Consider the following 144179-nt stretch of genomic DNA (forward strand, 5'->3'; position numbering starts at 1 on the left):
CTGTTGGACGAGAAGCACAACATGAGCCGGCAATGCACGCTCACAGCCCAGAAGGCCAACCGCATCCTGGGCTGCATCAAAAGAAGCGTGGCCAGCAGGTCGAGGGAGGTGATTTTCCCCCTCTACTCTGCCCTGGTGAGACCCCACCTGGAGTACTGTGTCCAGTTCTGGAGCCCCCAACATAAGAAGAACATGGACCTGTTGGAGCGAGTCCAGAGGAGGGCCTCAAAGATGATAAGAGGGCTGGAGCACCTCTCCTCTGAAGGCAGGCTGAGAGAGTTGGTGCTGTTCAGCCTGGAGAAGAGAAGGCTCCAGGGAGACCTTATAGTGGTCTTGCAGTACCTAAAGGGGGCTTATAAGAAAGATAAGGAGAAACTCTTTAGCAGAATCTATTGTGATAGGATGAGGGATAATGGTTTTAAAATAGAGGGAGGTAGATTCAGACTTTATATAAGGAAAAAAAAATTACGATGAGGGTTGTGGAACACTGGAACAGGTTGCCTAGAGAGGTGGTGGATGACCCATCCCTGGAAACATTGAGGGCCTGGTTGGACAGGGCTCTGAGCAACCTGATCTGGTTGGAGATGTCCCTGCTCCTTGCAGGCGGGTTGGACTAGATGACCTTTAAAGGTCCCTTCCAACCCAAACTATTCTATGATTCTATGTGTACATTTACCATGACTTTTAAGATATAATTAAACAGATGTAGAATTTCTTGGGCTTAAAACAGAAATGTAGTCTATGGATCTAAATCCATTTAGAAGAAAAACACATGTTGAATCACAAATACAGTTTATGTACTGAGTAGTATATGCACTTCATATATGACATATGTTTTATATCTTAATTTTAAATTGTATATTCACCTATCAGCAAGTCTGTTGGGATCTCTCCTTGGATATCAATTCTAGGCACTTTTTATTCCTCAGATTAATATTTGATGACTAAGTGGATTTATCCTTTTTCTATTTTTTTTTTTTTATTATGAAGGGTTAGTAGGCTATGAAGAGTTTTCAAATAGAAGATTCAAAAGTGAAGAAAAAACAATAGGATCTGGAAACTCTTGTAGGGTTTTTGTAATTCTTTCCTGGTGGTTATGTAGGTGAAAGACAACCAGATACCCTAACTGTTCAAAGGAGAACTCTACTTTGTGTCACAGGGATCCTCACTTCTATTACTAGAATTTTTCAGATATCCTTTACCTTCACTTCTGCTTCCTTAACTTGATGTTTGCTCTGATATAAAGACAGCTAGAAGTGCTAGTAAGATAAACTACAAAATGGAACTGCTGAATGAACTGAGCATAGCAAGCAGAACCTTCCTAAGTTTCTCATAGTTGTGTCTCCGCTGACAGTGCTTTTCTTTCCTTGTACGGACAAATGCTTTATACCATCGAAACAGAGCACCAGGCACTGAATAAATATCTTCACCAACTATGGAATAGAATCTCCTCTGATAAACCTCAGGCAGTGGCAGGGGTCTAAATAATTCTGTATTAAAATACTTGCAATTGTCCTGTATCAGTTCAAAAGAGATGAAGTCAAAATATAAAACTGAGCCCTAATTTCTAAACACAGTTTCTCTCTTTAGATACAGGAATAGATTATTGCAGCAAATAATCTGAAAAGGTTGAGTATAAATGCTGCCTGTTACAAGAATTGTTGTGCATATCTGAAGTACAACTAAACAAACAGGGTTTTTTTTTGTGGTGGAAATAAGCTCATACTAAGAACATGCACAAGAATTCAAAGCAACCACCTAAAAAGAGGTAAAACAATGAGGTGGAAGAGCAAACATAAATAAAACAGGCTGGATACAGAGCTGTTGAATAGCAGGCTACCCTTCTCTCACTAACCTCCAAAATACAAATTTTATACAAATCTCTTTAAAGGAAAAATGGCACGGAAGTATTGTACCCAGCTTTAGGGAGCACAAACAAACCCAAATGACTTGGTTTCAGGTGAAGCTCTGCACACTGAAAGCAAATAAAATTTAAATATACAAATGCAGTCAGGTTTTCTGTTTTGCATCACTGTTTAGAGCTCAGTAAAGAAATCTTTCCAATTCACAACTAATTTACTAAATCAAAAAAAGAGGCAGAGGTAGTATGTAAAAAAAAAATAGTATTATTTTATTAATTAACAAGATACAGGACTGAATCTTACAATCTGTTGCAACATGTTCCCAGAAATACCAGAAAACAAAATTAGAAAATATTCAGAAAGATCATAGTGCTAAAAGGCTGAAGAAAGGTTGGAATTATTTGTATTCATGACAAAAGAGAAAGTGAAGAGACAAGATATGAAGCTGGTAAAATGATTTAGCAGAACTGTAGAGATTTGCCTTAGCTGAGGCTATCAGTCATTAATGTGAGTAAGCAGTCATGTAGCAGTGCAATGGGAGGAATTTGTAGTGTCAGAAGAATAACTGTGATACATTAGACAGCTAAGATGTGGAACATTTTAGAGACAGGTTTTCCCTTATCCAGCTCCAGGAGTCCACATCCCTGAGACGAAGATTGTCAGTAGCTTGCTAGAGTCCATCCTCCTCAGTGGGGTGCCTCCCTACTCTTCCTAGGGACACAAGTCTTTGAGACCTAACCATTTATTTACTGCACAGAACTGGTAATAAGACCCCTGCTGAAGGTACTGAGTACATCTCAGTTCTGTGGCCTTAGGGTGCTATTTGCAAATTCACAGTTTGGGTTAAGTTGGCTTAAAGGAGGAGAAAATGCACACAGATAGGAATGGCAACAGCTAAAGAAGCATTCATGAGGATACACTGGAGAAGGAACAGAGCAAAAGAAGTCGTTATTGTGTCACTAAATAAATGAGCCACCATATAAAGAACAGGATGATGGGAAAAATGTAAGCGAGGAAAAATCCTGTTTTGTTTCTCATTCCCTGTACTGTTCAGGGAAATGAAATTTACTGCCTTCTTCATAAGTAAGCTGGATTTCATCAAAGAAATATCAATTTGTATTGCCAGTTTCTTCTAAAACAGCATTAAATCTGGAAGTCCTTGGATATTTAGTAACACATCAGACCAGAAGAACAAAAGTTTCCTATCATTTTAGATTGGATAATATTGTATACAACCTACCACCTTCTCCTTTGTAAAACATAAAATAAAAATGTATTTAGCAATTTATATCATGATGTGATTTTTTTAGAATTTATTTGAATATTTCCTACAGAATCCAATTTTAAATTTCCAGCATTCTCTATATAAGGTCTTGTGAACAAGATGCTCCAGTATGAAATGACTCAGTTTAACAGCTAATGAAATAAATAGTGCTTTACTTTTTATTTTGCCAGAGCATTCTCATTTGACTTCTAATAACAACTTTTACGAGCAGTCATTAAGAATTAAGTGAAGACTTTGGGGAGGTCTGTCTTCATGAAGTATAAAATTGCATCTGACACTTCTGGCTTTCTAACTGAAATGTAAATGAAATTTAAAGAGATCAGATCCCTGTAAGATTATTGTTTGAACAAGATTATTCTTCTGGTACTGCTAGGTTTAATACCAGAGTGGTTGAGAGTAGAATCTGGGAGCGTTTCACTAGCACATCACTTAAAAGATTTAAAAACCCCTTTACTTGCTCCAGCAACTTCAATAAGCAAAGCTTGTAAAAATAATATACTAATTGTCACTGATCTTTTATCATGGTCTCATCACAAATACCTTTCCTACTTCAATTTATTAATTTTCCCCACATTGCAGGATTGCAAAATGAATGCTTTAGAATAAAAGGAGAACTCGGGGAAGAAATAAGGTATCTGAGAAGTGACACAGTAGCCACAATTTGTATGATCTGTGACTATTTTGCACTACTTTGTCTGTACAAAGCGCGCTTAACACCAGTGCAGTTGATTACAGAAAGTTCCCAAACAGTATGTATGAATTTACAAATGTAAGATAATGACTCCAGGCACACAAAAAGTTATTAAAAGAAATCATCCACATTATATGCAAATTTTCAAGTGTTTGTTAAAGCAAAATTGACAGTGTATGATATAACTTTTCTCTATACAATGATTACATCCCAAAAATCCAAATTCAGGTATATTTGTCTGATTTATAAGCCCCATGGTATTTGAGGATACCATAGCATCCTAACTGAATCTGGCTTTATCAAAAAGCGAGCTTAGAGAATTCAGAACAGAATTTGTCCTTGGACTTTTGTTTCTCCCTTCTTTTGAGAATTGAGTGTTCTCCTTGGCAGCTTTAAAACAGTTTGGTAATGTAAGCAAAGACTAAACAATGAAAATGAATTTAAAACTTACATGCTTTCAGTCATATTAACTCCCTGCACAATGTCATATTGTATAAACATGGGCAAATAGTCCAAACTAACCACGGCAATTGTTCCTCAGAGTGTGTTTTCTTAAGAAGTATATAGAGAAAAGCAGGGCAAGTAAGGCCAGTAATACCATCTGTCCTGAAACTCTGGTAATTATTATTTTTGGTGTTTCAATGTTTGAATAATGTTTTGAAATCACTCAGTACGAAAATACTATCAAATACTCCCAGGACAGCTTAGCACAATAGTTGAAATAAATCAGAGTATTTGTTATCATGATGGGCTTAACTTGCCTCTCCCAGTTTCTCAAAAAATTGTAACTGACAGCTTTCTACCTCCAGTTACTGGACAGAAGTAAAAGAAGTCCCAAATGCAAAGATAATGTGGCTCATTTACAAATAAAGATAAACATTCCAGAAATTAAGACCCAGAACAGACCTTCAGCTAGGGTAAATTGTCTTTGCTCCGGAAGGTCTCCCTTTACCTCATCTTACTTGGTTCAATATTTAGTCCAAATTGTCAGGTAGCAGAGTTCCAATTAAATGGAAAAAACTGACCTGGAGATTTTCACAGTGAAAGAACAAGAGTCAAACAATAAAATACTTAATTGTGTACAACAAAATGCATAATTATGAGCCTAACTTAAAATCTTACTTACATTCCAGAAGCCCCAGAACTTGAAGGGGACGACCCATCATCTCATTGCCTGAGTACCCTTCCATGTAAAATCATGATCATGGAAAATCAGCAAAATTCTAGACATCACGCAATCTGTTGCTTTTTTTTTTTTATTAGATCAAAATCTGACTTGGGTTAAGTACTTTTGAGGTGGGAATATTGTTTCTTTGTGGATATTGCTGGTAGGGGTTTATAGGCGATAGTAGCTGTCTATGTTATACCAGCACTAACGGTAAAAAGGACTTCTAAAGGAGAAACATTTTGCAATACCTCAGAAAATTTTTAGATATAGCTCTGGATTTAGAAATAACTCTGGACAGCTATTTCATAACCAGATACTCTACTGCAAATACTTTATTTCCTGTTCTTTTTCTTGTTCTTTACCCTCACTTCACGGTCTGAGTTGTCCCAGATGACTAAAGTTCATACTCAGAATTCAGTTGTTGATAAGAGACTTAGCCGGTTAGTTACTTTGAAAAAAGTGAGGCTATGTGCCCCTCTTTAGCTACTGAACATTAGAGAGTTCATCAAAATATAAGCAAATTCTATGTTTGATTTCTTGTGCAGACTTGTGCAAATTTATGTCAAATCAGATGATTCCTATAAAAATGGAAGCTTTTAAGAGCTACTGTATTGATTAAATGAATTCTTCTTATGTAAGTGTAATTTTCAGTATTTTTCTAATACAGACAATACTTCTCTTGCTGCCCATAGCTTAGGTTCCCTTAAGTCAAGCATTATATGATTCTTGGGAACTCGTATGCCAGTGAACAAATTTCAATAGCATTACCTTAAGGGTGTTTATCATCTGTTACAGAAACTGATACTCCTCCAAAAATGTGGATGTCAGATCAGATGTCATGACGCACAAAGTAACTTCTCTCAATACATACAAAGACACATAAGCTTTGGAATCTTAAATTAAAGCCCTGGCTTCAGACATACTGGTACCAACTCACTCAATAATACATCAGCTGACTTTCTCTGTTTCCTCCCTACTAACTGCCCAGCCAGGCCCTTAATGACTTGGTGTTGTGAAACCAACGTCTCTTTATCTAATTCTGTGGAAATGTGGAAATCTGTTTGATCTTAACGTCATGGCTTCTTTTGAGGGCAGTGCTGTCTGACAAATATAGCACCAGACCAAGTCTGAGGAGACTGCCTTCCTTTTACTGACTCTTCTACTGGCCCTTTGAGTGGCCTGTGCCAAATATTTCACTTTCCTGTGCTTTTTTTCATCTTTAAATTGAAACTCATAGTGACTGCAGTTAACATAGCTAGCTTATTTCATATACTTCTGTGAGATCTACTAGCGAAAATCTCTAAATTTTCTACTAGAAAATAGTAATGACTCTTTGTTATATGCTTAACTGACTACCGTTCTTGATGGCTACAGGCAGGGGTTTATTTAGCAGTCTGCTCCAGTTTTCAGCTTAAGGGGCTGAGTAGTGTCAAGTAGTGTTTTGTTGCTGACATTATAACCCTATGGGGGCTGTTTCTGGTGGCAGCCCCTGATATTTTATCTGTTTGTTACAACCCATGTCATGATGTCATGACTGTACCTCTGAAAACAATCTCAGATGACTGGTACCTTAAAACATGTGATGGATTTTGACTTTGACTGATGCTGCTCTAGTATGCAAAAATATGCTGAAAGGAGTCCATTAATGGTACCAACACCTGATGGTGTCAAGATAATAAAAAAAAAAAAAGTTACCTCTCAGGCTGTGTGTTGATGCTGGTAAGTTGGCATGTGGTTCTAGCACCCACAACATAAGCATGTGCAGGGCTATTTCCTTTCATCTCTAGCTTGAGTCCTGAACTGTTTTTTCTGGCAAACTAATTTATTCACAGGGTGAAGAAAAAAAAAATAGGGCTTTACAATTCAGTGTATATTCTCCAAAAGAAACAAGCACCTTTTAAAAATATCTATGTTCCTCTTTCATGGGTTTCTGTTCATTTCTCATAAGCACTTATGCATCAGTTATGATAAGCCATGAAAAGGAAAATGGTTGGCTTCAGTTGTTCAGCAAGCAATGTTATAACTTCTGCCCTCAAATTTAACAATTAATTAGTGGACTAGGTAAATGGAGAGAGGAGATGCAGCTGAGCCTAGTGATAGGCCAACATTGGCTGAGAAGTACCAACATGAGTTGCAACATGCATGATAAACTGTGTGAGAGGAATGTTTAGAAAATTATTCATCCCAGACTTCACTAATGGTATCTTAATGGCTGTCACAGGGTGTTAGAAGGATTTTTATGTGATCTTATGTTACACCAGACAGACCATTTACACACATTTCCTTGAAGCAATTTTCCCTAAACTTTCTACAACACTTGCACAGCAATCTCTGTAGCAAAACAGAATTTCTGGCTATTCTTTCATCCAGAAAGCCCACAAAAACTTGAACATGATTATGAAATTGGACTTGAAGATTTACAGAGACAGTATGCTTTATTAATCCTGTTCGTCAGTGAGCCTTGAACATTGTACAAAAGTCACAGCCATCACCTGGGAGGCCTCATTTAGTCTCTTCTGAAGAAGATGGTATGACAGGGTGACTGGACACCTATGAAGGCATCAGGGCCAGCTGTAATATGTCTCACAGGTAGGTTGGGTGGATGATACTGCAAATATCCAAGCAGTTCAAATACTACGCATTGGCTCTTCAAAAGAAAGAAAAATGGTCACCCCCAAAATAATTGAAAAGATACCTTGAGATGTGTCCAGATGGAGATGTGTCCTCTATCAAGACCTGTGGAGTCTTGCAGGCATTTATTGAGTTACATGCCACAGCACTGTCATACATGACCACTGGAGATGCACTGCAGGGGCAGCAAGAGCACCTTGTTTGCCTTTGATCCCCTCCATGGCTGGTGAATGCTATTTCAGAAATCTTTGATGGTACAAGGTGCTCTGAAGTAAATTTCATCCTTATGTTACTCAGTTCAGATAAGTATGATGTAAACTGGTCTTAAATGCAGTGGCTATGAGACACTATGAGAGAGAGACTGCGTAGTCTGGTCCTGATCGGGGCTGAACTACGACAGACACTGATAGGACTCAAGCTGAGATCACCTTGAAGAAGCTTAAAATAAATGTATTCCTGAGAATTTTGTGTGTTCTACAAAAGTGTGGCCTAATTCAGATCTCCCTGTAGTTTGCATCTGTGCGAGTAACTCCACTGAATCAGTGGCCTAATGCCAGCATAACCCTGGCAAATGAGAACAGAAGTAGACCATGTATTTCCATATGTATTTCCTCTAATTCATTTATTTTATTTCATTTGCTAGAAAAAAAAGACCTGGAAACAAACCCAAAATTATTTCTTGGTTTGACATAAGATAAAGATAAGCTTTTCCAAATTCATCGTTTTACAAGTGGAGTTTCTATTTAAATTTAAGTAAAGATCTTTGTCAAATTAATGAAAAAACAGAACAGATGCTTATTCTTCAGGAAAAAGAATGAGGCAACTGTAAATAGATCTGGTTTGGCTTTGGACGAGAAAAGCGTTATACACATAGCATGAAATGACAGAGCACAGCAACTGTTCTGGCTGCAAAGCCAGTCTGTTCAGTATTTGACATTACAGGGGGAAAAAAGGATTAAGACTAAAATAAAAAAAAAATTAAATGACAGATTCTTTTGTTATCATGGATTAGCAGGCCTCCTCTTCTTTGAATATATGGAAAAAATATTTTTGTATACTTTTCTCTAAACTGTCTGCACAGGTACACTATGGTACCTAGAATATTTCTTAATCAACAAAATCAATTTATTAATAAATTAGTGTTGTTAATAAAGCAAACTCAAAGGAAGTTATTACCTAAAACTTCCAGCATCCCAAATAGTGCATGATTAAGTTCAAGTGGGACAGACATTCAGGTTTTTGTTTCTCCTAAGTAATAAAATTACATCTGTGATTAGCAAGCATTTCATAAGACAGCATCATTTCTTTTTCCTGTCTTAAATCTTGCAGGGAGACCATGAGATGATACTGATCTTCATGAAGAGTGATCTGTCATGCAATTAGCTAAATGTAGTGGAGAGAAATGATGTTAAAAAGGCAACTCAGAGCTGTCCAGATTATTGGCTGTACATTTGAGTAAATCTATGCAAAAAATGTCTAGAAAAACCAAACTCTTTGATCTTAGCATGTTTCACACAGAAATCCACTCCAAAAGGGGAATCAAGAGTTCATAGCAAATTCTTATTCATTTAGTTTGGCAATTTAACCAGCAGATGCTGAATCCAGCTCAGCCCAGGACCAGATGGTATTCATCCAGAACTTCTAAAGGAAATAGTAAAATTATTAAACATGATGTGTAATCTTTTGCTTAGAACTACGTTGTTGCCAGAGGAAAATAAATTGTGCAAATGTGATGTCAATGTTTAAAAAGGTCTCCAGGGGAACTAAACCCTTGGAATTATGAGCCAGGCTGTAAGCCTGGCACCCACAGAAGGAAAACTGGTGGGGATGGTAATAACAGATAAAAATCTCTGGACACATCATCTGCACAAATTTTGTAGAAGAAAGCTACACCTTGCAGATTTAGAGATCTGAGCATGTGAACAAGATGATCCAGTTTGTTTTAAACAGTAACTACACAGTTGTTGGGATTTACATAAGATAGCATTCCCTCACTTGTTCTGCGCCTGCTTTTGGTTTAAATTAGTACCCTCTGGAGTCAATCATGGCTTAGTACTTATTCCTCAACCCTTCATGTCTATGCTGCACACGCTGCCTCCCACCACTATGTTCTCCACTCGTTTGCTGTCTGCACAGTACGCAACTATGCCGAGAGGCTTGTCAAAGCAGGCTGCATGTGCTTAGGAAGCATGTCTTGACGCTGTAGTGGGCCCAACCCTTCCCTACTGTCCTGGGAAGCTTGTCCTTCACACCTTCCCACATAGAGTTGAGACCGATGCGAAACACTTGCATTGCCTTCGTAGTGTTTGTTGTACGGACCTGTAGCCCTGGCCAGCCTCTCACCCTCCTGAGAGAAAGAGGGTTAGTGGGATGATGCAGTGGTATGTACCACTGATAACCAACTGCATCCAGGACTTCCAGAGGTGAAGAACATTATGCCAAGTCCTCTACAGGAGCCCACTGCTCTCTGACAGTTCAGCCTTTTCCATGAGGCATGGTCATGGCAGGCTTTTTTACACACAGCTTTTTTTACACCACCATCAGTAGGCTTGCATAGGAAAGTCATGAATGGCAAAGGGATGACGCCACCTGCTCACATGTAATTCAGGACAATAAGCCTGACAAATGTAATCTGAATTTGCACATCCAGAAAAAATGAGCTGCAACGCAAACATCTGCTGTATCACTTCTTGTTTTGTTTCTTCAGTGCTTCTCTAGGTGGAGCTTCCTAAGGCCTGGGATGATTTAACACATGGCAATCAATGTTCACAGATAATCCTGGAAGACTTACCCGGGCTGAGGGATCAAAACTGGCATGGATTTGCTTGCCGGAAAGAACTAGGAGAATCATGGAAGCAGGAGTTCAGGAGCAATTTAACATCATGGCCAAATAGACCATTGGTCTACAGTGAAACAGGGAACAGCATGACTAGAAATTTGGAAATACAATGTAGGAATGAAAAGTAGGAATGAAAGGCAATTATGAACGGAGCCCGACAGGAAGTTTTGCTACAGCTGTTCATCTGCTCCAGAAAATGGGAAGAGGGGTGAGGTAAAAGAGTTTTCTGCTGATGATAGGTCATTCAAGGAAAGGAGAAGCAAAAATTGACTTTGAAGAAATGCAGAACGTTCTTTCTGATAAAATGGGAGAACAGAAATCACTGCAAAGCAGAAAACATTTTCATGTTTTTTTTCATGAAGAGTGTAGGGCTCTAAACTAGATATTACTATGCAGGAAAGAGACTACTGAATTTATGATAGGTTCTTGCATGAAAACATCTGTTCAATTCTCAGTAGTCATAAAAAAAGGCAAACAGGATTACAGGAATCATTAGGAAAGGAACAGAAGAAAAACAACACAAAAAGTCAATATGCCAATATTTAAATCCTTGGTTCATCTTTATGTGTTAGCATCTGTGAAAGACTGTAGAATAACTAGAAAATATTTTAGACCTGGGCCATAATGCTCATGGAAGGTAGGAAACTGCTTGTTTGCAAGGAATGAATAACCAACCTGATGTTCTTCAGATATGACAAAACCATAACAGGTACAGAGAAGTTAACTTCACAATGATAATTCACTGTCTGTCATGATACAGTGAGAGATCATAGCCCCAGTGTAATCTCTTTGATGGCAGTGATCTCCTAATGATCCCCCTAATCTTGACTTCCCTCCTAATCGCTAACTATGTCTCCCTCAGACCTCCATTCACTCTATTTCTTATCTTCTTTTTAACCAGGTCCTGGAGACTAAATGGAAGACTCTGTGCAATGCGGTTTAGTAAGTCTGGAAGCCCAGCAGATGATGACAAGTGCACAGTGTCAGTCTATATCTGAAAATATAAATAAAAATTAATCTTTCTGTTTAGTATAACGTTGATTCCTCAAGGTACAGGAATAACCAAGCTGTAACTTATCAGAACACCAGCAATTAACCCCTCACCCCAAAAGTACAGTGGTACAACCAGTATCAAAACTGTAGATTAAAAATTAATTGAGAGGCAATCCAACCCCAAATAGAAACACATCTTGTTGGACATAGACGTGTTGGAGCAAGTCCAGAAGAGGGCCACAAAGATTATTAGAAAGCTGGAGCACCTCTCCTATGAAGAAAGGCTGAGACAGTTGAGGCTGTTTAGTCTGGAGAAGAGAAGGCTCCAGGGAGACCTCTCTTATAGTGGCCTTCCAGTACCTAAAGGGAACCTATAAGAAACAGGTTGCCCAGAGAGGTTGTGGATGGTCATTTCTCATCCCTGGAAACGTTCAAGGCCAGGTTGGACGGGGCTCTGAGCAACCTGATGTGGTTGGAGATGTCCCTGCTCCTTGCAGGGGGGTTGGACTAGATGACCTTTAAAGGTCCCTTCCAACCCTAACCATTCTATGATTCTATGATCTATGGTAAATAATTAATATGGTAAATAAAAATACTGCTAATAGCAGCTATTCAACACAACTGCAACTGAAAACATATCCAATCATTTCTCTAATGCAGATCTAATAGAAAGTACCAGGAATCCAGACAGATCTCTTCCTCATTGAGAAGAAGCCCAGAACAACAATTTGACATCTTGCTTACAGAAAGACTTAAACTCCATTACAGGCTGTTTAATCCAGTAAAGGAATTGCTAAACACAATTATCCAGCCTGTGTTTTGCAGCAGTTCAGACCATTATAATAATTGCAAATAATTATAATAACTTCTTCTGATATACAAACATTTCTTAAAGCTCAAAATTGTTCAGATTGAATGCTACTTCATTAAAACATAAAATGCTTTAAAATCTAAAGAATTCATTGAAGTGAGTTGCATATGGATATGGAAAGCAGGATCAGCATCTCAAGTGTGGAAGACACCTTAGAAAGGCAGACATAGGCTACAAAATTTGGTCTGAGCTGGTTTGTCCTTGATTTTTCTTCTACAGAAAGTAATTTTCAAAGTAATGAGAAGTTGCTAACCAGAAATTTGGGCAGCTTAGACTAGTCTGCATCTTGCTGTTGTCTATGAAGAAGAGTGAAAAAGCAACTGAAGTTCAGTAGTCCTTTCAAAAAAGTAGCCGTTACTTTTCCTGTGAATTACCACTAGTAAATCAGCACCTGTCTTGCCTGCCATTTCAGCTGTTTGGGATATTATAATAATTTTAAATTGTCAGAGAAAATGTTCAGGAAATACTGGCATAATTCAAAATAAATTCAAAACTAAAACAACAACAAAATTATTTGTTTAATTAAATGGGCAATATTTGTCATTTAATAGAGTGATTGATTAGTAACACCCAGCAATTTAATCACAGAAAACATACAAAAAATTTACAGCTGAATTAGGCAGCTAAGATAAAAATTTTGTTTCAGAGATGTTGGTACCTGATGGTCAAGCTTAAAGCTCAGCCATTGCAGAAATTGAAACACATTTTAACTTTGTTTCTTCAGTATGATTTTCTCCCATTTTGAGATTCACGATTGGATAAATAAACTAGAACATGTCATTCTGGATTGATTTCCTACCAGTACGTTACGCCTTTGAAACTGGAATTGAGTCCTGCTGGACTGAACGGTGTTTTCAGCTGAGACAATTATACGTTGTATACACCAATTGCCAGCTTGAGTAATTTTATCTCAGATTTTTAAAAACTGCAAAAATCTGTAAAAGAATGGAAAAAATTATAATTAATCTATTAAAAAAAAGATAATTTAGAAATTAGAACTTTAGATGTAACTTTTCAGTCTCCTCTCCTACGTACCTCTTCCCATTAATGGCACTATAAAGCAAAGCTGGCGAGACTGGAAGAGCAATCCAGGCCTTCCAGCCTCTGTATATCAACTTTAAAGGGTCCAGACTTGTTATTAAGAACCTGTTATTGCTCTGCCTATTTAAGTAGAAGAGACTTTAAATATGAAATTTGTTTTCCGTTGAGTCATAGCAGGGATTCATTTAGAATATTAATTTACATTTTTGGCCATAAACAAGCTGTATAACGGAAGTTAAAAGTCCATGACTTTGTGAAAACACCAGAGAGGATGATGTTTATGTCTTCAAAAAGCAGAACCCAGAAGAAAGGGTTTCTTTGAAACAATCAAGATGGTTGTGTTTTACAGTAATGGTAACTCATGTGCCACAGTTTATCAGTTCATCAAGTCTGTGTGCAACTCATATGCAAGTCCTTGCACTGAGAAAACATGTAGGCTTCTGCTTACATTAACTGACAATTCTGATATCATTCTTTCTTAAGGTTTGATCCAAGAACATTGAAATTAGTGACTCTTTCTATTAGCGAGACTTGCTGGAGTTTGGGTCAGGCACGTATGGCACTTTTGTATGAAGTTCGTGCTTCACCAAAAAAGATAAATGCAGCAGCCCTTGTTTTCTGAGCATACTCAGTCTTCACTCTGCTCTGAAAAATATGAAGATAAGAAACATTTTCATGTAAGGCATGCAAAATCTTCACTATATTTTTCTCTTCTCTACTTTTTTTATTCAGCTGCTCTTACCATGTGAAATATTGTTGGTTGAGAGACGGATTTATCACACTCATCACTCACTGGTTGTGATTTACTGGCCGTGGCACAACAGACTCCCTCTGAAAAATATTGCAGAGATGTGAGTAGAATCAATCTTGCAAGGGGTTAATGCTGTAATCTTTTTCTAGCCTATTTATAATCCCAACAGTAGTCCAGTAACAGAAGAGGGTGGATCTAAAAAAGTACCGGAGGGGGTGTGTGTGTGTGTGTGTGTGTGGATGTGCGTGCATACGTGTGAGCGTGTATGTGCACGCATGCTGTGCTTTTCTGAGCTGTCTTGTGTGCCCCTGGAATAAATCTCATCCAGCCTGAACAGGACTCTGTGTGCCGGGTGCTCCCGATGGAGAGTTAGGAGAGCTTCCTTGCACAACTGCCCTTCTTGTATTTCTCCTGAAGATTTCATTCAGAAATGTGTTTGTTTACAGAAAGAATGGGCAGATAGTGACAAACCCACCCTCCTCTTCGTCAAAGCTGACCTGTGGATACTGAAGAATGGAAATAGTTGATGCTAGCTTCCTCGGGAATGGTACCAATATTACTGCCTTCCTGTGCGATATCGTCCTGGAAAATGATACTTTTTTCTGTGTGGATGACCCACCTTATCCTTCTAGAGGTATGTATAGAAAAATACATTTTTTTTTCAGGCAGTTTTAGTTCTAGCTGGAAGTGGAGCTACTACGGAAAGAAACAGCTACACAAGGCTTTTCCTATGAGGGAGTGCAAAATCAACTGCTTGCTGATAAGTAAGGATGAGAAACAGGCAGGAAAGAATTTAGTATGTGCTGGTTTTCCAAGTTAAAAATTCAACTAGAACAAAATTTCATATAATGGAAAACTAAAACAGTGGCATTGTTTGGCACAAAATGTAAACAGCTCTGCTAAGGACTTGGAGAAACACGGTTTTTACTCTTTAAGCAATTCAGTAACAGCAGAATTATCTGATCTGATACCGTGTGTGAAAGTGATTAAATATGAAATTATAGCACTCTGAGGCTGAAAAAAACATCCATGTACTGAAATAGTTTTGATTGCTCTATCATTTCTTACTTCTGCACAAAGGAGGAACTCCCGTGCTGAGTGAGGGGTGCACACTCAGTAGTGTGAGCAGAACGCGCTTTTAAGAATTTGTATTTGGCTCTCCAGATGTACCTTGTATTGTATTTTCATGTTATGCAATTCAGGAAGATCAGATTAAGTATAAGAATTTCAGAACATGTAATAGCAGGCTATGAGCTATATACTGCATTACTGATTTTTCCTTGTGGCAATTTTCAGATTTGCATCAGATAATTCGGATTCTGCTGTACTGCTTGATATTTCTGCTCAGTGTTTTGGGGAACGTTCTGGTAATTACAGTGCTGATAAGAAACAAGCGCATGAGAACAGTCACCAACACGTTTCTGCTGTCACTAGCAGTCAGCGACCTGATGCTCTGCCTCTTCTGCATGCCGTTCACCCTCATTCCCAACCTGCTGAAAGATTTTATTTTTGGTAGCACTGTTTGCAAAACTGCCACTTATTTCATGGGTAAGTCTTGGAAGTTTATACTTATTTTGAAGACTGACTAATGAGATAAGTGAGAATTTCATTAAAGACCTGTAAAAAGCTGGTTGTTTCCATCTGCCATTAAACAGTTACCAAAATCACGAAGAAACAAACTTTGTAGTGCAAATCTTCATGGTTCTGGTTTCCTCCGTCTGGTCTAGCAAAACACAGAGGCACCCATTTAATTTTAATGACATACAGAAGTGCTTTGCTGATCAGATTAAGTGAGAAATATGTTACATGACCAAGTTTTAATGAGGAACCCAGCACATGCACTTGCTTACCTGTCCCTGACAGAGTTATTAGCAGTGTTCAGATTGCCCATCAGAAATGATAGGGTTCTACAGTCCTCATTAAGGGCAAATTTTGCCCACAGATTTTTGGTAGCAGTGATACAAGGAAGCACTTTTTGAGGACAGACCAGGTGTGATCAGAGCTCACCAAGAGACCACAAAATGCAGATACAGGTTTCAGAGGCTGACTCAAAGAAGCATCACTTTTATATGCCTTGCCGTACCCTCTTTGGTTGTGGAGCCAGGAGTTTCAAAATGCCTGGATTATATGTGTCTGTGTAAGCAACTTTTTCTCACTTCCAATACTTCCTGTGTATTTGCTTGTTTCTTAAAAAAAAAAAAAAAAAAGAAAGGAGAACATTATGTAAAGTTTTTGCTACCTTGGGAGACTTTTGGTTAATTACTGAAACCTTAGGTCTCCTTTCAACCTGTGCCCTTGAGAGCTTTTTGATGTAATGTGAAAGTACACACCTAAAGCGTGCGAATGGGAAATCAACATCTTTTTGTAGATAAAACCAATAAAACTAAAGGCCATGTTTAAACAATTATAATGAATTGCTGCCGTAAATACCATAAAACATTACTGAAGCTTTGTCATCTTTCTCTTATTCCATACTATGTAAATTACTTTATAAAAAAAATCCAGTGAAATATTTTTTAACATGAAGTTTTTCATTATGGAAGTGTTCTATTTTAAGAGTCAGAATGTGGATATTTCCCATTAGCAGTTCAGGTTAACAGAGGCTTCAACTGGCAAACACACACTGACATCCATTGCATCACCTATGCTCAATTTTTCATTTTAAGGGGTAGGAAGACTTATTTTAAATTACAGATAAATCGTGTAAAGCAAACTGTAAAGATATCGGCATTTTATATTTTGACCCACATTAGAACTTTCACAAAGACTATTAAATGAAAGTTCATTCACTGAAAGACATTTGTGACAAAGTTAAGAAGAAATATTTATAATCTACTGGTGATATACTGGGGCACCTCAGTGAAAGAAATACAGACCACTGCGTTATATTTTATAACATATGAACAGGAGAAATTAAGGGCATTTGAAGGACAAATATTCTGCTCCATGACTTAATTTCTCCTGCTTTGTAACTCCATTAGCATCTAATTTAAAAAGTGATACCATATTTAATTCTCTTGAATGAGAAAATCAGATCCCCAGTCAAGCAGGACACTTGAAAAAATTAAAACAATATAAGAGGCACTATGAACTTCTGTGTTAAAAGAGTAATTAATGGCATAATCCCACTGATTTCAAATGCTTGTTTGAATTTCAGTGCAATTAGTGGAGCAGATGAACCGCAGTAGTAAAGAGATTAATTAGGAGGAGAAGTGTCTTCTTTCCCAGTTATCAAAATTTCATGATTTGACAGAGTGAAACTTTTCTCCTGGACCTCTGGAGTTAGAGAAGAGCAGAGCAGGAACATAAGTCTGGAGACCCCGACCCATTGCCCACACATTCTTCCTTGACTTAATCAGTATGATATTTATAAATATTTTAGCTTATAAATAGTTTGCTATATTTTAAATTTTCTATATGCATTCAGGCAGTTAGCAAGAACATGAACCCTTAAAACAAGAGAATAACCTTTTTCTTTGTTTTGTATATATAGGTGTGTCTGTAAGTGTATCGACATTCAACCTGGTCGCCATCTCTTTGGAGAGATACAGTGCCATTTGCAAACCTCTGCAGTCCAGGGTCTGGCAGACAAAATCTCATGCCTTGAAAGTGATTGCAGCTACCTGGTGTGTTTCCTTTACTATCATGTCACCATACCCAATTTACAGCAAACTGGTACCTTTTACCAAGTATAACAACACCACAGCAAATATGTGTCGGCTCCTTTGGCCAAGTGATGTCATTCAGCAGTCTTGGTAAGACATAATTGACTGTTAGCAAATGCATAATTATCTGGTGGAAAGCAGGATTTCATGGTAGCATTAAGCCTATTGAAAATCAAATATTAACCTTCAGCAAACATTTACGCTTCTATCATGCTTATTTAAGAAGTTAAAAAAATGATATTTTTAAGCTGCTTACATTTTGACACTTGTATGACTTTTCCCTTGTCGTAGGAACGATACCCAACATGGCAATGATTCTCACACTATGGTCTGCTAAATCCCTAGTGTCGCTGTAAAGAAAGCATCTGTCACTCTTAAAGTAGGAATACTGCTTTCACGCCTTTATACACAAATATTTTCAGAGAAATCTTTGATTAATTTTTGAGAAATGCAGACACATACAAATGTGCCTCTGTGTGCTGCCTTGCCTGTTAATTTGTTTGAAGGTCCTCTGAGGCAGAGAAATATAATATGAAATCTTGGAGAGGTTGCAAATGCCGTTCTTGAGAACTGAACCCCTTTGGTCACCTACAGAGAACAGGGGATGGGAGGAGAGACAGTGCTCCAAGTCCTACACGTCCAGGCAGAGTAAGGAAATAGTAGCACTATGAAGCAGCAGTATTACTGAGACACTGTGTCCTTGCATGATTAACTGTCACTGAGAAGATGTAAGTTGTTTTGTCTTTTTTTTTTTAATACTGAAGGTCAGTTGGAACTGGGAACAAGATTGAAGGTTGCACCACTTCAGCATGGTGTGTCCACAAACATAGTAAATTTGTGTTGATGCTTCTGGTAGCATCAGGTTTTTGGCAGCACAAGCACAGATGCAGAGGAAGGGTGCAGGGTGAAATTATCTTCTCCATGGTGTTGTAGATTCCCAGGTGTGTTAGTGAGTTTGCACCAAAGACCCTGGGAGCAGAAGGGATGTAGGCTCGTGAATGCATTTAAACAAAATTATTTCCCCAACTTGTAATCACATTAGAGAAGCTGCCTAGGAGAGTAACAGGTGTGCAACCAACTAAAAGCCACTTCCTTTAGCAAAGGGCTTGTTGGCCTGGAAATCCCTCTCCAGGATCACTCCCCGGCGGCTCTGCATGGCCCCGGGGTCATGGCTGCTCTGTCCCTGCCCACGTGTGCCCCACCCTTGGCAAGTGACCTCCCACTGCAGCAGTGACTGCCACTACCAGGGGCTCCTTTGAGAATCAGCAGCTGCTCAGTTGGCTTCTGCAAGGCAATTTTTATGTCATTCAAAGCTACAGGGCATCCAGCACTCATCTAGTTGCAACAGAGGGGCCTGCTCAAGGGCAGAGAGACCTTCTGCCCTCCCTAACCACTCCGGGAGTGCCCGTCTCCTCCGGGCCTGCGGAGGTTGGGCGACGGAGGTTCTGCAGCCACAACAGCCTTGTTCCTGCTGCACTTTTCTGGGGGAAGGAGGAGGAGAAAATGTGGGAAGCTTCTAATTTCCAGAGCTGTCAAAACGATGCTTCATATTAGCATCAAAAAAATGTCAGAAAAATCTTGAAAACCTGCCATTTCCCATTCTCACCTGGAAAAAGAGGGATTTTTCTGTTTTTGTGCTGTTCCCTTTTGTCTTTTGATTCTTTAGGTACACTTTCCTGCTACTCACACTTTTTCTTATACCTGGGATTATAATGATGGTTGCATATGGCCTAATTTCACTGGAACTCTACAGAGGAATAAAATTTGATGCCAGCCAGAGAAAATCCTCACGAGGTAACAGTACATTTAGGTTTCGGGGGTTTTTTTTAAGTTAGAGTTGAAGATCCAAGCAGTCATCTTGAGGCTACTAAAAGCAAAATTTCTATTTGGAAGAATGAACATTATGGTCAGTTATGGTCGTGAACCTGCCAGAGGCATTGAAGTTATTCCCTTATTCACTAGCAAATAATTCCTCACCTATGGCTTGTTTGCAAAGACTCTGGGCAGGATACATTAAATTTCTAATTTGTTTATTGTAGAAATACCAAGATTTTTTTTGCTGGCCATGGATGAGGACCATTCCTGTCAATAACCAGGACATTAAAAATTGTCAAATTAAGATAGAAGCATATAATTTTGAACATTATCTTCCATGAATACTTGAGCAACGGTATTCTTACATCTTTTGCATCAATTCATATAGAGTTAAGATGTGAGAATATTGGGACATAGTGGATGCAGAGCAGCTGATATGTGACTGACTCAGAAGTAGGCCAGTGCTTTCTTTGCAGCGGTTGTTCAGACGTGAATATTATTTATTTAGACTTAGACTCCATTATTAATCGTTTACTTCAAATCACTGTTCACAAATGTTTTGCCAACTATTTAAGCACTTGTTTGTATGTACAGAAAGAAAAATAAGTACCTGCAGTGCCAAATACGAGGATGGAGATGGATGCTACCTCAACAAAATCAAAAGAAAAAGGAAAATGCCATTACAACAACTCTCTGCTACTAGCCATAGCAAAATAGAGAGGGTGAGAAGCAGCAGCTCTTCTGCCAACTTAATGGCCAAGAAACTGGTCATCCGCATGTTGATGGTGATAGTGATTTTGTTTTTCCTTTGCTGGACTCCCATCTTCAGTGTCAATGCCTGGCGTGCGTTTGACACCGCTTCGGCAGACCAGCGCCTCTCAGGGGCTCCTATCTCCTTTATCCACTTGTTGTCCTACACGTCCGCCTGCGTGAACCCTATCATATACTGCTTTATGAACAAGCGTTTCCGCATGGGTTTTCTAGCCACTTTCACCTGCTGTGCAAAGGAAAAGCCCCCCGCAATACGGGGAGAGGTTGGTGATGAAGAAGAGGGGAAGACAACAGGGGCTTCACTCTCCAAATGTTCTTACACGCACGTGAATGCATCTGCGCCTCCCTGAGCTGCATCAGAAGAGGCAACGAGTGGCCTACAGAAATCCAAATATCTGTCATCCGGTCTCGGACAGTGACGGTGGCATCAGCTGAACGTGATTTAGTTCTGAGGTAATGAAACACTTTAGCTGAGAGTAAACGCAGTGAGAATTTTATGGGAAATGGATGCTCTATCACTGTCTGAGCTTTATATCACTTTCCCTTCAAAAGTACAAAGGAGGAAGAGGGCTCTTTGAAGATAAGGAACTTTATAAAAAGCCTTAGAAGATGCTCTATTTGTCATAAATTCTCCTGTAAAAATTGGTGTCCTTTACATCAACAGTTCTGCTCAGGTTTTGGCTGCAGTTCTGAGCATCTCTTAAAATGTCCAAGACACTAATAGATTCTCCTCAAACATGAGTACATGTATTGCAGTCTTCACTTCAATATCTATGCCTCATAACTAAAATCTTTCGGTTACATTTGTATTTTTTCACGTTATTTTAGTTGAGCTAATACATGTTGAGATAATTTTGGTGTCACAATCAATTAAAAGAATTTTGGGCTGGGAGAATGGGCTTGTCCATGTGAAAATAATGCTTTTAAGTAAAATAATTTTATCTTTTTTTTTTTAATAAAATGAAAATAAGTATTGGTGGCTTTGTGGATGGAATGCAATAACCTAAATTAACATAATTTAATGTATTTTTGGTTTAAATAAACCCCATAGAACAAGCACAAAGAAGTGGCTTTCTTCCATGCAGCTGCAAGCACCTACATGTGCCAGTGGGCAGGGTCTTAGCTGAGCCCCAAAGGCTCCCATGGAAATTATCACACAGGGAAGCATGGGATAAAGGCAAAGAGGTGATTTTAGAAAAGACATAGGACCGAAGATGTAAGATGATGCCCACAGCAGTCATACATTTCACAAAGATTTTCACAGTCACTCCTGGCGCAGAAGCCACCGGATGTAGAAAGGCAGAACAGGCAGGCACAACGAGCAAAGGCTGAAACACAGTTTTTCTGAGCTTTGGAACAACTATTTTCTCCAGCTACACAGATTTGTAAACAGACTCAATATAGAAAGAAAAACTTTGAATGATGTAATTACTGGTGTTCTACTGAGCGAGAAATCCAGTCTCTTTCCTGTGCAGTGCATGGGTGAGTGTGGGCATGCAGGTCATGCCCTTTGCTCTGTGGGTCTCAGTGAGAGAAGTTATATAATTTATTTTGTTTTGTGAAAATATCCTGTTGGAGAGGCTTCTATCTTCTAGCTGAATCAATATCATTTTAAAAACTTGCTATTAGACAGAGATTAAATTTGAGCACAGCGTGGAATGTAGTTGTGGATATTAAATATAACCCTTCTCAAGGTTTTTAATCAGGAAAATCTGATCTCTTTAGAGAATGATTTTAAATTGGAAATACAATTTGAGTTTGCAGGCACCCAGATCCATGTTCAGCACTCCGTTATTGCCTGGAACTGTTTACCTGTACAACTTAGCACACAACTTTGGCTATTATTTTTTTTTGCATCCAGCTTGTCCACAGACAGGAAATTAAAAAAAAATTCTAAACAGTATTAATGCACAATCCATAGAAACAATGTTTTGCCTGCCAATAATGAAGTAGCATTGCTCCTGGAATGGTGCTGAGACTACTGACATTGATCCAACCTTTCGCAAATACCCACCAAATTAAATTATGGGATTTATTTCATAACAATGAAATGAAAATTTTACTTCACTTAAGGATGCAGGATGAGACCCTCTACAAACCTGTCCTGCATGTTGAAACCGAAGAAACAAACTTAGCTGCTTTTGAATTTATATAGAACACTGAGAGCAGAAAAAATATTTATGAAGTATTTTATACCTTTTGAAAGTCTGGCTTCATTATAGGACATAGTTTAAAAATTGTTGTTTAAGTAAAAAATATATCATATTTCTATAATACACTGGCTGTGAATATGGCTGACTGTAGCCAGCCAGCCTACTTCACAGCTCTGTATGCACTTTAAAAGGCAAATTCCTTTTTGTAGATGTAGATTCTCTGGTACCTTTAAAGCCCACATAGCAGTACGTGCACTGTTCACCTGCTCCCACTGATATAGTCCAAGGATGATGGTTTCAGATGAAAGGCAAAAGCTCTTTTCAACAATGCCTTAATCAGGTCACAGCCCCCCATGGCCTCCAGTACCTGTGGCTGAAAGAAGCAGAGTCTCTGATTGGTTCCCCACTCGTAACTATCAGGGAGCACAATTTGGAGGTGATGAAGTGAAGGAGGCAGGAGAAGATGATCTTGATGGAGCGGTGATCAGGGGAGGGTTAGACGTGTGCCAGAACATAGAATCATAGAATGGTTAGGGTTGGAAGGGACCTTCAAAGGTCATCTAGTCCAACCCCCCTGCAAGGAGCAGGGACATCTCCAACCAGATCAGGTTGCTCAGAGCTTCATCCAGCCTGGCCTTGAACGTTTCCAGGGATGGGGCATCCATCACCTTTTTGGGCAACCTGTTCCAGTGTTCTACAACTCACACTGTAAAAAATTTTTTCCTAATATCCAATCTAAATCTACCTCCCTCTATTTTAAAACCATTACCCCTCATCCTATCACAACAGGCCCTACTGAACAGCCTCTCCCCATCTTTCTTCTAGGCCCCCTTGAGGTACTGGAAGACCACTATAAGGTCTCCCCGGAGCCTCCTCTTCTCCAGGCTGAACAGCACCAACTCTCTCAGCCTGTCCTCATAAGAGAGGTGCTCCAGCCCTTTTATCATCTTCGTGGCCCTCCTCTGGACCTTCTCCAGCTGGTCCATGTCCTTCTTGTGTTGGGGGCTCCAGAACTGGACACAGTACTCCAGGTGGGGTCTCACCAGGGCAGAGTAGAGGGGGAGAATCACTTCCCTCGACCTGCTGGCCATGCTCCTCTTGATGCAGCCCAGGATGCGGTTGGCCTTTTGGGCCACAAGAGCACATTGCCAGCTCATGTTGAGCTTCTCATCCACCAGCACTCCCAAGTCCTTCTCCTCAGGGCTGTTCTCGGTCCATTCCCCGCCCAGCCTGTATTTGTGCTTGGGAGTGCCATGACCCAGGTGCAGGACCTTGCACTTGGCCTGGTTGAACTTCATGACATTTGCATGGGCCCACCTCTCCAGCCTGTCAAGGCCCCTCTGGATGGCATCCCTCCCTTCCAGCATGGAAGGAAACAGGCACGTTTCCTTTTGTCCAAGGCTCGTCCGTGCATGTTCCCCTCCATTACCCCTACACCCCTTTTTCCTTTGTAAACCAATGCATTAACTCTTCCATCAAGCTCCCAAAGTCAGGCGCCTTAAGCCAAATTCCAGTAAGGAGTAGGAATTCAGTTTTTAAAATGCAATATTGCAATCCAGTCATTTTGTTGTCTTCTGCCCTGGTCTCCGAGCAGAGGAAATTTCAGCCTTTCTGCAACCTGCATGCATCTTAATGCCATTTTCCCTGATCTGTGCATCGCAGAAGTCATTCCCAGCTCCAAATGTTGCCCTTTCACTGCTGAAGAGCCACGGAATCCTCCCAGCACCTTTAATTCACATACTGCTGTTAATGAAAATGTATCTTCAACAATAAATGAGTGGAATAAACATCTCAAAATAAAAGAGCCCATAAAATCTCCTTATTTTAACATTAGTTTAAAGGATTTGGGGGAGAAATCCTATCATAAATGTCTACTTCTACAATGGGCAGTACCTAAAGGCAAACTTTTTCCCAGATACAGCAGACAAATGGCAAACCAACAAATTTCAGGTGTATAATGTCCATAAATCTCTGAAGTCTTTCTCTTCTTCCCCTTTCTCCCCTGACTCCCAAGTTTTTTTTCTCCCTTTGTCTTTCTCTTATCTCTTTCAGCTGCATGTCACCATCTCCTTTTCTTCTGTACCCTTCCAGTCTCTAGGTTACTTTCTCTCCAACAACAATTGCTAGATTTTTTTTTTTTCCCCTCTTTTGACACGTTTATTTTCCTTCCCAGATTTCCTTCCCCAGAACACACTCTCATCTTCATTTAGCCCCATCATCTCCAGCTGACAGACTCCTGGAACGCTTTGCTCCAAGCAATATATCCTGCCCGCAATGCAACAGTTCTGCAATCGCCTCTCACAACCCCGCGCCTGAGTTCACACATCGTCTCTCTTGGACAGTGGCTGCTGGCACGCTCAAACAAGCAGTACATACTAGCTCGTAAAACAAAACCGTAGCAGTAAATAACATCCAAATCCTCCTTTGCTACCTCTGTCATTATTACTTGCAACCTCTGTTATTAGGGCACGCTTCAAGACAGATGCCTAAAATACTGCTAGATACAGCGCTTGGTGGGGGGTCAAATTAAGGATGTATTTCACTGTTACCAAGGCAAGGTTACTTCTGAGTGAAAAGTAGCACGTGGGTTTGGAACTGCAGCCACTAATGGCTTACATCTCCCTTACGCGAGTTGTGGCCTCTTTTCTGATGCCTCCAAGCCCTTCCTGGCAACGCGGTGAGGCTGTCTGGGGTCCTGCCTGCTCATCCATCCCCTCCTGCTCCTCTTGCCTCAGAGCCCAGGGATGCTGCAACACGTGTTCATGCATCATGGCTCATCACGACACTTCTCTGGCTTGGAATAGATTATTTCAGGACCAGAAGATATGGAAATGATACAATACGTTACAGAAATATTGCAGCCAAAGCACAGCAAATAAACACACACTCACAGAGTTTCTAACAGCATTTTAACAGCTACTCATCTCCTTTATTATACCTATTTTTCCATAGCTGATGCTTTTTTAATATGAATACACAAGATACACAAGCTAAGAGTGTCTTCAGATTCAGGCACTGTACTTACTTCCTCTTCCATTTCTCAGGACTTTGGTAAATATGCCTCTTTTTTTTCCCCCTCAGTCTAAACTGAATGGATGTTGAACTAAACTTAGGGTTCCTAGTGGCAAAAGATGCTTCTTCTCAAGAGGAAAGTGAAGACAGATAAGACTTAATGGCTCTGAGTACGTATTATATGAAAGGAGAGGCTGTAATCTTTTTATTACAGCATCAGAGACAGGGTTATAGAGAGTATTAAAAAAAAGGCTGGGTTATTTTGGGTTAGTTTTGAAGGTTTTTTTTTTTTTACAAAATGTCTTGCTCCTCTATTTAAAATGTGACACAGACCAACCAAATTACACTTCCCTCGGGTGTGCATGCTGGCCAGCAGTTGCCCTCTGACCATAGTTATCCAATCTATTTTCTATATGCATTATTCATTTCTATTAAACAGCTCCAGCTTTTTCGGCACAATCCATCCCTGGCTCCTCTCATCAGTTACATCTACATCACAGTAATGTGTCCTTAAAGATGCCAGAATTTCTGAGTGATTTATAAAAAGATCCATTTCTGGCATTACTTTTTATTTTTTCCTCCTGCAATGCTTGTTAGGCTGCCTTGGGTATCTACCAAAGGAAAAAAAAAATGCAAAGGAAACATTTGCAAATTGTAAAGCTCCTACTTTGCTTGCCTAATGGCAAATCATCCCTGCTAGGAGTTATTTGTCTGCATCTCCACAGATAATTATGGCATGAAGAGTTTTCTTTGGCTTCCGCTCCCAACTGTGTCCAAAGAGCACTGATTTTGAGCTGGTCAGATGTCAGTTGTCCACTGTACTGTGAGATGAGAATAAAACACCTTAATTAGCATCAGCAGGTAGCAAACATGAAGTAGGAATAATCCCCTATGTGGTAAACACAATTTAATTGATTTCCTGCTATTTTGGCAGTTATTAAAGTTTTTTTTTTTAATATCTCCTGATAGAATGAAGAACGCAACTTCTATACCAAGTTTGATTTAAAACAGCAGACAAATCACAGCATAGCTCCCATGAACATTGTGTAACTACCAGTGTTACAAAACAAGCAGGAATAACAGTCACATGTGCAGAACCTGAATCCATAGGAAAGACAAGGGGCTGCTCATGCTCTTGGCTTGCTGTCAGAGCCTTTTTTTTTTTTTCCCCCTAATTAAATGGATAGTGGCTCAGGGCCTTGTTCTGAGAATATTTAGCAACTGATAAGAGGCCTCATTCATGACCAAGTGAAGAATGACACACAGAGATGAAACCACAGGGGCAATCGCAATAAGCAGATGACAATATCCAAGCAAGAACTGGCCCACCTGCTGGGAATGCTGCATTGACTCTTACAAACCTGCTATGGACCTTCTAACACCTGAGATCTTCAGGATTTCATAGCTAAACTGAAGGCAGATGTGGAGTGAACAGAGCTGCTTCCTTCTTCTGAAACTGGCTCAAAACTCTGTCCACGTTCCTGTGGTGGCATCTGGCAGAGTTGCTGCGACTGGCTCGCTCTTATTGCAAAGAAATATAAGGACAGTAATGTCATCCAAGACACTGTCTTTGGAGTTGCTTTTTCTGGTGGCTTCCCAAAAGGTGGTCCTGCTACAGTCCACATGCAAGTAGAAAAAGTAAAGTTACGGTTATGGCACTGAAAAGAATTCACAGTATCAGGGAGGGCGCAGTTGCTGCTTCTGCTGAAAACCCAACCTCATGTCCCTTCTAGCTTCCCAGGGGGCTACAACCAATTTAAGGCACCTCAGATCTCCTGACGGGGAAGGGCAGAAGTCACCGCAGGATGAGGAGGCTGCTGTGTCTGGAAGACAAAGAGCTTTTTATTTGCAATCCACATGCAGTCTGTTCAACCGAGTTACAAGAAAATCAGTAGGGACTAAAGCAAGTTTTCAGCTGTAAGACAGGTTCTCACAGTGGATTTTTAACAAGAAGAAAGTTCTGCTAATATCAAAGTCCTTGCTTCATTGGGATGGCAGATCTAGGAAAAGGATCCAGAAAACACATCTCAGTGCCCTGGTGTTCATTAAATATGAAACCTGTTTAAATAGTGTCAACTGACTGAAGCAAAACAATACAGTCCAGGAGAGCCTGTCAGGCGTAGCTGTGTGTTCCCTGGTTATTTTTCAAGTTTTTTTTTTTCCCCTTTATGTTTTTCCTTCCTTTTTTTTTTTCAAGCAGTGAAAAGTAAAGGCCGGTGGGAATTAAAAAAACCTTTCATTGAAAAGCAGGGTTTTCCACAGATGTTTATTAACATCCAGCATGATTCTGCTGCAGTAATTTGTCAAATATTTATTAAAACCAGGACAGACTTTCTTTGCTACATACTGAAGCCAAGACTGACAAGCCTTCAGAGGCTGCACAGAGAGGGAGAGAGAGAGAGCAAGATGCAGGTGTACAGCTCTGTCCTATATTGCTTTTGTGAAGTTTGTAAAAGATTTATGAGCCTGGTAGAAGATGAATATTTAGGAAGATGGTGACTAGAGACAAAGCTGAATCCAATGCACTTGCAGCTGGAAGCATGGTTCTGCAGAGCCCAAACATGGGGCTAGGGGAGGAATGGAAAGGAAGAATACATTTTGGCCTTGTAGAGTGGGGGGAAAAAAAAAAATATAACAAGGAGGAAAGGACAATGTGTTCTGATCTGTGGAGAGAGAAAATCATTGCAACTGCTCTTTGGTTTTGTATTAGCAAGACCCTCTTGAGAGCAAGAGGGTCTGTATGGGAAGGAGGCAGGTGAGGGGCAGACAAAAGTTTCCTTAGGTAGCAAGATGGAAGGAAAATCAAACTTCGTTTTGGGTACGATAGCACTTATTTTAGGCAAAGTTGAAAGTGAAGACTGGAAAAGAAAGCAGCTATTCTGGAATAAATTTCTTTTCTACGGGCTTTTTGTAGGGTTTTGCTGCTGAAGGGCTCTGACAGCAGGACAGACCAGGCACGTGGAGCTGGGGGTCTCTGCAGTGCATCCCAAGCAGAGAAGCCAGATGGAGGAGTGCTCTCAGGGCTGCGGAGAACCTGCTGCGTACAAAGCATGGCAGGCTGTGTCATGCCTGCACAAGTCAGGCATCTCTCACGTGAGGAGTGTAAACTACACTGCCACAATATTTTAGAATCATAGAATGGTTAGGGTTGGAAGGGACCTTCAAAGGTCATCTAGTCCAACCCCCCTGCAAGGAGCAGGGACATCTCCAACCAGATCAGGTTGCTCAGAGCCCCATCCAACCTGGCCTTGAACATTTCCAGGGATGGGGCATCCATCACCTTTCTGGGCAACCTGTTTCAGTGTTCCACCACCCTCAGTGTAAAAAATTTTTTCCTAATATCCAATCTAAATCTACCCCCCTCTATTTTAAAACCATTACCTCTCGTCCTATCGCAACAGGCCCTACTGAACAGCCTCTCCCCATCTTTCTTGTAGGCCCCCTTTAGGTACTGGAAGACCGCTATAAGGTCTCCCCGGAGCCTCCTCTTCTCCAGGCTGAACAGCCCCAACTCTCTCAGCCTGTGCTGTTCTAGTCTAGCTGACAGTCTGAGAGAATATAATGCTATGTTCCTCTGTGCCCAAAGCCTAATGCCCCAGAACACTGCGCATCCATGGGACCTACTGAGAGCTGCAGCTCCACATCTCCTCCACCAGCCAACACAGGCCTCACCTCTGCTACTGCCGGCATGAGAGGGGGCAGCCTACAGGGACCCTGTATTCTGTCAGAGCTAGAAGGGACAAAGGTTTCAGAAACTCTGCAAAATAGTTGCAGTCAGGTAAGTAGGAAAACAAATAGCCAAATAAGGAAGGGACTATTTTAAAAAGAAACCAAAAAACCTGCACAACCAACCCCCTCCTCCCCGCCCTGAACTGTAGTGCTTGCATTAATAGTTACTCAGTAATTGAAACAGTCTGGTCTTCACCGGCATCCTGTCCATGAACTCAGAAATGAGCTGTACTCTCTGCTAGGAGGAAAGAGACACTGTCTCTCCTGCCCCACCTCCAGCTCGCTTTTGCTAAAGCTCTTTTTCACCGCAGAGCTCCTGTGTTCTCATTCTGACGGCAGCAGCCTATTACGCATCTTGGTGCTACCAGTTGGCTTCAGCAGATAATAATTTCCAAATCTACTTGTCTGCTTAGACTACAATGCCTTGTACAATCAATTATTCTCCTCTCTACCAAGAACAACATCTTTCTAAATTAATATAAACTTACCAAAATGCAATTTTATAACGGATTCATGTTGTGTCTGTGCTTCCTCCAAATCCAGTTTTCTAATCTACTACTACATAAAACAAACTGGAGAACCTTGATACTATTTCCATATGCCTGTGGGCTCAAACGTAGCCATCTGTGCAACTTCAGGCTCCGCTTCTGAGCCAGGAATTGTTATTTACTTACATTTGTCCTTGGTCCTCTCTGGAGGAACATATTTGTGCAAGTGCTTTTGAGTACTTTCCTGTGTCTGTGAGACTCTCTCCACCTGCATGATCGGTTATCGTAGATAGCAGTCAGGACAGCTTTTGAAGAAGGGACACTTGGAAACACTTGCTTTTTAGTTACATGCTCAAGTAACTTCACATCCACTTTTATTTTTATACTGCAAGTATTTCCTATCTGGCTTGAATTCCCTTTATTTCATAGCTTTAATATGAACCACTTTTACGGAGTGGCCGACCAACAGCACTGAAAATAAGGGGACACAGGTGTATTTTCTAGATTTCACTCTTTGCAATATGTAATAATTTGGCAATACTTTGGTTTAAGTTCAGGTCTAAACTCATTTTTTCCACTCCCACTTGAGACCTGGACAAGTGTCCTTTGCTTTAGGATATTACTGTATTGAGAACATGAACTTCCTGCATGAGAATAATGAAAACAGTTCAATTTGTACTGAACATGCCATAGTGCTTCTGCAGAGAACACTTCCCAAGCTGACTAGCTTTTAAACATAATTTTAAAAAGAAAGGAACATTTTCATAGGCACATAAATATTGAGTTAATTGAAAAACAAGATAAACATCAACATTGCTAGTGTTCACTCTAATACGACCAGCTGCAAAGAATTTACTTGCTAAAACAGGATGAAAGCACAGGTCTGAGAAAGAGAAGTTAGATTGTAATATAACGGGAAACTGGTTAATAAACTTTTCTCAGATCCTGGCAGATGAATGAAAAAACTCTACCCATATTTTCATAACTGTATTCCTCAAGGTAGCTGGAGGAACAAGGTGCAGAGACTCACATATAATTTAAAAAAAGCTATGACTGCATGACATATTTAAATTTTCTTCTTGCTGTGAAGATAATCCCATGCAGGTGGTAAGCCTAGTTTATTGTTTCACCATCCTAACATCCAGAGAGAAGAGATAGATTTTTTTTTTTTTCTAATTTAACACAGTTATATTGGTAGCTGATAAAAATTTTCTGTAAGTTTACCTGTAAGCTGTCAGGAAAAAAAAGTTGTACAAAAGTAGAATTTTATCAAAATTTATCATTTCAAGCTCTGAATTTCAAAGAAGTCCAGGATACAGACACCCAGATCGTTGAGTTCTAGGATGAAACACACTTGGCTCATGACAGCTCAAAAGGTATCTGAAGGTAGAAATACAACACAGAAATAAAAATCACACTACTATTTTTCTTTGAATGAATAGCATAAAATTGAACATAACTTGAAAAATGAACCACTCTGTAAAAAGCTGAAACACTCACCAATTCGCATGTATCCTCCCAAAATAAGGAAACAAATTTTCCTTATCAACATGACTTGTAAATTAAATGAATAAACAATTTTTCAGACCATCGTTTGATTTGTATGTCTACTGTATCTCCAAGGTAAAACTGTTTACCAAAAATTGATTTAGCAATCCAAAACCTTCTGAATGTGTGAAACTGGGAAGATGACATAAATATCAGTCTTGCAACTGAGGTCATCATATAAAGTGGACTCTCAAACCCAGGCAGCTCCTTAAATCCCAGCATGCTGTAAAACGCAGTACGGAGCGGCAAAAGGACTGTTCAAACAGATACACATGCCCACACAAAGGTTAATCCACATTCAGAAATAATTTAATTTGCTTAAAACTCTATTCTGAAATTTGTAATAACTAATTAGTAATCTGCAGAGCACCACCACAAAACATTTTTATTTGGAAAAATAAACCAAACTCCTACTTCATCAAGAATGTTGTTGTAGTTGCCTACTTTGTCAATACACGACTTAACACTTTTTTTTTAAAATGGTTTTGTACGGCATTCTGCTTTGCATTACTGCAGACTATGCCGCCTTAGCAACTATACTTAATCACAATGCTTCAAATGACTGTTACACAAATCAGGCTGCAACATCTATAAGATCTGAGCAGGATAAAGGAACAGTGGGACCACTTACTTTCTTCCCTCAAAAGAAGAAAGTAGATGCTGTATTAGAAACTGCATTGACATCAAGAGGCAAATCTGCAGCTGCCTTCTCTGTACATTGAGGTGCTTGTTTTCTCAAGCTTGCAAACAAAGCATTCCACAGAATTAGTTAAGCAGTGTGAGAAATTTAAAATTCTTGCTTTCAAAGGCAAAGCATAGAAACACCTTTCGTTAAGACCAAGGAATGAGTACATTAAAAAAAATCAGACATACCATTTCCTATACTAATGATTTCTTTCCTGTTAAAATCCAATAATGTTGCTGAATCTCTCTCATACATTTTTTTGGGAATTCCCAATTACGTTTTTTAAGGCACTAAATTCAATCACCATGAATCCTTTATCTGCCCATTCCCAATGTCCACAAAGTAAAATTGATGGCAGTTAGAGAACTGAAATGGAATTTGAAGCACATAAAATTGAGAACTAACAGGAAAAAAAGTCGTAATTTAAGAAATTATCATAACAGATTTGTGGGAACGAAAGCAAACAATGGAAGCTAATAAGATACAAACCAATCAACAAACCAATCATGTGTGTCTGTGGGTTCTTTTTTTTTTGGTGTGTCTATCTATATGGTGCTGCACGAGATGTTTATGCAGGTGAAGAAATACTTAGAGTTCACATTGAACTAAACTCAGCAACTACACGCACATACAGAACTATCATGCAATGTTGTCTGGGATAGAGATCAAAAAATCCAAATTTGAAGTCACTGCTGTCATGTTTGCCATATGTAATGAACTCACCAATGTGGATCTCAGAATCACATACCACTTCACAGCACAGATACTTTGGTTAGACTGGCTCTAAACAGATCATGTACAATTCTATCAGAATTGCCAAAATCAAGAAGAAACACTAGAGCAAACTGGCTCACTTGTTAAAAGTCACTAGGCTCAAAATAAAATTAAACTCACTTGAAGATTTTAAGAACTAATTATACATCTGTGACCCGCTGGCTATTAAAACAGACAATTTCAAGACAGAAAAAACATAGTATGTATAGATACATGCTTCTTTTGTTAAATCGTTGAAGTTATTGTTCAAGCAGAACTATGAAGTTCTTAAAAAGATTCTGATGATATGGTCTGTAAGGCTGAGGTTTCTGTAATTAAATCCTTCCTTCTGTAAAGTATGGCCAATGGACAGCCATTTATTATAAATGTCTTAATATATCAGTATAGCAACAAACAAATTAATGCAGTTGCTATTATTTGTATGTCAAAGGCCTCAAAAGTCAAGTCACACAGGAGAAGCTAAAGCTGAAAGTAAGAGATGGAGGTAGGGCACAGAAGTAGCTCCAATGGTACAAAGTCCCATCTTGCCTGTGAAACACATCTGTGGGGATTCGCAGAGGTGGAAATGGACAAATTTCCCAGTGAACAAATCAGCAAACAGAACAAAGGGATTTTAGTTAAAAGTAGGGAAGATTTAAGGTTTTAAGGAACACAGATGAGGAGGCAACATGACAGCAAATATAATTAAAAGATGAATAATAAACAAAGTTTTTGAATTCAGATAAAGATTCGCAGGCATCTTTATATGGTTCCAAATTACATGTATCATCTTCAGATAAAGACGTGCAGATCATTAAGGCCAGGTTTGCAGCAACTTCCATTCAATGTACCTACAAGCAGCTTAAAAAACAATTAACATTTCTTTCTCCCCCACCCCACAGCACAACAGTAGAAACAGCAGAGATGACATCATGTACCCTCAAAAGTTATAGGTCACCTTACTTAACACTGACTCTTCTCCCTCCTAAATTATGCAGCAAAATTTACACATTCTGAGAAAAACTGAAAATAATTAAGAATCTGTAAAAGTACACATGAAAGTGAGAGAACTGAGACTACAATACAAAGGCAAGAACGCATGGAAAAAATTATAGCAAACTTTTAACTACCTCTTTCCATACTTGAAGGAGATGCAGAACCTCAAAGATGTCAAATCCCGGCAGGTTCATCAGATCTCTAACAGACAGCAGTTAGCTTGCAAGTTTGCTTCTATGGAGAATGATGACTTCCTCAACTTATTTCTCTTTAGCATACATAACTAATGTTGATATTCAATACAAAAGTATTTTTAAATCAATAATATGGGCTGTAACTCTTCATGCTTTTGGCCTCACGCTAAGCATATACTACTGGGTATCAGAAATAAATATCCTTTACGGACACACTAACAGAGCACATACAGGTTTTTTCTACCCTTCTCAGAAGTACACAACTTCAGTCTAAACAGGGCACTGTGAACTACCTGTTCCAGCTCGGTAATCCTGGTTCGGAAGCGATATGTATTACATGTAATCCAAATGAATCCCTTCCTCTATCCAAGTAATTTCACACCATTTCTCCTTTCAATCCTCCCATCTGGATTTTAACAGGATTTATTATTGAGACTATCTGCATAGCTAATTACCAAGATTTAGATGAAGAGATTTTTTTTTTGTATCAACAGTTCTTTATCTAAGACCAGCACCATCCCAGGCAGTTTCTTCCAACCATACCAACACTAAAGTTTAGCAAGTGACCATTCTCTTTGCCAAAACCTCAGATCTAATTTATTTTCTGTTCCAGAAGAATCAATTTGTCATTCCAGAAACATACTGCAAGTCTTTAAAATAATTTTGAAATGTAATCTGCCCATACTGTCCCTGTTTCAAACAGAAGCCCTACCAGTGCTGAGTTACTTGTCTCGATAACAATGACGTTCACTGTTGCAGATGTTCCAATAAAAAAATCTGTAATGCTTCCTTACAGTTAAATTATCTTTCTTCTTTTTCTAATGAAATATCTCTCTTGCTCTTGCCACAGCTTCTTAACAAACACTTCTGGTCCCTTCACAGTCTTAAGGATAAACTAGTAGTTCTTGTATTAGTTTAATACAAAACTAGTACTGGTTGCTTTCTGTCATTCCAAATTCTCTCTGCTTTGTCCACTTCCCATCTCAACAACTTTTTTTCAAATGACTGTGTCACTTGTGCTGGCAAACTAAAAGAGTGCATGATTTCTAGTTGTTCCTTATGGGCCCACTATTCTGTTAAAGCAAGAAATAAGCTAGCCTGCTGCATTTCTAGTTCTAATTATTAACCAACTGAAAGAAGTATCAGACAGCCTGCAACTAAAACAAGGATTAAAATAAGTCAGGCATACTAGTTGCAATAATAAAGTTGCTAAAGTTAAACAATTAAACACAGTTCATTTTTTCTTATTTAATAAATAATATAAAAAGTGAACCTTTTTTTTTTTTTTACATTATTGGAAAAAACAGTTTCTTATTTAACTCCAGCAATAATACAAGCAATAATGAAACAGATTTAGATTTTTTGGGTGGACAATCCATATCCCGTCTAAGTGGAGTTCAGTCCTCACAACTACTGATGACTTTTCCACTCCTGGGGTTGGTCGTCTTTTGTGTTGTTCTGGTTCCACAGATGACCTCACTGTTCATTTGCCAAGAAAAAAAAAAAAAAATCATCATATTCCTTGGTTAACATTGAAAAAATCCACAATAACATGGCATTTCAACACCTGATCAAATCATAACTACTTTGATATCACCATACAGATGTTCAATTATGTCTGTCACATCAACAGTAACATGGCATTTTATCTTTCGCCTTGTAGAAAAAAATGAAACTCAATAGTATATGCACATACACACACAGAGTACACTTGACAAAAACACTTTTATGTGGTTTACATTTTACTTTTATTTAATCCTCAAAACTGCCCATATTGCAGGGGTTTTACTGATGAAATATGGAACTGAGCAATTAATTCTACAAAATTATGGTAAAAACTTGCTCATTTTTCTATCTTATTGCTAAGAAACTTTACAGGTGCACAGTTTGTAAAAATAACCCTTTTAAGACTGAATGTATACACATGCTACAAGATTTAAAAAAAAAAAAAAAAAAAAGACATTAGCATAGCACCTCCAGATGGGCCAAATGCAGTGCTGAACACAGACAGAATGTTTACAAAGCTAGAACTGCTCATTTATTTTACAGCTTCTAAAGGGAAGAAATTGTTCAGTCCTAAAAGGGTTAGTAGAAACCCTAATATACTTCTTTTTCTAACAAAGCTGCCACTCAATCCCACAGTACAGTGCTTGGAAACAAAGTCAAAAGTCTGGCACAGGAAAGTATACACATTTGTTCAGTACTCATAAACACAGCTGCTTTTGAAAGAAAGTAAATAATATGGTTAATAATTGAAGAGCGTCTTAGTTTCAACATGGACACCTCTACGGAGTCATTTAATCGACAAGTGGGTAGTTTACTTCCAATAGATAATTTGTTTCACTTGGCTTTAATATTTTGTTTGTGGGGAATTCACTGATTTATGTCTTGAGTTCACATCTTTTCAGGTAACCACTCTGATCTTACAAGTCTGCGCAATGAAAAGAAGTACAGAATACTATTATTAACACAGTTGTGGGATGCCCTCAGGGCAAATAATTAGGAAAAACAGCAGCAGCAGATTATAAAGACTATGCTAGTGTTGAATTCTGAAATGCAGTTCCAAAAGAACTTTTCCAAAAGAAAACAAGAAAAGGCATAGCTAAATTTGAGCACTTAATTTGCTTTTTCTTCCCATAGTTGGAACTATAACAACATTCTGAACACAGACTCAATTTCTATGTATATAGAATTAACAGCAGACTTAACAGCTAGACTTGAACAGTTATAATAGTTTCATACTGAAACATTCTAAAAGTAGTTTTATCAAAATCTTGAGATATTGTTAATATTATGAAAATAGCTTAACAGCTCACAAGGCCAATAAATGTAACAATATCACCCCACAGGAAAAAGTTCAGGAAGATAATATAACTGAACAACTGGACATCTTAACAACAGTAAGGACCTGGAAGACCATTTCCATACTATGGAATAACTACTGTCAACAATGGAGCCGCAAGCCTGAGGGAAAAATGGGGTTTAAAATGGTCTTGTAAGCAAAACTTAATAGTCTCTTTTTTTCACCCACTTGGCTGTAGTGTGTAGAACAGCAGAAATTAGGCTAAGTCATTAGGGTCTTTACAAGTCAAGGAATATTATATCTATTGGGCAAAATCATTGCAAGTAAAGAAACTGAATATAAAAAGTATTGCATTTATATGTAAAAATTTTAAAATAATGAGTATAAAAGTCAAAGTAAGAAATGTCAGATGTCAAGTTCTGAAAAGCTATTTTAAATAGTTTTTGAAGGTTAAAAGGCTTGTTATGGTTTGCCTACTGCACGTATATCACTGTTTGGTCTTGAATACCCTCTAAATCTGATATATATCTCGCTTATTTCCTCAGTCTAATTAGCGATGAAAATCTGTGGCTCTTGAATTAAGCCGTACTGTAAGATACTTATGTGCTTCTAACAAAAACACTGTGAAATGATTCCTGTCACAACACAATTAAAATGAAATTTTATAGCACATACAAAGGTAAACAGACTTGCAAGTAAATGCCAGTAAACAGTTTAAAACAGAGATAAGGCCACAATGAATTCTGCCCTTGGTCACAGAAACAGAGATGGGGTGAGGCAGCGTTCACTAGTGCTAAGAACCAGCATTGCGACTATGTCATGGGAATAAGTTTTGTAACACAGAATAGCAAATATGAAGGCCTGTGGTAGAATACAAGCACATCTTAGAAGGACAGTGGCACTGATTTTACGATTAGCTAAATATGCTTTGTAACCGATTTCTTCCTTTAACCACATTGTTTTCACACATACAACGGAGCCCTAAAGCGAACAAGTACAATGGAGCATCAGAGTACACAAATACGGTGCAGAGAATGTTTTTAAAATGGTGGTGGGTGTCGAAACTGGAATAAGTGGTCAGAAATAAAAACCCTATGAAAATGGTCAACAGACAGGCTTGTAAGCAATGCACTCTAGGAAGCCACAGGTTCACATTTACACAGCAGTCGTGGCTCTTGCTTCAGAGTATAGAAAAGGCTGAACACACCATAAAAGTTGTATTTTGGCTTTTAAAGAGAAAGATCACACTATCAGAACTTGTCCTACGAGTCTATGCCTAGTTCTGTGACTACGAATGAACTACTGGGGTATACTTTCAAATACAAATGGAGCAGGCAGGTCTACAAGGAGGGAAAAAACATAGCAAAGTCGAAATGAAAAACAAATGCAACAACCAAAGTCAAAGTGCAAATGAGCCTTGAATTTATGATGGAGAGAAGACCTAAATGTTGCACAAGCTGTTGGCAGGGAAAGAGAAACCCACAGGAAATAAGGATGGGAGGAGCTGACATCTTCATAGTGCTTTTACGATTTTCTATTTGCCCATTTCTAAGTAATAAAATTTACTTCTAGATATTATGGTATGATCACTTCACAATGAAAGCACGTTCTCAATACAAGTGTTACACCAAAGTCTGGCCTAATTTACTGAACAGTATGAAGAAAAACATGCTTCTTGTGATTCTCAAGTGATGGAGGGCATCACCTGCCAATCCCATTTGTAGCACATACTTCTCATGGTATTTTAGTTACATGCCAACAAGACAGAAGACATGCTGCCAAATGAAGTTATTGGGAACATCCCACTTTTGAAATAAAACATTTAACTTACACTTAATACAAATTATGTACAAGATTAGAAAAACCTGAACAGATTCTGAAACATTTTCAGATGCAATATGACTGAATAAGGAGGAGAGGGAGTAACCCAGTAACAACCCTTCAAAAACACCAACGTATGTCTGTGACATGAACAATCATAAATATGACTGCTTGAGATGCCACTTTAAAAAAAACTCATGTAATGTTAGAACCTCATGAATTATCACTATAAATACGTATTTAAAAAAGGAAAACAGAAATAACTATTAACAATGACCGAAAACAGAGCACTAAAGTTAACATACATTGCATGTATTGCAGGCAAGGCAGAGGCATTTCTTAAAGCTTTTGCACAGACTTCATATAATCTTAAAAAAAATATGCTGGCCTTTACAAGGTTCTACTTGCTGAAATAAAAACAATTTCAGTTCATAAAAAGTCACAAGACTTCAGTTTAAAAAAAGGAACAGTTCCAGCCACAGACCAAAAATATATATATATTTTTTTTAAAACTGGAAGAGTATGGTAATTAGATTATACAAGCATGGTCAGGCTTGGAACCTGAATATACTTCAGAGCAAAAGCTCAGAGGAGAAAAAAAAATATAAACTATTTGGTAACAAAAGTGTACTATATGTTGTGATACAAAAAAGGTATGGTGAAAATGTACCTTTTATACTAAAGCTTATACAAGTTCCTTGGTCCATAAAAACTATGTTGTGTTCATGTTTTCTAGTTTGCTCAACATGTATCCCAACCACATTTTTTGTTTCTTGCCCATTAAAAAAACCAGCTGAAAAATAGATTTTCAATAAAGTTCTTATGTTTCGGATGTATGGGGATTTTTTCAGATGTGGTTTTTTTTTTTTTTATTGTGGCTTCTGTATTTAAGATCAGCACTTGCAGGTTCAAATAATACCACCTAAAATGGAAGGGCGTTTTCCCACGAAACCACAAAAATTGTTCAGTTCTCTTGAATGTAGCACTTAAAAGTCAGTTAAAGTCCAGACAAACAACAGTAGTTAGGAAACTACAGTTGCTGTAGATGTGACATTGGTTGGATTTGTGCTGACGTTTGTGTAACTTCCCTCGCTGTTTGTATTTGTTTCACTGGAAGCCATGAGGCTTGAGTTGGCTCTGAGGATTGCTCCAGCAGCACTGCAGTGTGGCCGTGGCCCTGGTTCCGGTGTGTATGTAAAGGTAAGGCTGGTGGAGTAAATGATGCCATCGTTACGGACCAAAGTTACTGGAACCTGGACTGGTTGACGGACCCACCTCCAGCCCTCTCGAAATGCAGAAATGTCTGGAACAACACACAGCATGCTCTCTGCACATCTGAAAAACAAGAGTGTCAACTGAGCATAATCAAACTTAAGCTTAAAGAACAGAACAGAACATAACAGTTCAGTTGGAAGGGAACTACAGTGATTGCCTAGTCCAATTGCCTGACCACTTCAGGGCTGACCAAAAGTTAAACCATATTATTAAGGACAATTCCTCAAATGCCTCTAACACTGACAGGCATGGGGCATCAACCACCTCTCTGTTCCAGCACTCGACCACACACTCTCTAAAGAAGTGCTTCCTAACGTCAAGTCTGAACCTCCTCTGATGCAGCTTTGAACCATTCCCACGCATCCTGGCACACGATACCAGGGAGATACCACCATCTCCCTCTCTACTTCCCCTCTGCATGAAGTTGTAGAGAGGAATGAGGCTGCCCCTCAGCCTCCTTTTCTCCAAACTACACAAACCCAGAGTTCTTAGCTGCTCCTCACAGGACATGCCTTCCAGCCCTTTACCACCTTTGTTGCCCTGCTCTGGGTACATGCAAGTACCTTAACATCCTCCTGAAATTGTGAGGCCCAGAACTGTACAAAATATTCAAGGTGAGGCTGCACCAATGCTAAATGCAGTGGAATAAGCACCTTTTTTTGACGAGCTGGATGTGGTTTGCCCTCTCAGCTGCTGAGCACACTGCTGACTCATACTGAGACTGCTGTCAACCAGCACTCCCAGATCCCTTTCTGCAGGGCAGAAAGTATACACTTAAGGGTATACACATGAGTTTGTATTCTTTAAAGCATCCAGTAAAATGTAATCACCATAAAAATAGTACAAAATACTGTACCTGTACATGGTTTCAGCTTCCACATCCCCAAACCAGACACGTAAATTTGGAGTGAAATTCTGTCCTGTAAGTTCCAACATTGCTACATCCCCGCCACCATTCAACTGAAAAAGGAGTGAATAGGAAAAAAAAAAAATACACAAAACCCATGTGTTAATAAAAACAAACACCTCCCTCTCAGACAAAAACAGAATAAAATTCTTCATGTGTGTAAAGGAACTGTGAACAGTGCTGTTTATATCAGGTGGATAAAACTGAAAGAAATACACCTACACAACTGAACTACAAAGAAGTAACACATTAATTTGATATACTGAAGGAACTTCTAAGTTTTGATAGTGGCCACTTAGAATAGAAGTCAACAAGGCTTTGAAAAGAAAGAACAAAGAATCTTTCCGAGAACACGTTGCAAGAGCTTCAAGTTTTTCCACAGCCGAATGATGATTTTCTTAATGAGATTTCAGTCAGGCTCTCTCTGATCTATAATTGGCTGTTTTAAGAGACCAAATAAATTTCCAAATAATCAAACAGAAGTCCTAAGGATATCACTAGTATTTTAAGAAAAAATATTCTTAATGTATAGAACAATATTAATATTATTCCTGTGATGGATGGGCTCATGTATTCTGAACTGTAGATAAGAAAAATTATTGCAACATAAAATAGTTTTTCTATGTATAAAGCTAGCAAGAATATTTTCCTATAGTATTCTACAAAGGTACCATGAAGGTTAAATCAGTATGACAAAAACAATCTCACATGAAAGAGTCGAAACACTTACTTGAAGACTTTCTACAACAGGCACAGGTGTCACCGGAGCATGGACTGGTCCCATCCCCTCATAAAATGTGTATTCTGCTTTATCTGTGCTAATGATTGTCCAAGAAGCTCCATCATTAATCATTTCTTTATTTGGTTCTTTTGGGCATGGAGTGGCCTTAAAAAGAAAGAAAAGTTTTAATCTGACCTGTAGACTCATTTGCCAAGTCACAGAGCTAAAAAACAAGGAGTCACCACTGACAGTTTTCTGAAAGCACGAGTTCAATGTGCACTGGCAGTCGCAAGTGGCAACACAATGTTGGGCACCATCAGAAAAAAACACTGAGAACAAGGTATCAGGTAAATCCTTTGTTCACCTAATTCTGGAATACTGTGTGCAGTTCTGGTCTCCTCATCTAAGAAAGCCATGGTGAAAAAAGGGAAGTTACAGAAGGGGCAATCAAAAATCACCAAAGAGCTGCTGACTTTATGAGAAAAAATTGAAAACACTGCAAGTCTCCAATCTGGAGAGAGGAAATTAAGATGCTGATGGGTGAAGTGATGGGGAATGCAGAGCTGTTGCTCACTAAATTCTGCAAAACTGGAACTAGGAATCACTCACAGAAACTATTAGGTCATTCAAAACAAATACAGCAGAAGTTCACTACACAGAGGATAGGAAATCCCTTGAACTTTCTGCCACAGAATACTGCAGAAGAGAGCATCAGCACATTTAAAAGAAATCAAACTGATACACTGCACACCTACAAAATGATACTAAAAGACAGAGTCAGGGATGCAGCCCTTAAAAACCCATAATACAAGAAGTGTGGATGCTGGTAGAGTACAACTGCATCGGACTGCATAAAGTGACCAGGCCTGCCTGCTTCCTGGAAGCACCCTCTGTTGCTGCTGTTAGACATTTATATGGACTATGCTCTGACCCAGTAAGGCGTTATTTACATTCTGTCTGTATTCTCCAGAATACATGGACATCTTCAGAGAGAGAACTGTCTGGTACTTCAGCAACTGAATTTCAAGGGTTTTGTAGGTTCATGCTGACCTGCTGACTTTTTACAGCTTCTCTGCTTTAAGCCTCTAAGGTTGGGCTATTTTCATTCACCCAAGAGACACTTGTCACTCTGAAGTAAAGTTTGGGTTTTTTTTTTTTTTTTCATTTTCTTTTTTTACAGTGATCACAGTCTGTCTAGACTTCTGCTGTATTCAACAGTAAATACTTAAGAGTGGGCAGGTGAAAGATGCCTTTTGTCTGGTCGAAAGGGAAAAAAAAAAAAAAAAAAAAAGACAAAATGGGATTTCTCTCCTGCCACTGGTAGAAAGAGTTTATCTTTCACAGTGATTTCACTTACCAAAGAGTGATAATAATCCAATGTGCAAGTTAACAGATTTTATTCAACACCAGAAGCAGCACAGACATCTACTCCACTAAAAGAATTCAGAATAGCAAGTTGTTCTTTTCTCTAAGCCCTATCCATGCGGAAAGTTCAGAGCTCTTATCAGATTGGGCTCCATGACTGCTGCAGAAACTGAAGAGCTGTAGGATGTCCTGGTAGTCCTGCAGGCAATTCCAGGATGTTGAACTAACGCAGCTGTAAGAGAAGCAGGAGTTGCTTCTTCATTCAGTCCTTGCCATAAAGTACTTTGTGAAAGGCCAAATAGCAAGGCTGATTCTGATTTATTTTAATTCTCGTTTCATAGTTGTCTCTTTTTCTTGACAGAAGTCCATTCTCCTTTACAAGAAAGTATATTGATAGATGTATCTCTATGTGCTGTGGGGAGAACCAATAGATCTGGTCCCTTCTGAGCCACAAGTCATTAATATGTTCCCTGAAATATCAACAAAGCTTCTCATACTCTCTTTCCATTGTCTGAATTCAGGATAGAAGTCAACCGAGCCTTCTTGTCCCTTCCCTTAAATTAAGGGAAATCTTAAAAAAGTTAGCTTCCCCCTTTCCTACCCAAGAAGCTATAGCTGTTCTAAGGAAATCCCAAGTCTTTCCCGAGTACAGCCATCTTCCTGGACTATTATCTCTCAACACCCTTTGTTATTTGAGCTACCCTGCACTTGGTCTCAGGCTTGTTACTCTGATAGGAATTCCCATGCTGAAAGCCTGCTAAAAGCCTGCTAACATACGCATGAGACTAAAACCACAATTTGTTTGCATTTTGTATATGCTGTCAGAACAATCGTACACTGTGGTATTTTTTTTACAGCTCTTCCTAGGTGTTCATTCCTGTTACAGTAACTTGCTAGGGATATTTTTCTCCACCTGCTGGAGAAACAAATATTTGAAGACCGAGACAGCTACATTCTTTACAGAGAAATCAAATTTCTGTGGCTTTACAAATTACTGTGGTTAACTGCCATAGCTGTTTATGTTTATGCTCTTAGCCAAAAGCAAGATGGCACAACTCTGCTACGTTCACCATGAAATAAGATTATCAAACTGTATCATTTCCTATTTGCTGTAATCTAGAAATGGACACACAAGTGGTGCAACTCCAACTCCACTGGCATATGTCAACATGTTAAGCCACAGCATCATGATTGTATGCATAAGTTCCTAGTGCATTTCCACTTCTTCCATTGGACAAACCAGAATTCATTGTCTAGACACACATGGAAGAGGAAAGAAAAACAGATTTGTAAAAGGACAGATAAAGTTCATTGCTTTCCATACTCTGTTTTTTTTCAAAACAAAATATTAGACTTGCATTCAAAACCAACAACAAAACTGGCATTCATACGTATTTTGGAAAAATTTGGGAAAACTTTTCAACCACACTTGTCATCTATTGAAATAGTTTTTAAAAACTCACTTGAAATTGGATTATTCTCTCCTGGGAAAGGCACAAATACATTCTCTCAGTGTCTTTAAGGTAAAATGCACATTTATGGAGCTGCGATACTGGATCATCTGCATCCAATAACGCTGTTTGTTTATCTACTTTTCGAATTATCTGTGAATTAAAATTGTACATACACAATTAGGACAATTTCTGTACTTCATTACATTGGAGATGACTTATGTACTGTTCGTAAAGGAAGTGAAAGGTCTTTTTTTCTCATTTGCATGCCTCCTGTTTTAATACCAACATTAGATTCATAACTGTCAATGCTTTTCAAACAAGAACACAACACTGAAATGACACTCAGTACTACAGCTTTAGTATGCTGCATGCATATATGTTTTATCTTTTTTGCTGTAAGAGTGGGGAAAAAAACTTGAAGCTTCAGCAAAATCTACTTTTGTTCCATTTCCTAGTACAAAAGAGCAGCAGGTCAAGTATTAATAGACTTCGACAGAAGTTTTTACTATTGATAGTGTAAACAACATTCTGTGCCAAACTGATTGCTGAACAAGAACAACTGGAAAGAAGGATTTACTTTAAAGGTATTGAGATGTGCTTAAGTACAGTTTTGCAAACACAACCATCATGGCATATCTTAACAATAGTTGGTCATTAAACATTACTTAAAGGCAACTGCAAAGAACAGTTGTTTCTTACATCCGGCAGTTCAGTGACAGAATCTGCTGACTTAACTCAGAGCTGTTATACTAATTTATTTTTAAAAATTAAAAAAGTTATTCCCTTACAGACAATGGAAATCTGTAGCTTGGAATTTTAACTCAACTTCTAGAAAAAAGTTTAATACTTCATTTTATGCAACATCAGCAGAAGCAGCAGCCAAAGCACTTGAAGATTTCTAAGCCGACAATCAGAAAGTCAACCATGTCCTCTGGGATTTCTAATGATAATAAATGGCATTATTAGCAATACAAGTTTCAAGGTTAACTTGTTTCTTCAAAGTTGTTTGCATTAACCTATAAAATGTCTGCAAGTTACCTTTTAATTGCATCACCTTCAATCAATCTTGTAAGACAGCATGACAAATGTTCTCAATAGCAAACAAAACAGGAACCTTTAGCCTAATTTGTTTTAATTTATTTCTACCTACAAATAAAGTTTCTGGAATCATAAATGATGGCATCTCCTTTCAGCAATAAGAAAATATTAACATGAAGCCCACAAAGTGAGATCCTTTTACTGAACTTCATGTGCACTGAACCAGATCAGCAGTAACCAGGTCTGGACTTTTCTGTGAAATAATGTGATTTCAAAAAAAAATAAAAAAAAAAGAAAAGGAAAAAAAAGAAAAAAAAAGAAAAGAAAAGAAAGATCTATTTAAATGATCATTTTATACCATTTACTCTGAGCAGGCTATCTTCTCTTTTAGCAAAGTTTGATATTGGGAGAGAACTTCTCATTATAGTTCTAGCAAAGTAAGTCTGGGAAGGGTAACAAAAACCTGCCTGCAGGGAAGGCTGGTTTTACATTGGCCCATTCTAAAAATTGTTTCTAGTTAAAAGTTGAATTACCAAAGTCTTGTATGAAATTCATAACGCGCTGACAAACCACAGTTTCATGAAGATCACACATGAAGCACTGTTTATTATCAGTCACATAAAATTCCACTTAGACTGGCATTAAGTGCACAAAATAGGAGAAAAAACCACCATAATTATACTTAAATTTATACATAAAAACCATTTCTCTGTATCCAGCAATAAAATATTTTTTTTTGGTTCACAAAACCCTAACTGGTTATAATCAATTTTGTTATCTGAGAAAAAAAGACAAGGGCTGAAATTGTCTTTTTCTAAAAAAAGTTATTTCCAAAGGCATTTCCAATGCTCCATATTTAAAACAGACATTATTAATAAGTGTCCAGCTGATATTGGTATAATTATAGAATCATAGAATCATAGAATGGTTAGGGTTAGAAGGGACCTTCAAAGGTCATCCAGTCCAACCCCCCTGCAAGGAGCAGGGACATCCCTGACTAGATCAGGTGGCTCAGAGCCTCATCCAGCCTGGCCTTGAACGTTTCCAGGGATGGGGCATCCACCACCTTTCTGGGCAACCTGTACAAATTATGTACAAATTATGTACAAAGAAGTGCTTTTAGACTCAAATATTAGAGTACTTTTAAAGCTGTTTTGAACTAAAAAAAATGAATAGTCCTAACTAGCTGCAAAGAATTCACTCATCTATTCAATACCAATATTTAAAGTATTTTGCTACACTGGGACCCACATTACTGTTTCTAAAATAGACACTTTAAGGGCAGCTTGCAGATTAACCTACTTGGGCAGGTTTTACTTCTGAAAAATTCCCTATGCTTATTTTACAAGCTGTTCTTTGCTTATAGAATTAATCTGCAGATACAAAAATGCACTTTTGTTAAAATGAATGCCATTTGCCATATAAAACATGTATTACCAAAAGAAAACACAAAGCCAAAAATTGTGAACAATGCAAATCCAACTATGCAATTACAGTAAGTAGTAATCTACAAATTCATTACAGCACTGGAGAAATTGAACTGTACCAGTCTTGGGAGTGCCATGCCAGTAACGGAGCATACAAGTTTGACAGTCTGCCCATAATGAATGTAGCCATCTCTCACTGTGAATTCTTCTCCTTCCGATTCATCGTCATCCACTGCATGAAACAGGAATTTTCACATTATTTGTTTTGTTGTTTTGTTCAATAGGAAGAGCATTTAACATCACACTATTACATCAAATATACACTCAATAACAAAACAAATCTGCATACGGGCAATTAATACAGACGAAAAATGCAGGACTTTTTTTGTGAGGATGGAAGGAGGGAGGTGGAAAAATATATTGCTTCACTTTTACTTACAGAGGTGAATGTAAAATGCTCCCCATTGTTGTGAACTGGCATGGAAATTACCACCTTCTACGTGCAAATATCTGGTGCTAACTGTTTGGGATCGAAGTCTATTAAATAGTGCCACTTTTGTCCCTGACGCAATACATACTGCAAGGAATGAGATTATAAAATTACTTCATTATTACATAGAAAAGTAACAAAAAGTCACAAATACAGTAAAATAAACTGATGAATACTGGAAATCAAGAAATAATTCTGAACTACTGGTTAATTTAGAAAATATTCATATTTGTGACAGACCAAAAATAATTACAAAATTACAAGTGGGATAACATACATTTTGGCTGTTCTCCAAAGGCATGCTAGTTCACAGACTTCTGCCACTCAGCCCAATGGGCCAGTGCTTGCCAGCTGAAAACCCCTTCTGTTCAGAGTTCTTCAACAACTGATTATTTGAGCAGAAGCTTTAGCTTGTCCTTGTGAAGTACTTAGACAACTTTCAGTGATCATTTGAGGTATATTTGAGTATAAATAAAAATTATTCTTACAAATCACAATAAACTGAATGGAAACAAGACATAACTATGTAAAATTGTAACCATGCAACTTGAAATTTTCTCAGATCTGAACTTACTTATCATTCAAGAGAGAAATGCTAAGTCTGCTGCCCAAAAAAAAAAATCACCAACTAGCATTTTGCCATCAAAACAGGTATGTCTCTTCTATTTGGTTCGTATTTACTATCAAAGAACACTTGGTTCGTATTCACTGTCCATCAAAACTATCTGTCTGAATACAAAGTCAACAGCGCATACTCTGAGCCCACGGGTGTGAACTGCACAGCAACAGATTGCCTTTAGTCATGTGGCAAGCTAGCGGCCCCGAGATCCACATTCCATAGGTGAATGGGTTCCAGCCCAACACAGATGGAAGAGCCTTTTAAAGCACTAGTGAAAAGAGAGAAAAACAAAAACAACAACAAAAAAGGGTATCTCTTGAGGTGCTCGAGTGGTATGCAGGCAAAAACTTTGGAGGAAAAGCAAAAATGCTCCCAATTATATACTAGCACCAGAGACATGCTTAGTTGAAAACACAGTAAGCAAATGAATCTGGGTGAAATATTGCCATACAGATTTCTTAACCAATTACTTAAATGGAACCATGCAAAAGATATTAAAAGCAAAACCAACATGAAAATGGTATGAGACAGTAAGAAGGTGGCTGTGATATGATGAAGAGCAGTTTGGATAACATGATGCTACTCATTTATCACAATCTGAAAGCTCTGTCTTTGATAGTGATCAAAATATCCTAAGCACCAGCTCATGGCAGCTTAAGAGATCCAAGAGCTTAGAAAGCTGAGGAAGAGCATTCTTTATACATTTGTCTACAACGATTCATTCCTCAGAATGAATTTTTGGTAGAACTTATATATTTACTAAATAATTAATTGTGACTGCATGAAACTCAAGAATGTAACCTATATCAGAATACTTTAAAATACACTGATGTGTACAGTTCTGAAATACATTAGAAAAAACAGAAGTTGAAAATATCCTTGTATTTACTTTGTAGTTAGATCTCAGAATACACAAAAAAAAAATAGTAGGAGGCAAAGTGAATTGCTACATAAAGAAAAGAACTATAAAATACTTACAGTCTGCATTTTTCAGTGACTGTTTCTTTTTGGAGGGTTTGGAGATGACTTTGATTCGTTTACTGAGGAACACACCGATGTCGTCACTATTGCCATAGAACATTTTTACCGATAACATGAAGTGCTTTCGCTTGTCTGAGTCTGATATGTATAATGTTTTGGCAGTGCAATAATTCTGTAGGTGAAAACATACTGTTGTTTCTTCTTTCAAGTCAACCCAGTGCAAGAAACTATGTATATTTGATGATGAAGAAAATAGGAAAACTGATGCAACAGTTGCTAAAACAGATCAGAAACTGCTTTTTCCATCTGTTCCATGCAGATATCTTTTACGACTGCTGTTTAGCTTTGTAAGTTTAGCATCTGACTTCAGTACTTTAGCATATTTCTAAGGACCCTTACCAGGACTGGAAAACAGATGAGTAGAGACTATAGCTGCGTGAAAGCCATCTCCGAGTGATTTAAGAGCACTACTAAAAATTACATTAGAGAAGATCTATACAGGTAGTATACTAGGAGGCTGCCTGTGCAGAAAACGTGTTTAGCCAAACTTTTCTTTAACAGAGGGGAGATGATTGGGTTCTGAAAGACTAGAAAGTTACTTTTGATTAAATGTTTATGCTAGGTGACAACAGGAGCTTAAAAAAAATATCTAAAAACTTTAATTATTCTTCTCCTATTCAGCAACATATGAAGCATGTCTAAGTAGACTGTGCTGAAAATACTAGGTAGCTATAAAATATGGTTTAATAAAACAACCAGCTAAAATGACCACTCATGGGCTGCCAGTTCTATTCCAACTGTTCAAGTCATCACAAATATCTTTTTATAATCTTGTAACTCACATAACTGTAAAAAAAGTAATTTACTAAACTTACTAAGATGCTGTTTTAATTGTATTTTTATGCAAAGGGATTTAAAGGCCACTTGTAGCAGCAGATGTTGATCAGATACTTCCTTGATGAAACTATCCACTCATGCAAGCCAGGGAGAGGGACAGAGTTTGGGCCAGAAACCTTAAGTTAACCATTGATACCTACCAAATAACTGAACAGTTTACTGACTCGGAATCAACAACCTACAAATGAAAGGTTAGTACCCTGCTATGATCCCATGAACCAAATCCACCTATTCAACTGCCTTACATATTTTGATGGGTTTTTTTTAAACCACTTATGTACTATCTATCTCCTACAGTATAATAAAAGTTATCAAAAATAAGCAAGGGGATTTCTTGAAATATGCACCATGTAGCTATAATATCCTCTGCAGTAATCTGAGTGGTTTATTAGAATTCTTCTACCTTTCCTTCCAAGTTCAGCTGCTGCATTTCTTGATCGCTGTTTCCTATTCCAATGAAGGCGCAAGGTTGTGATTCTTGCTCAGTGCAACCATCCCGTTCCATTTGCTCTTTTTTTTTCTTCCATCCACTGCCCATAAGATACACACATGGAGGAGGACAAAAGAACCTGAAAATGAAAAACACATTACGAGATTACACACAGCTTTCAAGAACATTATTGAGACAGAAACTGCTCTGGACCCAAAGCTTTCTCAGCCCATTCACACATTGCATTTGAGTTTATACATGCACTACCTTCACCTGCCTTGAAGATCTTCTAAAACGCAAATCAAAAAAAAGAGAAAAAGTAAGGAAAATCAGCATTAGATGCACTGTGACTGAATATCTTTCAAGTTATGATAGGTAACAGTCTGCATCTCTAGAAAACAAAAATGTTTTCTACCCTTACACAGAAGAGATTGTCAAAGAAAGTAAAAAGGCCTTGGAAGTGGTAACAGTGTTTTGCTTTTGTAGGCGCTTAACATGATGCAGTTATTAATACACACAGAACAGTTCCATGAACTAATTTAATAGACAACTGATCACAATTCTTAAACATTTAGTTTCATCATTAGCAAGGAGGGAAGCTAATCTATTCAAGTATAAATCTCTACCCAGTTTTTAAATCAAATAGATTATTCTACATCTTTATCAGTAACTGTAAAAGATATGATGTAGTCTTTAGCAACACTGACTGAAATCAGTCTAGATGCTACTTACAGCAACATATTCAAAATTAAATGCAGCATTATAATACAATGTGTTGGTTTTGAAGTTTCTGTAAACTGTTAAAACACAAACCCTAATCATTATTAGTTTTATTTTAGTCAACAGCTGCAGTGTTTTTGTCATCATTTAGTTAAGAACAAAGTTAAAAAAGCAGAATAGAGGCTGGATGGAGAATGGATTGAAAGCAGCCCTGAGGAGAAGGGCTTAGGGGCACTGGTGGATGGGAAGCTCCACATGAGCTGGCAATGCACCCTTGCAGCTCAGAAAGCCAGCCACATCCTGGGCTGCATCAAAAGAAGCATGGCCAGCAGGTTGAGAGAGGTGATTCTGCCCCTCTACTCTGCTCTGGTGAGATCCCACCTGCAGTACTGCATCCAGCTCTGGAGCCCCCAGCATAAGGACATGGACCTGTTGGAGAAGGTCCAGAGAACGGCCGCGAGGATGATAAGAGAGCTGGAGCACCTTTCCTATGAGGACAGGCTGAGAGAGTTGGGGCTGTTCAGCCTGGAGAAGACTCTGGGGAGACCTGATAGCAGCCTTCCAGTACCTAAAGAGGGCCTATAGAAAGGATGGGGAGAAACTCTTTATCAGTGCCTGTTGTGACAAGATGAAGAATAATGGTTTTAAAATAGAAGAAAGCAGATTCAGACCAGATATAAGGAGAATTTTTTTTTTTAGAATGAGGATGGTGAAAGAATAGAACAGGTTGCCCGGAGAGGTGGTGGATGCCCCACCCCTGGAAACATTCAAGGCCAGGTTGGGTGGGGCTCTGAGCAACCTGATCTGGTCGAAAACATCCCTGCTCCTTGCAGGGGGGTTGGACTGGATGACCTCTAAAGGTGCCTTCCAACCCAAAGTATTCTATGATTCTACGATACAGTTGTGAGGTAGCTGAAGAAGCATGAACGGAGAGGACAACAGAAAAAGTTTTTGATTATTCTATTTATTTCAAATTGAGAGTAGTGCTTAACTTGGCACTTTTGAAATCCAAAGACAACTCTTACCTTACACAGGTAAGTAAGATTTTTTTTTTTTTAAAATTTGGCTTGGGACAACTGAATTAATGGATTATTTCTATTATACACCATATAAACCTCAATTAGTGAAAATAAACTTTAGTGCAAAAATCAAGTTTAATATACTTCTTTTTCTCATCTATTCAGGAAAGTTGTCTTTATTTGACAGACATAAAATGTTTTTCTAAGTAACAGAATTATTAATAGATGAAACCAAAGTCCTGAGTTAATAATCACATAATAATAAAATGTAAGAAACCATATAAATGAATGCAAAGATTTGTAATAATTTCAGTTAATGCACACAATTAATGTTTCTTAGACAAACAAGCAACCAAATTTTAAATTCTATCGCAATTCAAAATGTCTCAGTGGTTATGATAATCAGTAAAAATTAACCTCTGCAGGCAAAAAACCCAGCCAAACCCACAAAAGAATCCAACTTTCTATCTTGCCAATAAATCCACAGTGAAAATTTTTCACTTAACTTTGCTCTTTTAAAAACAGAACAAAACTGATGATAGACCAATACCCATAGAGCTTAAATGTCTATAAACATCTTTAAAAATATCACGCTCCAGTTTGAAAAAAGATTGCCTACAAAAGAGAATTTGTAAAAAGTAGCTCGCTATGTGACCTCAAAACATCTGTATGTTTAGAAGCCCATTAAATTAATTTGTGAAACTGCTCCTACTGATTGCTTTTTAAACTTAATTCTGAACAAACAGAAACACTACTCCACTATGATAACCCATTTCACTAAAGACTTATCATAACAATTATTTGCTCCTTTTATTGCCTTCACACTGTTCTGAAGCATAGAAATTTTTATAAATATGGAATTATGAATTAACAGTTTGTAGAAACAAACTATTCAAAGTTTAAAACCTAACATTTTTATCATGTGACTATTGCATCAGTTTTAACTATTTATATTTTATTCTTTGGGCTAATTATGAGCCACACAAAGAGCCTGGAATTTTTTTTCTTCCAATTGAAAATGCAGAACACAGAAAACCAAGGCAACAGTTAGAAACTTGCCAATTTGCAAAACAGTGTTTCCTGATGGAACTGTCAACTTGAGAAACTACACAATAAACTACCTCAAAAATAAATGTTAACATTGTCGTAGTAGTAGCACAAGAGAATACTTCCACTAGCCCAGTCATGAATCATAAAGCTGAAAATTTACAGTTATCTGATATTGGAATGGGTTATTGTAACTTTATTGCTGTAAGAATAGAAGTTCTGAAATTCAAGAATCACCACAAAGAGACAGAATAAGCAGTAATAAATGTTATCAAACAAGGCAGACTGTATTTCCTTTTTGCTTGCTATTATGCCTTCTGCTTCTTATCTTCTGCTACCTGACCTTTCTTCCAGCTTTCTTCACGAAGATGCTGAACAACGTAGCAGGGGTACATTTAAGAACACCATGAGTTTCTGTTACATGCTAATTAAATCCTCCCCTTCCTACTACAAATTCAAATTCTACCTCAAAACCAGGAACGCATTTCCTATCTTTCAACTGCATTTGAGGACTTATGTTTGTGAGGGACACAATGCAAATGACAATGGTCAAGATAATAAAATTCACATTAAAGTACAAGGTGTGTATTTACTTTCTACATGACCAATGTAATTTACATGCCCTGTACCACTCCACATCTAAATGTAAATACCATAATTGTTGTTAAAGATCTGTTCTGAGACTCATCTACTGGTTGCTACAACTTTTGGCAGGTTTTAGGAAAACAGAAAACCAAAATAAAGCAAAAAATAACAGCTTCAACACTACACTGACAAAATTTCTAGTGTAGACAACTGTGATAACACTTAAAAAATATATAGATATAAAACACACACACTATATAAAAAAAAAATATATATACACATATATATTTATATATGAGAGTAGGAAGGAAGCCAGAGGATAAGAAAGAGTCATACTTTTATCAGACTGGCAAGGGGCCAAGCGAGGGCAATGACCATGCCCAGATACTGTTTAGGAGGTCTACTCTACTTTGCCATCCCAGAAACATGGATGTAGTCCTCTATGAACGGTATTTTTCAAATGGGGTTATGAACTAACTCCAAGGTTAGGAAATGCAATTTTGGGGGGAATAAACTTCAAGTAACAGATGCATTTATTCAAGAGTTTATCTTTTGGAAACAAACTCAGATTGACAAGAAAAGCACACCACATATCTAGGCAGCTTCTGAACTCTCAAACTCAAATGACAATACAAGATCATTTCAGTGTTAATGAATATATCCCACTTATTTTCTTCTTAGCATTTACATGTTATTTCCAATAAAGAAATTAATACATAATTATCAATTTCAACCTTTATTAATGGTGCAATGCTTTGCAAAAAAAAAAGAACTCAAACTCCTTATATTCCAAGTAGGCAAAAAAAGCAAACATCACATATTTACCTTTCTTGCTCATGTACTCTTTTGTGTTTATCTTACCGGTTAGAACACAAGAAAAAAAATCTCAAACTTTTTTCACAGCCTTTTCCATTTCAGCTAAACCAAGTTCTCTGAATAACTACGGCCACTAGATGGCAATGAAGACCTATAAGAAACAAGTTTTAACCCACTGATGGAAGAGAAAACACACCACAACAATCAAAGTGCTCTTTTTAAATTAGAACACAGAAAAAAAAAACATTGGAAAACGACGACTTACGGAACAGAGAAAGAAGTTTTTGAAATTAAGACAATTTTAAGTTTAGTTAAAACTACCAAACAAGAAGAAAGATTCTGGACATTCACAATATGAATGGGTTTTCTTACATGTCAGCCTCTTACTCATCCTTTAGATAGAGATAGAGGCAAGTACAGTCTGGGGGCTTTTTACTTCGTATTTACAATCCCAGGAACTCATGTATAGAAGAGATTAACTATACATTTTCTATCCAATATAGTGCGAGTAAACCATGAGTATCCTCATATTTTTAATTTTCACAGAATATTAAAAAAAGTATCTTTGATATGTATAAAATAACTGCTGGAAAGAGGTTCTCTCATTAACAAAGCATTTCCAATGTATATAGGAATGTAAATGCTTCTGTGAGAGGCTACCTTTCAGATAACTCTGAAGAGGAAAACAGAAAGAAAATCACCTCTCCAAAACAAGTAAAGTAATTTAGGTAATTTCCAGTATTACTGATGGGAAATAAGGTAGGACAACGTTTGGTGGAACAAATGAAAATACTCTTCCTTCGACCTTTGATTTACACGGCCAACCTCTCTTTTTTCTTTAACCACAAAACTAAAGCAAGACTGAGTAGGAGGTAGAAATTCTTCTGAAGTATTAACCTGACCTACAGTAAAAAGAAAATTATGTAGGATGCAATTTCCTCACTGGATTTATAACATATTCTCTTAATACCTCTTCTCTACGCCATTAGCAGACTGACAATTCCTTACTGAATGAGCAGTAAAACAACACAGGACATTCTTCTGTGAGGTAAACACTTAACTCGGCCCAAAAAACCACATGAGATCGGTTAGGGATCAACTCTGTGACCTCTTTCATTACTTGAAGTATAACAATCAGGAATGTCTTTCCTAGACAAAACCTATTCCACACTTGTTAGAGCTGCATGATGAGATGCACATTCAGTGCTTCCTACTTGCTGATATAAAGCACAGAATCAGGGTAACATTTTTGGATACCAGGGCTCTGCAAATACTTCATGTATTTAACATATCTCTAAGATTTTCTTGTGGACTCCTAGTTTTTCAGAATAGGCTGAGTGATGCTTCTCCTATGCATCTTCCAAGAATTTGTGATCAGTGTAATTAAAACGATGGGCAGTTTTAAATGAAGCTAACATTGGGACTGATATTAGCCAGGAAAGGTCAGAGGATCAATCTCCAAAAAGTAAAGGGCATCCCCACAATGCCTTCTTACACTATCATTTCATAAGCCACTCAAGTCAAGACAGACAATAATATTACAAACTTCACGTTAGACTCCACACTCAGTAACTCAATACAGCAAACAGAAGCAAGCTGTTACTCATCTGTTCTGACAGATCTGTTCCATCAGACTAAGTGGAAACTGAACATCATTCCATGGCAAGAAAACCAAGCTGAGATTTGTCTAAGGATGCTCCCCTTTATTCCGAATGACTTGAAAGGAAAAACAAGGTAATTTCTTATGGTTTCTGAGTCTTGACTGCAAAAAACAAAGTGGAATGGGTTGAGTCTTTGGCACCACATGGAATATTGTTTTAAATCAGACAATCACCAAAGAACAGAATAATACTCCTTCAGTCCCTTCAGCCAATTCAGGCCAACCAACACAGAGAAAATATGGTGCTTCACGTAAAGAAGCTGTGCTAACTGAACTTCCCAGGAAGCAAGGAGTAGAAAGTAAAATAAAATCAGCTCACATCACTGCCACCTGGTTCTGACGCACTCAATGCTTTTTTCAAATCACAGGCTTCTGTTCACAAAGGTTTGCTTTTTCTAATCATCCAAGTGATCCCTCTGTTCATCTTACAGAAGTCTCTGCCTTCAGGAGGATTTAGAGGTATCTACCACTTGGTTTTCTTTATGTTCAGGGTGACATTAACAGGGAAGTTTTCCATTGTACCTGCTGGTCAATTCTGAGTTGAAGGAAGGAGGTGTATTTGTCAATTACTCGCATTATTCTGAGCATGGAACTACTAACCAGTCTTCTTTCCTTCTCAGGAGCTGAAAGAACTAACAACATCCACTAAAGAATTCAATACAACAACAAATAAATGAAAAATCATTAGGTGCTAGAGTGCTAAGGATGAAGTAGCAGAGCCATGGGGTAAGCCCTGGAAAAGGCTACGCTCTCAGTAACAAGAGCATTAACCAGAGGGCAGGCACACTCAGTTCGGTGAAGGAAAGTACTGGAGCAGGAATTACAGGAGCTCCATCACTGTAAAGCAAGACGCAGCTAGACGGTTCTCAGGCTAACCAGTAGCAATAATGTTTAAACTCAGAACAGCATGTAATCCACAAATACTAATCTGGCTCACAGTCTTGGAATCCAAAACACTTCAGTCCTTTAAATCTGAATCTTAAGAAAAAAAAGTGTTGAATGTTCACACTGTTCAGGCTCTGAACAGAGAATTATCAGTGAATATCAGTATCAGTAAATACGAAAAAAAATACAAGAAGTACAAGCCAAACACCCACACTCATCAAGACTAAACATCACCTGAGTCTCTATCAGCTGAATGCCTTTGAGAGATGACAGCCATTCAAAAGGAGACATTAGGCAAAAAGGCTTAAATTCAACTGAAGTCCATCCCTGAGCTTCTTACCTCTCCTGGTTTCTCTGTTAACTAAACAACAGTAACTTCGGGAAGAGCAAGGCTAATAAGAAGTCCACTCTAAAAAGAAATAAGCCTCTTTTCATTACTGTTATTTAGGGACAACATCAAGAACACTCTCAAATTAACCCAGAAAGTCTCCATCCACACGGCAACAACCTGGAATTGTGTTTCTGTGAGGTCTATTTAAACCAGACCACACTACGTGAGACCTGCACCGTCTACAGTGAGTCTTCAACCAGAGTATTTCACCATCTACTAAGCCTCATTACAACACTGAAAGGTAGTTATCATGGTGACCTTTTAATTATGCCCCGCAAAGTTTATTAATGATAAATATTTTCCATGACATCACAACAAACAAGATTTAAAGCCTGGAACAAAAGATGGAAGTTTGTTTAGGGTTTTCTTTAGATTCTATATTTACTTGAAAGACATGTTGAATTTAAGAAATAAATCCTTTTGTAACTTGAACTCTTAGTTACAAAGACAGTGCAATTTAACTTATTCTTTGTGGATCAAAAATCAACCAGAATATATCCATGTCATAATGAATTCCCATGTAAAACACGAAAATTCTCCATAAAAACAGGTATGAAATAGCTTTCTGTCTATACAGATGTATGAAAAACAACTAATTTCAGAAATGATATTTAATGTAAAAAAGGTGAAAATTTGATTTACTAGTTGCATAAAGCAGCCTCAAACCTTTACTAATTTTGCTCAGTCCAGCAATATTAAGAACCTATGGGCACTTTCTGCTATAAACAAAACAAACAATTTTTTATAAATTTTAAAAAAGAAAAAAGAAAGAAGCCAATTCATCATTCAGTTTCACTAAGTACCTTAGGCCAAGGATTTAATAACTGGTGTTTTTCTTTACGCTGGTAACAGCAGGGTATCATTCCTGATGTTAACAGTCTGGGAACTAGCAGAACAATACCAGAGACAGTCTAAATGATGTGTTAAAATGTACAAAAAACTAAGATACTTAAATTGAAAAATGAAATCTTAGTTTGTATTTCAAATGTTAATTTCACACCCATACCAGAATAGCAATAATTTCACAATCATATTATAACAAATATCCAATCATTTTCATTCCTAGTCATCTTTTGCAAAGCTCTGAAATTTTCTACACTCATTTAACATGCTTCCAGTTTTAAAGAGGTGAACCTGAGATACCTTTCATGAACAAATGCAGTTGTGCTGAGGTAGGCAACTGAATTGCACCTCACAAAATCTGAAGTGGTAAAAGAATGCCTAATTCCAGTTAGCAATCATTTCAAGCAGTGAGAAACCAATAACTGTTTACCAAACACTACCAATACTTAGGTAATGTATGTGCCACAGCAACATTAACAGCAGCAAGTGACTTATACACCTATATGCAAGGCAACAGGAATTATGGCAATGCTACGAAATGCATACAGGAGCTTTAAGAAACTGTTAGCAAATAACAATTTGAAGCTTTGCCTTCAGTTCTTCAGAATACTTATGAAAGTTTTCCAAACTAATGCAACTTTTAATAATCAAAATTATATACTTTATCTTTTTATTTTCTCCCTTCTTTTGATGCAATTTGTTTACCAAAATAATGACATACAGGACAACTTTGCAAAATGTTCCTGCTCTCACGAACTGTTCTAACCCCAGGAGAACAAACTGACTGAAGTTACAGATACACTGTTTAGAAAGTCATTTTCTTATCTGCAGGCACAGCCCTCATTTTTGGGGAGTTACTTGCTTAACTCATCTGCAGCGATGAGTTAACTGTGCAACTCCTGAATGACAATACAATCTGAGAAAATAACAAGAGGTTCCTGTATTGTCATAATAAATCTTTTTGGTGGTTGAGTTTCCTGCAAAGGGTTAAAGTTATCATTTATTGTTAGTAAGGCCTTGCACTGCAATCCTTTTGCATTTAAGCGTGGCAGTGAGCAAGAGGACTGTATAGTTATACAGCAGATACACAGCAAACTTGTCTGCTTCCATGCCCTTCCTCCTTCCTCTTTCACTGACTTCCCATTTCATTCTCATCAAGAATTTCAGAAAGATCTAAAAAGCACTTTGAGTAAACAATTCCATGGAGCTGTAGAACCTGTACGCTGCCCAAAAGAAAGGACTTGAGATGCTGGCTAACTTATTGAAAGATAAGTACTCAGACAGAATACTGAAGAACAGTTGAAAATACAACCTGCATCTCTGCGATTCACAGACATCACAAAGTGTGATTTAGATTGGTCTTAGATTGAACTAAGAACTTTGCAGGCTTAATTTTAACATTCCTGTTTTCTAACACTTTCATACACAAATACATAAAAATCGCAAACCTGAGCTGTAAAAAAAACAATGATGTAACAGAACTTACACAATAGTGGCAGAAGAAAGGCTAAAACTTCAAAACCATTAATGTGCTGAATGTGTGTTCTTTTGTGGTGAACGTGTGTTCTGTTGTGGTGAATAAGTACTAATAACACAAAGTATCTGAAAATTAACCAAATACTGCAGTATTTATTTTAGTGAAATTTAAGGCAGCAAAGTATAATTTATACTCAAAGAAAACTATTTCATCATGAGATTACTCGAAATCTGCATATGAAGGACCATCCTATTCGCTTCTACTAGTCATGCAATAAAAGCATCACATGGAGAAGACCACAGGAAATTCACCTTTGCCAAAAAAGCATTCATCCTCACATCTTCCTGTAGATCCTCTCCCTTAGAAAACTACCTATTACTGTAATTTGTACTGTATTTGATTTTTACAAGATAGTATTTATCATAACATGGTTATGGTTAACCTGTCCTTTTTAAAGCTATTACAGATCTGATTCAGAAAAGTATCTTATTGAGGCTAGCAATGACATATTAATTTGAAATTATTCAGGAAAACACTCCTCTACAACTAGTTGTCATTAATCACCTTGTCCATTCCAGACTTAAAATAGAAGGTTTACAATTAGAGCCATTTTAGTTCAATGGAAGAAAAACTTCATCCAGAGAGAGAACCTGTTAAAAAACAGGCATCACTACATTGAATGCCACAGGTTTGCAGCATTTGTTACATAATTAAGTGATTTATGAGAACACATTTTAGTTTGTGTTTCTTCAGGCTATAGGACAATCCGAGGAATTCTGCAATGTACTCCATAGCAGACTACACATTATAGTTTCCCTAGCTGGGAGCTGTAGAGGGAAGCCAGGAAAGAACAGCGACTTACCTTTTTTCATTTCCATACGATTTCTGTGCAACTTTCGCATGGAGTATTAGCACTGTCTGATCACCTCGCTCCTTCAGGTAATTTCGCATTGCTTCCCTAAAAATTGAAGGACAAAATAAGCTTTGAAAGTTCTTTTGGTTTTGTTTATAACTATAATAATCTAAAGACAACTTTAAGACAAAAAAACCCCCAAACACTGGAAATTTAAAAAAACAACCATTAATAGGGTCAAGATGAGTTTGTTTTGGTTTTTAAGACACTCACACAATAAAAAGAAGCAACTATCTTGCAGGAAGATAGCAGTAAGGGTCTGTAGTCATTTACAATTACTATATTTTCCAGAAAAAAAGATGTTTGTGATGTAAAATCATACCAGTGCCAATCACTACACCATGTTCAAAGCCTGATTTTATAAAGCATCGTGCCACAAATATTTGGTTATAACACACTTTATTAATTCAATATTGTCTCCTTAACCAATTTAGTCTGCCATGACAATGACAAATTGTTCTGAAATTCTGTTTAAACCATTAACTAAATCAACACAATGTTTATGTAAAAGTTTTCTTTTGATTGTGAAGATGCTAAGAAAAGAGTTAAATTCTTCAGCCTATTGTTTCATGTAGTTTTCTAGAGGAACTCTCTAGTTCCTGAATACAATCAGGTAAAAAAAAAAAAAAATTTCTGTTGTTCATCATGACTGTAATGACAGACGTCATACAAAAGCTATAATTACCTCAAACACATCAACAGCAACTCCTTGAGAGAAGTAAGAGAACAATACACCCTATAATTCTTCTGTATAATAATCTAACTGCTCATTAAGCAGCATGCCAAACTCAACACCCTAGGGTTTAGCTGCATCGGAGTGCTGACAGGAACAATTTTAAGTCTCTGGAGGAGCTTTTGCAGGTTGAATGCCCACTAATGCACTCACCTTCAAAGTCATCAACGAGAGAAATAAATTATGAATTTAACAGAAAGTTATATGAAGAGATAAAATCCTACAGATGAGGGATGCTTTGTGTTGGGCTTTTTAGTTCTGGTTGTGAACTGCACCCAACTTGTCGAATTCCCTTTGGACAGATCTAGAAAAGTAAACATTTCCAGTGAAAAAAGATGGAAGATAAAAAGCACTATTTTGTTGACAAGACCTTTGCTAGAAGAAATCCCCAAATACAGCTTCAAACAGGAAAGCAAGGAGGGGGGGGGGTGGGGTGTTGGACAACAACAATCCAGCTTTGCTAATGATATTTTGTAAATTCTTGCATTTGTCATGCCTGCATAAGACAGTAATCCATGTGCTAGATTTTCCGTGTAAACAGAGGGCTATAGTATTTGAATTACTGTTTTAAATTTGGACTAACCTGATCTATTTACATTTGACATTGGGAAAACCGATGTTTATCCATGAAAGCACAGATGGAAGAACTCTGTCAAGGTGCACAGACTTACTTTATTTACAACCATTATTTAAGAATATATTTTAAACCACAAAACATAATTCACTGTGAAATTATCATTATACATTTCATTATGATACATATTAGCTGCATTTAGGTGGTTAAAAAACTTTTTAGCTGACAATTTTAAATACTCTATTAAGAGTACTGTCATACTAAATTAAGAACATGTCATAATAAAAACTTTTGACTTGACTACCACTAAAAAAAACCCACTCAAAACCAGCAACCCACACACAAAAACACTAGGTCCTATCTAATGTTTATTTAGCACTGTATGAGGAAGAAATCCTGCTTTTTCTACTGGTCCGTTGCTGCACTGGACTTCTACAATCCAAGCTCCTAGGAGAACTAAGAATGTTCCCCTCCAGCCCCTCCCACTGATAAAGGAAACACATAAGCATTGCTTTTCTTGCATGATATTTTTAATAATTAAATCTTAAAACTCTCTATGAAGGTAGTACTACTACAGCTTACATTTAAAAACAACTAGCACAGTATGAACAAAGTAGTGTTGTTCTGCTGGAGCTTGCACGATAATGAATAGATTATTAGACAAACAGGACTGCTTTTACATAAAAAAGCAGAGTAATTTTCCAATAATTGATCTAAAGACCTTTAACAGTTTACAGATACATTTTTTAGCATGACAAACAAATTACATTCTTAAAAATTTGTGTGATGGTTTTTCCATTTTGGCATTTTTCACTTCAGAGGAAAAAAGTTAGGTTGCTTGCTTCCAGCTTCTATCAGTACAGAAAAGGTTTACAAGCTACTGCTTTGAAGGACGGCTAACAGTTCCCAGGTGCCTACTCTGTACTCACAAGGAAGAGTACCTGGCACATCTAGTAGCTAAAATCCTGCATATGAAATTTAGACACTATAGTTAATAGACAACTCAGTTAAAATAATGACCCTACAGTGAAGAGTCATTATTTTTGTTGTTCTTTTGAAATTATAGAGGATAAATTCCATCACTAACTTCAGAGTGATACTAACAGGTGTTACTGATGGAAAACAGTTCATTACTGAAAACTCAGCATCATTAAATACCCCTGAAAACAGGTAGGCCAACAGGAAACAGCAATGTTTGTTCAATTACTTATAAGTCAGTATAGATCAATTTTGCATTGAAATGAAGTTTCACAATGACTGAAGCTAACCTGAAGCTTATCCAGAAATACAATGAGACAGATATCCCCAACAAAATGTGAATGCCTACCCCACAGTGCTTTACGTGAGGCATCATAATTTCATTCAAAACAGAAGTAGGCCAGACTGACAATGGGTTTCCATGGTTTTACACAGCACTATTACCACACAAAATCATAAAAAAATTGCACATCTTTTGTGCTTCAAGCAAACAGTGGATTTTAAACTGAGTAGCTGCTTATAATCGGCATAGTTTGTGACACAGAATAATAAATATTTGCATAGACTGTGTTGCAACTGTTTGAAAAAAACGGAGACTACTTAGAATCATAGAATCACATGGTTGGATGGGACCTATAAGATCATCTAGTCCAACCGTCTTCCCACTACCATTGCTGCCACAGCTACTAAACCACATCTTGTAGCTCCTCATCAAGTCGCCTCTTGAACACTGCCAGGGACGGAGACTCCACCACCTCCCTGGGCAGGCCGTTCCAGTGCCTTACCACTCTTTGAGAGAAAAAGTTTTTTCTCAAGTCCAATCTAAACCTCCTCTGGTACAACTTGTGGCCATTTCCTCGGGTCCTGCTTGTTGCCTGGAAGAAGAGGCCAAACCCCTGCTCATCACAACCTGCCTTCAGGAAGCTATAGAGTGCAATGAGGTCTCCCCTGAGCCTCCTCTTCTCCAGACTAAACAATCCCAACTCTCTCAGCCGCTCCTCATAAGACTTGTGCTCCAGACCCCTCACCAGCTTTGTTGCCCTTCTCTGGACACGTTCCAGGGCTTCAATGTCTTTCTTGTAGTGAGGGGCCCAAAACTGAACACAATACTCGAGATGCGGCCTCACCAGCGCCGAATACAGGGGGATGATTACCTCCCTGCTCCTGCTGGCCACACTATTTCTAATGCAGGCCAGGATGTTGTTGGCCCTCTTGGCCACCTGGGCACACTATCGGCTCATGTTCAGCTGAGCATCAACCAACATCCCCAGGTCCCTTTCCTCTTCACAGTCCTCTAGCCACTCAGCTCCGAGCCTGTAGCGCTGCATGGGGTTATTGTGGCCAAAATGCAGGACCCGACACTTGGCCTTGTTAAACCTCATCCCATTCAGCTCAGCCCAGCGATCCAGCCTATCCAGATCCCTCTGAAGGGCCTCCCTACCCTCAGGCAGATCAACACCACCACCCAACTTGGTGTCATCTGCAAACTTACTGAGGGTACACTCAATCCCCTCGTCTAGGTCATCAATAAAGATATTGAACAAGATGGGCCCAAGTACCAACCCCTGGGGGACACCACTTGTAACAGGCTGCCAGCTGGACTTGACTCCATTAACTACTACCCGCTGGGCACGGCTCCCTAGCCAGTTCTTTATCCAAAGAAGGGTATACCTACCCAGTCCATGGGCAGCCAGTTTCCCTAGGAGAATACTGTGAGGGACCGTGTCAAAGGCTTTGCTGAAGTCCAGGTAGACCACATCAACAGCCTTTCCCTCATCCACCAGTCTGGTCACCCAGTCGTAAAAGGAAATGAGGTTGGTCAAGCACAACCTGCCTTTCGTGAACCCGTGCTGGCTGGGCCTGATCCCCTGGATGCCACTCATATGCCGAGTGATCTCACCCAAGATGATTTGCTCCATAACTTTCCCGGGTACTGAGGTCAGGCTGACAGGCCTGTAGTTCCCTGGATCCTCCTTACGGCCCTTCTTGTAGATGGGAGTCACATCGGCAAGCCTCCAATCCTCCGGGACCTCCCCAGATAACCAGGACCGCTGGTAGATGGCTGAGAGCAGCTGGGCAATCACCCCCACCAACTCCCTTAGCACCCTAGGATGGAGCCCGTCCGGTCCCATGGACTTGTGGCAGTCCAGATGGAGAAGGAGCTCTCTAACTGTCTCCACCTGTAGCACAGGGGGTGTATTCGGCCTGGCATCCCAGACTTCCAGATTAGGGCATAAAGTGCCCTGAGGATAACTGATCTGCCTATGTCCTGGTTCTGGCCAGGACAGAGTTAATATTTACCTGAGCTGGGTGGAGAACTGAAGCTGGTAGCCCCTATGGCTGGGATAGTTAACTAATTAGCTAACAGCTGGGGTTAATTTACCCAAATTAGCCAAAGGGCTATTCCATCCCATCTGACATCATGCTCAGTATATAAGTGAGGAGGGTGCTGAAGGGAGGCCCTGCTAGTGGGAAGAGACTGGATGTGGAGATCTGTTGTGAGCTATTATACTGTATTTGTGTTCCATCACTCTCTTGTTTTTTTCTGTCATTACTGTTAAATTTACTTTTTGTTCAATCTCAACCCGCGTGTTTGTTTTTTTTTTTTTTTCCCTGGTTTTCTTTTGTTTGTCAAATCTCCTCCTATTCTCTCGGAGAGTGGGGGGAGTGAGAGAGAGACTGCGTAGTCTGGTCCCCGTTGGGGCTGAACTACGACAGTCTATTAAAGGCAGAAGTAAAGAAGGCATTGGGAACTCAGCCTTCTCCTTATCCTCAGTGGTCACATTCCCCGCTGCATCAAGTAAAGGGTGTAAATTCTCCTTATGTCTTCTCTTACAACTGATACATTTGTAAAAGGATTTCTTGTTCTCTTTTACTGCAGTGGCCAATCTGAGTTCATGCTGAGCTTTTGCCTTCCTAACTTCCTCCCTGCATACCTTAAAAACTTCTTTGTAATCTCCCCAAGTAGCCTGTCCCTTCTTCGAGAGGACATAGACTCTCTTTTTCTTCCGGAGCCTCAACAATAGTTCCCGGTTCATCCACACCGGTCTTCTTCCCCTATGGCTCGCCTTACGGCATTCAGGAACAGCCTGTTCTTGTGCCTTTCAGATCTCCATCTTGAGGAGCATCCAGGCTTCCTGGACCCCTTTACCCTTAAGGAGTGACTCCCAAGGGACCCTCACAACAAGCGTCCTGAACAAGTCAAAGTCCGCCCTCTTGAAGTTCAGGATAGCCGTTCTGCTAGTCATCCTTCTGACATCTCCAAGAATAGAGAATTCTACCATTTCATGGTCGCTCTGCCCAAGACAGTGCCCAACCTTCACGTCTCTACTTAACAGCTTCTAGTACAAATACTTCTGAGGCAGACCAGGAGCAAATCAGGCAGGTACTCTAGTTGCTCTAAACACTTTCCAGAATGGATTGACTTGATGGTCCTATTTGATGCTATCTCTGACTGCTTACATTTCACCAAAAATTGGTTAAGATCACTCCTTGACGGCACTGTGTTCATTTTACTGTTACTACTGTCATGCAGTAGGGAAAGATAACAGCTAAATTTTTGCAGTAAAAAGTGTTATTTTACATGACCTCACAAGACACTTTTACCCAAGAAATCTGACTACTTCCTAGTGATTTAAAACTAAGCAGATTCACATCCTACTGAATAATCTACAATAACTGATACGTGAAGTCAATACCATTTCTAAAAAGGCATTTTGAGTATCATAATAAACACAAGCCACTCTGTTCAAAATTTTACTTTTGACTGCTGATTGCACACAATAACTGAAAAGCTTTCACATTTAAAATTCTAGGATTAGCAAGCCACAATTTTTTAACTTAGAAATCCTTCTGAGAATGAAAAGGTAATTTTAGAAAATGGTTAAAACCAGAATATCCTTAATGCTTACCTGGTGAGCCGTTTTGGTTGAGGTCGCTCTCCAAATTTCCTGAAAAAAGAAGAAGTTGCTAATTTAAACCAAAAGTGTTTAGTCATAATTTCACAGGGAAATATTATCTCAATTTTACAATTTTCAAAATGTATTGGAATTTAGTGTCTTTTCTTTGTAATTTCCTAAATAGATTACTATTAAAATACTAACCATTTCCTTGCAACAGCTTTTCCCACAATAGCAGAGGCTTTTTAAATTTGGAACACCAGATAACTTTCTTTGCTAAAGCCACATTCACTTTCCCTCTGAATTGCTTTTGAAAAGTTCAGATATCACAAGTATGTAAATAACCAGATCTTTGCCACAGCATTGACCAGAAGTGCCAACAACAAGGAGTTATTATCAACATAAAGAAATATTATCAACATACAGAAATTAAGACTTATCTCTCAGTTGACAAATCACAGTGAATGCTTCCCATGAGGACAATTTCTCAGAAATCCGTTTTTCCTTAATGACTTCTTACAAAAAGGATGACAATTACTTCATACGTGCCAGTACAGATTTTTAAGAAAAGTCTTTCTTGTGGAATGTGGCCAAGCATGATCCAGAAATACCCTGCAATACACTTAACGTTTTTTAGCCATAAAGTGTTTTGAAACAGCTGTATTTCTTTCAGTGCTTTAACACTGTTCTTGAAAGAGAATACACTCTTTACACTAGGTTACGACTTTTCACAAAAGTCTGTATTTACGTAAGACACTGAATTTACACAGGACAGAAACATTTTCATTAACAAAAACATCCTCAGATTAAACCAAAATGGTCAGGTAAGAGACCTGAAAAAAGCAAGGTTGTACTCAGCAATGTACATCTGCTCAATCTGGTAAGGAAGTACAACCACAAGCTAAAATGATGACCAAAAAAACAAAAGAAAAAAAAAAAAAAAAAGAAAAGTGGGCTTAGCTTAACACCTTTCTATCTAAAAGTAAACTGAGGCATTAGAGACTGTGCTTCTGCTGCCAGTGTTCACAAATACCTCTATGACTTGCCAAACTCTGATAAGCGGGCATATCTTTCCCTTTATGCTTCCTGGACAGTGAGAAAAACCCTCTCCTAATATTGCCCTACAACAGTCTTGGAGGCTCCCTAGGACAACAGGAACTTGATAATTAACTGATGTGACAAAAAATTCCCCTGTTTGTGCAGGGGATCTGTCCTGAACTCTACAGCAACTGGTGGTGGAATGATCTGATACATTCCAATATCATTTGAATAATTCTAGAAACATACAAAGTAAAAATACATAGCTATTGCCATTTATGCAAGTTGAGCAGAATAGGACTCTCCTGAAAAGACAGTGACAAGAACATTCAGCAAATTTTGAAATTACTTTTCAAGACTTCAGAAATTAGTCTTCTAAAGTACTTGTAGTCCACTCTACAGAACTGAATAAACAAGAATTTTTTTTTTTTTTTTAGTTTAAAAAATTCATTTTTCCAGCCAGGCAGAAGTTCCTTTCACTTTTACTTTGTTGTTAGTACACTGTTCGCTTGTTTGGCTTTATTTTAACTTTAAATGAGACAATGAAACTAAAATTCTTGCTGCAAGATTTGTTTTTATATATTTTAATTTTCAAGGTCTATTGGACGCATACTTCATTTATATTTTTCTCCATGGTATCTATCACTGCATTGTCGTATTTGTAACGCAGAAAAGTAACTAGAAAACCCAAACAGCTTTGCAGTCTGGCAGCTGGGAAGTTATATCTCAAAGTCTTTCTGCTTCTACCACTTATCTTCTCAGGACCTGCCTAGCTTCATCTTCTGAGCATGCCCTGTGTCTCTGATTTTCCCTGGGTAACAGCGCGAGTCAGCGTGTGCACCCCAGCCCTCACCCCCCATACTATCTATGCAGCTTCTGTTCTCTCTTGAAGACCTAGGATCATCTGGCAGAGGATTCATCTGTCTGTGACTCACTGACTAGACAACAGATTACCTTTAAGCAATACTCTGAAGACAAACAACATACCTATAGATTAGCTCCCTGATTTTAAGTAGAACTACAGTCTTTGTTTCAATTCCTCTGCATATTTTAATTCACTATTAAAAAAAAATAAGAGATGCCTATTTCACAGCAAAGGAGGTGTTACACATACCACATTTGCTTGTACTGTGGTCAACAGATCCAAACCAAGATGAGGGCACTAGTGTATCAGAAAGTGCATTAACACAAAAAAAAACCCCGTCCCAGACAAAATCTTATACACCCCTAAGTCAACATCTACCCATGCAGAACTCTTGAGTGCAGCAGATGCCTTCCCCTTGCAATGTACACTTATCACTGCCTAAAAAGAGCTTTATTAACAAGGCATCTACACAAAACAGTTGCAATTACTTAAAGAAATAAACCCCATCTTTTCCTTCAGTCAAATCCTAAACACACAGCACAGGAAAAAGTACCAAAATGCCCATTCTTCAGAAGCACAGCTAAAGCACTGAATCATTCTGCAGATGGGTGCACAGCATAAACTGATCATCTGATGCTCAGTGCAGTACCTTTATAAATCACATGCCAGCTTTCCCTACCTTCCTCTGTCCAAAATTAAGTTAATGACCACACTGTAATCAGCTTGTGAGCACATATGAACGCCACCCTTGGCAACATGAACCTTCCAAAGAGATAACACAAACTAAATTCAGTAGATCTTTTATTATTCTTTCAATATGCATTAGAGGGAGAGGTAGAATAGGAAGAAACTACATACACATATTTACTTACAGTAATTTTTTTTTTACTGTCTCAAATTCAGCCACTTTTTCCTCAATAATGTTATCTTGACTGATGACTCATGGTTATGTATCCTAGCTTTGGTATTAACCAATAGCAATTTCCTGTACCACCTCACATCATTTCAAAGATCCCACAAATGTTGATCAGAACTAAGAACTCTAACATTTCACCTACAAACTACTTAGAGTAGTAGATAGTTTCAGAGAAAACTGTCTTTTAGAAAAAATTAATGTGATTTGTACAGGAATGCTATAAATCAAATTATTTCAATGAGTCACCAATACATACATAAATAAGGTTGACTGACTTTGCAGTCTTACACATCCAGTAAAAACCCGCCCTAGCTCAACAGCAATAGTCAGAGAAGTTTAGAATTCAAGAATGATTAGGAATTCATGAATGGAATAGGAAACACAAACATTACTATGTTATACCATTATTCTGCTGCGCACTCACAATTCTGAAAACTGCCTAAAGTTCACTGAAAATAGTGGAAAAAAGTTATTTCAGAGTAATAAAAGATACCACAAAATATGGATGATCAACCGTTTTCATATACCATTGGCTAAAATACTTTAGCCTTTAGTGAGAGCACGAGAAAACAGTGACAAATGGAGGCGAAGACGTAAGAGACTAAAAAGATAAGCAAAATGTGAAAAGGAGATGGTTATTCTCCATCTCTCGCAAACACAGGAATTAGGACATGTATCTAATACCCGAAAATTTTATTACAGAATAAAAAAAAATTTCCTTGTTCTACAAACACTGTTATGACTAAGTTGTGAAACATATAGCTAGAGGATATTGTGCAGGCTGAAAGCACAAATGAACTCAAAAGATTAAACAAAACTCTGGTAGAGAACTCCATTAGCTTCTATAAAGCATGGTGACCTATTTTTTACAACCTTGTTCTCAGGAAAACCTAAACCATTTTCTACCAGCAGCAAAGAAGTTACCACAAGGGGGGAAAAAAAAAAAACCAAACAAAGAAACAAAAAAACCCCAACAAACAGTCTACATTTCCCTTGTCTTTCATATTCTTTCCTTGATCATCCATTACTGATAACTAGCCTGTACAGTCCGGTGTGTACACTCCTACGAACCAGAGATATTCCAAAGCAGGAACTCCATCCAGGATGCCAGATTTTCAGTCACATTGCAAAAGTCAAGATATACAAACAAGACATGAAAATTTTTAAAAAAAGTATCACATGTATTTAATTTAATGGTTTATCTGGCTTATACTTTCCATACATTTGCAACTTGATGCAGATACCTGTATTGACAATGCAACCTGAAGTACAAAAAAATATCAGTAACTACCATGCAGAAGAAATGAGGCATTTTAATTTTTCTGACGTTAAGACAGTTCCTTTGAAAGTGCAAGAAACATTACCTATGGTTTTGTACTACATGACAGACATTGTACAAGCTATGATTGCTGTTATTTCAAACTTTTGTATTTGACTGGCATGTTGAAAAATGAGCCAGTTCAGACATTTCAAGGTTACCTGTTAGACATGACTGAGACTGCAACATTCTTCTTGCATAGGTTTTTCCTGGATTTTGGTGTTTTGGAATTTCTTTTTATAGTCAGTATTTCTATTACTCCTCTTTGTTTACATCTTGAAAATATGCAGATTGATGGATAACAAAAATATACAGGAGAGGAAACTAAAAATGTATCATAGTTCTATTCCTACAGTGGTTACTAAACAAGTTAAATATATATAATTTGAAATCCTAATGATCAGGTATATAGCATCATACCTGAATGCTCATCATCTTCCTTTCCTTTCCTGTTTTTCTTATTTTACTATCCAGGACTAAGTGCTGTTTCAGGTGTACTGTATTGAATTGTCGACATACAGTCAAGTTATTGTTTCAATTCACAAAACTAATTCAGTGCAAACTGTATTTTATTAGTATTTCCACAACACACTGCACTGCAAGCATGAGTGTGAGCATTAGTCACACCATAATTACTTGCTGTTGCAGCAAATTATACTTGTTCCACTAATTTTTTTTTCCCAGTTCTGTATTTTCTCCAACCACCTGTATTCTATTATTTAATGTATTTTTACATTTTACTTCTGATGCTTTGCATATATTAATTTCACATTAATTACATTTTGCACTGTAATAATAGCTTTTCTCCTACATCATGCCCCAAATCATTCTTCAAGTCCATCCTTTTAATTTAGCATGTCCCAGTTTGTGACTCAAACTTTTAATCCATCTTCTTTTCCCCATTCACAGAATAGGAAGTGAACTTACTCTTTCTTTTTACGTCTTTATTGCCCCTCAAGTAACAATGGAAATGAACAAGTGCACTAATATTAATCTCACAAGTACATTAACTAGTTTTGCTCAAACTTTTAATATTCTCAGGTTAGGTAAACACACGACACAATATATAGAGTAAGTTTCAGAATGTTTTCAGAAAATATCAGAATGCCAAATCCTATTTGGAATTTCTAGCTCAGATATAATACATGCAATACCATAGTTTTCTATGGCTGCAGGAGTACGAATTTCCACTGTTTCCAGTATCTTCAAAGCAGCTCAAAGGCAAAGAAAATACATCAGTTATTATATGCCTCTACTAAAACTATCAAACATTTTTTCAGTTATAAGGTATCACTTTCTGAAGATAAATGTTTTGGCTGAATTTTTTTTTTCAATGGTTCTATGTGTCAAGTCAACTTTGGAAGGAAAAATATATAAAATAAAATGAAGCAAGACAGTTTTGCCATTTGCAAGGACAATTATTATTAAAAAAAAAATGCTGTCCCATCCTCAACTTTGAAAATCTGTCGTCACTAAACTGCTCTAGCATCCTCCTGTCTGGTATATGAACTTCAAACTCCTCCGGTGTTGACCTTCAGCCAAGAACATCCTTTTTACAGTCCCTGAGAAAGTCCATTCACCTTTATTTACAGAGCACAGAAGCCTTAAAAAAATATATTTCCACAACTTTTAAACAGAGGCAAACTTCAGCAATTTGCCTTAAGAATTCTATCTTCACTTGCCCTATACACTGACACAATTCTTGGCATCTAGTAGTAATAGCGTGGATCTTTCTGTAAAGAATGCTCTCCAGAGAGGCAAAAACCAAAAGGGAGTTGTCAAATTTGAACACAGTAGGAATAACAGCTAAGCAGAAAGCAAGCATGTTGGAGAGGCCAAGATAAGGGGAATAGCAGGGTAAGTGAGGACTGAGAATGGGAAGACATGAGTGGCAAAGTAAGACTTGGTAGGTGAGAAGAAAGTGCCTGAGAACATTACTGGAGGAGATGAGGCACCAGAAAAGCCTGTGGCAAGGCAAAACATTCTGATTTAACTCCAGAATATACAAAGACTAGTAAAAATACACTACAGTTGCTGTTTTCTCTGACAATCATTTTTTTGCACCTTAAGTTTTCATAGTGTCTTAAAGATTTCAACATTGAAAATAAAAGCAAAAATACTTGCCTTACCCTAAAGAATCCAAAAACATATTATAGTAGATATCCATGTGTTGAGATCAGAGTAGAGTTCTCTTTTTTTCCTTTTGCCTTATGCAAGCAGAAGATCATCATGAGTGTTGAGGACTAAGCCCAGCAGGCAGTTAAGCACCACACAGTCACTTACTTCTCCCCGACATGGGACAGGTGAAAAGAAAAGGATGAGTAAAAAGCAAGAAAAGTTGTAGGTTGATACAAAAATTGTTTAACAAACAAAGGAGAAGCAGAAGAAGAGAGAAACAAAACAAAAGCCAATTGCTCACCACCTCCCACAGGCAGATCTATGCCCAGACAGCTCCCAAGCAAAAGCTAGGTAAGCTCTCTAATCCCCCTTCCTCTCCATTTTATTGCTGAGCACGCCACTAAATGGCATGGAGTATCTGTGGTTAGTTTGGGCCATCTGTCTGGTTGTGTCCCCTCCCAACATCTTGTGCACACCCCAATCACTGCGGGGGACAGACACAGGACAGAATGAGAAACAGAGAAGGCCTTGACACTGTGCAAACACTGTTCAGCAAGAGCTAAAACGTTAGTGTGTTATCAACACTGTTTTGGTCATGCAGAACACAGCACCATACCAGCTGCTATGAAGAAGATTAACTCTATCCCAGCCAGACCCAGTACAATGAGAAAACTAAAGAAAAAATGCATGCTTTCCACACAGGAAATAAGTGCTGGATCTTTAAAAGGTACAGGGTGGCTGTTCGTTGGAAAAGTTTCACTCCCAAACGTCTGACTGTCAAATCATTTCCAACTGGACCTACACAGTCGTCGGTGCTTCTGACTGATCTAACAAGCGCCTAATATTTTTCCTGAATAACAAAATAAACTCTTTATTAGTCCAGTTATATGATGACACGTATCACAGTACTTGCCATAGAACACATCAGAGGAACTCTTTAATAAGCTACAAGAGATGACTGTAGTACTTCAATATAATTCTGGAAACGATCTCCAGACAAGTGTGCAGAAGGAAACTTCCCTGGAAGGAAGTTATCCCATAACTGTTTAGTGCAATCATTCCAGCTCCTTTGCCTGAAGCACAAACCTCTCAACACTGTCAGAAATAAGATATGGTAATCACTAATCCAGGGCAGTGTAAGACCCAGAGACTGATTAAGTGGCAAGTCCCACTTGCATTAAACAAAGCTGTCAAATAAATAGGTTTTGAGATAAATACAGTGTGCGTTGCATAGGCTTACTAGTGGATAGAGATGATTAAGAACACTAAATTAAATACAGAGTACAGCGACTAAAGAAAGTTTTTACTTTCTCAGAGAAGGTCTGAAAGAAACAATGCTTAAAACAGGAGGAGTCTAATGAAAAGACTTTCAGATTTTTATATAATCTCTAGAGAAGTTTCAGAATACATTATGCAATTCAGAAAGAAAGAACATAAGAAATTCCAACCTCTGCTCTCCAATAACATAAGGTGAAAATGAAGTTTGGTGAGAGGTTGATGTTCAGTTCCAACGTTTCTAATTTCTACCAAATAGTTGGTATCCCACAAGCCATTAAGTCTGATAGGATTGGGGAGGAAGAAATGTTGCCATTTTTACTGCTGCAGGTATATCATAATTAGGAATGTAGCAAAAGAAATCTCTGTGCTTCACTTAATCCCAGTTCTAAAAACAGTCAACAGTCAGATGTAACCCTCTCCTAGACCTCTTACATAGACATGAAACTTGTGAAATAATGTGAATAGTTTATGGTTGGACAGCAAGACAAAAGCCTTTTAAAGAAAGAAATTAAAATAAGACAAGTCATTTACAGGTAGTTTTTATCCTTCTCCTTCAACTTCAAAGCAACTGCTACATATCTGGAAAGGTATAAAGTCTTTCAAATATATGTTCAGCCTTTAGCACAAGACAACCCTTGTCATAACAGGGTCTAGTGCTTCTACCATAAGAAACAAAAATACTTTTCAAAGAGTTCTTTTCAAGTCACTATGTGATCAGTTATCACACACACCAATTAAATGTGGTGTACTACAAGCTCACCGGTATGTGAGCTCACTAGGTTTTACTTGGCCTACTGAGGCTACCTAAGATCTAAGAAAGTGAAGTACTAGGTTTTCTAGGTTTACATTTGAAATTTGGAGATTAATATAAAAATATTCCTTTTCAATCGTTAACAGAGATATCATCTGGGAAAAGTCGAAGGAGAGAGATTCAAGTGGCACGCTGTGACTCTTTTAATCCTCTTTATCCTCTGCCGATTTCCAGCTTCAATTTGCTTACGACAGACAAATTAGTGAGGAACTGGAGAAGCACTGAGGAAGGTTCATACATGAACATGCTTACACATATACAATAGTGCCCATGTACAGGACACACTGAATAGTTCTCAGGATCTATCCCTAAATCTTCCACTTGTTAAAAACATTTCATACAGGTTAAGCACTATACTGCAATCCATACGGTAAGACTCAGCTACTCCACATTAGCCTTGTTTTGTTTTTGCAGATTTCTACATTTAGAATAACATATTATATGAACAGTAAAACAAAGCAGCAAATGTACATTTTAAAACACAGGAATTTTGTCTTATTGTGAGTATATTTTCCTGTGCACAGATTTCTATGAAGACAAGATGAAAATATTTCCGTGCACTCACCTACACAACCATATTCTCTTAAACATTTTAGAACACAACTCCCAAGGGAAAAGATCATCTATCACTAGGAAACATTATTCCATCTGGTGGTTTCACAGACACAAAGAGAATGCCTATGTATTAAAAAAATGGCCATTTATGACACTGCATGAGCTGGGGTATTAAAAAGACCACAAAATTTCATACAGTAGTTTCTGCTATGATTGGTCTATGAAATACATATTTAATGTAGCTGTTGATTGACATCAGTTTTAATATTTGCTTGCTATTGGAGATAACTGATGCATTTGATTTCTGTAACTGCATCTTATTCCACACTGATATCCTTTATTTTTTAAATGAAGTTGAAAACAGGGCACTGTTATGACTTGCCAATGGTAAAAATGCACAGCTTAAAAAAGGGATGTTCTATAGGTTTAATACATGATTTAAAAAACAGAACACCTGAAGGACAGAAATTCTAAGAGATTAATGCAAAAGATATAGAACTGGATATATTAGTTCAGTTAAGATGGAAGTAAACATAAGCAATTAATATTACTTATGAATAACTTATTACTTACAATATTGAATAAATGAACCATACAAATGGCTAAAACAAAGACATTCAGAAGGAAAATTTTACCTTCTTCAAAACAAAAATGACTTCAATATCAACAGGTCTAATCATTAATAGAAACAGAGACATCCAGTAACATCCAGTACTGGACAAGCACCACTGCAAATACAAACTGAAAGAACTAAAATAAACATTGTCAAAAGAAAGGACAGGTGATGAAGTTAACTCTTATCTCAGCCACTCTACACTCCTCATCCTACAATTCCAAACAGTCTTCATTCTTCAAAAAGTTCTGAGCAGATTTACTTCTCAGGCTACCACGTCTCCATGTCCCACACGTATATTTTCTTCGCCTTCCACTGATCTTTACACTCCTCTTTTTGTTGTAACGTAATGCCATACAGACTAACATGATCCAACCTATGCTGTCAGAGTCCCTAATTAGTGTGGCTTTATCTGTGTAGCATGTTAGAGAAAGGAGTTTTTAAATCTTTAGACTACTCATACCCTAGACATACTATGGTCTTCTATTATTTCCTTTCACTTAGCAGAACCACAGAAGTTGTTGCTGTGCTACTTCCTCAATAAAAATACTCCTGTGTCCGTTGTTCACTTCTAACAAAGGTGTAGCAGACACTGAAGATTACGAAGATCCACTACTTTCCAGTGATACATGTATCTTAGAAGTGTGGGGGTTTTTTTGCTATGAACATACATAGATTTATGTAATATGACATATGTAACTAAATATACAGATAAATTTCAGAGGCTCTTTTCTTTCTATAATATCACACACTTAAGGTACAGAAACTGCTGAAGAAATTACACCTGCCACCCTTGTTGCTCCCTCCAGGTGCAACTGTGTTCGTAAGCACAATCCTCTAGAGCTCAAGAAGTCAGCAAAATGACAGTTTCCAGATCACCCATCATGCTGCAGGCTGGTTCATCATTCTGGATGAACACATCAGAGTCACATGCAGTCATCAACTCACTCTCCCTTTTGCCTGCCAGCAGCATTTAGGCCCTGGTTCTCATTAGGTTGTCTACTGTAATAAATATTGCTATAAAGACTTTATCCAGAAGATTAGGAGTTAAACAAAAAGCTAATCCATTTTTAAAAATAAATACAGTTTTCATATCCACACGATATACAAAGAGCCAATCTCAGCCAATCTGCTTTGAAATACTACTGACTCCATCCTACAAAAGGAGATAAAATTAATTAAAACCTCACCAATCGAAAATGTCTAAGGGACATGAACAAGCCTAGCATTTCTCCTACTCCTCAAGTCCTTTTCTCCCCTGCAAAGAGCAAACGATGGGTGGTCCAGCTGCACTGTGGCTCTTTGGAAGCAGGGAGCACAGCAGCCCCTGAAATCACAAAACCAGTAAGTTTTTGATTGATACACAAAACATTACCTCTCTCCAAGAAAAGAAAAGAAAAAAAAAGACCCACCTGCTCCAGGGCGAATGCCACCAACTGTGCATTATCACATCTTTGTACTCACGATCCTCTACTGCTCCGGCCTAGACTTACAGAATTTAAGTCCTCCAGCACAGGGAATGCGTTACGTGTTTGAAACAGGTCTTCTACTGTACAGCACTATATACATTTTTGGCACTATATCAAATAATACTGACATAAATACAACAGAAAAAGCTCTGCTTCATTTAGTCACACCCTCTCACTGGAAGTCACTGGTTCAATTAGAAACTCCCTCTCTCTTTTCTGACCCGCTTTCATCCTCCCACGTTGCTTTCATTATTGTCCTCTCTCCTTTCCAATCCCCAAAAAGAGAAAATCACAGAACCACATCTGCAACTGCAATACAGCTTTCACCGTATCAGTAAATTGACTCACTTTTAAACAACTTACAGAAGCAAACAAAATCACTCCCTTACACTAGTCTACCTACATTTGGAAAAAAAATTTGTGCAGTAAATCACCATACTTGTACATGATTCTAAAAATCAAAAGTCTACTCCAAAATGGACAATTTTAATCCACACAGAACTCGCACAACTCTGCCACACTAAGGCAAGAAAGTCTGTAATGACATCTTATTTAAGAACAAGAAAGTGCCTGAACATATATATCTGGACGTATGTTTTCTCTGCTTTTGCTTTTTCCTTTAGCTACCTGCTGCAAGAAGCTACAGTAGTGTAAAGATCTCAGGCATACTAAAGAACATGAGAACAAGATATTACCAACTTAAAACATGCCATTAAAATGTCAGAATGGTGCAGAATGTGAGACACATCAACAAATCAGTTCATAAAGATTCCTTTATACTCACATGCTATGATTTCTTTCTGATTGACTCCCTAATAACGTTGGTTCAGATGTTCAGTGGAAACCACAGATTTGCACACACTTACCTGAGCAACTGAAAGAGTTATCAGCTTGAAAAATCAGCATGCCAACAGAACCTCAGTCCCTAAAACATAATATAATTTGGCTCAGCTATCGTAACTGCATAGGGAATGTGCAATATAAGGCTCATTAGTTTCATCTTCATCCCCTCAAACCAAAAAAGAGTGACTGTTAGGGGAAAAAAAACCAAAACAACTCCACACAGTTCACAAAATTGGCTACTAAAGTAATTGTAAATTGCTAATACATAAAATACAGCCTGAAGTATGCTTCCACATGTGATGTCCCACATTCACAGCATTCAGTGACAACCACTTTACTCAGTGTACGGTTATTAGGATTATTCTTGTCCATCTAGCACGGTTAATTTCCCCCTCGATGTCACCTTGCACATCACACACAAACAGGTATTTTGTAAGTGAACTTGACTTTAATTTTCTATGAAAGTGATTCCATTTCCACTACTAAACCATAATTTAAGTACCAGCAAGCCTTTAAAAAACAAACACATACCATTTCTTTTAATAAATTAAATTTCTAAATATGGCAAGAACAGAGCTATTGAGCAATAAAGCACTGCTTTTTACAGTTACCATCTGTCTATAATTGCAAATAAGATTTAGTCTGAAGAAGGATTTTTTTAGATGCATGAGGAATCAACTTTAATAAATCTAACAAATGTTGCCTATGTTGCCTGATTATTTGACAAAGTCACAAACTAGACAAAAGATGAGACTTTTTAGACCACCTTCCTGGCAATATAGGACCGCTCCACTATACTACAGCACCTGAGGATTTGCTCAACCTTGCTTTCAATGACTGAATGTCTGCAGGGTTCAGATACCTTCTGTCCTTAACTGGAAGATAAGCACTCATGCTCTGTGCAGAAGACAACTTTTTTTTTTTAAAAAAAGTGAATTAAAAAAGAGCACCAAAACTTAAGTTCATGTTTTTTCTTTGAACTGCCACTGTTCACTGTAATGCCAAAAATACATAATGGAAGCAGAAATTGTGAAAGATTTTGCAAATAAGTGGTGAAGAACCATACTGAACTTGCAAAGGAGAAGGATTCTCAAAAAGCCAGCCTAACCTCACTAACCATAAAAGCAAATATGTATTTCTTTTGAACACCTCTTAAAGAGGTAACAGGATCTTGACAGGGATAGTCCTTGGTCAGCTCAAAACTTCTAACCACTGCTCTATTAAATAAATAGGTTGATCACTCTTCCATGTGCTTTTCCTTACTCTATATTCACATAAACAAAGAAGCTCCATTACTACAGCAACTGCTTCCTACCAGCATGAAATCAAGGAAGAACATACTGATCTGTCTCTAAGAGGCTTACTGTCCTGCTCCAAGCTCCTCAACCAGCTTTCCCTGCACCACCTGCAGAGCCCAGACCTTCAGAAGGAGCCATCAGTCTGTCACACCACTAATACACAGGGAAGCAGGAGAGAGGGGGAAACCAGCATTTTTGGTGGCAGAAAGCTCTTTGGTCACCTCAGCAAATTCAACTTTAACAGACGTCAAAAAAGATTGTACAGAAGGAGCAGCTAAGCTTGTCTTCTCCTGCATTCTAGCAAGCCTGTAACTCTCATGGGAAAGAACTGTATATAAGAAAATGAAACACAGAACTCCCCTCTAAGGAAAATGACTTGCAAAAAGCAAGTCCTAAGCATAATTAAGAGATCTTACCAGCAGACTAAGATCCTTTGTAGAAGTTTAGCTTAGGATAGTTATAAGATTGTCACCCCAAATGCAGTCAGAACTTAACGCAAAATAGCAGCTAAGTATACTAACATCTCTAAGGTTTAAGCAGACTGACTCTGACAAGCCTTGCTGTGACAGTTTAAGTCACCACTCTCTCAAATGCCTCTCCCACCTCTCTGCTAGGTCAGGGTAAGCAAACGTGTCTGTGTCCCAGCCGCTCCTGTTCACAGTTGGACTGTGGCTTCACAGGCAGCTGAGCTGATTCGTCACCACCAAACACAGGTCCTGCCTGCCAGCTTCCCCGTGGCTACGCTGACCTACCCTTACACACCAACCTCCAGCACTTGTCAGACCTTTCCACAGATAGATTCAAATCAGTAACTCAGAACAAAAACAATTTTTCGGGGGAGGAGGGGAATGAAAGGAAGAAAGGAAAGGGAATTTTATTGATGCAATCAACAGGAGCGCTCAGAGGAGAATGACCTTCCACTCTGGCAGCAGCGCACTATTAGAAATCTGGCACATCCATAGCTTCAGTTGAGACCCACTTCACTGTATTTTAAGTAATGTAATAATAATAAAAACCCAACAATTCAAACATTCCCTTTACTGTTCTTATTTTATGAACTGTAAGCTCTGACAGGAATAGCATATATAGTACTTATCCCACCAAAGCAAAATTTCAAGAGATATTTTAAAGAATCTTCACTATAGTTTTATACTTCTGAAAAACACCTTTAGGAAATGGGAATGATTCCATATCATCTCCTTCCTCCTGCAACTCAGTCACTTGAGTTAACTTTCTGTATTTTATAATTTTGTTTAACACAGTATTATTACAGTCTGTACCCCCTCCTTTCATTCCCTTTCTTCCTCCAACTTCCATGCTGCTTGCTGTAAGCCTCCAACATGCAAAACAGAAGCAGCTCCTTATAGCCATTTAAAGGAAACAGCTGGAATTATATAAACTTACTTCTATGCAACTATGTCTCATCCACTGATTCTAGACTTGTAAAACAATTCACAAATTATATCAGTATGTAAGCAGAGGACAGGTTATCAGCTCATAAGCAGGTTTCCATGCAAACAGTATTTTCCAAATTGGCAAATAAAGTTAATCTCTTCAGTAGACAAAAAACCTGCGAATACATATATTTTTATCAGTTGTATTTGGTACTTGTTTTACAAAATTACAGGTTTTCCTAGATTTCAGATGTTTTCTTATTGCATCACTCAGGAATTTTGGTTACACTAACATTAACTGGGTGCAGCTGCAAGATGAGCTGTCAGCATCCTAGAATTAATCAATCTCAACTACATTGTTTTGTAATTAAGCTTAAGAATCATCATCCCATGAAAATAAAAACAGCAGCAATAAACACACATCCCAGAAAAGAGGGAGAATTAGAAGGCTCTTTTTCAACTTTCTAGGACAGCTAAATCATCTGGAGGCCATTCATCATCATCAATCTTTTTCACCGTGGTTGTGATAACGGTGTGTAACTGGAGAGAATTCTTACATTTTTGAAGTCACATAACTAGAAAGCAAAATTAGGTGATATTCCCTCTGCAGTTTACAAACCTCTGTTTTAATAAAAACATAAAAGATTTAAAAGATTCAAGAGCTTTGGATCTCTTTTGTTGCTGTTCATTTGATTGATAGGTAAATTATTTCTGTGTTTCTAGGAGAGTATTTTATACTTCAGCTACAGCCCAGGCAACAATTAATAGAGCATTGCCACACAGGACAGAAACAGAAATTCAGATTTCCATTTAACAGATACTTGACTATTGAAAGAGGAAAATAGGATAACAAGTATATTACTGCTTAAATTATGTAAGCCAGAAGTTCCTTTCAATTACTGCTATTTTTAATTGCAAAAAAAAAAATTTAGAAACAAAATTTCTAGAGAAACATAATTTCCACAATGCCTATCATCAAATACAATAATACTTTTAATAACTGCTGTGGTAAATGGGTCAATGAACCCTGAACAAGATAATTAAACAGACACTGCAAAAATACACTTATACTCCTCCTTACCACAGTACATTTACAACAACCATATGAAAAATTAGATTACTTGTTTGAGATGTCAGCAGGCTAACACCTTATCATCCTTTGTTCTGGTATTATAATATTACAGTTCTTCTTACATAGTTACACATACTTCTATCATGCCCAAATAGCTTTTATGAGGCATTTTTAGTAAGGAAAAACACCCTGCAGAGCACAAATGCAAAGCAGTTATTATTGTCGATTTTTTTAAATGGAAATTGTGTGAATCATACTTAATTCAAGTAGGCCTGCTTTTCAGGTTTGTCAAGTTTAAACTCCACACAGATGCAAATTACTGGTAAAACTTCTCCCTGCATTTTAATGAGGTACACGATAAACTACGAAGCCAACTTGAAAACAAGAATGTTTCTGAGACAAATTTTACTTGACCTAGGTATTAAGGAGCTAGGATTTTAAAAGAAAGTTTTACCCAACAGCACTTAACTTCTGCATGATCTTGAACCTGTGACTGCTACAACACTAGTTTCCCAGAATAACGCCTGTGCTGGCACAAATTTTTGTGTAAGGATTTTGCTGCATGATAAGCGTGCCTAAGCAGTGTTGCGAAGGCTCCTGACTGCTGAGCTCTGAACCCAACCTCTTTTCAAACATTCTCTCATCTTTTCAAGTACATTCAGGCCAGAAGGGAAAGTAAGTTGTCAAGTGTTCTGAAGTACTAAACAACCAAATCTAAGAAGTCATTTCGGTGAACAGCTACCATCGTCTCACTCGTATCTTGACTGGTTTCAAACTGATTGCTAACACAGGACTACCGCGAGTGTAGCACGTGAAACATGCTCATCGATAGGGAGATTTCCTTTCTGCAATTCCTGCCTACTGCTGCTTCAAACAGGGCAGACTGAGCTCCCCAAGAAAAACGGGAAAATCACAGACAAATGCAATCATTAAGGTTCAGCAATCAGATAGATAAGCTGAACTCCTGAATTAAAATGTGTAGATGCCTGTGCAGCCAAGATAAACGACCAAAAAAAGTCTCATCCTGAAGAAAATTGGGAGATGATCTGTATTACAAGTTACAGCTTAGAGTTTAGCATTTTAGAGAGATGGTATCTTTTCTTCCATGGCATTAATGCATTCTGGAAAATATGGACATGCTAATGTGTCCACAGAGTAGGCTTAGCATGCTACTAACAGTTAATACTCCTTCATTCCTTTAGTTTTCCAGTTTACTAAAAAATTGAGCTTATGTTATAAAACTGATTAGCCATCCTTGCCATAACTTTGGAACCCATAAATCAGTTCCAACTAAGTTTAAAAAGAAAATAGTTTTAAAAGTTGCTATGAGTTTTATGAAAACTGGAGGCTGGATAGACATTTCCAAAACACTGATGTCATTGAAAAAGACAAGTAGAGCTTGGAAATTACGTACTGTTTCACAGCTGGTCACTTTGCATATGCCATTAGATAGATAGTAGGTATATGCCTTAGCTATACCACAGCTACACTTTGCCCATTACGGATGAAGGAGCTCATTGTATTGTCCCCTAAACTTTCCTCACTATATAGGGCACAAATGTATAGGAAACACAAGTTCTTTAGTCCTAGTGTTTATAGAACAGCTTGGAGACCATGAAAAACCCTGTTACTCGACAATAGCATATGCAAAATGCAGTCTAACCAAATCAAGAAAATTCAGAATGCCAATCTGGAAGTGCTTAAATTATCTTATATCATTATGGGAAAGTTTAAACACTGTTTTAACAGCATTCACACATATAGAATAAAATATGAGCGTTTCATCTTACAAGTCTTCTCAATTTGTTATCTACATGGGACTCACCCAGGCATAAGAAATATCAAAACCAACTGTTTGCTCTACAGTCCAGCTGTAAGCAGAGAGCCTCCAGAATTTCTAATGACGATAATAAATGACGGAACACAACTTAACTGTTGAGTTACACACAATTTTAGGGCCCTTGTCTTAAGTGGATTTTTAAACAAAAATCCCCCATGAGTTGCATACTAACTTTATTTATGACTATAAACCTCTTCGAACAGGTATCAAATAATGTTATGTTTACTGGCCTGAAGAAAGCCTAATAAAACATTCTGGCAATTTAAAGACAAACACCAGAAAAGTATTTCACTGCATAGCTTTTTTTTTTAAAAAAAAAAAAAATAATTTCCCCAGTGGTTCACAAGTTGTAATAATTTAGTGTGCTGAGTTACCTACCATATTAGCTCAGATGATGTCTAGCTCTTTAAATAGATGGTATTGCTATGGGGACAGAGGAAGAACTGCTGGACTGTTTCTATGATGAGAAGGGCAGTGGGAGAAGTGAAATGTGAGCAGCAGGTTTGGAAGCCAGAGGTATTTTTCACTTCTGTTTTGTATTTTTTCCATATATACAGGAAACTCCCTTGTGGGGAGAGAAAGACCAACTTCCCTACAGCTAAATACAAGAACATGTGTAAAACATAGAAGCCATTCAGTGTTTTCATACCTTAACAAAAAAAATTAATTCAAAATTAAAGAATTGGACAAAAACTTCAACACTGAGGTAGCAAAATCTGATTTTCCCACTTCTGAAATTTCTTCAGACAACCAAGTCTTTGCAGTAGTAGAAAATTCAAAAGAATCAAGAGACAAAAGAAGATTAGGATGCCCCTACACACATCATCATCTGCTTTCATATTCAGAGTCCATCCTCTTCCCCCATGCCGGAGTACCATCCATCCATTCCACTCCCTTTGCTGCTGCAAAGCAAGTGAGGCAATGATGAAGGCGGCCAGAGTTAAGACAGCACACTCAGAGGTGGAGGGTCTTCTGCTCCCATTACTAGCGGATGCAGGGGCTCCAGCAATCCATTTGTCCATCTCGAACAGCAGGATTAATGGAGAGCTGAGGAAGAGTAAGAACTAGACAAGTCTAAAAGGTACTTCCCCTGCACATTCTCCTGTTCGTGACTATTTCCAGTTCAGGGGATTTCTGAGCCCAATGGCGATGGCAGGAATGAACATAGCTTTTACTAGCGACTGGACCTCACACAGTACAAGCATACTGTAGATATGTGCACAACAAACATGCCACGTGCTTTGGAGACCAGTGGAGCAGAGAAGAGACCTGTTCTGCTATAGAACAGGGCTACACTAGATGTGAAAGGGAATCCCAAGACAACTTGGCATCATCAGTACAATCAGCCTCAAAGGGTCATCCCACTCCAGAACTAAAATTCAGTTTCAACACATCAGCAAAGCCAGTTTCATACTGGAGTGACATTTGAAAAGCCTTCAAATCTCTCAGCTCAGAAGCCGCAGATGCTGACCACTGACCTGAGTGCTGCAACAGAATGCCACAGCTGTCTGAAGGTATGCACAGAAAGCCAGCTGTCAAGTGTGGTATGATAATACAAATGCTTATTAACAAAATTACCTACAAACAGTAAGGGAAAGCATAATGAATCTCTACTAGTCATATATTTGCTTTTCAGAAAGATAATTTAAATAAAGAGAGAATACAGTTTAAAAAAAAAATTAAAAAGAAGCTGCAGATCCAGCTAAGTGTTTTGGGGAGTGGGTGGGGGGTTGTTTTGTTTGTTTGTTTTAAGGTTTTATTCCCAAGGAAAGGATTTTCCAGTTTTCCCCAGAGATTGGCAACTACAAAGCACAATGTCCTTTAGGAAATATATCTTCAGTAACTACACAGACAATGCCATGACAGGCACTGAACAGCTGCTCAGCTACGCTACTTTTAATAGTTACAGTTACAGTCAACCATGCCAGCACACCTTGGAACAAACCTACAGTATACTCACCATCAGGGCACCACTCTACACATTTCACAAGGGGTACAGAGGGGTCCCGAGAGCTCCAGTTATCCTGACTGATTTTGTAATGAAAACCAACACAGTCCATCCTTTCAGGTATACTAGAGCCTCTGTTAAAAGGGCTTCCTGAACTTGCATGCCACCCAACAGATAGTCTGCAAGCAGTATGAGTTACAGTTGAATACAGGCTACTTACAGGAATGATACTGTGCCAAGACCCAGAGCACTTTGAACTCAGAGTCCTCAGTAAGATGTTTCTAACAGCTACTATTAACTGTAGACACTGTAGAAAATAAAGAAATCAAGAGGACTGAGACAGAAAGGCAAAAGCAAGTGGACAATGCAATAAACGGCCTCAGGCAGAAGAAAATGTAGTGGATTCCATTACAGATTATTTGGCAAAGGAGAAGCTGATAAATGACTCAACTCTTAGGAGAACAGCATGAAGTTACTTCTGGCTTCCAAGACAGAAATTAAGAAAGCAGCTGAAAAAAGGAAGAGGCCACAGACAGAAGGAGCAATGAAGATCTGGGACAAAGCTTAACTATTTGCTTCCTGTTTCTCCAACTACAGTCCAGTGTTGCAAGACTGAATATGTTTGAAGGTTCCTTTTACCAAAGGAGAAAGGTCGCACACATCGAGCCTCGCTTGCTGGAACTATTATTAAATTCTGATATCCAAAGGACATGCCTATTTGACTTTTAAAATTTTGTTGGAAAATGAAGGGAGGAGGAGTACTTTAGCCAAAGGGCTACATGAGCTGCTTAATCACTGAGAGTAAAGTGATGCTCACTGTGGGAAAAAAAAAGTGCACCAGTGTTATACATCTACTTCAGGAATATCTTGATGTTAATCCTTCAAATATGTATTCTTTTGTGACACAACAAAGGCAGAGGAGTTCATGACAAGTGTATCACAAACTAATGAAAATTCCTTCTCTGAGAACAACAAATGTAGGAGAGAATTATTTCAAACTGGTAGTTTTAAGCCTGTATTAAAACACTCCAGTATTAATACTATTCCTCTAAGGTTCTGAAAAGGCATTAAGAGAAGTAATTCTAATGTTTGTATTCAACCACTGAACCAGGCAAAACAAAAAGTTACAATTTTATGCAGAAAGTTACACACACTTTTTTAATCTATCTTAAGTTAGGAGAAATTTTCTGTATAGCAAATATTAATTCAAGCTGTATAACAAACAACCTGAAGTTTATCTGTATACACCCCTTTTGGGGCAATGCTTATTTACAGAATTTAGCTTTCAAAACCTGTCTCAGCTTTCCTTTGTTTGCTTTCATCACTTCAAAAACAATCCTTTCTCCCAGTTCTGTTGCTTTAGAAATAAAGCATGTTAGTAAGAACACAGTGTCCTGTTTCTTCACAGTTTTCAATATACTTCCTACAAAACCACTAGCAACAGATTGCAGCCTCTGAATTCATTCAGTGTTCTAATTTATCCATCCCTCTTGGAGTAGCAAAAGGATAACAAAATAGTAATGGCTTCCCATATGCTTTTAAGATGATGAAGAGGACTGAAACACGTCAAAAGAGAAAAGGGTAGTGAAAGGAAATAACAAAACTCCTCCAAAATAAAGTGATCCTCCACTATGTCTTCTTTCTACCCCTCACAAAATGTATTTCCTGCCTTCACAATAGGATTTTTCTTTCACTTTCCCTACATGACTTAATTTTCTTCATTTTTTCTGTATTAATGTTTTGTCTTGTGTTACACAAGATATGTGGGGTTCTTGAATTCTTTAGATTCTATCTTCTCTCCAATCCTCACTAGCTCTTTAGCTGGATGACATAGCAGCATATCAGTGCTCATCAGAAGTCAGCTCTCACAATCAAAGACACCTATATGGCCAAGCTCCAAGAAGCAAGGAACAGGGTTTAGACTTGATTTAAAACATACAGTTGTTAGATTATCACATTGGTTGAGCAGTAAACAGTGATTTTCCCACTCTGTAAACAGTGGTGGTGATGCTCTAAGCACACCACAAGCTTAACAGCCAGAATTGAGGGGAAAAAGGAACATGACAGATCCAGAGGAAGGAGCAACACTGTTGGGAGGTGCTCTGGAAGTGCTGCTCCCAACACAGCAACACAGACTGCCAGGAGCAAAGAGCATAAGGCTTATATAGAAACTTCATAGAAAAAAAAAATGGGGAGAGAAAGTATTCTGCTGTACAACACTATTAAAAAAAAAAAAAGAAAAAATAAAAAAGTGTAGAAGCAAAACTAATTGAGGACTTATTACAAAAGTCAGGAGAGAACAAGACTGAAAGCAACTGAAATAGAAGAGGCCAACATTATTTCAATATGCTGTATATATAACAAGAGGAAGCAGAAATGACCGGATCTAAGTGGGAATCAGAGGAAAGGAATGTTAAGTAGCAGCTATACACATTTTTCAATTAATGTCAAAACAAAAAGCAGAAAAATATTAGTTAGGAAAGCAATTTGGACACTGGTAGAATAGTATCTTCCATCTTAAAGAAAAAAAAATAGTAGTATCATTAGTGAAGGAAATTTTCTGAAATTAGGACAATAAGTAGGACAGTACTGACTACAACAGAGAAAGCATCAAAACTGCCACCAGTAAAATTTACGTTAAGTACCTTAAACAACAACATCCACGATTTGAATCCTACGCACCAGGAGCATAGAGGAAAATTTCCAGTAATTTAAGAAGTCTCTTATCTCTACAGACGTAATACTCATCACTGCCTAATAACTTCTGGCAAACATAGGCCTTTGTTTTTGGGGTTTTTTTAAGAACTGTTCTAACCCAAAAAGATAAAAAGTTACAAATTCGAACTGATGCAATATGACTTTCATGACTATGCAAACTGACAAGTCTAACCAGTCTACTGCTAACTTTAACTGCCATACAGCAATAAGGTGAAACAGCTAAGAGTCAGTTCAGGTTTTCCAGTGGCTTGCTAAGTATTGAACAAACTTTAAAAAAAAAGAAGTCCAGAAAAAACTATCTGGATGAAACACTGTAAAACCACTGTATATATCCAGAGAGGTATTTCTTATTTATTTTATTTCCATATGGAAATTCAGCCTAGATTCAGGAACACTCACAGAAGGACTGGTTTCAAACTCTGTCTTGACAGGTCCCTTCAGCACATCTTCTGAGGTCCTTTTTTTTACTGCAGCCTCAAAAACTACACTTACATGCAGCAGCTAGTCAAAAAGATGAACAATTATCCTTACAACTCAAGGGATCCAATCAAGAGAGTTGTCCTACACCTTCTAGTAGCCTTTAACACTTGCAAATGATCAAGAGCCTGGTCCAGTTTTCCTTTTGTACCTTTTGAAGTGTGATATATCACTTCAGCAAGCTAATTGTGAGTAAAACTTCTCAGTAAGACCTTTTTTAAACATTGTTTCATAACAGCTCCTTTGTTTTGCCCATTAACTACTGTGAAATACAGGTATTTTGCCCATTGCAAACAAAAATGTAAAAAGTTCAGACACATAGCATAGTTCTCACATTTGTTTTAACACAGTTCATAGACTTTTGAGAGTATTGCTATCTAAATGCAAACAAATCTTATTTACTGTATTATCAAAACAGTACATGAACCTGGCCAACATCTGTATTATTAATTAAAATAGATATTAGAATAAGTTTTTATGCCTTAACTTTCCTGTTTCTGATGATCTTTATGACAAACACTTACTTCAGATCTTGAGAACTCCCCATTTTCCACATATTTTCATATCTCTACATAATATATTCTTCTATCACTCTTACAGACAAACTAAGAGCCGTGTTCACTTCCATCAGCAGCACCAAAGCAATTAATATTGGAAGCCACTCCTGTAAATTTAGTACTTCTATGAAGAACTCTCAAACTTTCACATCATTATTAAGATTCAGTTAATATCATCTATGCTGACTGAAAGGGTTTGTCACAATGCAACACAGATGCTACAAGCCTCTTCCAAAGAGGAAGACTGATCCTAAATACTTATTTTGATTAACTGCTCTGCATAGCTTATTAATGAGAGATCTGTAATGCACATGTAAGCAAAACAAACTAAAACCAACATCAGTCATGCAATACTAAAAAAAATTGGAATACAAAAGGAAAAGAAAAAAAAAAAGCCCAACACCCCAGGAGTCAGCGCTGGCAAAGAGGTGCTGAAGAGCAGAAGAAAAAAATTTGGACAGAAAAATACTTGGATAGAAGACATGTCCAAAATAGTTTTGCTATATCCCTCTCACTTCTGGAAGATACTACATTATTAAGGATTTTACTAGTCATCACTGTACATCTAATACAAAACTAAGAGACCATTAAAAGAAACACACACATGCAGCATAACACCAGCCTTTCAATAAAGCTTTTCTTTTTTGAATTCTGACACTCACTGCTGAAGCCAAAGCTGGCTGGCTGATTTGGAAAGCAGTAAAATATTTTGAATTTTAAAAACAAATATCTATACAGAATAATTTATTCAGTAGTATAAAGAAACGCAGCACCACTTCATTTTTCTTCATGCCATTTTTATCCACTGCTCATGCCCTATCCATTGCTTTTATGTCTCAAATATGTAAAAGCAGCATCTCTCTAGTGTCTATTCTAATATCCCTCACTCCAAAATACATTTATTATTCATACAGTCACTCTTAGTCTTCCTCAACATACCTTTCTCTTATGAAAATTAAAAACCTAAGAAAGTCTGATATCCTGTGATCATCTTTCACGGTCACAGCAGGGAGAGAAGACATGATGCCACCTGCCAAAACCCAGCAAACTCTGAACAGTGAATGGCCCATAACCACAGAGAGTAACGAGAACAGAATCGGGAGACAGCAGTTCTGTTTCCACCTCTCCATGGACTTTGCGTTCAACCTTGGCAAGTCTCTGGTTTTTTGTGCTTGTTTTTTCATGTTCAGGACATGAAGGGCTTTTACGCAGATGGCTGGAACAACAACAACAACAAAATAACTGAGTAAGTTTAATTATTATTTATTCTATTTTACCAGGCCTTAGAACTCTGCTGCAATGGCACAAATTCAGAGTGAGCGCAAGCACCTCTGATTCTCTAGACTTTCATTTTAACGTTCCTTTTATGTAACAGCACTGGTGAGAGCAGCAACCCACTATCAGATACCCCCTCCAAAATATAAAAAATTGATAAAAGCTTAGTTTCACAAATTCCTCTGCTGAGTAAACAAGTTTAACCTTGTTCTCTACACTGGCAGTTCCTAATCCACAGCTTGCAAAAGAAACACTGCCTGCAAGATCCTCTGCCACTGCTCCCAGACAAAATTAAACTATAGAGTTAAAAAGAGTTGTCAGGAAAAGAAAAGTAGGGTATCGCCTAGAGAGTGTTTTTTACTCTGTGCCATTTCTGTAGTCCGGTAAAAACTAGGGATCAGTATTTTACACAATTCAATTCCCTCTCTCAGGCTCAGAAAATTCTGAATTTCATGGCTGCCTGATCAAGTTTCATTCTGATACCAAGTTTCCTGGTAATCTCCCAAAGCACCACACACTGGAAACATGCCACAAGTATAGCTTTGAAAAAAACTAAGTGCAAATTAAATGTTCTACAGACCAAGCAATGTTATCAAGAATACCAGTAGAAAGACCTTCTTCTGGCACATAGTGAAAAATATCTACCTTTGTCTGTACTCATAAATGGAAAATTATAAATGTTCATTCTGCTACCGAAATAACTGTAAATAATTAGATTAACAATTAAAAGACTGACTAGGACTCATTGCAATATATACCCTTGAATCTCACCTACCAGAAGTAGAAAAATTAAACGAAGTAACAGGTGTAATCTCATGCATAGCAGTCAAAAATGACCACTTGCCAATACAGCTCGTGGCCTATTACAACAAGTGTTTTGGCTTTTCAACATACTGATTAAATGGCACTTCATATAAGTTAGTCTGCATGCAATTAAAATGAAAAGGAGATAGTTCTTGCTCCTGAATAAGAAACAAATGAGGAAAAGTTATACCTTAATACAACCACCTCAATGTCTTCATGTCTTCAAAGTGAAGCAATGAAAACAACTTTAATTACACAAATATACACTTAAATTCAACAAGAATGTTGTCAGACCTATCTACATAAAAATGCACGTTCAAAAAAGAGCCTCACAAACTTACTGAAGAAACATGCTGTTGACTGAAATGTTCAGATTGCTTTAAAAATAATAAATCACGCCCTAGCAGCATGTCATTCACTGAATAATCTGATTAACCAAAACAGTAAAACATTATAATGATTGTCTCTTATGGCAAAATTTTATAGATCAGTCAAGCTTTTCAAAAATTACAAAAATATATTAAATGGAACACAAAAATAGTGTTTATCTTTGTAAAGTTAGATCCTCTGTCTACTGTAAGGATGTAAAACTGCAACTCTAATCGAGAGATGTCTCACATCATCCATACTGAAACTCTACCTTTTCCTTTCTTGGTAAAAAAGTTTACCACTGCAACAAATATGTATTTTAAGCATTTACAAGGAACAGAGCATGAAGACACATTGCCATGTATCACTATCTGGCTAACTAAACTCCACTGTTTTAAATAGTATACATAGGCTCCGAGAAGCGGTCTATGATGTCACATAGAAACAGGCAACGAAAGAGTTTCTTTAGGTTGTAAAGGGTACTTAACATTTTTTTTTTTTAAAAAAGTTAGCAACCACAAAATACACACACGCGCGCGAATTATGAGTAAAGAGCACCACAACACAAGCAGAACCCCAGGAAATGAGATAATGTCAAATTCTAAGTTTAGTGCTTACTTTTCCAAGACTCAGTAAGAATATAATGATATGGAAATTGCTACTTTCTATTAATAATTTTATTTTCAAAGAAATTTATCGGCTGTTTCCTTTTCTGAGTTTTTACATTGAAAAGAGATAACCATAATTGCATATTATTTCCTTACCTCATATAAACTTAATTATTAATTATTACAATTATGTTCAAGACAAGTATGAAAATGTACAATATTAGAACATTATAAGCATTTCCACATAAAAAATAATGAAAGTTCAGTAAGATCAAGAATATCATTCTACACCCATAATTATTAACTTGCCTTGAAATACTATAGACTTAAAAGGCATATCCAGTTTTGTCAACAGAATTAAGATTTCATCTGACAATACAGCTACTGACATTTACCCTTCTCCCATCTTCACCTAATTCAAAGGAAAAAAACAGGTAACTCTTTAAAAGCAGGCAGACACTACAATTGCTCAATTTTTAAAAATACTGCAATAACAATTTTTTTTTTTAAAATCCATTTAAAAGTGCATCTTCCCTGTGAAATGTTCTTGGGAGGTAGTGATTCAGCACATTACAGTGCCATATAGGTCAGTCAATGATGTGCTTGCAATTAACATCCACAGAATTTAGGATGGCAAGTATTACAAACACAGAAAAGGTGTCCTGAAACTTTAAAATTCTGCTGACACGATTTAGTCTTCAAATGTTACACTGACATTTTCCATAAACTACATTTTTAAATCTAAAATTATATTTCTCTCTTCAATTTTATTTAAAAATCCCATAGTGTAGAATAGGTATGTACTGCACCTTAACTGTACTCTTCACCAAAAATGAGTTACTAACGATAGAATCTTTTTTTTTTTTTTTCAAAATCTTTGCCCATGAAGGCACCACAGGTCTTTTAGGAAGGCTTTATAACTAGCTATAGGCTACTTTAGCTTCTTTTCATATTATTTTCAAATATAGAAATTGCTTAAGTTCAAAATAATGAAAAACAACCCTAGAATGAATTACTACTGCAAAGTAGAAATTACCAACTCAGAGGAAAGAAACTCTCTCTTTCACAAACCCATGATCATTTATGCAATTCACAGTATGGAATAGCATACTGAAGAGAGTTATCTCTGCAAGAGATATTGGCAAAGGATATCGCCTTTTAACTAACACTAAAAACCACACATATATTATGCCTAATAAAACAGTCTACAGATTATTTCTTGAGAAATCAAGCTATTAAAAGATTATTTTCAAAGTTTCTTTGTGCTCTACATCAACTAGAATAAGTCAGAAATGACAAAGAGCTATTTAATACAACAATGAAAGCAAACAAAATCCAAATCAAGAGCTTAACTTCATAAAATTGCTCCTACTGAAACTACAAAAGATTAAAAGAATATTTGCAAGCATCTCGGAAGACTCCTCCAAGAATATAGTGCTCACAAAGATTTCCCAAGAGCCAGACTTAAGACACTGACACGCTCTTTGATAATGATGTAAATCTTAGTCACACAAAACCATCTACTCATTTGATTGTAAACAAGTTTTTCCCAACCTTTAACACTCATCATGTGCATACACACAATACAATAGCCATCGTTATGTTGTTACTCAAATTTAATAAGCACTATGTTTAAACCTCCAGTGACAGTAAAAACTGTAGCCTGAAGATCCCATCCTTGAATTCTACTCCTGTACAGTCCATACAATCCTGTTTCCACTCCTTGAGCTTCACTTGAAACCATTCTCACTAACATCTCCTGCTGCCAAACTCTATCATGAGGCTCAGAATCAATGTCATTCTTATCTTCCCAGATTTGTCAGCCACCCAAGGCTACCAGCAATGTTTCTTTCCCAGAAATATCCTGGTTTCCTTGACATTGTCGCTCTCATGATTCATTCCTTAGCATTCTAATTGTTCTTTCAGTGTACCCTCCTGAAGGGGTCTCCTCATTCACCTGTACTATTTTGTGAATCACTTAATAGATTTCTGTCTTGCCTCCCTTTCCATTCTCCTTCACTTTATCCAGGGCCAGGATTCAAATTCAACTATTAACTTCCTGCCGTTAATCAGAAACATACTTTCTACTTCATGTCTCCTGTGTTTGTCCAAGCTAACACCTCAGCTTGCGTTGCTCTTTCTCTGTACAGATGCCTCACTATCAGCTCAGTCTCAGCACAGACAAAACACCAGTCTTACTCCTTCTATCATTGCTTCAGTCTCCTTTCCACCACTGCAAGCCACTGACTTTCAGGATGCCTAACTAAGCGTCAGCCCTCAAACCATGGCTCTCTACAGGTCCTAGAAATAACCTGTTTTTGAGATCCTGGCAATACTCACCACATTACTAAGATATGCCTTCAGTAGCTTAAATTTTATCCAGTGACCACAGCAGTCCATATCTTCGTCCTTCAAAATCCAGAGTTGATCCTGTTCTATTTATTCTGAACATTCCCCTCTAGATAGCTTCTTCAGCTTAAGGTCAGATCACACATGTCTTCCCCTCCCCCATCTCTTGAGCAGCATCCACTTCATTCTCTACTTTAAGAGCCCTTACTGGTCAATACCTTCATCCTAAAATTACTAATCAGGATGTAGATGAGGTTAGAGAGATAAACTATTACATTTTCATCTCTGAACTTCTCTTCTGTTTCCCTCCTAGTTGGGAGAGCTCCACAAAGCAGTATCTTTTTCAAAAATCTCCTACAAGTTTTTCCATAGTTCCCATTAAAAACAGGCAAAGAAAATGACCAGATGGCTGGCACACCTAGACCACTATGCTAAAATTCATTGCACGGATGCCACACTCCTGTGTCATCACAGATCTGATGTGTCTTCCCTTACCCTTAAAGCGTTAAGTATTCTGGGTCAGGAAACACCTCTTAACCACAGAACTTTGGGATGACTAATTCAGACACATAACTTACATAGTCTGATACTTAGAAAAGTGTTACTAAAACGATTTTCTACTTTACAGTGCCTATGGAAAACATCATACCAGTGATAAGCCCACTCAGTTGTTTTTATCCTTTTCAAAGCTTCTCAACTTGTTTGAAAAACCACACAAACACTACCTTGTATACTGCTATTACAGAGGTTTTCACTGCTAATCAAGTACTCAAACCGATACCTAGCATTTACCGTTTTTATCTACCCTTTCTAAATGTTGTTCACTTGTTTGCTGGTATAGGAATCTTTGCAAGGGTTTTTTTTTGCAATGGCTTCTTGCATTGTTTTCTAGTATTTTAAAGACCAGGTTGTCCCAAGCTACAGAGAAGACATTATTCCATATTTTGTGTCATTTTAAAATGACACTAAAGTAAGGTGTCAGGATTAGAAATTCCCTCTGTCATATGGTTGTATTAGACCTGGCACAGCACTTTTCAAGCTAATTGAGGCCTACAGGTATTTTTGTAATATCAGTAATTATTTAAAACAAAATATTTTGCACTCAAAACATATTTCTCCAATTAAAAAACATTTTCATTAATTTTGTCATCTTAAAATTATGAGTTTCTCTAAACCATTTACAAGCAAAACCAAAAATACTCCACAAAACCCCAAAATACTATCCTATTATCCCAGCCATAAATTAGCCACTTCATTTTAAATAATAGTTCAAAAATTAATAATTCATTTTCAGTTACTCGTTTCATGTTTCTGTGTACTTTCTCATTATATTTAGTTCTGCCACTGTGCAACTTAGGTTCAGTCATACTGTACCTACCAGCAATTTTGATCAAAATGTTCCTTGTGATCCAAGTAGCAGGAGTGTGCCACATGCTGCAAACAAAAAACTGGTAATGTGTTCTGACTGCCCCCCAAAATTACTGCAGCAAATTCCTACTATTCCATTCCAACACAGCATAAACCTATGTACCATAATTTAGGGTTAGGCATACAGTTTTCACAAGACAACACTGTGTTTTTACATTCAGCTTACACTGGCTGCAGAAAAGCCATATGCTTTATCTCAAAGTTTGAGAACCCGTAAGACCTGCAAGCTGCCCATGAAAATATAAAGCGGTATTTGGGAACTACATTCTTCAGTTATAGCTTTTTAATTGCAAGCACTTTTTTCCTGTGCAAGTCAGCTTTTACAGAACAGTCTAGAAAGAAAACTGCCTTTACTGACTATTTTTTTTTAAAATAATATTCAGCTACTGGAGTATCATCAATTTTTAATCCTAATACACACAGACAACTCAGCATCACATCTGTACTCCAAAAACAGGTCATATAACAGAAAAATCAGGTTCCTTAGTGTAATCTAACTATAAGATTAACCAAGGTTAACAGAATTTATTCTACCAACGCTAAAAATATTTAACAATAATAAAACAAGAGTACTTTTTCAGAGAATTATTCAACTTACAGGTTTTGAACAACAAATACAGCATTAAAAACCTCAACACACAATTTTTTTCACCCTTGTTAAAATGTTATTTTTCCTAACGTTGAAATTATTAGATCATGTATTAAAATAATAAATCTACAGTTGTTATTGTCAACAGTTTAACAGATCTCTGAGAAGGACAAAAGTAACATTACAAACATTAGAACACTTCTGACCAACTTGTAACAATCAATAAACAAAAGGAAATGGAGCCCAAGTAGTCAGATGAGTAAACTAATAAAAACATGGAAAAACTTAATCGCCTACTAGAGCACAGACTAACACTTACAGCAAACTTCAAAAGTATTTGTTCCCTTCTTTCAACTCTAACCTCTACAATAGTACACTCCAGGAACCATAACAAACAAGACCAGTATCCCTAAAGAACATTTAATTGAGAAAACGTGTACGAGCCGCAAGATGCCTTTATCAGGAGAGAAATCAAGCAAGAGCTTCGATTTAGTTTTCAACAAACAAGAGCAAGGAATTGGAAACACTACTGCAGCCAAACAAAACAACAAAATACCATAATGCTACCTTCTCCATGAGAACAAAAGCATCAACCACCAACACCACCCCACCCCCAAGCAGGCTGTTGCTCTCTAACCACAGAGCCAATGCTGTAGACAATGTAATCCCACAGGGAAGACAGAAGGTCACAGATACGCTGCAGAATCACAAAATAAGGTCCACATTTTAGAGTGACACAGTAGTACTTTCACCAGTCAAGATTTAACTTGGAACAAACAGGTGGAGCACAGAAACTGCCTGTTCCTTTCCGGACTGTCCCTTCCCTCAACACCTAGCGGGAGGTCACACGTCCTCAGTGTAGTCCAAAATTAAGGACACTGCACTTACAGTGAGCAGCAAAAATCAAGATGCGGTGAGGATGGCGATATGCAATGTAACACTGCAGGTGAGGTTGTGTACTGTATACCAGCAGTGGACCTGTTATTATTCACCAGCTGTAGGTGGCTAAGAGGGTGTCACTTAGTACAGTGACACATGCTGCAGCTGGCTAGCCATGATTAAGTATTATCCAGTGTGGCTGAAAGGGATGGCAACTACCATTCATCATGATCCAGCGTGGCTTAGTGGGGCAGGGAGGCTGCTACCCTTCGCGGCAATGCAACGTTAGTAGGAAGGCAGCTAAGAAAACTCAACAAGGCCCTGGGAGAGAAAGGGAACCTTGGCCCCCCAGCCTGAGGGAGCAGGTGCCCGGCTAAGCAGGGGTGCAAAGCCTGGCCGTGCTCGGTGGGACCCGGAGCGCTGCACCGCGCTGCAGTGACAGAGCCGCTGCGCTCGGCAGCCCGGGCCGGGGGCCTCCGGCCGGCCCCGCCGCGCCACGGGGGCTGAGGCAGAGCGGGAGCACCGCGCTCCGCTCCTCCGAACCGCGGGAGCAAAAGCCTTTGTCCGAGTGCCGCCGGCCCCGCGGCCGAGGGAGCCCGGGGGTCCCCCTCCTGCGGCAGGATGCGACGGAGAAGGGGGAACGGCCTGTGTCAGCCCTGGGCCCCCTCCCCGCCGGGCTCCGCTGCCCCCCGGGAAGCCCTCAGCGCCGGAGCCCCTCCGGAGCGGCGGGGACGAGCGCTGACCCCGCACGGGGTCCCGACCGGCGTGCCCGTGCCGGAGAGAAGGGGAGCAAAGGCAGCGCCCGGCCCCGGCGGGACCCCCGCGCTGGGAGCCAGCCGGAGAGCCTGGCCGCTCACCCCCCGTCACCCGGGGCGCGGGGGCCCGCCGCCTCCCCTCAGCCCAGCCGGGGGGGACCCCAGCCCCCCGGGGTTTGCGTCTCGGGGCCTGTCCCTGGCCCGTCCAGAGGGCAGCCCTGGCTTGCCTCGAGCGGCGGCAGAGGCGGCGGCGGGCGAGAGCCGAGCAGCCGGCAGCCCAGCACCCCCAAAAGCGGCCGGCTCCCGGCGCGGCGCCGCGAACCCCCCGCACTTACCCTGTCACAACAGGCGCCATCTTCCACAAACTCTCGCCAAAACTCCTACTCTCGCGAGAGCGGCCCCCCCACCCCCTCCCCGCACCGCCCCCCCACCCCCGGGCCCGCAGCGCGCGTGCGCGGGCCGGTGAGACACGCGCGAGCGGGGGGCGGCGCGCGCCGCCCACTCAGCGCCCGGGCTGTCCCCTCAGACACAACAGCCCGGGCGTGGGAACCGCGCCGCTCTCGCGAGAGCGGGGCGCCGCCGGCCGGCGGGCAGAGCGGAGCGTGGGGCGGCTCTCGCGAGAGTGGTAGGGAAGGGGGAGCGAGGGATTCCCTCTGCGCGCTCGCGCGTCTCGCTCCTGCGCCTTGCCCCGCCGGCGGGGAGCGGCGGCGGTCGAGGGAGAGACCATCCGGGGCGAGGCGGGAGGGGAGGGGCGACTGTCAGCCTGCGGGGACGGGGCGCTGGCTGGACCGGCCGGCAGGGGAACTCGCGGCCGCCGCCTCCCACCGCCCCCCCCCCCCCCCCGCGGGAAGCGTATGTGGGGCCGCCCGCCTCGTGCTCGCTGTGGGCCCGGCACATGCGCGGGTCGCGGGCCGCGCGGTTGTGGCAGCCCGGCGCGCGCCGCGGCCTCGCCTGCCCGCCCGCCCCGGCGGCGCCCCGCGGGGTCTGCACGGCGCCGCGAGCCCGGCCGGCGGGGACACGGGGCCTGCCCTCGGCGGCGCGGGGAGCGGGGCGGGCGCTGGGGTGTGCCGGGAGCACGGGGGAGATTTCTTAAAGGAATGTTCTCTCAGGAGTTCAAACCGGAGCTTTTGTGGAAGGTTTGTGCGTAAGTGGCGTGCCTGCTGGGTCCGAGTGACAAGAACCTTACCAAACCAAACCCAGGGGTCGGGTCTTCCGAGTCTGAACTGTTGAGCAGCTTGGGTTTCCTACTGGAGCTGTAAAGAGAGGCAAACCCAGCAGCTGGAGGTAACCTGTGTTGTTGCTTTTGGTCGTTCTGTCAGGAAGGACAGGCCAAATGCTTTCTCATTCCTATTTATTGAGTTTAAAAATTAATTCATACAGAGCTCGGAAACCAGTGGGAAATGGAAAAGGCATTATTTTGCAAATAGTGAAAATAAACTAACGGTAGGAGGCTGGGATCTAGAGGAACAGCTATTAAAGATCTGTTCAGTTTCTCACATAGAAACATTACATCACTTTTCTGAAAAATCAGTTTTAAATGAAAAGCGTGTTTACATAATTTGTTGTCATCTGCAACCAAAGTGCATAAGATAGGTTTGTTTGGCAAACAAAAGTTGATTCTGCTAAGACTCCAGCCGATAAAGCAAACCCTGTGGTGACCTCTCAGACTGTTGAGTGTAGGCACAGAAACAGAAGGTATCTGCAAAACAGAATTACCTGGATATGCTCCAATGTTTTGATGTAACAAAAAAAAAGAAAACCCCCATTTTGTATTCGTTTAACAACATTACCGTTTCAAGGTGAGGGTCTGATCATCCATTAGAAGACCGTGCTTGAAAATTAATCCTTTTACGTCAAGGATTCTGTCCTGTCCGTTCAGCTTCCTCTATGTCTTCAGTATAACGTGCCAATCTAACTTCAAGCAGAAATGCATCATTGATTTAAAGATCCCCTTAGATTCCAAAACCCACATCATTTTTATTACTACCTCTACTGTCTCCCAAATTAGGAAAAAAGATAACATTTCAGTAATTCTATGAATATGATTTTGGGTTTCTCTCCCACATACACTCTCCACTGCTAATATTAAATAATTCAATGAATAATGTCTTCTATGAGTAAAATCATGTTTTAAGAGATTGCTTGGCAACAAAGTTTTGCTGTAATCCTACTCCCTGTACAAACAGCTATTGTTTGCTATCATTAAGGGACTTTCCCCATCGTGATTTCCCCCTCCTCATTAGGTAGGAGAGGACTTTGATTGGCTCCTTCATAGGCGCAGTTCTCGGCAAAAGCACAATGCATACTGGAAATCCTCTGTATTGTTTGCAAAGAGCAACTCATAATCCCTTTGGAAATCTCTTCCTAAAAACATCTTTTTTTTTTTTTTTTTTTCCCTCCCAAGGCTAAAGAATGATCTCAGCTCGTGCTAGCTCCATTCCATTAAGAATGGTTGCTGGATATTTGCCATGGACTGTCTCTAGATGGTCATTTTCTGGGGCCCCTCTTTTAGTGTGATTTGAATCAAACTGGAAAATCTAAAAATATAGCACACAATAATCTGCTGTGTCTAGACTGATTCTATGATTCTATGACTCTTTTAATATTTTACAAAGAAGGCACTTTGATTAATAACCAGATTAGTTGGTTACTGGAGCAGGTCTAATATTTCGAAGAATTATTAATTACAGAAACTATTGTAGTTCTTTCAGTCACTGGCAGAGGTACATTATAAAACAAATAACTATTGAATTTTTTTTCCTTTTTGATTATAAACAATCACAGGTTCAAAAGGCCAGGAATACTATTCAAATCAAAAACAATAGCTTGAAATTATGTGAGTAGCTGGTGGAAGGAAAGATAATAAAACCACAGAGAGTTTTTTAATATTGTTCATGCACTGAATTTTCTTCTTGCTGCTAAAAGTTTGTATTTCACATAGTAGAGTGCAAGCAATTCCTGTTGCCTTTGTTGGAAACTGAAAGCATCTAGTACCTCGGGGAACTAGGCCTCGCTTTCTGATCTATAATGAATGTAAATGCTTCCAGACCTGAGGTAGAAAAACAAATGTAAATACAAGGTTTGCACCATTTAAAATGTTGTGCTTGCTATGCAAATCAGTAGTTTGACTTTTCGATTTAAGCCCTGATGAGGTTGGTGGAAGGGTTCTGAATGAGGCCTGTCGCCTCAGAGACAATTTGGAGAAGCACAGCTTGGAGGTGCCTTTGAAGGACCTGATTTCAACAAGTGTTGGGCTTCACTCTTCTTCCAAGCAGATGGTCTGCCAGGTGACTCCAGCTGGGTGCTCAGAATCATTAGCCGCCTTCAAAAACAGAAGGCTGTTAAAGAAGGAAATCCAGTTTACTCTCACTTATAAACTGGGGACAGGATCACCTCCTGCTTCTTTGGATTCACCGACACATGCAGATGTGGGCAGAGCCAGGTCCATGCGTCTGTGCTAAGTGGATGCCAGCAGCTTCATTTGGGAATTCATACAGTTCCCCCGTCCTCTCAGAATCTTTCTTCGAGTGGAAAGAGGAGAAGAGGCAGGGAACCTAGCAGGAGCCCACAGAGTCATTAGGGATCACGCCCTCTATGTGGACAGGAAGGAGCTCTTTTGGCCCAGAGTTTTGTCTCACCGATGGTACTGAAGGAGCTGCCAGCCAGCGGGGGCATGAGCAGCCCAGTGCTGGAGCAGAAGGGCAGACGGGAGCAGGGAATGCTGGATGCAAGCTGCGGTAACTGGGCTGAAGATTTCAACAGCTTGTTTGACCAGTCTGAACCAAACTTTCTCCAGCTCAGCCTTGGCTCTGGGCTTCCCCTAAGCTCATCCCTTTGGGCACAGCACTAGCTAACGTGATGTCTCATTTGGCAACTGCTTCTCACTGGCTTGGAGAAAGATCAGGAGACAACAGACCTGCACCCATTTGTGTAGAAGCACCCAATGTCTCTTCTGTGCTTAGCCCACACGTGTTAGAAAGAGACATGCAAGGGGACGAGTCCCCTTCCCAACTGAGTGACTTTGTAGAAAAAATAACTCATAGCGCGTCTTGTAAAATCCTAGCTATTTATAAAATCCAGTGACCTTAAAAAGCATGGTAGGTGGTAGAACCACACAATTATCTGAATCTTCACTATAAGCAGCAGGTTTAGCTCAAGATGTTGCAGGTTGTCTCTGATGGTGTAAATCACACATTCTAACAGTAGGTACTGTGATACAACCCTGCTGGAATTTTGTAAGCACAGGATGTACAATGTGGTTTAACCGCGTGTCTAGGAAAGAAAATAAACAGGCAGTTGCCCACAGCAGTTGCCCGCAGAACGTATCTCACATCTGAACTTTGCTGTGTATGCCAACAAAAGTTATCACTTCAGCTGCTGGCTGGACAGCTTGATGTCAGAAGCGCCTCTGCTGTTCGAAGTGGAAGGTATTGTTCGACATAGCTCAGAGGATTTGCAACGTTGTCTTGAGCGTGATAGGGATAAAGGACAGGCTAGTTAGCAATCTGTAGCAGGAGCATTGTCAAATAGTTTTTGCTTGTGTGTCCTAACCTCAGAGAGCTAGGACAGTAGCACAAATAAAAATCTGAATCTGCATCTTTATGCCAGTTAAGCCATAAGGATGCCTTAGTGTGGTAGTTCCCAAAATCTATGATCAGGCTTGGGCCTCACTCTCTTGTGCCCTGCAAACAAGTGTAGTCCCTTCACAGAGCGTTTTTATAATGTAAAGGTAAGACGCAAGAAGTGAGTATAGCAAACAATAGGAAGGAAGAGGGGGAGGGAAGATGAGGTTAACAGTAATAACATCATGTGGTTATGTAGGTTAACAGTGTGAACAGCTTGATGACTGACTTCTGTAACCTTTTATTTTTAAATACTTTTATAGAACACAGTTAAGACACATGGCATTGTACTAAATTTTGCTCCTCACTCAGAAAAGTATATTCAGTTATTTTACATTAGGTGAATTTTTCTTTCTGTTTGTGTGTAAACTATCCTGCGTCCCTCTTCTCTGTACTGAGCTCTTAAAAAAAAACAGCTGTCCATCTCTGAACCTCTCTTACACAGCACTCCTCTCCACTCATGCACATGATGCCTGTCCACCAGTTAAGTGTGGCACCAGGCAATTCCCTTAGCCCTGCTCTCCCCACGTAGCTCTTTTCTGAAGCGGTACTGTCTACTGCGGTGGCTGGCGCCATCAGCCTCCCCATCCTCAGGATGACCCTGCAGGTTCCACCAGACTTCTGTGAACCTGTGAATCAGCTGGAGAGGAAAATGTCCTGGAGGCTGGCAGAGCCTGCCCACCGCCCACCAGGTACCTCTGCCCCCTGCACTGCAGCATTCTCAACCACGGACATCGTCGGAGTGGAGGTTTGCCGGGCCCTGGTTTGGTGCTACCGGGAGCATGGGTCCCTCGCCACCCTGTCTTCATGTCATTGTTAACGTGTGTACCCACCAAAGCAGTTCTAAGATTAAACTGCAGTACGCAGGATTACAGAGTCATTACTGAGGAGTACAGCGGATAAACTCTGTCAGAATCTCCTCCTGCTTCTAAAACATGCTAGAGATGATACAGCTCCTTTTCAGTCTGCTCCCTGCAGGACTGACTTTGAGCAGAGCGCACCAAAGGAAATTAGTTGCATCCAACTGAAATCAAGAGGACAGGAAAGATTGAACTAGTCACTTAGACTGTGAATTATCACAAATAAGTAACAAAGCAAAGGGAAGATTTAAAGATTATGATATGGCTCTACATGTTTCATCAATTTTATTCATACGTACATACAAATCGAATTTGCACTGCTACAGTTTTGAACCAATGAGAAAACAGATGTCTTTGTGCAGAAAAACTATTGAACAGAGCTGCTGTTGCAGTTCTGTTTTTTTTCATGATGTATATTAGTTTACCATCTATGCTGCCAGAGATGTGCTCACACCCAAGCCTATAATTTGATAACTGAGTTAGAGCTGATTTTTTCAGGTAGTCTGCTCTCCCATTCATGAGGCTCTTTGAGCACACTGACATGCTTTGCCTTCACCTGCAAATAAAACGTGTTGTTGGAAAAGCCCCCCAAAAATGAAAACTTATTTGGTTTGACAAAACATGAGAGAAACCCACACTCTTGATTTTATACATTTTTCTGCTGGATATAGTGCTTAAGGGAACTTCAGACTAACTATAACAAGGTAGAAAAAAAGAGCTCAACAGCCTACTCTAAACCACAAAATGTACATAACCCCTTGATAAAACTACCACTAAAAACCTATTTGACATTATAAACCAGTCCATTTTACTGTGTACTAGGAAAGTCTAGGTCCCAGTCATAACCACATGCTATGTGGAATGGGAGGAAACGTGGACAGCAATCCTTAACCTGTAATTCTACATACAAATACATGCACACAGGAATTTTCCTAGTTACAGCTAAAGAGAGGAGTTAGGAGATTAACTGCTTCACAACGAGTATAAAGCTAGGTACCGCGTAAACACTATTTGGAGAATTTAGTGATGGTTAAGCCTTGTGCTGGGCCTGTATGAAGACGTTAAACTGTTTTTTCTGTGTTTTGTGGCTTACAGAGACTGTCCATGGCCTCAGGCTGGTTTGGGGCTGTTTCTTTATTTAAAACACTGAGGAAGTTACACAGTCCTGAAAGAGAAGATTTTTCAAAGTAGTATAATGGCACGGTCAAAGAACATGTAATCCTATAAAATAATTACCTTGTAATACTGCCATGTTGACATCTATTTGGATTATTTCTTATGTTAAGAACGGTTGCACAAATTCTAGTTGTTATGGCCTTAGTATAACTTTCATACCACTCTCATTTTGAGCCTCTGCTGTTCTGTAGCCCATTTTCCATAATCCTCATCCTGAAAAAAGACAGACTATTTCTGGCAGTAATTAGTGAAAATAAATTCCATACAAATTGCCTGAGAATATTTCATTTCAGATGCAGGGTGGCTGACACTTGTGAATAAAATAACCTTTTGGATTTTTTCCTTTTTAGGGAATTACACGTGACCTTTTAATGCTAAAGTTCATTAGTGCTTGGATATCATATTGATGAGCTTTGTATAAATGAATGGATTGAAAGATAAGTCATAACTAAGGTAATGAGCTTATAGCTCATAACTGAGATAACTGAAGACGTGTCATGGATGCTAACTAATTAAAGAATTTCTGTATAATTTTATTTACTGTCAGTCTGGGTTCCGAATTCACTTTCTCTTCTTAAATCTTAACAAGCAGAGTTTCATTTTTAATTTTCCAGACAACTATATCTTTTTTTCTAGAAATCCAGAGATCCAGTCATTCTTCTTACTCACGGCTTCACTATCAGTTTGTTTTTCTGCTCATTACTGGCATTACCTTGCCAAGAGCTAAACACAAGCATAATTTTACTCATGCGATTAGACTCATTAAAGCTAATGGGATTAGTCAAGAAAGTAAAGCTCCTTCTGTTTAAGTGTTTGTCGTTTGAGGTAGTGCGACTAGAAACAAGATCAGGAAAGTCTGAAAGGAATTCAGACTGAACAATAATTTTCATTCACATAAACAGAGTAATATAAAGAGAAATTGAAACATTTTTCCCTTGGTCTAACCCTTATGGGTGATGAATATAAGTTGGTTTCACACTGGAGGCGAACAGGGATTTTCTAGCATTTTTTATTCTTCAGAAGATGGGGGCTTGTCAAAACTGAAGCTGGTCTCAACAAACTTTATGAGGTCATTTCTCAAGTCTAGGATGAAATTGCTGAAAGAAAGATAATGAAAATATGCCAACGGCCCAACAGTAGAGGCTGACTGTAGCCTGATAGCAATGTCGTGATGCTGCGACCTGGTGCCCCCAGGAATATTCAACTAATGTGGGGAGTTTGAGAGGCAATCCCAGGACGGGTTTCCCCTGCACAGAAAGAGGTAGATTGCCCTGAATTAAACAACATAAGGGTGTCCACTCCCTCACAGGCATGGTCTGACAGTTTGGATGTGGGCCTATAGGTTGGGGTCTTGTGTGTGAAATCTTCAAGAGGTGTTTATGCTGGTACAGAGTGGGGAAAAAGTTTAAGGAGTTTTTGTGGAAAAATAAATGCATTTCCTTGCTATTACTCCTGCCCTACCTTTGTTCCTCATTTCAAGCACTGCAAGTCTGCCTTTCTTTGGACGTGCCTGCTGAAAGCCTCGCAGAAGCATTATAGCAGCCAGAAATACAATGTTTAGAGCGCAGCTGGTTTTCAGCCCCTTTGATTGCCGTCTCAGCTAGGGCTGGGAAAGGAGGGGCAGGGAGCAGTTATTCCGTCCGTCCCAAGGAAGTTCCCTTCTGGACCGTCAGGACAATTTTATGGTCATTGTTAACAGGCCAAACATACAGTGGATGATTATTAACTCCAACACGCTATTATTTGTCATTTTTGACCTCTGATGAGATGCCCTATATTCAGTGAATTATAAAAAATCTGGCCTCTCACTTATAAAAACAGATACCAACTGCTCCACTATCATTCTGAAGCAATAAATCTCCCGTGGCCTTGGAAAAAAACATCAGTTGTGGACTTTCACCCATTTTATACCTTCCTTTCAAAACAAACAGTTATTTAGATCCCTGATAAAGACAACTACAAATGACAATGAAAACGTAATAAAGCTACAATAGCAGCTATTTTTTGTCGAAAAGTTAAAATTCTTAGTTAATACTGAGTCCTGTGCCCTGGCTTTTTCTGGGTAGAGGTTAAAAAAACAGCAAATGCACCGCTACCGATTCAAATATTGGGGTGGTGGGTATCTTGAACTATTACTCACTTTTTTCTAGGAAAGCAACTGATCTATGCCCCAATGCACATAATTTTATTAATGTTGGAAAGAGCCATGTGGTGTTCATGCAGTGTTTAATCTCGATGAAGTCTCAATGCCCAAGGTTCTCTGCTTAATGGCAGAGGAGGAAGACTGGAGTGACAGTTAGGGTTTCGCCAGTTTGTACTGTATATACAGCTGTTGCTGCGCAGGGGAGGGAAACGCAGGGTCTGGCTGTCTGTTCCAAACAAAAAGAAATGGCACATGCTATTACTTCCAGATCATTGCAGTCCCTGCACCACCATCTGCTGGGGGTCAGAGCAGTTGTCCGGGTCGGCGTCAGTCATGCACAAACTCAATGCCTTCCACCGAGCTGCGCCCAGCAGTACATATTTACAAGAACAATAAAGCGAACCTGCTCCCCGGACACAGGCACCACAATGCTCCATCATATTGGGAACAAAGGGGCACAACAAAAGTTGATATGCATTACAAAGGAGGTTCTCGGGGATCACAGCTTTGTGATTTTGGCCATAACTCAAATTGAGGGGAAGAAAAACTGTCACCAATAAGCCCAAACCTACCAATCATTGTATTTATAATTGACATAGCATTGCTAAAAGGATGCCTGGGTCTCTACATTTCCCGTTTTCCTATTTACAAAATCCTCTGTAGCAGATAGATAGTTAAATGGGAAAAGCTTTGGTCATAAATGTTAAACACTTGCATATATTATTCCGTAGTAGCAGCAAGATGATCTCTGCCACTTACCCCAGCTTGTCTGTGCATATCTTTTTACAGGGCTTATGCCATGTGCTGGAGCGAGGTGCAGACAGCCCCAACTGACGTAAACTGAACAGTTCCTGGAAATGGGACGAGTACAACTGTGTCACTGCGATGTTGAAACCGAATGAGCAGCTTTAGCATCTCTTCAGCCTGAGCAACAGCTAGTGAGTAATTAATTTCTTCTGCTAAAAATGGCTGTTTCGACACCAGCAGTGTGACACATCAGGCGTTACTGTAGGGTGTTGCAAACCTTTCACTTAGTGCTGTCCTGCTGTCCTGTGGTGCCTAGAACTGGAGGTGGGTCTCCTTGCTGTACATTAAGGCATGGGGTAAAGCACAACTTTTCTTTTTGATCTGGGCTAGCTTGCTGCAGGACTACATCCAGTGTTTCAGCCCTGGGTCAAAATGGAAGCAGGGGAGCGATGGAGCTCACTGCAAAGACATGTGGATTGCTCCAAACAAACTCAGCAATACTCAACTGAGTTTGTTAGTTTGCTGTCAGCATCAGCACTGTTAAAATAGGCAGCAGTGCCAGCATGGGGTGAGAGGAGCAGGCAGCAGTCCTGGAAAGCTATGAAAAGGGCAGGTGGAGCTGGACCCAGAACATTTTTTAAATGAGGCTTGCTGCCAAATAACTAGAAACCATGCTGTACTGGCAAAAAACCATGAAGGACTGCTGTACTCCCTGCCTCACATAGCTGCAGTGTCTGTGACAGCACTACCACATGTATAATCTTTGACATGTTATCTGATAATTAGTGGTTTTGGCACAAGCAAACCCAATCTTGTCAGGTCCTAACCTCAGATACTTTTTACTAAGCTCCACTCTGGGCATTTTTGCATAAAGCCTCTCCAGTCCATGTAACATTTGACAGCCTTCTCGGATAATTTGCCTGAAACGTAATAGGGAAGAGGAGACCTCCAGGTAGCTGCAGCTACATGCCTTCCAGACTCCACCTCCCAGGCCTTGCTGGCACCAGGACACCACAGCTGCCGGAGCCGCTGGGCTGGTTCTGGAGCCAACAGGGACATGTGGAGCAGCATTTGTGGTGCTCCCGTGGAAAACGTCACCAGGCTCCTGTGGAAAACATCACCTATTTGTACTTGGAGGGCACTTGCCCTGAGCCACTTGGCACAGAGCTGACCTGCACAGATGCGTACTGCAATTAAGCAGCCTTTCAGTGCTGGATCAGAACTAAAAGAAGGATTTATTTATTTATTTATTTACAATGTAGTCCTGTGGAACTGAATTTAAAGCAAAAAGTTGCAGAAGAGTAGTCAATGTATAGTTTAGATACATATTAATATATATGCAAAGTGTCTGTAATTTTGGAGAGGGGAAAGCAGGGGCTGGGAAGCTGGCAGAATGGCTCTCTCAAGACACTAGCAATAAAATGAGAGGATAAAAAGCCTTTAACCTGTAATTGATGTAAATCTGCCCCAAATGTGTAGGGACTGAAAGTAATTCTCATCAGTAGTCCAAGAGAAGTGATGTATTGTCCTGTGTGTCTACTCGACAAAAGACAGGTGCTACATTGTGGAAATCATCCCTTTTGGTGCTTGCTTGCACCTTTCTTGGCAGCTTTATTCTAGCAGCCAGTGACTGGGTTAGCATGAGGAATAGACTGGGTTTCTCGTCATCCATCTGGACACAGTTCAGACATAGTCTTCAAATAATGCTGGGGGAATTGAGGGCTGGTTTCTGCAGGTAACTAAGGGACTTTGGTATTCAGGAGATACTTTACAAGTCCTGTGTTTACTAACAAATGCAAAACACAGGAATAAATACATTCTGCCTAATAAAATAACTTTTCTGATGAAAATAAAGCTTTTATTAAATAAGGAATTGAATAACCGTGTTGGTACTCTCGTTCTGTGGCACATTCCTGCTAAACTATGCTCTTCTATGGAATACTTCCTCTTCCTCAACTGTATTGTGGCATACCTAAAAGAAATAGTGCCCTGGATAAGGTGTATTCTTAACTTCTATTTTGTAAATCTGTCATTGTGTGAACAAAAGAGTTCAATTTATTTTTCTCAGTTACCTAGATGAAATTAATTTATATAGTGCTGGTCCCGATGGATGTCCAGATAGGCATACAGCTTAGGAATCTGATGTTGAAATCACACAGCATCCAGAGGCTGCACTGGAAACTTTTTATATAGGTACCTAAGTGGGAGATGAGCTGTTGGGAAAATCTAGACCAGAATACAGTTTTATTTTTTTATATTGCCGCTTGACTTCATCAACATCACCCTTCATCTCTGAGGCTGGAGATATGTTTTTATAAAGACCAGTTCTGCAAGTTAGCAGATCTCTGGGCAATACAAATTCAATCCAGATCATGCACAATGAAACATATGTTTAATCAGCCAGAGCACATAATACATACACATAATGGCTGTTTATGCCAGCTTTATTCTTTATGCTGCCTTAATGACAACTATGGGAGAAAAAGTGATATTTGATCAAAGTCAAATTGCACAGGGCAAGGTTTTGCCTTTTTGAACAAATTTAATCTGTTACCTTAGGCTGTACCTAAGTTGAGTACATTGCATCAAGATGCCATGATATTTCTGATCCAGGATTAAATTCTGTAACTTTGAATTTACTGCATGGTGGAGCCTTGCCCTCATTTTTGCCCCCAAACCACTTACACGCGGCTTCTTAATGTATCTGCCTTGAACTCATTTACAAATCTACTAACCTATCTTCTTCCAAATCTTTTCTCTGAATTGCTTCTGCAGTAACATCTGCCAGTTTTCTAATACCTAATGGCCAGATAAATGACCATTAGGAAGTAATGGATTCATAAAATATAATTATGTAGCTTTATGAAAGCAATATTTTAGTGATTTGCAGCTGGCCTGGGGTCATTGTGGACTTCTGTTGCTTTTGTCCTCCGTCCCTTCTCATTGCTTGCTCTACCCACTTGCAGCATTGTATTTTAGCCCCTTGAGTTCGCCTGATTGAATAAGTCTTTGCCGTGGTATTTCCTAAGCATGTAATACAGGAGGTTCCCCAAGCATATTGGAGATGCTTAAAACTTCAGGAGGGGGAAAAAGATATTCAAAGCTTTTAATATTTAAATATATTTGTTCCCATTGTTTATGGTGATACTTTTCATTGTTATAGAAATCTTCTGAAAGGATTATTGAAAGGGTTGTCTTGCTTTAATCAACTTAGGAAACTTTTGTTTTGTCCTTTATGTTGATGACAAAAGCAGCTGACATTACTCTGTTTTACTTGCACCTTTTAAGCCCTTGCACTGTGTTAATGGCTGAGCAGCACCTCACTGAGTGACAGAACTCTTGCTTGCAGAAGTAGCACAAGAGAAAAATGTCTTCAAGGTCCTATAGAATCTCTGGCTGAGCTGGAGTAGGGGACTGGAAAGTGATGTGGCAGAGAGAGAAAACACAGAAGCAGTGAAGGAAAAAGGGGTAGAAAGGCAAAGGGAGAGACTGTTGCTTCAATAAATAGAGAGAGGGATGGCTGAGCAGGCAGCATCAAATTGCTCCCCATCTCTGTTCTGGCACTTGTGGATCTATTGAAAACAGGCCAGAAGGACATGCTGAATTTGTTGCTCCCGTGTGCCAGCCTTTTCTGCAGCAGTGAGAGAAACCAATCAGTGCTGCTTCAAAAGCAGCTGGAAACTGAGAAAACCCTGGTCCCCTGCTGCCTGGCAAGCAGCAGTACAGGGTCTTCTCGGTTTCCAGCCACTACAGAGGCTCCATTGACAAAATGTGTGCAGCATTTGAAGGAGCACAATGTGACAATGAAAGAACCTGAGGGACACAAAACAAGGAAGGGGGAGAAAAGAGGGAGGGGGGAGAATTAAATGGGAATGTGGGAGGAAGCCGAAAGCAGGAGGACAAAATCAAAAGAAAAAATGTGCTAATCACTGCAAAAGTGATTATAAAAATAAGTCGTAATTGTCATACTCCACACCCCTGCACTGCTTTATCAAATAATATAGTTGCAATAGCAAGACTTGAGAAAACAAAGTAAGACTTTACTAACGTTCACTCTCACCGCCTTTCTGAGATACAGACACGCTTACTTTAGCCCCCCATTTTCACAAATATCGTTATGAAATACAGAGCAACTGGAGGACATCAGTTCCCACACCAGGGACTATGTGGCATTGTGAACAGGACAGTTCACATCCTTGTCCTCTGTTTGGGAGAGAAGCAGAAAGAGTTAAAGAGCCCTGGAAGCCAGGAGGACCGTATGTCTTACCATTGCTCAGAAAAGCCAGGAGGGAAAACAAATGCTGCCCAAAACAGAGCCATGGAGCAGGCTCATTTTCTCCTTTCCCTTGTACTTCATTGCATCAGCTAAGAGAATGCATAGCAGAGCGGAAACCAGGGTATCACCAACAGCTCAGACTGAAGCAGCACAGCTAGGTTTTATTTCTTTTACCACTGTCTGCCTGGCCACGTGGTGGGACATCTAAGAGGGGCATCCAAGAGCTCAGGGGATGTGCCTGTGGTAGTATTTTTATACTCTCCCAGCTGTCCCCACCTGCAGTGCTTGTTCAGGCTGAAGGGCGGTCTGGGGGTGCAAGAGCTGAATTTTCTTACAAAACAACTAAATTGGAAGGAGGTCCCCAAATGTCCTCACATGCCTCATGGCTTTTCAGTCCACGGGTCCAGCTCAAGCTACTTCAGAGTAAAATCCACTAAAAAGTATACAGGGTGAACACAGGGTCTTCAGCACCAATGCTTTCACCCCAGATAGCTGCTCTTACTTGGAATAACTTGGCAATGTAGACATGCAAAAGCGAGCATTACTTGGAAGTGAGTACTGATGTCTACAGATTTTCTAGGAATTCTTGGTACTTTCTAAAAGATCAGAGAAATGCACCATAAAAATCAAGGCAGAAGAATAGAAATGCTTTTGTTAGTTTCTAGAGGCGTATCAGCCAGGAACTGAGAAAAGGGTAAATTCTGTATTGCTCAAGTTGGAAATGGGTAAGCTCAATGTACCTGTATCTGCCTTTGAGCACCCTGCTGTTATCATCTTAAATAAGTTTTTCTTTTTAACCAAACAAAGGGTCCTGCTTTGATGATAGGTGTTTTGAAGTTAATAAAGCCTTTCTAAAAAATTCTCTGTTATAATTCAGGTTTAAAATAAAATGCTTCCATTTGCCCTGTTAAGTTGGCCGTTACTTTCCGTCTTGAGAAATTACTCCTGTAAAGTAGTTACTGCTTAGGTCAAAAAAATAAACTATTTCTCCAAAGCAAACTTAATTTGAACATGATCCATGCCATCTACACAATCCCCAGTTTTTGCATCAGTGATCAATTTGTCTTTCCCTGTAGGGGATTTTTTTTGTGATACTTTTACTAGAGAGTTACTGTGTGTTGTAATTTTGAAAGAACCTACAGATGCTTTAGCAGTTTTCAAAGGAGGCCACCATCACATCTGTCTCAACAGAAATCCCCCAATGTATAGTAGTTTGAGAATGAGATGGTGTTTACTTTATTATTTCATCTGTTTGGTGCACATACAGTAGACCAAAATTGATACTGTATTTTCAAATTTACCATTCCAGGATTTTTCCATCTGAACTGTAAGTTAATTTAAAGCAAAGGTAGCTTGTTTTATCTGTGAAATCTTAGCTGTACTTTTTATATCATAGGAGGAGGTAATAGCAAGGGTTGTAGAGGAACTACCAGCACGATAAACAAACATGTAGAGATACCTCTCAAAATATTGTGCAAAAACGTATTTGATAATTTTAAGGATTTTTTTTTTTTTTTGGATATGTCTCATGGGCTGGCTATGTCTACATTAATGAGTAATTCATCATAACAGAAATAGATCACCATATTGAAGTAGTTAGAGTTGTAGTTGAGAATCAGCATGTTCATTATAAGCACTTCAAGGATTTGAACTTCAGCCTACCTTTAACTTGATCCCTTGGACTGGCTCTTCTAACCATGTGTTGTGGTTTAAAGTCATTTAAAGCTGCCCAAAGGCCCACTGGTTGGTTTGAACTCTTACGTCCCCGTTAGAGGCATTTCATGTGCACTGGGCAGAGCTGCTGGGTCAGTTCCCTGCAAAGGGAATTCAGTGCTTCTCTGCACCAAAATTGCTCTGTGAATCGAACCACGTGCAGTAAATGGGGGATTTGTTTCAAAACTGCGCTACTGCTCTGAACCAAAATGCTAATGTATAGTCAACCATATACATTTTTGTGGCTTTGGGAAGACACTGTGCGTTTTTCTGTTGCATGCAAACCCAGCAATTTTGCATGGTAATCCTCATCAGTCTACTTTTACTTTTCTGGCCAGCAACCTCCGGTAAGTTATCTGTGTTTAATCATGCAAAAACTGAAGCCAAATATACAGAATCATTATGTAAGCAGAGAAATCCTTACATGTGTACTTCACATGCAACTCAGAAGAGCAGATTTTATTTTGTTGAGGGATAACAATTGTGATCCTCACATAAACAATATGAAAAACTGGTTTCCAAGATGCATGATGAAATAACTGTCATGTAAATTGAGGAAGTTTTACTCCAGTTCTCCAAAAAAGAAAAAGTGAGGGGTTTGCTAAATCGGAAAAAGAGACTAGCTGTCTGTGATCAAAAAAGGTCCTGCTCTACACAGGATTTCATGAGAAGGCATAAAGGTGAAGGAAAGAAAAAATTTAGAACTGTATGGGCTTCATTTAAGGGAATGTACTTGAAAATTAATTCTTTTAAATGTTGGATATTAAAATAAATTAGTAAGTATCTTCTGTCTTCTCAGTTGGAAGAAACCCCACAGTACTGATCGCTTCCCCTAGCTAACACGTTTCAGGTCGTCTGCGGGAAAAAGGACACAGAACTCAAAATGATGATACTTAGGATCTTTAAGCAGCTGATATTTAAAACTTCACCGATGTTAAAAGTTTGATTTTGCTGCTAGGATCAACCTTTCCCTTTCATATCTCAGCTTGTATCATAGACTCCTCTTTTCACTTTAACTTTAAGCAATGAGGACAGCACATAAATGTATTTCAGCATCTGAACAAAAGAGAACATTTTCTTTCAACTCATTTTGATACTTAAACTTGAAAAGCAAGTTGATACATTCTGAAGTTCCATGAAAAGCAACCTCTGTCTTCTGCTTCTACATTTCTCAAGGAAAAGGTTAACTGAGCATCAGTCAAAACCTGGAAAGAATCAGATCTGAAGTCTGATAAAAGGTGCCCACCAGAGGCAATCACAAGTAACATTGGAAATGCAGATAGCGTATAGTGCATCGATGTATTGAGCGTGAGATCAGGAGTCAGAACTCGCAAATGCTAATTCTGGCTTTGTCAATGATTTTCAGCTTTTGTCAAGTCATTACTATTCAAAATTTCCCACCTAAGCACAGGAATATTAATGCTTTGAAGAGCAGAAGAAAGAGTTCAACACTTAACAATTTACTTTTCTGATTTCCGGTTTATTTATCTGAATGAATCATTACTTTGCTTTTAAAATGCTGCTCTGAATTTCACCTACTACTCCTGGCTAACTTTTTGCACTGAATCTTTTAATTTTGATTAGTTACGTTTATTTATGTAATCTCAGTTCCCTGGCTGGAACTTGCCAGAGCTCAGACAAGTTTCTAGTGCAGCTGCTGGTATGAGTACAAAATCTAGCTTCAGTTAATTCTTGCATATATGATTTTTGCATTTGCTCTCAGCAAATGATCAGGCACATTTTGAGTGAATGCCTGTTTCCAGAAAGCCAATAGAAAGGAATGTAAAGTGAACAGTGAAAAAGCATTTGACTGCTAAAAAAGAGAATTCCTACAGTAATGTGATCTATTGGCTTTGCTCTAATACTCTTGAATTGCTTCCACTGGAGTCTGATCCATAAAGGGATTTGGTCACTTAAAATAGCAATTATGTCCTAAAGTTCAGAGTAGGTGCTGTTAGAACTTCAGCTCAGTTTCTGTTTAAGCTTAATAGAGAGCATTCATGTTTACTCAGCGGGCCATACCCACAACCTGCCTTCCAGATTGCTTTGCTAGCTGCCAAAGGGAATGGTGGCACCTAAAACTGTGAGAACTGGAGAAAATTCAGGCAAACGTGCTCCACTGCCATAGAGGTGCCTGAGCTCTCTGACAGCCTTTTTATTTTGACTTGGAGGCACCTTCGGCACCTGCAGTTTTGCATTTTGACGTATTCAGAGCTGTGTCTGTCAACTTGCGGCTTACTGCCATTGAGACCTGACTGATACCCCAGCTTCGGTGCAGTGACACTGGGGCTCTCATGAGGACTGAGTTTGGTATGAGCGGCAGGAGCAGGAAAGATTTCTCTTTGTGAAAGGCAGAAGCAGGAATTGCTGCCATCCGCTTTTGAGCAATATCCCATTTGGTCCAGATTCCCACCAATAATATCCTGAGGATAGTGTCCCAAACTATAATTTTCCTATCCCCAGATGAGAGGCTAAGTTTGCCCAGGGAGCTGGGAGATCCTGCTTCCCAGGGAGCTACGATGTTGTCCATCAGCTGTGGCTCCAAACTCCTGGCACGTCACCCACTAATTAAAACCTGCTTCTAGAATGTCTTTTGCTCTTGTGCCATGAAAGGTCATTCTAGTTTACAAAACTTTCAGAGACAGCCATGCTTAGCTCCTTTGTAGGACTCAAACCTACATTTTCCACCTCGAGCGTCCTCTGCCTCAGCACACCTTATCTCCCTTTTTATTTCTGGTCCTAAAACAACACAAGTGTACTTGTTTCCTGATCAGAAGGTATATTTGTAAAGTTTTGCACCTCATTTTTGCAAAACAAGAAGTTTCGTCATAGTCAGGCACTACAGATAGCCTCAGTTTTATTTTTTAATCTGGACTGGAGGTGGCCCACGGGAGCGTTCAGAGATAAAGTCTCAGTTCAGTCTGATAAAACACCAGGAGCTGCTTGTAAAACTGGCATCCAGATTTTGAACATCTCCTGGGTGTTTCTGGTTTTCTTCTCTCAATTTAATACAAAAATGTAAAGTATCTTCCATTCCACCCCAGGTTTATGACAAGTTTAGAGTTGCAGGAGTTATAACAACTGCATCTCTCAAACAGATAGTTTTTTTACATTTGATCAGGCTTTTAAAATTTAAATTTGGTCAGCCTTTTAAAATTTGATCTCTAAAGAAAGCTTACAGAACTCCTGAGCAATTGTGAATGGGTCACCTGATAAGTCATGGCGATCAGTACTTCTTATCCTGAACCGTTACATCCCTATTACAAGTGAATACACAGAGACAGACAGCACAAGCTTTTACTTTAGCTTAGTCCATACAGATTAATTAAAAAACCGGCCCAGTGCAGGTGATGCCAAAAGAAAAAGTCCAAAGCATGGAAAAAAAACCAAAACAAAAACCAAAAAAAGAATTACATCATTTCCTTGGATCTTCCCTAAGGACAAGGGATTGGAGAGTATGAGTCAGTCTGAAGAAATTAAATAAAAACAGCCCAGCTTTTACTGGCTTTTCCTTGTTCTTACCTTATGGAACAGAGCAGACCATCGAGAACGAGGAGCCAAAATCTGACTGCTTGCTAGGTTTAAAAATAGGAGTGAAGGTGTGCATGTGGATAGCTTGGCTTTACAATTTGGAACAATGATATAGTGACCATGAAAAGTGAACTTGAGTATGGGGCAGCATGGCCTCGTGGACATCACATTTACTGCTGCCTGCAGTCAACTACAAAGTAGGTGTGCTCTGCAGCTAGTGGGTGAAATATTTTCAAAGTTCCTTAGAGAGAAGAATACACATTGAGTGTCCTTTTGGGTGATTTCCAGTCTACAATACAGATGTGCTGGGAGGATGAAGTGGTGGATGACTCATACACTACTTTCTTGGTACAAGGACAGGATATTTTGTCTGTGACTTATGACTTCCGTATCCCTTTGCCATGTACTCGCCTTGCTCTCTGCCCAGCATCACAGTGTTAAATATTCTGGCAAATGATGTTTAATAATGCAACCTATTTTTCTGCTTAGTAATTCAGTGAGTGAGAATTACCCGGATACTAATGAACTTCCTGCTGTCTCAAAATGGTATTGTTTGCTTCTGTTTAAATAAAGCTTCAGATTATGAAGGATCGGCTGTTTGAGCCAGGGGTTCATTTGATAGCATCATTCACAATTCTTTTAATATCAAGGATATTCACCAGGTCAGTGTCCCTGAGGAGCTAGTTATGCATATGACTATAGAATGTCTGTTGTATGCTCAGAAAAAAAAAAAAAAAAAGGTGGGTTTGCCTATGGCCCCTCTCTTCACATGGAAATATGTATTTTGGAGTTAGAAAACTAAGTGTCCTCCTCCAGCTTTTTGCATTATCATAGGGAAGTGGTAGTCATGAGGCCAATTTGAACATCCACAGTACCTTCAGCAAAAAAAAAAAATTAATCATGTTTCTCCATCAAATGTCACCATTAGTTAAAAGAAATTGGATTTTTAAAGTATATAGGAGAAATATTTATTTTTATGTGCAAAGGCTAAACTTCTATTTTATCCCTTATACATTCCCAAGTGTATCTTGCTTACAAGCTGCTTGTTCACCTGTTGTTGTGCTGTGATAGATGTTCCACTGCTGGCATGTGACAGTGTCTGGGACCCCTTGCAACACAGCAGCTAAGAAATAGACCTTTCGATATTGCTTTGGCCACTTCCAAAGATAGAACAATTCAAGAAATTACTTTGATAGACATAATTCTTTGTGATAGGCATTGGTGGAGAAAACAAAAAAGGCAGTACAATGTATTTTTGTCCACACTGTCCGATGTCAGTGAAGTCTTTCAGTTACAAAACCCAGTAAGTTCCAGGACTACCCTGCAGCCTTCCAGGTCAGAGCTTACAGGGCAGAGGGCTTAATTAGCCAACTCAAGTTTCATTGTCCCTTGATTGCCGAGATTTCATTTCAGAAGGAAATGATGTGGGGTCTCCTTTTGCCCATATTTTTACAATTTTTTATTTTCTGGTTTTCACCTCTAATTTCCACAGTCTCTTCTGTCTTTTTATATCATATTCCTTCCCTGCTCCAAATAACTAGTCTGGCAAGCACAAAGATTTTTAAAGAACTTCAGACACATTAAGTGTATAGAACTGATGGAGGATTTAAGATGAGAAGGTGGACAAGACCTATCTGGCAGTATACATATTGTTTCTTTTAATAATTTAGTGCTAAAACCTCCTGAGATTCATTCAATTGTGTCACAGTCTCAGTTTTCATTTCAAAATAAGTCCCTCTGAAGAAATATTGATGCCCATACTGATGCCTGCGTGTTCAATCTGAAACAATAGCTGTGAGCAATGCTGATCTGCATCATGAAGCTAATACCTCAAGGAGAGGTGTTCAGTAGCGTCAGGGCTCCCTGACAACTTTATCAAATGACTCCATGTGCTAGGAGGAGAAAAATGTAAAGACTGTATTAAACCCTTCAAAACCTTGACTTTTGTGGTAATGACCTCTTTGCCTCCGTCAGCCTCTGAAGGGCAAATGGGAATGAACTGTGAGATGGGCGTGAGAAGCCAGGGCCACGCAATCTTCACGTCACGCTGTGCCTTGGGCAGAGGCTTGCAATCATCTGACCCTGTCCTCAGCATCTGTTTCCCCGAATTGCAAATAGTTCCATTACCATCATACTGTTTTACTGTCCTACGAATGCAAATTTGCCCTATGACAGAATGAGCCCTACCTCTGATGGAGTAGATTTCACCATCCCGTATCATGCGTGTGCATTATGCTGTCCGTCCTACGTAAGTCTAAGAAAAACCTTCTGATGTGTACTACTGATTGTTTACGTATGTTATCAGAGGGAAAAAAAAACAGGAAAGGAAAGCTGGCAGCTCATACTGCCAAGAGACCTGGCAGTGGCTAGTATCACATTTAGATAATTTCCAGTCAATAGGCTTTGTTTTCATTTAAAAAAAACCCGCCTTCCTAGAAAGTTGCTGCCGTGTTTTTTTTTCTCTATTACAATCAGTCCAGAGGAATACTTGCAATGACTCCTGTCCTTACCACCGAACAGAAACTGATGCCAAAAGAGGCAGGAACAATGTGATAATGTTTAGCACCTAGGCATGTTTCTCATCTTTAGGTCAAGCTCTGCGATGGGGCTAAAAAGATGAGTGCTGGAGGACTTCCACCTGCCTGCATCTAGGGATTGCCTGTACCAGAGCGAATGTATCCTTGGCCAGCTAAGTCAGCCCTCACGGCTCTTCTGAAGCCAAAATATTAGAAGGAATAGATACCAAAGAAAGTTTAATTAGAGTCTAGCTCAAATTCTTTCAATTGTGTTTAAGTCTGTGTTGTATCAGCTGATCTATGCCCATTCATGTGTATGGGCAACACTAGAAAATTTATGAGCATGAAATAAAAGTTGCAAACTCACATCAGCATCTGAAGTACTACAATCCCAGCTAGTGCAGGCCCAAGCTTCAGGAGTCCTTGGCTATCAATGCAAAACTATTCTCATAAGGTTAAGCATCTGGGGACTGAAGACTGCAGTTTTTGAAAGTGCTGACTCATTTTTGAATAACAGTCATGATATTAACTCGGCCTGAAGCCATACAATCTAAGCAAAAATAAAATGTAAACTTCAGTATCAGCATGAATATTAGACATTTATACTAACATAATGCAGAGAGAAATAAAAAAAAAAGAAGTGCAAGTGCAAGTAATGAAGTATAAAAGAGCTCTAGCATGAATTCTGAGTGAGAAGATGCAGTGTTATTAGCATCAGCATTTCTTTTGACATCTTCGTCACCAGGAGAACAAGGATGGCAGTTGTCATGCTGCCATGGAAGTAGGACAGTGAAAAATTCACTTCATGTCCAGTGTCAGATTCCAGACGCAAAACCAAACCACAAGGATTATCTTCTGTTGTCGTAAGCATGTAGGAAAGCAACAAAAGCTATCTGCTTTTGACATCTAAATGAGACAGGAGACTAAAGTTAGGGTCCTACTTTTACTATGTCATCCCTCGACAAGGGAGGACCAAAGAGCACCTATTAGGTGCTGAAGATGCCTACAGGTTACAGCGCATGCTACTTCCCTCTGCCCACCACCTTCTCGAGATATGGTGATGTCAGAGAGTCTGACTGTTAGGTCACATGCTCCAATACACCCATGCAAGACATAAAAAGTTATCAATGATACAGGAAAAACAAAGTAATGCTTGTAGGCTGAGATGTCAGAGAGATGATGAAAACCATAGCTGAAAAGGAAGCAAACAAATAAAAAAGATGCTATTTAGTTAGAACTTGGTGGGAAACTACCAGATTCTACTCTGTTTTTCTTGTGAGACGGACAAAGATGTTTTCTCCTTAAGACTGACAGTGGTAGGACGTTGGCGTGCAGAAATTTCATATCTGGAGGTATTCCAGACCAACAGAAGTGGAAAAGAAAATAACCTTGAACTAAATTGACTTTGGTGCCCAAATCTTCATCCAAAAGACCTAATCCTGATCTGAGCTACTTCATATGGCAACAATAATTCGTGCCAGACTCCTCAACATGCCCCTGCCTATGAACTTGTTACAGGTTTGGGGGTAGGGGGACAGGCTGGATGAGCTAATTCTGGCTGAGGACATCCTGGTTCCCTATTGCAGGCTGACTGGGAATATTTTTGAGATTAGCTCTTCTGCAAGAATGTCTGACTCCTTTGCATGAGAAGACTGAAAGAGGACCAACACTGTTAATCATTTTACAGAAAAGCTGTTGTGCACCTTCATTTCACACTCGTGACTGCTGCACATGTTAGACAGGCTCTGGCTCAGAGCCAGCACATGGTAGTGGCCACAGGAACTCCTTGCCATTAGTTTCTTTAATTCACTGTTCCCCTTGCAGATCTGAAAAGAGATGAATCAAAAATAATTGCTTTCCTAAAAGGTAATACTGACTTGTTCATTAAATCTTGTTGGGGCACTGGGTGCAGGCACTTGAATGATCTGGAAAATATGAAAAGAACTTGGCTGGGAACAAAACCAGAGCTGATACGTGGTAATAGCAAAAACAGAAGTAGAAGCTATATAATACAGGCAAATTCCTATTGAATGCCTCTTTGTCTTGCTTTAAAGAAACACAGAGAAGCACTCAAGATGTACAGATAACTAGCCAGTGTTCCTCACTGCAGAGCTCAAGGAAAGAAGGAAATGCTTCAAGGGTTAGTTCCTGGCTATATGGAGTGTTGCTGGACTGAAAGCAGTCAGCTAGAGTTCATCCTGATAGTCCCACAAACCATTTTATCACAAAAATGTACAGTAATCAGTGAGAAGCAGCCACAGTATTTTCCCACCACTTTGTGCTTTATAGGCATACGGGGAAGGCGAGAGAGACACTACAGCGTGGGGTTCACACTGCATGTTAATAATGAGCTTGATCCATGACTTAAAAAATCTATCTTGTGTAAAGGGAAAAAAAAGGAACTATCATGGCATGTGAACTTCAGCTTTTCCTCTTGCCTACTAGTTATTTGTTCTGTTTGCAAGGGCAATGTTTCTTGCATATTTGTTCATATACCGTACCGAAGGAATAAAGATGAGTCCATAAACTGAAGGATGTTATGTTCTGTAACGTCTTTGCGTCTGCCTCCGCTGCTACACTACCAGCTGGGGAGAGACTCTCGAGGTATCAGTCCTGCTTCACAGGCTGACACCAGCTCAGTGCAGACAAAATGTCTCCTGTTTACAGAAGTATGAAATTAGAAGCAGCAGAGTATTATTATACCTTCAGAGAAACTGATACTGGCTACTTTCAGAGAAGAGAGTATTGGCTTAGCCTTCAACCAAGATCCACAAGAGTGCAGTTTTAGCATCTGTTTTCTATTTATGCCAATCTGGGTCTTAAATTGAATCACTGTATTCCAATGTGTTGTTTCATAATGTTTTTGATATAGAGCTGTCATTGCCTCAGTGTAAGGATACAACTATATCATCTTAAAAAAATACATGTGTTGTGTACCGACTTACTTCTTCACAGTTTAGAGTCAGGAATACAAGCACTCTTCAGTTTGTACTCAGTTCCCAGGACAAAGTGCAGACCTGTTTTAATTGGGTCCTTTGAACACTAACATTGAAAAAATATTAATTATAGTGGTAGTAAAGTCAAAGGCAAAGTGACCCATTGAGGTTTCTGGTTCAGGCAAGTTCTCACGCTGTTGTCCTTCTGCTAGTTCACTTCCAGCTGACACATGATGTATAGATAGTTGTAAATGTGCTATGACCCAGTTATAAGAAAGAAGATCCCAGTCTTGGCCTCAGTGAGATAATTAAGATGAGTAGGAAGAGGTTTTATCCTATTTTGTAGGGTTAAAAGCCATAGGATTGATGGCATGACAGGAAGTGCCTCTTCTGGCATTTGAGAGACACATTCACTAACTCTGAAATTATGATACAGTCTTTGTTCAGTCTGAGGCACTTGTATTTTTGTCTTACACATTGTATCCCTGTGGCCAGGAGAAAGCATTGGTTCAGAGGTCAGCACATTGGTTTAAAAAAAAATAAAGTTACAGAATTTTCCTACAAATCTGTCAAACCTGAAGTGCTTTCTCCTGGTCTGGGTGGGCTGCAGTGGCATTGGTTTGAGGTCTCCATTTAGGAACCCACGCTCCTGGAGCCCACAGGTCCAGAACAGCCCTCTGCACAAGCAGTCCTAGGGCCAGGGGCTGGGAGAGTTTGGGGATCCTACCTAAGCCAAGAGCAAGGAAGCCTTGGAAGCTCTGGCTTTAACTTTATTTTGGCCTCCATCTCTGTAGTAGTCAGCTTTCAATCCCAGCTTGAGCCAAAATTTGCCTGTCTGCCAGGTGTCCTGCCACGGAGGAGGCTGCAGAGGTTCATTGCTAATTCAGACTGAGCTGGGCCAAGGGTCCCAGGGTTTCCAGGCTCCCAGTCCAACTGGCTTTCTAGGCTCCCCAAACCTGCCTGGAGTCTCAAAGCCATGACAGATGCTGACATGATTCCTGTTGGTTTCACTACTTACCCTGACTAGTAACTGCTTTCTCAAAACTGCTGCTGTGATCCCTGGAGAGCACCTTTCCTTTTGGAAATTTTGTGTGTTGGTATTTCTAGAATTATTTGTTTTCAGTTTGCCTGCTCAATTGGAGATTTCACAGGCTTTTTTCCCTCTAATCTGCACATAAACAAGTTTCAAAATTGTCAGCCTCACCTCTGTGCCTGGGAAGATCATGGCACAGATCCTCCTTGAAGCTATGCTGAGGCACATGGAGGACAAGGAGGTGGTTCAAGACAGCCAGAGTTGCTTCACCAAGGGCAAGTCCTGCCTGACCAACCTGGTGGCCTTCTATGATGGAGTGACTACATCAATGGATGAGATTACAGATGTCATCTACCTGGACTTCTGTAAGACTTTTGACACAGCCCCCAAAATATCCTTCTCTCTAAATTGGAGAGATATAGATTCAATGGGTGGACTGTTAGGTGGATGAGGAATTGGTTGGATGGTCGCAGCAGAGGGTAATGGTCAATGGCTTGATGTCCAGATGGAGGTTGGTGACAAGTGGTGTCCCTCAAGGGTTTACACTGGGACCAGTACTGTTTCATATCTTCATCAATGACATAGTGGGACTGAGTGCACCTCAGCAAGTTTGCAGGTGACACCAAGCTGAGTGATGCAGTTGACACACCTAAGGGACGAGATGGCATCCAGAGGGACCTGAACAAGCTTGAAAAGTGGGTCCACGAGAACCTCATGAGGTTTAATAAGACCAAGTGCAAGGTCCTGCATCTGGACTGGGGCAAGCCCCAGTATCAATACAGGCTGGGAGATGAAGGGATTGAAAACAGCCCTGCTGAGAAAGGCTTGGGGGTACTGGTGGATGAAAAGCTGGACATGAGCCATCAATGTGTGCTCACAGCCCAGAAGGCCAACTGTACGCTGGGCTGTATCACAAGAAGTGTGGCTAGCATGTTGAAGGAGGTGATTCTGCCCCTCTGCTCTACTTTCATGAGATCCTTTTCATGAGTATTGCATCCAGCTCTGGAGCCCTCAGCACAGGAAAGATATGGACCTGTTGGAGCGAGTCCAGAGGAGGGCCACAGAAATAGAGGGCTGGAGCACCTCTCCTATGAGGACAGGCTGAGAGAGTTGGGGCTGTTCAGCCTGGAGAACAGGAGGCTCTGGGGAGACCTTATTGCAGCCTTTCAGCACTTAAAGGGGGCCTCTGAGAAAGATGAGGACAAAACTTTTTAGCAGGGCCTGTAGTGATAGTACAAGGGGTAATGGTTTTAAACTAAAAGAGGATAGATTTACACTAGACATAAGGAAGAAATTTTTTATGATGAGAATGGTGAAGCACTGGAACGGGTTGCCCAGAGAGGTGGTGGGAGACCCGTCCCTGGAGAAATTCAAGGCCAGGCTGGACGGGGCTCTGAGCAACCTGATCTGGTTGAAGGTATCCCTACCCCTTGCAGGGGGTTGGACTGGATGACCTTTAAAGGTCCCTTCCAACCCTAACCATTCTATGATTCTGTGATGTCTACCTTTGCCTTTCATACCTTCAGATATTCTGGCATTTGGCCACCTCCAGTGTAAATGTTGATATTTAAATCCCAATAAAAATTTAATAGCTTCAAAGGGAGAGACTCTCAAAATGTAGCAGATTGCACAGGATTACCCTAACAGAGGGAAAGGTAGAGCTCTGCTGACAAGGTCCGGCTTCTTTATGTTTAAAATTTGAGAAGGTTCACCCCATGAAGGGATTGTAGCCAGGTTCTTTGGTTTTATATATTCTTTACACTGAGCAAGAACTGGGAATTCAGAAGAGTAATTTTTGCTCCCTCTGCAACTCTGGTAAGATCTCTGCCCAGTTGTAGAACCATCGCTAACCTTCGTGAAGACAGCAGCTGTAATTTTTAACGCTGGCCTTTGTGGGTTATTTTGTAAAATATCTCCTTTTAAGGCTGACAAACAAGCGCCTAATCACTCATGAAAAAAAAGTTTAATGTCGATGCATAAGGAAAAGTCCATAGCTTCCTAATTCTTAAACTTCCTGTGCTCCTTTGGCTGAACAATATAGAATTGTGTTGAGGAGGAAAGCACGTTTCCAGTGGCACCTGTCTGAGCTTGGGATTACACCGTTATTTATGGATATACCTAAATGCAGTTTGAGAAGGCTCCAAAGCTGACATTTGCCTGAACATCTAGTGTTGCCTTAGTTTTAGTAATGGTTTTATCTATCTTCTGCAGTTAACAATGTATATTTTTAGATGATTCTGGGGTGCTATGGTTTCCAAACCAGGAAGCCCCTGCAGCCATTGTGCTGGGTCAGATGAGCAGGAAAAAGAGATCATAGCATCACTGCATTGTAACTACCATATCTCTCTGCAGGGCTTCTGAAAAAAAAAATTCAATAACTTCCTGCTTTAGCAGGAAACTTCCTGTTGTTTATATAATAATCTCTGTCATCTAATGCAAGGTGTCGAGTTTTTAACTGAAATATAATATATCAAGTAGTATACCTTCATGAAGCTGAACAAATTATCATTGCCGTTGCTTCATGGTTATCGGCACTACTAGGAGTGGCAAGAACAGAAAAGAAAAATGAGGAAGTTTTGGGATGACTATTTTCTGCTAGAAGTTCCTGTTCTTTTTATATTAGAAGGAATTTTGGAGGGGGGGGAAGAGTCTTTTACATAATGCACCTTCAACATGCTCTATGTGCTTTCAGCTTTTTATTTTGCCTCCAACTGAGCCTTCAGGAACAGAGCCTTTAACCTTGCAGATATTTAAAGCTTCAAGGCTGTAAACAAGACATGATAGAATATGATTTCTTTTCTGCATTGAGGTAGAAGAGAACAGTGTGGTACTTGGCACTGTGAGATGATGGGGCTGAAAATTAGCAGACTTCTTTTTTCTGCTCTTCAATATTTAAATTTTCTTTGCAAGTGTGTCTTCATTATATATTACACCTCGCATCCCTGTATCGTCAGTAGGGTGAAGGCTATTACAGAGTGTTTGGAATAGCAGAACAGAAAGTGTAGTGTGGGTGCTCTTACTGCAAAGCAATTCCACTGCCACAGACTGCATCTGAATTTACAAAGGTACAAGCATGGAAATGGGCAATCTCGCTACACAGGCAAAGCACTGTTTTACTGGTGTGGATCAAAGGAATCCAGAACCCTAAGAAAGAGCAACCAGCAGGTGTCTGTGCTGTGGCTTTTCTTTAGGGATACAAAGGTATGAACCCAAACCAAAATATTTCTCTTGGTCTGTACTACAGCCATAGGAGGTTTGTTCATCAGAAACAGCTGTGTACAGACAGATTCCTGTAGTTCTAAGTGATAAGAAGAGTCTCAAAAAGCCCTGCACAAGTGGGTTTCCTGCAAAACTCTCTGTGTGCTCTCTTCCCTCTCCCTTGGCAGCAATAGATGGAACAAACCTTTCCAACTTACAAAGATGCAGCAGGCTTTTCTGCAGGCCGTTTTCATTGCCTCTCCCAACTGTGTTGGCTTTTGAGGTAAGACTGGTTTAATTTTTCAGATCTGCTAGGATTTGGCCTGCATGTTTTGTTTTCCTTTTCCTGTGTTATTGCAGACTTGTGCCCTTCTTGCTTACTTATGATTGGCAGCCAGATAATGACACTCAAGAACTGATTTTTTGTTTTGTTTTTTTTTTTAGGAATATTTTTCTTTCCATAGTAGAAAAAACAAAGGCAGTGAAATTGAGTTTAAAAGTTTAGCATTCAGAAGCATTGGTTTTATTCAGAATAGCTTTCAATTTTCTCACTTTAAACTACAAACAACCAGAACTGTTATAACAACAATGGTGTCATAACAAGTCCCAGATTTGTTCATTGTTGTCCAGCCTGCTTTTAATTGTCTGGGTGTTATAAAAGTAAATTCAAAAGTTTTGAATTAGCAGCATTTAAAAATCTATGCAAATCTGGAACTAATAAGGCTTGTACTGAATATTAGTTCTAGAAAGGAAGGCCATTTCAAAATATATTTGTGTTAACTTAACTTCATTAAGTTTTGGCCAGAGTTGACTCTGTACAGAACTGAGGGACATTATGTATGATGTTAAGAGAAAAGCCAAGCCCAGAACTCAAGAGGATGGACAATGCTAGGTGTGATCAGGGAAACAGAGATGCCTGATAATGTAAGAGTGGTGAAGACATTGCAACCATATTGCTGTAAAACAACACACGAACACATGAACAGGCCCCAAACAGATGGGGTAGATGTACTGTCAACAACTGCTGTGTGCGAGGGAAAGTACCGCTAATTCGGATTGCAGAAGAGATGGAAAAAAAAACCCATGTGAATTTGTGCAGCCACCTGCCATTAACTAACCTAAAGTTAACTGAAAGTTACTGTGTGGCTAGACAGACAGAAGATTACTGAAAGTATTAAAATGAAACAGCTGACCTTTCCTACTACAGCTACAGATATAAGGCATAAAGTGAAAGAATTATCAGGGAGAATTTGAACCTAGTAATCATTAGATCAATGAAAAAGAATTTGTTTAGGACAACTGGGAACTTAAGAATGTAAAAGCAAGCACAAAAGTTATGTTTTGGCCAGGAATGTCTGGACAGGGAAAATAATTTTTTTTTCTAATGTCAGCAGAAAACTTTGTCTAAATGTCAGCAGTAAGAAGAAAATGTGAAATCGTCAGCAAAAAGAAACATTTGTCATTCCTGAACTTCCATGTCACCTATGGCAACTTCTGGGAACAAGCTTTTCTGCAGGGAATATTATGAATATTTATTGGCAATAGATTTCAAATATTTTTAAACATCTCCCTGAAAACAAAATATGTCATTGAATGTCCACTCCAGAATGGCCTTCTGTATCTGAGAGGAGAAAAAAGTGAACAGTATACCTACTTTTAAGCAAGACCCAGGAAGATTTTCAAAAAAGCAAAGGCTCATGAGTGTAGGGTTTTCTGGTTTTGCTGTACAGACACAGTTGATCCTAAGATGAACCCAATGTAGCCTTATAAATCATTGTTCATTGCAGTGAAGCAGTTATGCAGAAGCCCTTTAAAAAACCCTGAATCAAATAAGAACAGGTAGAGAAAATTCATAATAGGTTATTAGCAGATAAATGTGGGCAGGGCAGTGTAGCCACGCTCCGGTATGTACCCAGTCCACTGCCTCTTCCCAGGTCCCACAGCTCCAAATGGCTCATAGCACCTTACAGCTGTAAAGGCTGAAAAACAACAGCAGTGTCTCCTCATCACTTTCAAGTGTATGAAACTTTCAGACGAGGCCACCACAGTACAAACCACTCAATCTGTGAGGCAGCATATGTAACCACAGCAGCAGACTGGATTGCCCCTTGTCAAGCAGGCTGGCCTTCAGAGCCCTCTCCTGCTGTGAAATGCCCCTTCTGACCAGTTCAGAGTAGGAGCGTGTCCTCCCAGCTGTCCCTTCTCCACTGAATATTTGGTGGTGGTGTATCCAAGGTGCTGCTGGGAGCTTTTTGTGGTACTACGCCCTACTCCTCATTTTGTGGGACGGGTCAGAGTTCTGGGCTGAGGTTGAAAGAAAGTGCCTACGTTGTTGTGAGGGAAGGCTGGCTCTGCTGGTGAGGTAGAGGAAGAGCTCCTTATCTTTGCTTGCCATAAAGCCAGAACAAGTTATACCTAATAAAGAAAAGACAATTGACCTTGCAGGGAAGGACTAGGGGTAAGTAGGTATTTATCTGCCTACCAACATTGGAGTGAGATGCTCATTTTGAAGCTACACTTGATGGAGTTTAATAAGGCAGCACCTAGGGACAAGGGGGTTTCTTTGAGAAAATGGTTTGGGTTTGGTTTTTTTTTTCTCTAAATTGTGACACTAGCTGCATGAAATGTATGTCCTACCATAGAGTCTATGCCAGGGTTATGAAACCCAAAATTTAAAAGCATATCTTAAGACCATAATAATGCACAGTTTCTGGAAGAACTGGACCTATCCTCTATGAGTGTTCATCAGTAAACAGCACAGATTCTTATTTTTTCTGCTTAGAAGAAGACCTGAAGGACACTCAGAACACCTAAAAAGACAATGCCCTTTTTGTATTTTTGTACCAAATTCCCACTCTGTAACATGCTGCGTTATCCATCTTACATCCTGATTACCAGATACCAGACTATATAATCTATCATATTCTTTAGGGAGAAGACTTCAAAAAGCTAAGGGAAACTAATACAATTTGTGTTTATTTATACAACCATTCCTTTTTACAAAAAATACCCCTGATTTTTAAGCAGACAGTAAGAAAAGGGCACAGTCCTCAGTCATATCCAGGATTACCAAGTAACGTACTCAGTAAGGGGGAATTTAAGCCACTGCTATCTGTCGTGTCACAAGATAGAAACTTTAAGTCCCATGTGTGCAGAGTCACAAAGAGGAACTGCTATGATCCTTTAGACTGTCTTGAGCCACTGAAATGATAAAAGTGAGGAGAAGGCAGCACTATCTCTGTTCAGTGCAATGAATAACCAGAATTTTTAGGTTTTTTAGGAGTGAGTTAACACTGGAAATTGTAATTTGTTCCAACCACTGCACCCTCAGGCTAGGAAAGCAAAAATCCTAAATCTAAGGAAAAAGCAAAGCAGGAGCCTCAGAGTACCATATAATCCTGTTAAAAATCAGATGTCTGAGCTATGAAAATAAACCAAGTTTTACCATTCAATATCTAAGCAAGAGGCTTCATCATTACCTAAATGGCCTGACAAAGCTAGATAACAGTGCCCCCTAATATTTTAAGAACACCTTGACAGTGCTATTTAGAACACAGATTATTACTCAAAACTTTCAAAAATGCAGCTCCCACTGCAGCTGAAGATTAGTTGAAAACCTGGCTTTTTGCCATCAGCCTACCTGTCTGTATGTTATCTAAAGCTCCTATAGGGTGTCACAAAATGAAGCCCAGCTTCTGGAATATAATCCTTGACTGGAATTGTGCAAATCTCTTGCTAAGAGAAATAAACATTTGCATTGCCTTTTCTAGGTTTTTGTAGTTCTGGATGTATTATTACCATGGAAAATTCAGGAATATTTGACTGGTTCTGTTAAAGAAACATCTTAAGGAAAAGGTTAAATAAATCTTATGCCTGCAGAACGATTCATTGGATTTACAATTGTAAAATCCAAGCTCATGGAATTTTGAACCCAACACAATTTTTATTTTGCTGTATTGGAAGAGCAGACATTTTATCAGCATACAGGAGATGCTGCACATTTCATTTAATCATACTGCATAATTTTCTTTTAAATTTCAGTGATCCAGAAAAATCTGAAGTGCCATTTTTGATAGAAGATTTGTAAAGTACCTTTTTGTGTACATATATCACACGCACATGCATATGTGCACGCACCCATGTTCTCTTTGCTGTCATTTCACCATTAGGTTCTATATAAATCTGAGGAGGTTCTTTGGATAATTTCTGATGGCTCAGAATACCCACTGAGCTGAGAGCTAGCCAGAGTTTCTGGAAACCTAAATCCTCTCATTTTAATAGTTTTGAAAATCCTTGGCGTTTAGCTTTGAACTTTAACCAAGAAAAGTTATATCTTATAAACAATGGCATTTGTTGATTGGATGAAGGACTAGATCAATATTGATTTTGGCAACTTGTTTTGGCTGAGTTTGCCTGAAGAAATATGCTGGCTGTGGTGTTAAAAAGTTATGTCAGTTCCTCAACATGTGCCTCTTTTTCTTGGAGCATTGCCTGAAAATTAGTTTCCAGAGTTACTTCCAGAAGTTAACCTAGAGGCTGGCCTCCTCAGCAAAGGAAGCTACACAAGAAATACTGGAATATAATCTATTATTGTGAGCTAACAACAGCCGCCTTCTGAGCTATCACCATGTATGAAATAAAGCCACTCAAGAAGAAAGATTAAAGACATATAAAACAATGTGGTTTTTTGTTTCACAGAAGTGCTAAAGCATAGGACTCAATTCTGATTTCCATTGAGTCTGATTTACACTGTTCTTGCAATTTAGAAGGAGCTGTAAAGTAAATAAGTAGAATGATAGCAACAAGATTTTAGGCATATGGGAATTACCTGGTTGACATACAGCAAAATAGAAGCCATATGATTTCCATGAATCAGTTACTGATTCAAGACCAGTGCTATGGATGAACAAAACTATATCTTTTAGAGAAATCGTGCCATTTTCATTTCAAGTTTCCACTGGGGCAGAATCTACTGCAAACTGATAGATTGCTACAATTAGCATCACAACTTAAATTTTCATCTCATTTTGATTTGAATTTTTCTCATTTCATTTTCCAACTTTTTGAGCCTCTGGTGAGACTGCTACAGGAGATGGCTTTGAATGTGACTGTCTACCTACCTATACATCTATCTACCTACCTGACTCCCATTTGCTGTATATGCTGTTAGTTCATATATCTTTCTTCTCTCATGGTGCTTAGCCCTCTGATGTATTTCCAGAAAGCAATCATATCACATCTCAGCCTTTCTTTTGCTATGATAAACAAGACAAGCTCCTTCATGCCTACTCTACAAGAGCAATTTTCCCCATTTCATCCCAGTGCCTGCTCTACCCATGTGCAAGTTTGAATTCTCAAACATGAGTGAACAGACTTTCCAGATAACATCTTACCAACAGTCTTGGCAAAAAGCATTAATATTTTCCTATTTTAAAAAAGAACTTCCCTCACCTGATTCATCCTGAGATTACTTGTCCCTTTTTGCATTCAGGTCACTTTGTTCCTCTGACTGCATCCTGTGGTTGACTAGACTTTTTGGCTTGGGTTTTTTTTTTTTAATTGTGCCCTGATGAGGAACACCACTTTACAACAGAAATTCATGGTTTTTGACCCAGAGGATGTAATTAATCTCCTCTGTCTTCAGGCACTTTCAGAAAGTGATTTAGTCTGTCCTGAGAGAGGAGTTCAGGACAGGTAGGATAAATGAGCAGCAACGTGCTCCCATTTCTGTATGTTGAATAGAGATCCCTTGAAAACTGCTGTAGTGGAAAGTATTTCATCAACACATTCTATGAATACAGTATGGCATTCCCTCTCCCCTAGAAAAGAACTGAACCGCTTACTGAACATTTCTAGATTTTCTGTGTTATTTCTAGTTTTCCTCTAATAATGGAGGCCATTGTTTCTGTCCCTCTCTAGTCGTTACTTTTGGCCCTTGATTTTATATAGAGATATATTAAAAATTATAATTAATGTATTTGTGATGTCTGGGAATCATCCCTTACATCCTTCTACCTGGAACCAAGGATATTTTCTTAATTTTTAACATCCAAATTATTTCTTAAAGCAATACAAAGGAGACAAAACAGGCCCTACTACTAAGAATGTAAAAAGTAGTATATACTTTTTGAAGATATATATAGAAAACTTCTCCAATTAACTGTCCTTTATTAAATGTCTTCACTTTCACTTTAGCATCAAGTCTATTTTTATGAAAAAAAAAAAGTGCTTTTTCAATTTTTTTACTGTTGTAAATTATTGCTAATGAAAACTGGGTTATTAATCATTTTATAAAAATTAAGTTGATGTTAATCCATAATAATTTAAGGGTCTTGCACTTGTAGATTATTTCATTTATAATTACCTGTGAAATGACATATTAATTCAATAAATTTTATCTTTTTCCCCACTATCATGATGAACAATAGTTCTGTGTGACTGTTTTATTAATAAGCTAGGTTTGCATCAAACTAAAACTGAGGAGTTTGGGCACTGTATGTGTAGCTGCCTTTATAATTTTCATTGAGCAGCTTTTTCCAGAAGTGTTTTAAACAAATATACCAGCTGCACATAGAATTATTTTATTCAATAAAGAATGCAGATAGCACTGAGGTATGAAACGGTATGATGGTGTATGTCAGTTTAGGCAAGAGGTGGATTTCAGGTGCAATTTAATTATGGGTTGGAATTTGACTAGTTAAAAGTTACTCTTCCAAAAACCAATGGAGAAGACTTAATGGCAATAAATATTCTGTAATTGGTTTTGCTTAGTTTTCCCTTAATATGGAGAATTTAATTTTGGAAGCCGGCTTCACCCTACATTAGGACAACCAGAGTAAAGTGATACATCAGTAGAACTGTGGCCGTAGATTTTGTGATTACTTTTTCCATTCTCTAGAGGTTCTTTTGTTATTCCAGAAAACCTTTTCAGTATACGCTCAGTTAAATATAAGTTTTTCATCACCAAATCTAATAAATTCAAGAAAAGAAGAGAAAATGTTCTAAAGGAAGTGGTCCTCTTTCTTTACTGTACAAGAAAATTTTCAGCGAGTTTGATAAGCCCAGCACTTCCTGCAGTCAACGGGAGTCTGCTGCCTGAGTTTTGATCAATCCTGGTTTCGATCAATCCTAGTTTTGATGGCAGGATCTGTTATCAGTTTGAAGTGGTATGTCATAGAAAATTCTTTAACATTTAAGTTTGGCTAGAGATCTGAAATTCTCTAACCCTCTTTTACCTGAAATGCTGATTCTGAATTATCATGAGAGCAGAAGTAATTTCCTTGTTGTTCCAGAATTCGTCAGACATTTGTGGGAGCAAGCAGTATCATGGGATTTCTGTGTCTCTGCCTCTGACCCTACTTGATCAAGTTCAATGATCAGAGCACCCAAAAATAATTTGAAAAATAAGTTATTTCTCAAAGGGCCAAAATGAGATTTATTTCTCTTTTGCTCCTGTTTGCTCAGTCCTAATACATGTTAAAAAGACTGCTTTACCAGGCCCAGTCTGTGATACTAAAATCAAGCCAGACTTCTTGAGAATCGCTCAGCAATGCACAGGTGACCTGTCAGCTATATAACCATTATCTTGCCTGGCTTCTTCTCTAATGCCCAGTGCATTTGATGCAATAGTCCTTGCCGCTGAGGCTGAAAATTGTTTCTTCCACAATGAGCATGACTTGCAGACTCTCCCCTGACTTTATCGCCTACCTAATATATAGGTTGAGCTCCTTTAAGTCTTCATACATCCTCCAGTTCTTTAACCATTCCAATGGATCCTGTTTGAGTTATCTCCAATTTTTTGAGATCATTCTTGCATGGTAAAAACAAGAACTGCACTATTCTAGAAGCTGTAGAAGCAATGCCAAGTACAGAAACTCTTAGCCAACTCAATTTCTTGTCTTCTCAGGCTGGTGTTTTACATAGTCCATTCTGCCACTTAGCTCCACCCTCCTGCTAAGAGGCAAAAAATAATCGATGAGATTATCAGTCGTCTCTGAGATCCTCATCAAAGGCCCACAAGTGTGAGATATAGGTTCCTCAGCTGTGCAAAAGCCATGTCAACCAGCACACCCATGTGCCAGGCCACAATTCAGTGAGATTTGGATGCTCGCTGTCTCCCCCCCAGCTCCTGGGAGGGAATTGTGGGCAGGCAGGAGTCAACAGACAGTTCAGCTATGACCTTGAATTGGACAACTAGGAAACAGCCACCATGAGGTGCTTCACAGCGCATACCTGTTGTACAATTTAAAAATACCCAGAGAGACATTCAGACTCTGTTTAGAGGCCCAAAACTGTAGCCATACGGCTCACAGACAGAAAACTGCTAGAAATACAGATTAAAAACAGTCTCTTCACCGTCCAATATGAGATCTCTCAAAACTAGGCTTGAAGGGCAGGCAAAATGTAACTGATTTCAATAAAAATGACATAGTTCTGCTTCTCTGTAGCACCAGGCAGAGATCATTTAATTAAGGTTTCTTACATCAAGTCCTCTTTTCAGGAAAATGTATTGCTAAAAGAGCTAATATGAAGTGGGACAGAGGCAGAGTAATGGTGCAGAAAGGTTTAAGAGTCTGTTTAAATAAGCACTTACAAGACTTTCATTGGGTCTGGTTTACAGTACCAGCATGTGATGTTCTTGCGGCGCTTTGACCTCCTGAGCTACAGGATTGACAGTCTCCTATTTTATCCCCATCCATCTGTATCTCTCTGGCTTCTGGGCTGGGCTCTTATTTTTAGCTTGAAGTGGAAAAAGGAAGTTATTCAGATGTTTCATCTGAAATTCACTAACTCTACATGAAGGAGTAGACTTCCTGGTTCATATATGGAGCAGGTCGTATTCCTCTTTCACTATGACTGTTAGATCTGTGATATAACCTTCACAAACCCACTGCAGAGAAATTCAGACAGATTTTAGAGAAGTAATTTACTTTTGCTAAATCTAAAAGGGCAAAGACTTGCTTTTAAAGTCTGAAATTTTGCTTTAAAAGTGATCTTAATAAAGAAGGAAAATGAGTCAGTAACATGTGGAACATATATTATGTGTGAGACATCTTACCCACGCAAGGGGAGAGGGGATACAGAGAGGAGTTTTGCCTGCACTTTTAACAGCCTCAGAAAGCTTCTTTCTCCTTACCTTGCAGGACAGCATATTTCTTTGTTTGTCTACAAAAACAGTCACTATGGTATCCAGTCTTCTAACTGAGCATGCTACTCAACTACATCCTTCTGTCTAGTATGACTGCTTTGAGTGGCATTGCCAGTGTGATCTACCAACAGAAACATAGTAAGTGGTCAAGGGAGAATCATCTGAGTTTCAGGATAGGTTTTAACATAGGGTGCCTCCCATCTCACATCGTGCTGCAGTGGCAGCAGAAAAAGGAAGTGGCTGGAAAGCTTCTGACCCAGCCAGCTTTCTGCTGCTCTCGAAGCCTTCCATAACTCACAGAGCCCCAGCATCAGCTCTGTGATAACTCTGTCTCTCCCTTTTTTCACCATCCCTCTGGACTGTTGCACTCTCCCAACATGAATGTGCATAATAGGAGGGAAACAGGATAAAAGCAGGACTGTGGATAAAATGATGAAATCACATGCCCAGTTGGCATTGATCAGGCTGAAAATTCACAAAGTTGTCAGAAAGAGAAAACTGAGATACTAGACAGGTCTAGTACCCTTTACAAGAACCACCCACATGCTTTTCTGACTTCTAATTTTTTCCCCATTACACGTGTTCAAGGCAGGAGGAGGCTATTGCTGCTTTCCTTTTATACCCAAAGAACTGAGACTCAGTGGTTATCATTAAATAGCCTAGTGTAGGAAAACATAAATCTACTTGACTTCATCATGTAGCAGCAAAGCAGGCACTGGGAAAGCAACAGCCATGCTTGCTTGACTAGTCAGCCCTGCTGGAAAGTGACCTGTGCCTTGCTAATGAGATTATCCTGCTTCCAGAAACCAGGATTGCTCATTCAAGGACTATCTTTTAGGATCTGAAATTTGGCTTTAGAAATTATCTTGGTATGAAAAGGTTCAGAGTTAGCTTGATCATCCCTGCATGGAAAGGTACCCAAAGGAACTGGATGGATCATCCTAAAAGTACTGAAGACTTTCAGAGGGCGTCAGGGCAGAGCAAGCACTTGTACCCACATCTGTTTGCCAAACTAACCCCCAAACCGATGAAATGTGTGCTGTGCTGTCAATGGCTATGGAGACTCTCATGAAAAAGCTTTGACTTTGGCTCCTCAGTATGTCAATGGTTCCACTGAAGTTACACTGCTGTTTTCATAAGCTATTTATTTCCTATGAATACCTTGGAAAAGTTCTTAGAAGAGACTTAAATGAAGACAGTATTGTAACTTGGCAAGTTCACTTCAAAATTCATTAGTGCTCGTTTTCTGTTTCCCTTTGCGGAGCTCTGGTGCCTGTCATCAATAGACAAGGGGAGCGATGGGGGCTGTTTTGTTTTATTCCGATTCTACAGAGGAAAGTCCTATTGGCTTCAGTGTTTGGCCATAAAAAATTATTGAATTTCCCTTAGGAAGCTGCAACTTTAAAATATTCTGTGCTGATGCATTTTTAAGTCTGCCCAGATGTAAAATGTTTACATGAATTAACTTCACTTTTTGAGTACCTGGGACAGAAAGATTTCCTAATTAAAGAAGATATATTCTGTATGAGTCTTTTCTATCTATTGTGATTCAATCCATATGATCAATCTATTTTCCTTATGTCGTGGATGGCAGAGATCATTCAACTGTGGTGATTTAACACAGTGCCATGATGTGTTTGTACAGAAACACTGCACAAGGGAGATTCCAAAGGGATTTTAGCAACCCCCTTCTAACGCAGGAATTTTGAATAACATTACTTGGCCATAGGCAAAAGAATTTCCTTTTGGCATTTTTTCTCTCCAAAGAAAACACAAAAAGTGGAAGTTAGATAGTACTGTTATTAGAGCTTTGTTGCAACCAGAGAAAAAGTGGTGTTCACAACAGCATGGATAGAGCAGCAGCTGAGAGACAGCTCCTCTGCTGGACCTTCATTTGCTCAGTCTCTTTCCTGGATTCAGGTCTTCATGGAGCTGATCCCTCCCTTGGACCATGCCTGCACATCCTGCTTCCTTTTCTTAGAATCCTCTATATCATTGGGAGTTTTGGAGGGCAGAGAGCAAGCAATGAGGTCAATGTTGAGATTTTTCTATTTTAAGTGTTAGTTACTAAGGAGATGCTTGGAAATATTAAGGTTTGGTCTGAGTGAAACTCTAATGGAAATAAAAAGGTGAAGACTGAACAATCCTGTCAAAAAAACCCACAAGTGAAAAAAGCCACACATACTTCCCCTTGGCTGCAACCTGAATGGTGTAGGAAGCACCAGAACATAGCAGATCTGTTTCATGCACTCACTAGAGCCAGGGGAAAATGTTAATATTTTCATAGAAAACATTTCAAAATAATCTCCTTTCTGCAACATCTTTTGGGTTCAAAGTTTCTTTGGCTTGTGTTCTTTTCCTTTGCTCTCCTTCCATTTTATCTTTACTGGTGAAATAAAAAAGAGCAGAAAGATGGTAAGTGATCTCGATAGATAGCTCGATACATAGGTAAGTATCTTGCAGTGACAGGGTAGTAAATATGCCTTGAGGAAATCAGGCCTGTTGAACTGAAATTTCATTTTCAAAGGTTTTCTTCCATACACCCACCATGCTTCAGACTCGCACTTCAGCTTCAGTGAGTGGCACACCATGCTGAAGGCATTTACACAGTCATACACAAGGTAGCTAATGGCACAGTGTGACACTATCTGCTGTCCAGCTGAGAGAATATGTATTCCTGCTTCATTGCAAACACAGGACAGAATAATCTCTAAACAGTCCATTTATTCTTTTGATTGCCATTTGTCACCTGTTGATATTGACTTATAACTTTGTCTTGTTTCCATTTACTTAATGCTGCACATGGACAAAGCAGCAGTAGATCCTTGAACCATTTCCAATTTTCATTAACAGTTCTTATGTTAAGTTTCTGTTCCTAATTAACTACACCCAGAACTGCTTTAGGCTTTAGAGAACTGGCTCGATCTTCTCCTTTAATCTTTTCATGCAGTATTCTGATTGCATAAGGTAACAAAATCATAGAGCACTCCTCTTTCTCTGTTAGACTGAGCTCCTATTTTAAGTCATTCCCTCCTGGGTGCAAGGCTTTCTGTACTTAAAAGTTGGCTCTTATTTTTAGTGTCTCTTAAAGAGAGTTCAGCATGAGATACCTACCAGATCCAAATTGAAGTCACACATGATTTTTTTTCTTCTTCTTAATACTACCAAGTAGATGTCCCAGGCACTTGCATAAAATGACCAGGTGGTCTTTCCAAAGGTGGTCACTGGTTCCTCTTTCAGAATTTTGCAGATGTGAGCCGCATGTGTAGATAAGGCCTGGCACTCACGGGACCTTTTCAGCACTGGCAGACCAGGCTCTGCCCACTGCAACGTGCAACACCTCCTCACCCTGCTTCACTTGCCCAGACCAAGCTGCTGCCACAGATGCTCACATTGCAGTCATGAGACCCACCTCATGTCATTGAAGCCATACTAATTAGGTTTTATTAATGGTACACATGGTAGCACTCAGTACAGGAGAAAGTGGGGTTTTGAAATGTGATTTAATATGAGTAATTGAACTGGAGAATGATGCTGAGAAGTGGAGCTGGAAGGGAAGCCAGTGTATCTCGGAGAACACAGGCATGACTCAGAGTCACAGGACCGTGAATGCTCAAAGTTCTAGCATGTAAAACTAGATATGAAATGACTACTGCATGTCCTTATTTTGTCTTTCTTTGGGCCATTTTTTATGGTAGCTTCTCCATCACCTACATGAAACACCAGATGAACTAAAAACTATGCAGCTTGCAAAATACCAGTTTTCTGCCTCTCAGAATGAAATGTAATTTGTAACAGGATAGTCCTTTGCACCATGAAGAGGTAATATGGACTAGAGGGTGACTATTTCCATTTCAGAACTGAGGCAAACAGTGTAATAAAACCCAGGATTAAACTTCAAAGAACATGAGACAACTTTGAAAAAAAAAAAATTCTTAGCAGAAGACTTTCTAGTCTATGTTTGGACTACCATTTAAACGTCTAATAAAATTTTTGCCGTAAGCCTGCTTCCCTCCTTCTTCCTTCCCCGCTTCTCCTAGTGCTGCAAATTACAGAAGCAAAAAGAGGAAATCTGATGATGACATTTTTCCAATTGTAGGACAATTTTTGCTTAGTGTTCCCTGCAGTGTTCTTTGCAAAATGTTCTCATTTCTTACTCCCTTTGTATGTGACAGTAGGAAGAAATGATTGCTACAAGACTCGGTGTGCCCAAGCTAGTTTTCATCCAGAAAGCAAGGCCAACGTGAAGGCTGAGGACCCAATTCCACAGCTTTTAGCCAGATTTCCAGGTAGTTCCCAGTGCCCAGGCTGAACCCTGTGCTGCTGCACAATCACTTCTGTGAATACTGGGTACACTGCCTAGGGCATAGCTGGCATCTTAGAACTAATACTGTTGAGACTACTGTCTGAACATATCAAGTTATTTCTGTTTATTATGTATCTTTAAGGAGACAGGCACATAGAACAATGACACTTCCATAGTTATTTCCGCCAGATGGTCTCAAGATATTTTGCAAGGCATATTTGTGAAAGGAATACACCTTTAGAAACTGGCAATCCACGATCCCAGAAGCCTTAGGATTGCTGGCATATCAGCATTCAGTGGCTGTTTCTGATAGCAGACAATATCATATTTTTTAGAAGACAGTGAAAAAATTCTTGTAAAATAATAGTTTATTTATTTTTAAAGGCAACTAATAGTGGCTAAGTCACTGGACCAAAGCAGATAATCCAAAACTAACAAGATATGTTGCGTGGACACATCAATGTCCAAATAACAAAATTCTCTCTCTGCCTATTATATAGAAGAGTTTATAAAGTCAGGAAAGAGTATAGACAAAAAGGCTGAAGAAGTTCAGAGAAAAATGCTTGCTGAATGAAGTGAAGAGATTACATCTGAGAAATGAGAGGAATGGCCCCAAACTGATGAGCAAGAAATTTGGCCTACTTGATGAACAAGAGGATAACCTTTTTTTGCTTATTCCCCTTTTCTGTCTATGATTTGACACCACGAGGGCTGAAAGGAGTGAGATTTACCTTTGTGGCACAAAATGTCTGTGTCTGCTTGGATTTGAAGGTTCTTTATGGCATTGTTGGACATTAATTCTCCTAATTCTATGAAATGATGCAGGCAGACAGAGTCGATGGGAAGGATCCAAAAGATAACTCCGTTTCTACTAGCTTCTCTTAACTTCTGAATGATATCCAGCATGCGAGGCTCAGGTTCCTGTTCCCAGCCTCTCCCTCCGATCTCCTTTTCCTTCTCCAGTTCAGTTAATCTTTCTCTATTCTTGCCATCTGTTTAGTTAGCCTGTCCTAAATTCTTTCTTTTGCAACACTGCTGCAAGCCTGCAACCAGCAAGATAACCAAGAACGCTGCCTTTGACAGCCAAACACAAGTGTAAATTTGCCAGGTCTCAGAGTGGCTGATAAGGCTTTCTGCTACTTTTTTTCTTTCTCTAGGAGCAAGCTTGGAAGAAATAGAATGAGAAAAAGACTCTGCTGCTATTTTGCACTTCTCCCTCTCCTCTTAAGTTTTTTGTCTTATGTTGTCCTCAAGAAGCTAGGAGTCAGTTTTAAGTAAGAATAACAAAATCACCTTTTTTTTTCCTGTTCCACCAAATGGACAATTAAGACCATAAAAGATTTGGAACAAGGAAATGAAGGAATCTTCACAAGAACTTGCTACAGCTAAATTGGAAGGGAAAAAGAAGGAGGGTTAACTCCTTTTCCTTCTTTGCCTAGTTTTCCAAAAATATCCATGTGATTATTAACGGTGACTGTTAGCATGCCGTAAGAGAAGATCACGTTAACACCTGTGAACCTCTATGCCCAATAGTTTCATTTAAAAGAACTCAGAGCAAATGTGCCTCCCCTGCCTCTGCCTTCTTTATGTTCATGTCATTGCTATAACCAGTGCATGTGGCACAATTTACGCTTCAGCCTCAATATGATATTTAGAAAGGCAGTTAAATGCTCTGGCATCTTTGTAAGAAGCTTTCACACCTTCAGATTGTCCACGATGAAGGGGACAGAACTTTTTAGCCACTAAGTTCTTCTCCTTAATCATTTTATGGCAATGGAAATTTGGCTGTATTTTGGAAATACCTCTTTCAAATAGGTTCCCTTGAGTCTGTTTCTTTTTAGATAATACTACTTTTTACTTCCTTTTTCATTGCGTTCAGCAGATGACAAAGCATAGCAAGGAAGACTGACTGGAAAACTGGAATTCTGTTTCATTAAACTGCATCTAATTCCAAAATTTGTTTCTGTATGCATGCAAATGCAATCCATGACCTTTCCACTGAAAACGAATCGTAACTCTGAGACAAAGCCCCCAGAGAAGGTTCATAGTGGCTGCACTCCCCAGGAAAGGGTGAGAGCCCTCTGGAGAGCTTTTGGTAACCAGACTGAGGTTGGAAAGTTGGTTTTCCACACCTGGGAGAAAGCCAAGGCCTTTCTCTTAGCTTGATCTCTCCTTCCCTCCATATATCATCTAGAGAAGCTATTTTGCCAAGTTTTGGTGAACTGACATTTCAATGTTTGAATGCTGCAACAAAATGACATTTTCTGACAAAAAAAAAAAGATTTGTCAAAAGATTCCTGATGTTTTATAGTTGAGTGCGCAAATAATGTTCTCTGTACAATTCATTATTGTATAAACTTTTTTTTTAAAAGAAGCAGCCCTCTAATTTTTTCTCTCATCTTCTGCACTGAAAGCAGCAGTCCAGTCTCAATGCTTAAGAATTGAGTCTTTTATCTCACAACTTCCACAACACAACTGTAGAAAAATAAATTGACAGAACAACATTTAATAAAACTGAACTCCGCAGCAAACTCAACTCATAAACAAAAATTAGACTCACTTTTTTCTGAACCCTTGTGTTTTTCTGCAGTATTACATGTAGGGTTTCATATGCATTACTTTGCATGGAAAAATAATTTTAAAAAAAAGCAAATAACTGAGCTATAGGTGAAGCTTGAGCCAGAGACAATAAAGTGAGTTTTCATTGTAGCTGAACTGGTAAAGTAGCCTGTTCACCTCTGAGAGCTGAAAACGTACCCTCAAGTGTACTGTGACATACTTTAACCAGCATGAAGTGGAACTGCCACTAAAAGTACAGATCTTACCCTTGATGCAGTTTATAATTGTCTTTCCAACCTTCATCTCTTTTCTATATAGTCCCTTCCACACAAAACACAGGACAGCTTTAGCTGAGCTTCTCCCTTGATCTTGTTGAGGCCTCCCAAGCATGTGCAACGGGAAAAAAGGATGGAGCAGAACTGGGAATGAATGAGCAGCTGGAGATGAACAGAACAAAGTTTTTTATTCTGATGGCAATGCCAGTTTAAGCAGGATTATGGCATTTGCTGCTACCAGGTAGTT

The 144179-nt window shown here is 39.1% G+C and overlaps 2 protein-coding genes across 6 annotated transcripts; one reads left to right on the forward strand and one right to left on the reverse strand.

Moving 5' to 3' along the window:
* The first annotated feature begins 14645 nt into the window (after nucleotides 1-14645).
* Nucleotides 14646-20733, forward strand: CCKAR (cholecystokinin A receptor). The gene is made up of 5 exons (XM_010117607.2): nucleotides 14646-14766; nucleotides 15429-15680; nucleotides 17626-17887; nucleotides 19464-19591; nucleotides 20207-20733. Exons 1-5 carry the CDS (start codon nucleotides 14646-14648, stop codon nucleotides 20731-20733), a joined length of 1290 nt encoding a protein of 429 aa, XP_010115909.1.
* A 14436-nt stretch (nucleotides 20734-35169) lies between these two features.
* On the reverse strand, nucleotides 35170-99268 carry RBPJ (recombination signal binding protein for immunoglobulin kappa J region). 5 transcript variants are annotated; one of them, XM_086746286.1, is made up of 12 exons: nucleotides 99229-99268; nucleotides 66722-66760; nucleotides 60475-60570; nucleotides 50143-50308; nucleotides 48840-49014; nucleotides 47192-47329; nucleotides 46872-46984; nucleotides 44297-44437; nucleotides 41478-41633; nucleotides 40697-40800; nucleotides 39841-39900; nucleotides 35170-35420 (listed from the first exon to the last, which is right to left on the reverse strand). In XM_086746286.1, the coding sequence occupies exons 1-12, from the start codon at nucleotides 99246-99248 to the stop codon at nucleotides 35339-35341; spliced, it is 1290 nt and encodes a 429-aa protein (XP_086602412.1). In that variant the 5' UTR covers nucleotides 99249-99268; the 3' UTR covers nucleotides 35170-35338. The 5 variants fall into 5 exon arrangements, with proteins under 5 accessions (XP_086602412.1, XP_086602407.1, XP_086602408.1 ...); XM_086746281.1 differs by having other exon boundaries at nucleotides 35170-39900; XM_086746282.1 differs by lacking the exon at nucleotides 99229-99268 and adding an exon at nucleotides 78557-78594 and having other exon boundaries at nucleotides 35170-39900.
* Between the last annotated feature and the right edge of the window lie 44911 nt (nucleotides 99269-144179).

Source organism: Chlamydotis macqueenii, chromosome 4, assembly GCF_036417535.1.
Source record: "Chlamydotis macqueenii isolate bChlMac1 chromosome 4, bChlMac1.mat, whole genome shotgun sequence".
Lineage (NCBI taxonomy): Eukaryota > Metazoa > Chordata > Aves > Otidiformes > Otididae > Chlamydotis > Chlamydotis macqueenii.

What these genes read in the sequence shown, in the direction of transcription:
- CCKAR (XM_010117607.2), top strand. Translation starts at nt 14,646, where the DNA reads ATGGAAATAGTTGATGCTAGCTTCCTCGGGAATGGTACCAATATTACT. An exon ending in AACTGCCACTTATTTCATGG is followed by an intron (nt 15,681 to 17,625) that starts GTAAGTCTTGGA and finishes TTGTATATATAG; the next exon opens with GTGTGTCTGTAAGTGTATCG. An exon ending in GATGTCATTCAGCAGTCTTG is followed by an intron (nt 17,888 to 19,463) that starts GTAAGACATAAT and finishes TTGATTCTTTAG; the next exon opens with GTACACTTTCCTGCTACTCA.
- RBPJ (XM_086746281.1), bottom strand. Translation starts at nt 99,248, where the DNA reads ATGGCGCCTGTTGTGACAGG. An exon ending in AGCATTTTACATTCACCTCT is followed by an intron (nt 46,985 to 47,191) that starts GTAAGTAAAAGT and finishes TGTTTCATGCAG; the next exon opens with TGGATGACGATGAATCGGAA. An exon ending in GAAGCTGAAACCATGTACAG is followed by an intron (nt 39,901 to 40,696) that starts GTACAGTATTTT and finishes CTTGTTTTTCAG; the next exon opens with ATGTGCAGAGAGCATGCTGT.